This window comes from Macrotis lagotis, chromosome 4, assembly GCF_037893015.1.
Source record: "Macrotis lagotis isolate mMagLag1 chromosome 4, bilby.v1.9.chrom.fasta, whole genome shotgun sequence".
Classification (NCBI taxonomy): domain Eukaryota; kingdom Metazoa; phylum Chordata; class Mammalia; order Peramelemorphia; family Peramelidae; genus Macrotis; species Macrotis lagotis.
The window spans coordinates 209,933,306-210,077,484 of NC_133661.1; the positions used below are offsets into that span (position 1 = coordinate 209,933,306).

The following is a 144,179-nucleotide window of genomic DNA, read 5'->3' on the forward strand; positions in this document are numbered from 1 at the left end:
ACATATACATAATGTGGATATACTTGGATGTGTATATTTGCAGATATATGAAGAGTGATTTGTATTGTAAAGCACTCTTTAAATGTTTGTCATTTATTATTATTGATATTTTTATTATCATTATTATTATATGGACAGCAAAGTTAAAGAGATAAGGGCTACAAGCAGTCGTTTCAAAAGAATAATTAGGAATCAAAAGTATTATTCACACAAATAGTAACAATAAAGGGAGAAATGGATCCCTACAGAGTACACACTAAGGCTGTGATTTCATCTGCTTTCAATTTCATAAAGGTAACTGCAATAGGATCAGGCCCATAAGAATAATAAAATATAGTCATTGCTTTATAAAAAAGGACAGAAAATATTGAAAGGACAAAAGGCAATGCATATGTTATATTTCACTAGGCAATGCTGGCAGTGAGGCAATGAAAATGACATGTAGGAGAGAATGATATAGATTAAGCAACAATTGGTCAAAATCTTCTACATTTCAATCTAAATGCTCCAACTGGAACTATGCCCAAAGAGCAATAAAGCTGTTCATACCCTTTGACCCAGCAATTCCAATTCTAGGTCTTTATCCAGAAGAAATTATTAAAAATGGCAAAAATCCTACATGTTCCAAAATATTCATAACAGTTCTTTTTGTAGTAGTAAAGAATTGGAAATTGAGGGGATACCCATCAATTGGTTGAACAAGTTATGGTATATGAATATTATGGAAAACTATTGTTCTGTAAGAAATCATAATCAGCAGGACTCTAGAAAAGCATGGAATGACTTATGGGATCTGACCCTGAGCGAAGGGAGTAGAACCAAGAGAATATCAACAACAACATTATGAGATGAACAACCTTGTTGGAAGCAACTACTTTTGGCAGTCCAGAGAGCTAGGACAACTGTATCTGACTGGTTATGGACTATATTATCCCCATCCAGAGGAAGAAAAACAAAACAAAACAAAATACACAGGGAAAAAAACCTTCAGAATCTGATGAATACTTTATGAAAATTATTTTTTATGTATCTCTTCCCTTAAACCTAATTCTTCATGCTAAAAATTACTAATTTGTAAACATGTTTAACCGAATATGTATGTAAAATGCTAACCTGACTGTTCCCTGCGGAGGGGAGGGCGGTGGGAGGGGAGGGTGGAGGGAAATTTTGTAACTTGGAAATATGCATGTGCATATGGAAGAAAATAAATAAATTTTTTAAACTATGCATATGCATATGGATGAATGTTAAAAACTTTCATAGCATGTACCTGAAAAATAAAATATCAACTAAAAAAAGAAGGAATAAATGGAATTTTCCTCAAAAAAAAACTTTTGATGAGTAAAACAAAAATGAAAATGGGCATAAAGGGCAGCTAGTGGTATAGTGGATAGAGTACATGACCTGGAGTCAGGAAGACCTGAGTTCAAATCCAATCTTAGACACTTGAGACTTAATAGATGTAATCCTGAGCAAAGTCATTTAGCCCCAAATGCCTTACCCCACTCATCCCCAATAGTTGTACTATATTTTCCTGAGACCTAGCATGATTTTTCAGGATGCTTGAAATATAAGCCCTACATAAAATATAAGCCCTAGTGAAGATTCTCAGCCAGAGAAATGCATTCAGTATGTCCACTGTAACACATTGATGGACAGAATTAGTTATAAAACAATCATATTAATATAAATAATTAATATTATTGACATCAATACATAAAATAAATAATAATAAAAATTATAGTTAAATATTTGTAAATGCCTAAGTAGACACCTTTGGGAGGGAGGCACATGTTATGTAAACAGTTGAATTCAAAACTTATAGCTCAGTGACCAGACTACAGATACAAAGCATAAATAGAGTGTAACTGATAACCTCTGGATGAAAAGATAGTCTCACCTCTAATCATCACCAAGGGCAGGAAAGAAAAGACTGAATATGTTTCAGGCATTTATATTCTTAAAATCAAAAAAACCTGATATGCACAAGCAGTTACAAGGAAGTGGGTGGACTTAATGCTGCCTCTTGTTTTGCAAGGTGGGCAAGGAGGTCTGCTAGTCTGGGATTCAGCCAGCACTCAATGTGCTAGAGACAAGAAGGATGTCCTTTCAGAGAGAATAGATCAAATAATGATTCCTGCAGGAATGACTGCCCATCTCCAGACCCTTGATATTGCCATAAACAAGCCATTCAAGGACTATTTGTACATGGAAAACAAAGACTACATTGAAAATAAAATGGAGAGAAATCAGCTTGGAAACTTTGTGAAGCCTAGCCTGTAAAAGCTGTGACTTGGGTGAAGGATTCATCAGATAAAATCCCTGTCAGCTGTATTACCAATGCCCTATGAGCAGGCTGCATGGACAAGAAGTGCTCATTTAAGGAGGGCTCTATAGCTGAACGTGAGAGATTGGGACCAATGGTTCTACAGGAAATTGAGTCACAAGAAAATCAGACCAGAATATGAGCTTTAGAGAGTTATGACTATGTTCCAGAAAATGACACAACTGTATTTGAATAAATGCAGATTTTTGTACATGAAAAAAGACCCCCTGATAATAAGCCTTAATGTATCTTTTAGAGCAAAAGTTAATATAAGAGCCAGTCTTATTTTGGGGAAATATGATATATGGTACACCATGATAAACAGCAGGATGTAGTGGAGAAAAAAAATTAGTTTTGGATTCAGGCAGACCTGTATCTCCATGAGCAAATCACACCCTCTCCAGGCCTCCAGATTTCCTTCTAAGACTATGAAATAACCTACAACTTGCTTATCTGTATGGGTGAATGGAGTTTTCATGGGGGGAGTTCTCTAAATTGCTAAAGTCATTGTCCAGACTATCCAAAAAAGAGAAGATGAAAAAACCGTCTGGAGATTTTGATGAATTTTTTTTTCATTTTTGTTTTTTGTTTTTTTTTTTTTTTTTTGCAAGGCAATGGGGTTAAGTGGTTTACCCAAGGTCACAAGGCTAGGTAATTATTAAGTGTCTGAGGCTGGATTTGAACTCAGGTACTCCTGACTCCAAGGCCAGTGCTCTATCCACTGCACCACCTAGCTGCCCCATTGAATTTTCTTTTCCAAACAAGCAATACTTCCCACCAAATGTCAGTTCCACAGTTAACACACATATTTAATTAAGGTAAGAATAAGACATTAATCAGAGAAAATATAGATTAGGAGACTCTAGAGGAGTAGGAATAACTAGCATTCATGTAGTGCTTAATATATGTCAGAAAATGTGTGCTAAGCCCACCACAATTATTATCTCATTTACTCCTGACACCCTTGGGAAGTAGGCACTGTTATTATGTCCACTTCATAGATGAAGAAATTGAGGCAAACAGGATAAGTGACTTGACTAGAGTGACAAAGTTAGTGTCTGAGGTAGGATTTCAATTCAGTCTTCCCTTTTTCAGTCTGGTATATGCGCTCTGTCACTGTCTCTGTCTCTCTCTCTCTGTATACATGCTTATGTACATACATACATATATACATACATACATATATTCTTGCCTACATCGGACATGGATGGAATAAATGAATTTTCTTATTGGAAGTGAAGTAATGCAGCTCAACTGAATGTCTCATCAAGGGAAAATTCCCAGAAGTATCTAGTATAGCAAGCCAAGGGTAGGAACATGATTAAGATTGCCAGTTTCTATATATGATTGCTTCTTTCCAGAATTGTTCTCTCCCTTCAGTAACATGAAGAAAACTTAAAATGGCATATCTCTCTTGAAGCTGGAAGTCAGAAGAGATTAGATCTTATTTTTCTCTAGCTCTCACTGTCTGCCCCTGCCCCCCAAAATGTGCCTATTATCACCAACATTATTCAGTATTGTATTAGAAATGCTAGCGATAACAATAGGAGACAAAAAAGAAATTTAAGTAATCAGATTGGACAGACAATGTGAAAACAACATGATATACTTGAAAAACCCTAGAGATTCAACTAAAAAGTTAGTTGAAATAATGAATAATTACAGGAAAATAGCAGACCATAAAATAAACCTACATGAAACACCAACATTTCTATATTTCACCAGGAAGAGATAGTAAGAAATATAATTTAAAATAACTATGGAAAATATAAAGTGTTTGAGAGTATACCTATCAAGATAAGCCTAGGAACTACATGAACATAATCATAAAATATTTTTATACAAATAAAATCAAATTTGAAGAAATGCTCATTGTTCATGGGTAGACAGGGACAATATAATAAAAATGACAATTCTATCTAATCTACTACATTGTGACCCCAATTAAACTACCAAAAATTATTTTGTTAGAAAAAATAATAAAATTCATTTGAAAGAACAAAGGTCAAACATATCAAAGGAATTAATGAAAAATGTAAAGAAAGTAGGTTTGGCAGTACCAGCAATCATCAATCAACCAGCAATAAAGCAATCATAAAAACTTAAAATAATACACAGTTATAAATAATTATAGCAACCTTGTATCTGACAAATGTAAAGATTTAAGTTTTGGGAAAAATAATTCATTATTTGATACAAATTGTTGGGGAAATTGGAAAGTAGTCTTGCATATATTGGGCATGGACCAATATCTTATACCATTTACCAAAATATAATCAAAGTGACCTAGTTATAAAGGGAGATAACATGAGAAAATTAGAAGACCATGGAATATGATACCCTTCAGACTTATGAATCAGAGAAACATTTATGAGTACATAAGAAATATAGAACACAGTGAAGTATAAAATGAATAATTTTGAGTATTAAATTAAAAAGGGTTTGAATAAATAAAACCAATGTAGCCAGGATTAGAAGGAAAATAGAAAATTAGTTGGGGAACATTTTATAGATAGTTTCTCAGATAAAAGTCTCTTATCTTAGATATATAGAGAACTTTATCAAATTCATAAGAATAAGAGTTATTCTCCAATTGATAAAGGGTCAAAAATAGGAACAGGCATGAAGAAAACAAAACTATATGTAGTAAAATGGAAAAAAACACTCTAAGTCATTATTAATTAGAGAAATGCAGATTAAACAACTTTGAGAGATCATTTCAAACCTATCAGATTGGCTGAAATTACAGAAGGGGAAGGAATGAGAAAAAATTGAGAATAATACACAGCTGGTGAAATTTTGAACAGATCGAATGATTTTGGAGAGCAATCTGGAATTATGCCCAAAGAGTTACAAAACTGTGCAATGCCACTATTAGATCTATTTCCTAAAGTGATGAAGGAAAAAAGAAAATAGCATATCCTTTAAGCTACTTATAATCGTTTTCTTTGTAATTGCAAAGAACTGGAAACTGAGGGGATACTCACTGGGGATAGCTAAACAAGGTGTGGTGTATGAGTTATATAGCATTCCTGTGTTATAAGAAATGATGTTGGCTGATTTTGAGAAAAACATGGAAAAACAAGCAAGAAATAACGAACAATGAAATGAGCAGAAGCAAGAAAATATTGTATACAATAATAGCAATGTTCAAAGAAAAATTGTGAACAATTGTTCTTTTAAGTATTATAAATATTCAAAGCAACTACAAAAGAAGGAAGTTGCTATCCACCTCCAGAGAAAGAAATGAAAAATAGAAGTATGCATGGTAAGGTATATATATATATATATATATATATATATATATACACACACACACACACACACACACACACACACACACACACACATATACATTTATGTATTTACACATATCTGGCAGATTTGGAGGAGAGGCAGGAAAAATTACACAGCAGAGAAAGCTCAAAATAAAACACAGAAAAATAGGGTAGCTTTGAAAATGATGTCTTTAACTGACAAATTGCCTTCTGTGGAGGATGGGGGAAGGAAGAAAGATGGGGGAAAATTGTAAAACTCAAAATAAATAAAATCTTTGTAATAAAAAAGAAAATGATGCCTTTATTACACAGCTTTTTCAAAAAAAAGTAAACTGTGAAAGAGGTTTGTGGTTTCATATTAAGTTCTTGTTGCACTGTGTAAATGGAATTTTCTCCTATCTTTTTGTATATAAGTCCAAAAAGAATAAAAAATTTTAAAAAATAAATGAAAAATTTTGAATAATCAGTCTCTTTGAGGAAAGAGAGTCTCATATCAGTGGGCTATAAGTCTGAGATTACAGTTACACTTAAACTTAAGACTTCATGTATCTAGGACACAGAAAGCAACTCCAAGAAGCAGAACCTCTTTTCAAAGAGCACTGGATTTTAGTATTAGAAGACCAGAGTTTGAATCCTAGCTGTACTATTTACTGCCTATATGAACCTGTGAAAGTGTTAGCCAATTTACAATTTTCAAGTTGTAGCCATATAACCTGAAAAATATATTTGCAGATCGATTATACACACAGCTATATGTTTGTACATATAAATCTTTATAATAATAATAATTATTATTAACTGAACTTAATGAAAAAAAAAACTCTTCAAAATGCCTTGTGATGTATCTTTCCTTTGGCATTTGAAGGCCTTTGTTATCTTTCTGGTGCCATCTCCAGATTTGATATCTATTTTTGGTCTCTTCTTGTTGAGCTACAGGATCTGTTTTCATGACTCAGCTAAAAACAGTGCAGTCATTCAGTCTTATTTTAAGATCTGTGAATTTGGATGAGGCTTCCATTGGGTCAGGATGAACTTGAGATGTCAAAACAGCAATTCAGAGACTAGCCTGGTGAAACTGTCAGTTATTTGTGCTTTGACAAGTGAGCTTCCCATTTGCAATCCTGGAAGATTTAGGGTGCTGATATTCAAATTCAGATACACATCCTCTAAATGCTCCTGAGTCCACAAAAAAACTAAAATTAACAAACAGGTACATTGGTATGGTGAACTTGAGAGTCATGGAAATCAGTCTTGTCAAGGGCAAATCACCTAATTTTTTTAGGAGCCAATTTATTCATCTGAGAAAAAAGGTTGGACTAGAAAAATCTTTAAGTTTCACTTTATCTCCAGATGCTAACAATTTATAACTATGGGAATAAGCAAAATTTTTGGTCAATAGATTTTTTTCAGGAAATAGAAATGTAGTGTATGCTCCATTATCCCAACCCCAACTTGTTCTAACTAGTAAGGTCTCTGGAACATGGCTACTATGTCCCCTAGAAACACAGGGTTAGCCCTGAGGAAATACTGGTGTCTTTCTAGTACCATAGCTCATGTACCACCATCAGTATGCTTTCCCCCAATTATCTTTTGATATTAATTAGACAGTTGAACTTGATTAGCTTTAAGAAAGGGGTAAATGGCTAGGTGCCACAGTGGATAGAGTACCAGCCCTGGAGTCAGGAGTATCTGAGTTCAAATTTGACCTCAGACACTTAATAATTACCTAGCTGTGTGTCCTTGGGCAAGCCACTTTACCCCATTTACCTTTCAAAAAACGTTAAAAAAAGAGGGGGGAGGGTAAATGCTAAGATTTTAAGAGGGTGGGGTTTCTTTTGTTTAGCTATTTAGTAAGCAACTTTATGGAACGCTTCTGGAAAAGTTATTGTGGAATGGAAAATACAAGTGTCTTAGAGTGTCCCAGATTTTCCCAAACTGACCTTCCCTCACATAAAAAAGAATCCATATCTTGAGGTGCTATTTCGGATGAACAGGAATCAAGTAACTTTTCAGTTTTACTGGTTAGATATTTGTTTGAAAGAATATTTTGATGCAAAAATTATTAGTTTTGTGTCTCATTATTGCATTAATACAAATGAAACCTTTTCATAAAGACCTTTACCATACTTTACTTTGACATATTATCTTAATTGAATATGTAAAAAATAAAATAAATCTAAAATAAAATGTCTGATATAATTGTTTTTCAAAACTCACTATTTTTAAGTTTGAAAATGTTTCAAAGAAACAAGTAATTTCTGTGATAATTAAGCAAAGCGTAAGATACACAAGAAAGTTGTATAACAAATAAGCAGGTTTTAACAATTTTTTCAAAGTTTTAACACATTTAAATGACTTTTAATCCTCTAATAGAGGCATGTGGTTCTAACAGCAGCTAGTGCTTCCTGGAATTTAGCTATTGTTACAGAGCTTTGTGGCTCTTTGTGCCTTCCTAAAAATAATAGTTTTCATTTATGATGTAGACTGAGGTTTTCTTGTGACATTATTTTTTAAGATGTGTGGTATTTTCACAGACTAATAATATCCAACCCCATTTGTACAATATCCTGTATGTACATGCCTTTGCTTCATAATACAGAAAATGGATTAAAAAAGGAATATGAAGAGAAATACAAATGAGAAAGAATCTTTCTGTTTAAAGAATTTACCACATGACCCATATCACTGAGCAATTTTTTAAGCAATGGTAACTTACTATTAATAACACTCCCACAGTTATCTGAACCATTTGACATGTTTGAACTTGCCTGATCTACACTTATAGCACACAAACATGCACTAAAAAATGCTATATTGCTCACCAGAGAGTTAAGAATTCTTATTCAGACTGTCCACTTTTGCAAAGTTTAACGAACAATGAAAACAACTCACATCCTTCCACATATTAATCAATAACAATTAAATTTGGGAATACTAGAAAAGCAAAATAGATGTCTGGGACCATGAGTGGGAGAACATAAAACTTCATCTTCTGGTAGCTGAATAACTAAAAGATGCCAGCTCATAAAATGAGTGTGTTTAGACCAAAAAAGGCTATAATGTACAATTTAGCTGCAGTAAAATTATATATCTTTGAAATAATGATGAGCATAAATTACATTTTGAGATATCCACAGACACTGAAATGTAATATAAAATTATCTGTAATTTCTATTGGTGACAAAGTTGAGATGCTGCTAATACTATTGTGGTGTGTGGTTTATATTAATAACTAAAAAAATGCTCATTTTAGTTAAAGATTTATACAAATAAAAATATTTTTTTTCAAATCCATGTGTTCACCAAACTCCTAAAACCCAGTCATCAGTCTCTTAGGTTAAGAATTCCTGATCTAAAATACTCCAAATCTATGAGCAGCTATTTGTTTCCTTACCTTTCCTTTGGCTTTACCATCTTTCTCAGCTATGATAAATTTTCATAGAAACCCACAGAAAATAATATTACAGAAAAAAGGCATCATTCCAAGTCCTTTTTATATTTGAATGCTATTTACAACCCTAGTCACCTTGGCAATCACAGGATCAGGTGTACAGAGCTTGAAAGGATTTCAGAGGCCATCTAGTCCAAGCCCCTTTTTGTGTCTGTGAGGAGACAAATTCAAGGAGTGAAGTGACTTGTCCAAAGTCACATGAAGAGAGGCAGAGATATTTGAACTTGGATTCTTTCATTCCAGATTGAACACTCTTCCATTATAATCACATTGCCTACCTTTGTTCTAAATTTCTAAAGGAACACATGTTTTGTTTTGTTTTTTTGCAAGGCAATGGGGTTAAGTGGCTTGCCCAAGGCCACACAGCTAGGTAATTATTGTCTGAGGTCAAATTTGAACTCAGGTCCTCCTGACTCCAGGGTCAGTACTCTATCCAGTGCGCCACCTAGCAACAACAAGGAACACATGTTCAATGATTAATGGTAACTGCTAAATAGGAACTAACACCAATTAACAATAAGCAGGGGAGGGAAATCAGACTAATTGAGGAAACAGCTTGACAAAAAACATGTGTGGATCAAACAACCACCACTTTGACCATGAGCTTCCCTCAGACACTGACATGCTTCCAGAACAACCCCTGTAGTTCTGACTTAGGGAAGAAAAAACACTGTGAAGAAGGGGACCTTCTAGGGGCAGCTAGGTGGCATAGTGGACAAAGCACGGGCCTTGGAGTCAGGAGTACCTGGATTCAAATCCAGTCTCAGACACTTAACAATTACTTAGCTGTGTGGCCTTGGGCAAGCCACTTAACCCCATTTGCCTTGCAAAAGCCTAAAAAAAAAAAGAGGGGGACCTCCTTCCACATCAGTAATAGCTGTGGATCAACTCCTAAATACAGGAAGATAAATTCAAGGGCCTTGGGAGTTGCAATATCCTTCCACATCACTAGTCCTACTTCTAGTCCAGCCCTTATAACCATCATCCAGGAAGCAAACCTTTGTGAATCTGTGGTCAGCTCTACCAACCAATTTCCATTCACAGGGCAAGTAGGCCAGCCAAGCTGAAGCCACCTAGCTGAAACATTTTGAGGAGTAACAGGAGGAAGCATGGCCCAGGCAAGTCAAGCCATGACCACAACCTTGACCACCACTTGAACCTCAGACTCTAATGGAGACATCCCAGAATTCTGAACCCAAGAATCTCTACATTAATGATGCTTCCACTGAGGTACACACATCCATTTATTGAAGACACAGCAAAAAAGGTCTTGATCGCTAAAGTCCTTGGCACTGTCAAAAGATTCATCATCAGAAGTTGATAACAATCCAGGCATACCTAATTTTATTGCACTTCACTTTATTGTGCTACAAAAATATTTCACTTTTTACAAATTGAAGATTTATGGCAACCTAGTATCAAGCAAGTCTATTAGTGTTATTTTTCCTTTTTTGCAAGGCAGATTTGAACTTAGGTCCTCCTGATCCACTGGGCCTGCCCTGCTATTTTTCTAACAGGAGTACTCACTTCTTGTTTCTATATTGTATTTTAGTAATTCTCACAATATTTCAAACTTTTCATTATTATGTTTATTATATCTGTATGTGATCTGTGATTAGTGATCTTTGATGCTATTTTTGCAATTGTTTTGAAATGCCATGAACTGCACTCATATAAGACATGGAACTTAATTGAAAAATTTTGTGTATGTTCTGACTGCATTACTGACCAGCTATTTTCTGTCACTCCCCCTCTTCTCAGTCCTCCCCATTCCCTGAGACACAAGATTGAAATTAGGCCAATCAATAATTTTACAATAGCATCTATCTGTTCAAATGAAAGCAAGTGTCAGTCTACAAGGCAAACCTCATTCTCCTATTTTAAGAAATTGCCATAATCACTCCAGCCTTCAGGAACCACTATACTAATCAGTTATAGCGCCATGGACTTGGCTGCCCTCTAGGTATCTGAGACATTTTTTTATGAGGGTTGTACTGGTGTGAGGAAGGGGGTTAGAAAGGGAGCCCTAAAAATTGTCTGTTTTGTGCTTGCTTTGCACAAAAGTGCTTTGGCAGCACATATACTAAAATGGGAACGATACAGAGAAGATCAGCATGACCCCTGTGCAAGGATGACACGCAAATTCATGAAGCATTCCATATTTTTCAGCTAGTTCCAAAACTTCAAAGTAGATGCTTTGGGACCTAAGGCCTTGTTTAAATCCTAAACCACCATTTCCACCCCCACCCCCCCAGGGAGGGGATGATTATTCACTATTTTGTACAAATAAAGGAAATGTTGAGTCATAAAGAAAAATTGTCAGCTTCACCCAACCCTGACCTACTTACTATGGCAAGTGAGGATCCCTGTGATCAAAACACATGAAAAACGCACAAAAAGTTTTGTGAAGATGCTTCTACTTATCATTGTTATGTGGGCATGTTCAAGGACAATACAAAGTCAGGCAGACCAAAAGAACAATAGCTTTTGATGTAAGAGAACTCAGTAGGTACCACATCTAAATAACTTCCCTAAGTGAAACAAGAATGGCAAATGAAAGTCAGCTAGATGTAGTTGCAGTTGGTTACATATTTTTCTGGAGTTTCTACTGGGGCATGGAGTGCCAATGAAGCTTGTGTAGGTTTTGCAATCTGATCTAGTCAGCAAGCCTTCCAAAAAGGAATGAACAGTTGGCTAATGACATTGCAACTGCCACTTGTAGGAAATGCCATGCCACTATCATCATTGCCTGTGCTCCCATCATGATGAACCCTGATGGAGTCAAAGAAAAATTTTATGAAGATCTGGAGACCTTAATCATCAATATCCAAAAGAAAATAAGCTACTAATTCTGGATGATTTTAATCCCAGAGCAAGCACAGACTTTCAGACATGGGAAGGAGTCCTTAGGAAGAATGGAGTCAAAAACAGCAATAACAACAGTCACTTATTATTAAAGTCTTGTGTATCTTACAAACTTCTCACCACCAACACTGTCTTCAGTTTATCTAAATACAACAAAATGTCATGGCTACTCCCTCACAGCTAGCAGCGGCATTTAATAGACTATGACATTGTAAAAAGAAGGGACAAATAGGATGTGACAGTGATGAAGGTGAAGAGTGCTGGACCAATCATAGACATCCTCTTTAAGCTAAACATTCACATTCAACAAAAACCGGTGTCACTAAGGCAAGACAACTCTCCGGAGACTTTGTGTCAGCTGACTGGGGTGCTTCTCCATGCAGCTGAGTCAGCACACAATTAGCAATAGCAGAGCAGAAAAGGAAGGGGCTTTTAGAAACTAGGTGTACAGGATGATATTTGCTCATCTGAACATGCACAAATATCACGATCAGTTTTACAAAAATGACAGGAAAATTTAGAAGCTGCTAAATGAAAAACATTAGATTCTTCTAATGTGGCAAAAAATCTAGCACTGATAGCATTCTAGCAGAGATCTTCAAGATCCACTGCTCATAAAGAAGTTTACCAAAATCTTCCAGGTTATATGTCAAAAGGATATTCCCCAGGAGATTAAGGCCTTCACTGTCTGTTGCAACAAAAGCTGTCCTGTGACAATCCTGGTAGGGGGTGTGTGTGTGTGTGTGTGTGTGTGTGTGTGTGTGTTGGTGGGGGGGGGGGAGGAATCTTCTTAGTGCTTGTTGGCAAGATTCTATTCATTGTCCTCCCTAATGGGCAGATCCTTCATCTGAAAGATGGTCATCTACTAAAGAGGCAGTGTGGCTTCAGAAATAGCTGAAGAATGGTTGAAATGATGCTTGCTGCTTGACACCTCCAGAAGAAATGCCAGGGGCAGAATAGAGGTCTGTACAAAATGTTCATTGACCTAACCAAGGCCTTTGATACTGTCAGTCATGAGAGCTTGTCTTATTTAAATTTGATTTTATTTGTACAAAAAAAGTTTTATAATTATGTTCACATAGATCTGAAGCTTATCTTAGCAGGTATGCTTCTAGATATTTTATACTGTCTACAGTAGAATTATAAATTATAAATATATTTAATATATTTAAATATATATAAATTACTATAAAATTTTAAATGGATTTGAAGATAAAAATTTATCTGTTACTAACTTCTTGCAGGGTTTTGTTTATAACCTATCAATGATTTTGTGGATTTACTTTAAATACTAATACTTTGCTAAAATTGTTTCAACTTTTTGAGTCAGATTTTCCAAGTATAACATCATATTGTTTGCAAAGAGATAGTTTTATTACCTTATTCTCTATTCTTATACATTCTATTTCTATTTCTTTTTCTTCTCATTGCTACTGCTCGGATTTCCAACATAATATTGAAAAATATTGGTGACAGTGGGCATCTTTGTTTCATACTTGAACTTACTGGGAAAGCTTTTTAGTTTATCCTTTTTACAAATAATACTTGTCGAAGGTTTTAGATAAATGCTTTTTAATCAATTTAAGGAAAAATACATTTATATCAATACTTTCACATATTTTTAACAGAAATGAATGTTGTACTTAACTTTTACAAAATTTCTTAGTATAAAGTTATAGAAAGAAGAACAAATATTTCCTTCCTCCTTTCACCTAGGAGTATATTCTCCCTAAACCAGTTTAGTCACTGAAGACAGCTGGATCAAATTTTACTGTGTTTCTCTATATGGTCCTCACCCCACCAAGTTAATTTCCAAATGCAGCTTGGCCAGTGGATGGATGAGTCCATATCTCTGCTGGTCTAAATTAAGCAGATCTCTTAGGATAGGGCTGTCCAACTTTAAGCTATCTTAGGGCCACATTAAAATAAAATAATTATTTGAGGGCTTCAACTAGAATAAATAATACAGTACATCAATATGATAGTTAATTTGTAGGCTTACCTTAGTTTAGCAAGTGCTATGGAAGTCATGGCACTTTTAACTTCTTAGATAGTGGGGGAATGTGTATCATCAATATAACAGATGGCGCAAAGTGCAAAAGCAAACACAAAGAAACAACACAACAATATAAAGGTAGATGCATATTGACTAGTCTGTATCACACAGACAGAATGCATCCCATGTGATATCTGTAATGCTGCTTAAAAACACCAAAGAAAATTGACACCAAGATTATTTATTAGTGATAAAATTAAAACCCACTGACAGGCTACATAAAATTTCACTCTGGACCACCATATTTTGGACAGCCCCATTTTAGGACTTTACCCTTCATAATCTGGTTTCTGCCATGAACTCCAATTTTCACATTTCTGGTGTCTGATATTCTTGACCTATTGAAGCACATTAAATCATAAAAATCTATAATGCTTTTTCAAGCAAAAATAGGAAAGAATATATACAAAAGAGCCAGAAGCAATGGTAAGGCAAACATTCTTGGCTTCATGCCAGTTCTGAATTGAGTGAGGGCTTGAGGCCTCCTCTATACTCAGAGATCCACTGTATCTTGTCATATCTTTTTTGAATAACAATCAAGAAGAGTCAGATCCAGACACTAACTTTGTTCATCATTGAATGCACCCTAGTTCTAACTGTAGAATCAATCAATAGGTTTCTTTTTAATCAGAGAACCAGTGACATGAGGAATGCATGAGGAATGAGTGGTTGAGCATCTTCACTAGGCCCCATTATTATCAAAAAGAGGTTTGCAATCTTTGAAACATGAAATTAAAACTTAAAAAGTCCAAATGCTTTGACTGAAGGAAACATATCGAAAAAGATTAGGAGAAAATATACACACAAAAAAAGAGAATTAAAACAATAAACGGTGAACAGGAGTCTTGCAAAAACTCTTGAAACAGAAGACTTGATTTTCATTCAGAAAGAAATAAAGGCCATGAAAGAAAAGAAAGGGGAAGTTGATAATAGAAAAACCTGGGAAAGAAAAGACTATCTCCATTTCCTATAACAGTTTAAGAAATTTGAGGCAATATCAAAGATGATAGGATTATTTAGAATTGGAGGGGAAATTAAGTCAACCAGTCCAACCCTCTCATTTTACATACTGAAGCTAGAAAAGTTAAATGATTTGCCCATGGTCACACTGTTACCATGGTGGAGAGGCTATGATGTTTAGTCTTCCTGACTCAAACTTCAGTAACCTATCAACTAATACCATACTGTCTCTCCAAGGCATATATTTGCCATTATAATAAAGGATGACCAGCACAAACTCCAAATATAAGAGTAATTCCTTGTGGTGAGGACTCGCAGATACTTATGGATAACATTATGCTAATTACATCAACTCTATAACATTGCAAATACTCCTAAATAAGATCCATATTTCTTCATAGTAAACTGATTATCAAATGAGAAAAACAAGTGAATATCTATTGTTCAAACTATTCGAGTAATTGAATGCATAACCATATCATTAGTCAATTCATCAAAATGTTTCTTGGATTGTATATTCAGAGAAGACTAGCAGCTCTGGTGTGAAAGCTTGCCTTTTCAGAACTACTCATCTTTCTTTGGTGTTTACCTTTCACCCAATCCTCACCTATGGCTGTAGCATGTTATCCCCAATAAAACCATCTCAGAAATAGGATAAATCAGTTGAACACACCTGACAAACCCATAGGTGATTTAGAAGGATATGTCCACTGCAAGCATGTGAAGACTTTTTCCTGGTAGATTAAGTGGATGAGAATAATTTGTTCCAACAGCCATATATAGGTAGCTCAAACAGGCACCAGAATACTTAAGAGTTTGATCAGTCATTAAAGATGCCAGGGTCTTACACCACAATCTGGGTCATTAACAGTTATCCTGACTTCTGTTTTGACTCTAGGATTCAATGACTGTGGAAAGAGTGAATTTGACAATTTAATACAACTCTTCAGTAATTCCAATTCAACCACAAGTAAGGACTAGTCCTCTTTAAACAAAGGATGAACAATAGGCCTCTTGGCCAGACACTAAAGATGGATGACAAAGTGGTCTCAAAAATGAATAAAGTCTAAGAAACTACAGGTTTGGGATTTTTTTTTCTCCCAGGTTTCTTTTTTTAAAAATAAATTTAAAAAAAAATCCTAGATTTCTTTCTGCATGCTTCCTCCTCCCCTTCCTAGAAAGCCATCCCTTATAAAAAAATTTTTTAAAAATGACAAAGAAAAAACCAGTAAAATAATCAACATATTGAAAAAATCTGGTCTTTGTAATGTTCTAAATCAGTGAACATTGATCCCTACAAATTAATGGTGGGAGGTCTATTTTTATCTCTTCACTGGGACCAAACTTGTTCTTTATATTTTTGCAACATCTGGTTTTAGTTGTTTTCTTTTATTTACATAATCATTGTAATATAGCCTTCCTTTTACTTCACCTTATATCAATTCGTTATTCCATGCTTCACTGAAATTATATTTCTTACAGCACAATGGCCTTATAACAAGTCAATTGCCTTCACATACCAGAATTTTTTTGCTATTTATACATATACATACATATGTGTGTGTGTGTGCCTGATGGTAGAATTTCTGGGTTAAACCCAGGGTATGAATATTTTAATTACTTTATTCCTATAATTTCAAATCATTTTGTAGATGCTTATAACAATTCATAGCTCTACCAACAATGATGTGTTTGTGTAACTCTTACAATCCTTCCAAAATGGATCATTCTTGCTGGGAGGTGGGGGAGAATGGGGGGGGTAAAATCATTTTTGCACATTTTTAGAGTATGAGACATCATTTCATTTGCAGTGATTTTCATTTCTCTTATTAGTGGTATAGAAGATTCATATGGTTAGAAATGTGTAATGCTTTTGAGAACTGTTTGCTCATATCCTTTGACCACTTATATACTAGGGGTCTTATCTTTTGTTAATTGCCACTGCACCTTGCTAATTAAGAATTCATCCCTTACCCAGAGCTTTAAAGATATCTGATTTTTTTCCCAACAATTCTGTTTAAGACATCCACCTTCTCCTGGAAATAAAGGCCCATCTTTTAAAAACATGAATAATCTTTTTGTAATGCTAAAATCATTGAATCCTAAGGACAAAGAAGAGATGCATGTGAGTGGGATAAAGTCTGAGATTTCTTCAGTAGATTATAGATTAGAAAAATAGTTTAACCATGTGCTCCTCCTCCCTTGACAAGCAACTTCTGGAATATTGAAGAGTCAATTGAACCTATCTCTTGAAGACAGGATGACCATTCAATTCCTAGGGTTGAAGGGATAATCCTGTTTGAATTATAAGCCCTTTTCCTTAGTTTAGTTTATATTGTGAAGACTACATTCCTCATTAATGAGGATGGGTCAGTGGGGAGGGGGGACTGCAGTTAGGATAAATGTGACCCTTGGGTCTTTTCCCTTTGCCTCAGTCTCTGTGATTGGGGCCTGTTCCTTGAGAAACAAATAAAACTTTCTCTTCATACCTTGAGAGATTTCCGAAATTTATTTAAGTGGCATTCGTCCTACAACACATGGCAGGAGTCAATAGAAAGAAGCACACTACCACTGAAAAAAATTTGGACCAGGAGTGACAGAAAGGCAAAGAGATATAAATAGTAAGATGCATGCTCATTGAAAGTACTATTCTTCACAGCATATCTACAGCACTCAAATACTGTTTCACCACAAGCTAACTGAATTGAGATTATAGGAAAAGGAGATGGGACAATCACATAGCAAAGACAGTAGTTAATAGATGAACAGTCCTGTATTCTACTGGTATCTACATAACAGTAAGAGATCTAAAGTGAGCATTGTGAGTGGACATAAAATATAAGAAGACATGGATTATAGCTTCATGAATAGACTGTGATCTGCACCACTGTGGGGTGTGTATTCAGATCTATGGAATCACATATATGTTGAAGTACTGAAGTTATAGGATACTGGTTGGTAAAATAAATTGGTTTTAAAAATGAAAGCACAGATTCTGTTGCAGAAAACAGTTTTATGTTTCAAACTCCAAAAATCCATTTAACTCCACTTTTCCTCACATACATACCTGCCTCTTCCTTTGAAGCTTTACTTCCTACATAAGAATTACCTAATGGGGAAGGTTAAAAAATTATGCCTCAACAAGTCCTACATTCATCCCCCCCCCCCAACTAATATTACTTTCCAAATTCTTTTGAGGGGGAAGTTCTTTAATGACTTTCGAGTTCTAAAATATGTTCAAATAATAAAATATTAAAATATATATTTGTACTGCCTTTACAGGACAATCATCATAAATTTCAAAGCATTTAATTATAATATATGAAGAAGTTTTCAGGAATGCTGCTGTCTTGGTGAAGTGATTAGGAGTAAAATAACCAATTTCTCCCTTTAGTTCTACCACTCCCAAGTTGTGCAACCTTGGAAAACACAATTTTCCTTTCTGAGCCCCATTTGTGAAGTAAATGTATTAATATATCCTGGCTACTTCTTAAAGTGACTATAAGTTGAGATAATGTATTTATATTAGTATCATATACATCTAAGGTATAAATATAAAGCTGTATACAGAAATATTTAATAAAGAATTTTAAACAATGGAATAAAGGCATTTTTTCTAACTCAGGACTGATACTAAAATATAAGCAAGGCAATTACAAATGTCATAGACTTTCAGAAACACCAATTTAAGGATGATGATGAAAAAACCTTTATAAAGGCAAGTGCTATTCTTGTTAACAACGAATTCAAATTTTAGAATAAATGCTTCACAAGATCTAAAAAAAAGTCCACCTTGAAGCACATTTATTTCAAAGTGATTCTTCTGCAGGAGGTGCAGCTAAGTCATTGAATTCTAGAACACAACCAGAATTAAAAGAAAAAGACATTTACAATCCAGAATTACAGATAAAGCTTTACTGTTAGGAAATTCATGCACTGGATAACTTAAGTGGTTCATCATTATTTTCTTTTTTGCACTCCCTCATCATTATGTGTGAGCAAATAAAAAATCTGGAAGTTTCTACCAAGATGGAAAGTAATCATGAATGATCCCAGAGCAACATATTAAATGTCCATTGTCTAAGAATTAACTAACATTTAGAAAGGTTGGTCATTAGAAAAATGTTTGTCATTTTACCACAGTAAGACAAAGGCATGGTTAAAAAATACACTCTGTATCAGCAGAAGGGGTACCCAATAAAAGTAAAATTTTTAAATCTTATAGTGGTGCACAACTGGCTAGTTAATGTTTTTAGCTGGAATTATTAATATCTGAATTATTTATATAGTTGAGGTCTCTGAGGTTCAGAGAAGTGAAATGACTTCTCCATGGCTTCAGAATAATAAGACTGGAATCTTAAAGTCAATCCTTTTACCTCTCTGCTACATTATCTGTTATCCTATTTTATATAGAAATATTTTATCAGGAAGAAAACCCAAGATGTAAGGAATTTTTACCAAATATAAACTTCAAGAGGGGTTAGGGATTATATGAAAATCATGGGTTATAGAAAACCTGCAACAACTTAACTTTTATTTCATTCTACTGTTCATTATATTCTTATGTTTCTCTCAATAAAAAAGTTTAATACAATATATTAATCTTTTTGCTCATCTCCCACTCCTACCCTGGTAATACAGACTCCTTCTTGGTCAGCAGCTTCTGAATCAAAGTAAATTTAAAGTAACAATTATTGGGGCAAACAATTACCAAGGAGCTTCATCAGAAGCCCTAGCAGATTGCCCTCAAAGATTTAACTATTTGTCTCTACCCTTCAGTACAGAGGGAATTCTGTATTTCAGAACCCATGGTAAGAGCAGGAAAAAAATAAAGAGTATGAAGAAATGACCAAACACAGGAAAATGCCTCCTAATAATACAAAGAAAGTATACTATAAAAAAAAATTTCAAAACACATTTCAGAAGAAATCTATTCTATGATAAATCTCAGAAAATAATATGGAATGGTCATGAAGATTATTGAAATGATTGGGAAGCCTACTAAAAGAGAGGAAAGAAGAGATACACCTTGTAGACAGTCTAAAACATAACTAACCTGGACAAGAAATATACATTGAAAAAAAGAAGAGTAGTGAACTAAAAATTAAAATATAAGAATATTGAAGTTAACAAGTCATATCTATGTTATGCACTGTTATGTACTAGGCACTACTAAGCACACCTCTTTCTCACTCCATCCTTACAATTTTGGGATATAGATGCTTTTATCCTCATTTTATAGTTGAGGAAACTGAAGAAGACAAGAGTTGTACTGTAACTTGCTCAGATTTGTACAGTTAGTAAGTGCCTAAGGTCATATTTGAACTCAGTTCTTCTAAACTCCAGGTTTGGCATTCCATTTAGTGAGCCACCTAGCTGACCAGTACCTATTAATCAAAAGTAACAGATATGGAAAAGAGGACAGAGAAAAACTAAGAATTACTGGCTACCAGAAGAACATAATAAAACTAGAGTATCACATTTTAAGTAATCTTGAAATTTTCTGAAAGTGTTGGACCTCAGGAACAAAGCAGAGTTTGCTAAACCCTCTTGGACAGCTTTAGAGAACATTAATAATATCCCTAGAAATGAGATGGCCAAGGTCAAAGGAAAAATATTTCAAGTGGCTAGGAAATCATGGCCTCTCAGGATCATAAAGGACTATGTACCAACTAAGAAAAGATAAGGCAATAAAAATTTTAAAAAAAGCAAAGTGATTCACAACTATCAAATTATTTATTTTGCAAAGCTGAGATAAAACCTGCATGGGTCAAAAAGAACTTTTAACAAAATAGATTATTTACTAACATTCCTGTTTTGTTTTGAAATAACAGCTAGTTAGTAAATACAATGGACAAGACACTTTAAAAAGGTAAGCACATTTAAACAATGTGAAGAGACTGATTATCAAATACTTATCTCTAGGAAGCTAGGCTAAGAGACTATATGGTACATTCAAAATTTGACCATAATGAACACACAAGAAGTTATTGTTAGAGAAATATTATAGCTTTAGGTTTGTTTTCTTTTTAAGGATGGAAAAAAAAATCCCAGAAAAGATGAGGGGAAAAAAGAACTATTTCATAATTAGAACATCAAAAGAAAAGATCATTCCAGGTTAGTGGAGAGGGTAGGAAGATTGTGAATCTCAAGAACAGGACTCTTTTTTGGGTTGGGCAAGGAAAAAAATTAATATATATTTATATTAAGTGGGAGACTTGGGTGTAGTCAGAGAGGGTACTGATAAGGTGAGTAAGAGACTGAGAGGAAAAAACCTCAAGTAAAGACAGAGAGGAGAAATATTTTCACAGGGCTTGATGAAAGAACAAACTTAATAATCATAACCATCAAAGTGAATGGGACAAAAATCACCATAAATTACAACTGTAGAAAATAGATTTAGAATTAAAATTCCCTGATTTGATATTTACAAGAAATTCACTTAAGATATAAATATGCATAGTTAATTTATTATTCCTCTGAAGAAATCACAAAAGCAGCAATTATCTTGACCTCAAGCAAGGCAATAGTAAAAAAAAAAATCAATGGGAGATAAGTAGAGAAACTATTTTATATATGTTTAAAGATAGCATAGTTGAATAAACATCATTATTGAAGATATGTACATATGCCAAATTACAAAGCAATTGATAATCAAGGGAAAAATTAAATGAGTTACAGGAAAAATAAAAAATAAGTATTGTGAGATCTTATTGTTTTTGTCAAATTGAACAAAAAATTCATAAAGAATATAATATTGGAAATAAAAGACTTTTGTAGGTTACTGAATGGGAATCTCAAAGAAAGTACTGTTTTTCATAAAGCATATAGTTTTAAAGAAAAACTGTTAGGGCATAAATTAAATGCTAAAATACATCAACAGATCATATTGCTAAATAATCTATAAACTAAAAATAAGTGGGTGAAGAAATTATAATAAATTATTGAGGGCAAGTGCATAGTGGATATAACAAAAGTCCTGGAGTCAGGAGGACCTGAATTCAAATCTGAACTCAGACACTTAATAATTACCTGTGAGATCTTGGGCAAATCACTTAACACTATCGCCTTACAAAAACCAAAAAAACAAAACCAAATACAAATTACTGTAGAAATTAAAATTACATCAATAAAAGAGTTGATGTCATACAATACTTGAGAAATGAAAAAGATTTCAGACAATAGCTGTCATGGGAAGTCAGCAAGTGAGGTATAAAAATATTTGTCTGGCTTTGATGAAGGCGACTGTGGTTATGTAACATAAACAGAGTTGACCCAATCACTATAGTTTCATGACTTTCTCCAGTTCAATTCAGCAGTACATGAACAGAAGCAAAGAGGGAAGAGTAAATTCAAAGCTAGATTCAATTTAATTACATTTGATTTCACATTTTAAAATTCTCAATTCCTATAAACCACCACCTATAGATATACTGCATTGGGAATCAGTGATGGTATGAAGCCTATTCATAGTACCCTGGGATACCTTGAGTCACTTCATCAGTTATGACTCTGGGAAAATGTGAGCAAGAAAGGATTTGCTTTGCAATACTCATGAGGCTTTTGTAGATAATGGAGCTGAATCAATCAACTTCTTGTTCTCCATGAAATGACGAAGTTGATCTAAAAGGGCTAGCACAGGAGATAAGACTGAGAATTTTGGATTTCTCTCTGACCAAAGGTCTTCCTGCAGAAGGGCTGAAGATCCTTTGTTGGGCAGTCTGGTGGAATGGATTCTTGCTTCATCGAGGGGTAAGCTCTAAAGTCCCTTCTCATCAGAAGGGGGGAAAAAAAAACCAAATCTTGCTATGGTCCAGAATTTTTTGTTAATTCTTGCTTCTTGACTTATCTTTCATAATGTTGTGACCAGTCACATCTGTGGTCAAGTGTAAAACCAGTTGGAGTGATGTGCTTATTTATATCTTCTAAATCAGTTACATATATGCTTTAGAACAATGAATAACTTCATAGTAGTATTGATTAGGTAAATGACAACCAAATTAATATTTTCTCTACTGAGTCTAGCAAATTCATTTTTTAAACTCTGACAATTACAATTTTTACAAAATTTCCACATAGTTTTGTCATCAATTTTGTAATGATCTTGTCTATCTTTCTCTCCAAATTCCCTGGGAAATAGCTCTAGAGATAAAGATGATTGAGAAATTAATTCCTATCTATGTTGTTAATTATGGAGACAAAGGTAGAGATGCTAGAGATTTATTTCACAAAGGAAAATGTTAAAAGTAAGAATCCTATGATTATGATAGTTATGAAGCTAATGTTTAAAGCACATCTTTTCATTCTAATATAATACAAAAATACTAGAAGACAGGTTTCCCTTAAATAAAATTTTGTAAGGCAACTTAAACAAGATACTGTAAACTTACACAGCCTACAAAAATAACTTTTTTCCATAAATGTCTCAGTATTGGAGAAAACAAGAGTCAAAATTCCCAATATATTTCTCAAAGTTCAATTGAAAAAATTCAAGACTAGGATAAAAAAGCAGGAAAAATAAGAATGTAGTGTAAAACTAACGATTTCCACCTAACTCCCTCCCCCAAATCCAATTCACACAAAAATTAGTCTTGAGATTCATACAGTAAGAACTAAGATTCCTTTTAGGTTCTATTTCTAGTCTCATAATAGTAAAATTTTAGGTAACTTAAGACATTCTAGTGCCTCATTAAAATTCCTATCAAATCAAACATTCTTATCAAGATCCTTTATCCAATTATTAACTAGGCTTCAGAGATCAAGGTTTTAATGTTTGTTTCTACTGAATGCTCATCATTCCAACTTTTAATTTACCATAATAGAGGAAACAGCTGACCTCCATTGATAACATACGATTAAAGTCATTAATTTATCTCACCTAGTGAAGTTTGCCACTTTTTCCATTTCATATATATATATATATATATATATATATATATATATATGGATAGATGGATATATATACACACATATATATATATTCACACACATATACACGTATATATACAAGATTCACTTAAAAAACATTCTGAGTCAAAATTTTACTCAAAAAAATAAACTAATTTTTAAACAAATCGGTGAGAGCCACCAGAACTAAAAATTATACACAGTAAGCATCATCATGTTTTATTCATAGCATTCTTTATACAGAATAAGCTTCACTGATATTTAATTCACTGCAGCATCCTGTTGGTGGTGAAGCACAAGATTACATTAATTAAAAACAAAGAAACAAAGCGCTTTTGACGTTTTAAAATTATATATATATATATATATATTTATATCCAGTTGACAAATAGCATCACAATTATTACTGTATATAAAAAAACTAAAATCACCATGGAAGCTAAGGCCTAGGTTCTTATTCCAATTGTTTCCTTTTGCTTATAGTTTAGAGATATTAGAAATTATATTCCAGTACCTCAAAAGGAAAGGCAAGTCCACATTATGTACATATAGGATGGAAAATAAAAGCTGCTTTTCACCTAAATCAGACTGCTGTCACCTACAGTATTTACATTATAAATGTTCAAAACTACTAACAAATACCATTTAAAACTGAAATACACTGTACCTAGGCTATTACTTTTAAAAAAATTTATTTCTAAAAAAAAATTAATTATAAATCACCTTGAAGGAATATAATTTGATTCCCAAATGGTTGGTTGGATCTGCTGAATGCATAAATCAAGAGTAGCAATATGCCTGTTATATATCTAAGCTAAACAAGGCTCTTTAAGCCCAATAATGTAACAATCAGACATAGGAAGCATCAATGAAAATAGTGTCAATCTTGTGAAATTTATTTATTAGTTTTCTTTAAAATTTAATTGGTAAAAGTCTATTGCCCCCCCCCCCCCAATTTGGATACTAATGAAATTTATGAGGGATTCTTTAGTCCCTTCTTTTAATCTTCTAAAGTTTCATGTTATTATATGCCCCTTGTCTTTCAGCTGTTCCATAGGAAAGCAAATAATTAAAATACTTTTTCAATATTTAAAACATAAAAACTAAGATCTGGACAAAAACTAATTCAGTCATATATTGTTTTAAGTAGTTATTTAATTTTCAATCATTGTTAGTGAAACTTACTATACCAATTGTGGGAGTATTTAGATGAACTCACTGTGAGTGCCATGTCTATGATATAAAGAAGAAAATTCATATCAATTTTGCAGATATGTATTATGTGGTTTAATGTGGAAAATGGTAAATGCTAGTTGTAACATAAAAAATGCTACTGTATGCAGATGAATTTTAAATGATCATAGCTGACTATATATACTAGTAGAGCAAAAAACAGAAATAGTGTAAAGTAAAATTCATTTCACAGCAGGAAAGTTACACTAGACTGAATATGAAGAGACATGGACAGTTGAAAATTTTCCGTTCAGCCTACTTCCAAAAGAAATAGTTAGGCTTTTTTCCTGTACATAGTTTGATGCTTTGTCTATACCATATATAGTAGAAAAATAAATTCTTTAGCAACCTAGAAACAGTTTATAAAACTCTTAAAGTTTAATTTTCTTTGCTAGACATGCCAATGTTAAACTGACTATAAATTAAAGCTATATAGACAACAGTTTTAAGTAATATAGAACAAGTTAAGAATACTACATTTACCGGACAGTCTTAAATTATTGTACTTTCAGAATTCCTGTGTGCTTTGCAATAGGAATAATAGGGCTTTTGTTTTCTTAGAAAAGATAATAACTTGCAAGAAAATAACACATAAGATAATTTATGATATACATGTACTTCAACAGCAGCCTGGTTCATGTCAACATCTTGATCCAGAATGGTTAATCCAAGTTAAAATTAGAAGTACAATACCTAGGACATAACAGTTGGGAAAGGCAATTTTTATTTTAGGAAAAGGAAGCAAATCAAACGCTTAACCTTAAATCTCAAAATCATCTATTTTATACTACATAGGACGATCTTAAAATCTCAGCATGAATGAAGATTACAATGACCAAAAAGCTTTTTTAACCACAAAAAACGTACCCTAGCAGCTGAAAATAAACCGAATTCTTACCTTTCCAGACAAAAATGGCATAGTTTGATCATATAACTCTTGAGAAAACTAACAAAAAAAGTTTACAGCCGCCTAATTCTGAAAATGTATTCATAATTTATCGCTTTGTTAAGTTGCATCATCACTATTAAAATATTTAAAATGAAAAAGCAGCAATGTTTTACAGCAAAATTGGTACCAACGTCAAAGAAAAAAAATGTATAAAAATGGTGCAAAAGTAATTCTGAAATTTTAGTACAACATACCACAGAAAAGAATATGAATACAAGTTCGTAATTTTATATATACACTCCAAAGAGGCAGTCAGTACCCAAAGTATTTATTGCTATATTAGCAATGGATTTTTGTATATATTTAAAGGGCCACATAAAAATAGATTTTAAAGAACAGATTAAATTCATGTCCTAGATTAAAACATTGTTTGGTTTAAAGAATTTTACTACAACAAATTTATGCTTATGTATGAAAAGTTATATAACCTTATATGAAAATGTCATGAACTATTTTCTACACACTAAATGTATTCCCCAAGAGGGAAAAAAATTAAAATATCTAAAATATATTATATTAAGTTTACTAGACCGTCAATGATCTTTTGAACATGCATTTGTTTACAGAATTAACAGTATACAAAATGTTTTTCTCATTAATGGAACAAAAGGAAATAAGTAAGATGACATCTGGTTCTTTTGCACAATATTCTAAATTCACTTTTGCCATAATCATGTCCTTGGTCTTGTGCTACAAGAAATAAGAACTATCTTAAACCTACCCCTCATCGAATTGTCCACAGGTTTATTCAAAAGACTGGAAGGTGCAGGAGTGTAATATATTTTAACAGTGCACTTTTTCATTCTTTCCAACACCGTCCCAAGTTAGATGTAAGATAACTTGATGTTATAAAATAACTATAGCTGGGCTTTTATGTTTGAATGGAAATTAAGCTGCCCAAATATGACACGAAATTAAAAAAAAAACAGCCATAAAGCAGGCTGAGAAGCACTGAATTTTTCATAAATGTGAGTTTTTAAATCATTTAATATCTATAGAAAAATTTTATTCACAATATATTGAGGCAGAAAATGCCAAAGGAATGATATAGTGATTGCAATAAGATTACATGCAGCAGCTGTAGCTTTGTATTTTATAGCTATTTTTGTTTAAAAAAATTAAACCTCTCCAGTCATGCTTATTCACATGGTTTCGATCTACAGTGAAATTGAAGAAGGAATATGATACAGTTCTAAGAGAAAGATGTTCCTTCAGTATGAACATGAATTGTCAGAAATATGAAATATACTATTGTACCCTGAAACATGCATGTCTAGCTTTGCTTTTTTTCCTGCCCAATGCCAGGCTGCCTGCAATCATCTCCTATTTATATAATACCAAGAGGATCTGCTTGTAATTGTGGTTGGATTAGCTGAGGTTGCAATGGTGGTGGTAACTGAAGTGGTACCATTGGTTCCACCAACTGTCCAGTATTTGAAGGTGGTGGCTGAGGTGCCACAGAGTTAGCAGTTTCTACAATTTCTCCATTGTAAAAGAAAAACTGACACTGCTGAATAAAAGTTTCTACAACAGACTGGTGGATTTTAGTGGTGGACAGAAACTCTCGATTTTCAAAATCAGGTCTCATCAAAGTGGGCCAGAAACAGATGGATAAGTTGTCTGCTGTCATGAAGTTGGTTTTATTTTGTTGACTAACTCTGGAAAAGAAAAAAAAACACATTCATATATGATTAATTTTAAAAAATCACAGAATTTCAAACCAAGAAATTACCTTAGAAACAATGTAACTCACTAGAATGCAAACCTCAAATTTAAAGCAGTTTTTTTCTATTCTACCCTTTTAGTAAAGAACAGCTGCCAGCAAATAACCAATTCCTATGTTTTTGATGCTTTTTGTAGCCCAGGTACTTAGCACAGTGCCTGCCTAATAACAATAACAATAACAACAACAACAACAATAATAATAATAATAATAATAATGATGATGATGATGATGATGACGATGATAATGATGATGATGATAATGATGACAACAGTTTTTTAAAGCTCCCAGGATATGCTTCTTTTGTTCAGTGTTCCTTAAGAGAAGTAATTTATAGATGTGGAAGCAGTTTGTTTTATTCCACTGGAAGAATAAGCTTCTCAAAGTACTGAAAACAAATTACAACTAAGGCTGTACTGAAGAATAGCAAAACTGTAGATTAAAATCTTAACTATTTTGAGCCATCATCTATTAATAAACCATATAGAATTCTACACATAATCTTATATGTTGTTGATTTTCAGAACTAGTGAAAATTGCCCCTTAATAACAAGGCACGTCTGTGGTCTCCCTACTCTGAAAGTCAAATTCATTGTTCTCTCCCCCACCCACAAAACACACACATGCATACCCTCATAGCCTCTTAAAATTATTTTAGAGATTGTTTAATCTCTAATTAATTAATCTCATAACTTTAGAGATGAAGGTTATGAGGCTCAAAATTTGAGTGATTTTTTTCAAGGTCATAAAACTATAATTAGTTTTAGAACTAGAACTGAACAGAGCCTTCTTAACTTTTAGTTTCTTATAAATTTAATCACATTTTTCAGTTTTTATGCAATTTATGAAATTATATTTCTCAATATTTGACCAGGTCAACACTGTACCCTGAAATATTGATTATCAATTATTCACATGCAAGGAGGTGGTATAAATAATTTCTATATCAAAAGAAGCCTGTACCTTTTCTCCTCATAAAACTACTTTTCAAATCAGGGCTTTCTTGAGATGACATTAGAATAATGTATTTCAGATGTATTTCAAAGGACAAGTTGAGAAGTGGTTCAGAAACATCTCAGGTAGGGGAAAAAACCAAAATGACAAAAAAAAACCACCCAAAAACTTGCTGAGAAAAATCCAGTAACGTTAAAAAAATAAAACACACACACACACACACACACACACACACACACACACAGAAATATTAATGTCTACTTTCTAGGTCTCCAAGAATGTATGTTTCCAGGCAAATTACTTCAGTCTTAATTTCTTTATTTGTAAATGAAAGTTGTTCTCTAAGCTTCTGTCCAGTTCTAAAATCCTATTGTCCAGAATCTTAAATCATGCAGGATGATGAAAAATTTATGGTATTTTATAATTAAAAACAAGTAAAAAAGTAATTTTATAATACCTGCCTTTAAAATTAGCTTTTTTAAACCTATTTAATATCAATATAGCTACCAATACTATAGCAAATATGCATTATATATTATTAAAAATTACTGAGTTAAACAGTATACCTGTTTAGATGCGTTATTATATATCTGAATACATCATAGTTAACAGGATGGAATTTCTTCAAAATCTCTTTCAAAGCATTAAGTCGTTCTGTCTTATCCAGGATTTCTGTAAAAATAAAGTAATTAATTGTGCTTTGGGGGAAAAAAATGAACAAAATGTTTCCAAAAAGTACTTAATAATCCTATTATAACTACTGCCAAAATGCACTTATTGTAGCTTCTACATTATGTACTTGTTACATTAATGTAGTGTCTATCCTAACACATTAATAAAATTATTTTAAAACTTAGGAGTTAATTTTTACATAAGATCCTAAAAGAGAATTACAACAGGACCTGTTGGATACCAGTAACTGTTTCAATATTCCTGATTTAAGGCAGAGTTATTATTAAGATTCAAAACACTTCTCTCACTGGTAGGTGAACTGAATACTTCCATCATTTGCTCATATATCTGCATAAAATTGTCAAGTATTAAGCTATGAACAGATATATTGGATGTTCTATAATTAGATATAATTTATACAATTTTTGTTCATAATCTATTACTAATATTTTAAGAGCAGAGCTTTCATTATTTCAATGGATAATCTCTTAAGTAGAAATATTTCTTCCATTGAGGTGGCAACATACTTACACTTTCTCATCCTGTGATTCTTGTTCATGTTATCTCAACGAGTGATAAGATCATGGAAGCATTCCTTTTATTTTAGTAATTAGTACTCTCCGTGATGTATCCCTCCTCAAATCATCTTATGTCAACTTATTTGATTTCTCCCCACCTCCAAGGAGAATGTACCCTCCTTAAGAGCAGGGACTGTTCCTTTTTTTTTCTCTATATCCCCAGGGCCCTGCATAGAGTAAGTAGACACTTAATAAATGTTTGTGTAAATGAAGTGAAGATCACTCCCAATTCAATGCATAGGGAAGCCTTCTAGGTTTTTTTAAGATTTCATGAAAACCAATAGTGCTCTGGCTTATCCATTTGTTTTTATATTCAAGCCCTGAGTAAATGACTGGTTCACCTCATTAATCATGCTTCTAAAATGTCACTTCTTTGTAAGCCAATGCTGGTATACACTACAGCCTATTTACATTCATATTATCTCTTCACTGCCCCCGTTGTTCAGTCATTTCAATTGTGTCTGACTCTTCATGACCCAATATGGGATTGTAAAGCTACCAGAATTGGTTTGCCATTTACCTCTCTTTCTCATTTTACAGATGAGGAAACTGAGGCAAGCAGAATTAAATAACTTGCCCGGGGTCACACAGCTATTTTTTTGAGGTCAAATTTGAACTCAGGAAGATGACATCTACAAATTTAGTGTTATACTATTTTAAAAATGTATTTATTGGTTTCCCCCTCCTTTCACAGTATTTTTCAAAAAATCACATATGAAAGATAGTGCCTAGTGTTATTCTAACAATGATTTTATACATATAAGAAATTAGACATTATTTAGTTTCTGATGCCGTTATGGTGACTGTTTTTTTAAAAAATATCCCCATCCATGATTTTGAATATTCTAAAAAATGTCTTCCCTTCTTTGAGGTTGCCAGAAAATAAATCCTTTAAGGTTCCTGACAAGGATTTCTTGTTAGTGTTTAAATATGCCCAAAACAATTCAGTGATCTTAACTCTTCATAATGAGTTTTTCTGAACTAGTCAAGTTTCTTAACAGGCAGTTTTGATTATTTTCAGGGCCATAATATTCTCTTACATTGTTGCAGTTTTTATGAACCCAGTGGTCACTTCAATGCAGAAATATATGAAAGATATTTTCAATACCTTTTAATAAAATAATATTTTTCAGATTAACATACTCCAAAGACAATATAATTGACAAAACTGACCTAGAAAGAGAGGGATTAGGCTAAAGAAACTAGAGTGACACCAACAATTGTAGTCATGTAGGTACAATGCCTGACCTATTAGACAATTGCCTAATAAAAATGTTTTGTCCTTCATTTTTTAAAAAAATTTTTTGGTTTTTTTTTGTAAGGCAAATGAGGTTTAGTGGCTTGCCTAAGGCCACACAGCTAGGTAATTATTAAGTGTCTGAGGCCACATTTGAATTCAGGCACTCCTGATTCCAGGGTCCCTGCTTTATCCACTATACCACCTAGCAGGCCCCTGTCCTTTGTTTTCGAGAAAGACATATGGGAGGTGGTGCCATGACAAGCATGTGAATTGAATTGGACTGAGGGGGTGCTGTGCTAAGTCACCAAACTCACTTCCTTTTGGAGCTATCTTGGTCCAGTGGCCAGATATTAATCAGGACAACTAGAGATAGCCCTGGATGTGAGACAATCAGAATTAAGTTACTTGCCCAAGATCACAAAGCTAGTATGAATCGAGTTTCTGAGACTAAATTTGAACTCCCCTCCTCCTGACTCCAAGGCCAGTGCTATCCACTGCATCACACAACTGTCTACAGATAGGAAAAATGATGGGGCACTAATGATATATGACAGATAAGATCTTCCTTTATTACTCTAAAACATCTCTACTTAATGTTCTAACTGTGGAAAACTAAACATCCCCCCCCCAACTATAGCAAAGCTTGACTAATTCAGATTTAGCCATCTGAAAGTCAGAATCAATTAAAGAATACTTTTATCACAATTAATTAAGAGTATGAAAGGGACTAACCACGTATTAAAGATATAAAGATACACTTGTAGGAGTTACTTTAAAGAACAAGGAGATACTTTAAATGTGAATATTAATTGTAAATAAAGGCTGTAAGAAAAGTCTACTTTAAGTATCCATGTATTCTGACAAAAGTTTTTCTGGATCTACTGACAATTAAATGAAGTTTATTGTCCTTATTAATATGGCCAATATTGCCTACAGTGTTCATAATGCTGAGCCAACACAACGTACAGTCTGTTCACTGGTATAATCTTTGTGATATGATACAATGTTTGCAAATATTTTATTTTAAAATGTTTTTATTATTGCACAATAGAAATGCTGGTCTACAGTTTTCTTTCGATTTTAACTCGCCATGGTTTAGGTATCAGTGTTATTTATATCATAGAAAGAATTTTTTGAATTTTTTCTATTTTCTAATACAGTATGTAAAATATTGGAACTAATTGTTCTTTGTGTGCTGGATAGAATCAATTTACAAATTCATCAAATCCTGGTGGTTTTTTCCCTTTAGGAATTCATTTATGACTTGTTAAAATTTCTTCTTCTGAGATTAGCTTATTAAAAATTTTTATTGAAAGGGGGGGCGGCTAGGTGGCGAGGCGCAGTGGATAGAGCACCGGCCTTGGAGTCACCTGGGTTCAAATCTGACCTCAGACACATGATAATTACCTAGCTGTGTGGCCTTGGGCAAGCCATTTAAACCCCATTTGCCTTGCAAAAACTAAAAAAAAAAAAAAAAAATTTACTGGTACATAGCAGGACAAAATAGTTTCTAACAATAACTTTTATTTCATTATCAGTTGTGAATTCTGCTTTTTAATATCTGCAATTTGTTTTTTCTTTTAAAAATTAAGTTAGATAATGGTTTCTCTTATTTTTGCATAAATAATTTAGCAATTCAATTTATTACTCTTGCTAAAGTGTTAAGAGATATTAATTTTTTCCTAAGGATTCATTTGGTTACACAGTGGAAATAATAGTATATTGTCTGAATATTGACATCTTATTTGTAAGGTTTTTAACTCCAAATACAGGATCAACTTTTGTAATACTAACAACTGAGAAACTGTACTGAGAAAAATGTACATTCCTTTCTTTGCAATTCAATAAAATCATTAGAGAAGTTATATTTAACTTTTCCAAAATTCAATTTAAATCTTTTTTTAAATTTTTGGTCACATATGCCTAGTTTATGAGAAAGGGATACATTGAAGTCCTCCACTAATTATATCTTAAATATCTATTGCTTGCTGAAATTCTTTTTTTGTTTGCTTTTGCTAGGCAATGGGGTTAAGTGGCTTGCCCAAGGCCACACAGCTAGGTAATTATTAAGTGTCTGAGGTCGGATTTGAACTCAGGTACTCCTGAGTCCAGGGCTGGTGTCCTATCCACTGTGCCACCTAGCCACTCCATTGCTGAAATTCTTTTAGCTTTTCCTTTACTAGATTTATTAACTGGTATGCCATTTGATGTACATATGTTAAATACTGAAATTATCTGTGAAACCTTTCAGGAATATGTGATTTTTCTCATTTAACTTTTTTTAAAACAAGTCTTTTCTTTTTGTTGCCTTGCCTCAGATCATGATTGCTACTATTCCTGATAGTTCACATTCAGTTAAAGCAAACCAGATTTTGCTCTAGTCCCCTCTTTTAACTATGTGAATCTTTTTCTATCACAATTCTTAACAGCACACTATTGGATTCAGCTTTCAAAACCATTTTGCTTTCCTCTTTTATTTCAATGAGCGCATTTTATTTTATATTTACACTCAGGTATGTGCTGAACAACATATTCTCCCCCCCCCAAAGCATTGCAGAACAATCAAATTTAATATTTTCTACATCATTTTCTTACATCTAGACAAAACAATGATTCAACTTCTGATTTGTACAATTTGCTTATGTCCAATCATCACTTATTTGATAATATGAGTTGGTTCCAGAATAATTCTACTTTTTTCCTCCTTGTTCCCCTATCCCTTATTGGCAAAGAAAAAGGACATAGGACATGATTGTGCTTGACCCTGATATTCTTTGCATGAAATGAATACAATTTCCTTGTCTCTTTTTTCTTTCCTTCACTTATGTTCCTATTCATAGATTCTCATTCCTTTGCATTTTCATTTCTCTTTTCCCTCACCTCCATCCCTAGTTAAGTAGAATGTATTTCTACATCAAACTCTGTGCATGTATTCTACTGTACAATGACCAGTTCAGATGAAATTGAGGTACAAATGTTACCTGCTCCCTTCACCCTTTTCCCTGGGAGGATTATACCAGTTTTGTTAAGTAATTTATTCTTGGTTATAAGCCTTACCTATTTTTTCTTGTGTAATATATTCCAATCTCTTTGATCCTTTAAAGAAATTGGCTGCTAATTCTTGTGTGATCTTGACTGTGGTTCTGTTTTCTGTTTTCTTTTTTCTTTTTGTTTTTTAGATTTTTGCAAGGCAAATGGGGTTAAGTGGCTTGCCCAAGGCCACACAGCTAGATAATTATTAAGTGTCTGAGACCAGATTTGAACCCAGGTACTCCTGACTCCAAGGCCGGTGTTCTATCCACTACGCCACCTAGCTGCCCCAGTTCTGTTTTCTTAATACCTGATACCTTTTCTCCCCAGTCTCTTTCAGTAATTTTCTTTGACCTGAATACTCTAAATTTTAGTTATGACATTTCTATGAATTTTTATTTTATTTCTAGACACATAAAGTAGATTACTTCTATCTTCACTTTGCCCCTTGGTTTTAAATAGATCTTGGAAACTTTCTTTCATGATTTCTTAAAATATGATATCCAGGTTCTTTTTTAGTTATAGCTTTCTGGTACTCCACTGTTCTGCATTTTTATATTATGGCTCCTTGATCTGTTTTCCAGGTCAGTTTTGTTATTCAATACCATAAATTTTCTTAATATTTTTCCTAGGTTTTTTAAACTTCAATTTAATATTTTTTATAGCTTCAGAATAAATAACTTCAGCTTGGATTATTACAATTTTCTTACTTGGTTAAAATTTTGTACCTCTTGTGTTAAGTTATTAAATTTCTTTCCAAGTCTTTCTTTCCTAGTTCTCCTCTTTTTCATTTCTTTTCTCTAATGTTCCCATTTTATTTACGATATTATTTTAAAGCTTCTTTTAAAAAAATCATTTCTTCAAGGAATTCTAATTGATTATCTGGTTAAGCTATATTCTTCTATTGAGCTTTGATTGAAGATGTTTCTTAATTATTCTCCTCCTCTGGGTTTGTGTTGTGGACATCCGTGTCACCATACTAGATTTTTTTTTAATTTCCACAAGCCTTATTTACTGGAATGGGAGTCTGTGTTACAGTCAAACTCTACAAACTTGTGGCAAGACTTTCAAGGCCTTCTGGATTATCTTAGCTGGGGTCTTTTTGCTACATTCTCTAGGTACTACATTCTAAGTTCAAGAATCATAGGGGGATTTGGGGGCTTTTTTGTAAGGCAGTGAGGTTAAGTGGCTTGTCTAAACTCACACTGCTAAGTATCAACTGTTTAAGGCTCGATTTGAACTCAGGTATTCCTGACTTCAGGGCTGGTGTTCTATCCAATGAGTCTTCTAACCGTTTCCTCAAAGGGATAATTCTGAATTTTGCGCAAGTCCTTTAAGATCAAATCAACGCATGGTTTGATCACTGTACTATATAAAAGACCATTCACACTCCAGTCTCAGATTTAAGCAACAAAAGCAGACTTAACTATAGGTAGAACTTCAGTAGATGTTTCTGATCTCAGTCCTGTAAACTACCTAGAAGGTTGTGCAGGCTCAGAGTGACTGTGCCACCACTGGTTTATCCGTTCTCTGAATCTGTTAACTGAATTCACTGTTTTGCTCTGCAATTAGGAACCTTGTAGCCATTCCCAGCTGGCCAGCCTAGCTCTGGTTTCTGAGCACCTGAGCTCAGTTTCTGATCCTTCTATAGGGTTAGAACCATAATGCTACAAGTCCTCTTCTGAGATAAGGGGTGATTCATGACACATTTCATGGCTCAATTGGACAAAACTACAGTCCTTTTCTAGGTGTTGTGTCTATAATCCTCTCTCACTGTGACCTTATTCTTAGCCCCAAGTCTGGGTCAGATAACTTTATTTAACCCTTTTTAATTGTTTTAGGACAGAATCTACTAGCCTGTGCATTGAAATCTGATCTTAGACTGGAAAGATAAGTCAATGTGGTTTTTCCTCAGCAAATCATTATTCAGACTGGTATTCTTGTTAGATCTTCTCAGAATAGCTATAGGGGGAACTGGGCTATATAGTGTCATCCTATTCTGCCATCTAGGCTGGTCAGATAGAAAATTTAGTCTGTACCCCTGGAATCAGACAAGAAAAAGTATTAAGATGCCAAGAATCCTCATCAGATATTTTGTTCACTAATACCGGTATTAAAGCAGGGTAATTTTTTTTTCTTTTAGATTTTTCAAGGCAATGGGGTTAAGTGGCTTGCCCAAGGCCACAGGGCTAGGTAATTACTAAGTGTCTGAGGTCGGATTTGAACCCAGGTACTCCTGACTCCAAGGCCAGTGCTCTATCCACTGCACCACCTAGCCACCCCAGGGTAAATGTTTTTGATAAATAGGAATTATATCATTAAAAAAGGCCTTAAAGCAGCTTTGAAACTTGTTATAGAATAAAATATTTCTGAATATGGAATATGCCCTTTCATCCTTAAGGAGACTGTTTTGTCTTTCACTAACTAGGAGATCACATGAACCACTATGAAATTATATAGCTCAGGTTGCCAATCATACCTCTATGTATATATTTTTGCATATATATCTGATTAAATTTTCTTTTCCTATATACTATCTCTGAATGTGAAAGAATTCGTCAATGTCTGTCTCCCTGATACAGAAAGAAAACAGAAATATCTGTATTCGATACAAAAATACTTGAAATATTTTCAGTTAAAACATGATAATAAAGATTTTATTAAGCATTTACAGTAAAAGGAGGTAATAAAAGCATATTTAGAAATAAGGTTATTTAACGTTTATAGCACATATCTAAAGTAAGTATATTTTCAGGGTATAGAAATATCATTACCGTTAAACCCAGCTAAAAATCTATAGCATTGGATTATATTTAACACGAGTCTAGCTCAGTGCTGTACAAAATGCTGCCTGCAGTGCAGATTTTATGTGGCCCCCTGTGGGTTTACTAAATACTTTAGTAAATGAAGCCCAGCTACTGCAGAGCTCTCACCAAAATGGGAAGTCAATATATTTTTGACTATTGTTTCAATAAAAACTTATTTAAAACTACAGTTGGACAGCAGTGGTCTAGCTATCTCTTTATCTTTCAAACTGAACAAGTTTCAACAAAAGAAATCAAGTGGTTAAAATGTTTTCTAACATATTATATTTAATGATTACCAAATGGTTTAATCAGATCATATGCATTACACTGAGACAATTCTCTGAATTATAATGGAAGTAACTCTCCAGATACAAACTATCTTGGAAATGGGAGACAAAAATTAGACCACTGATAAATCAAGTCAAAAATATCACTATTATTTTAAAAATTCCATATCCAGACAGTTCTTGCTTTACATAAATCTGTATTATGTAAATTTTACTTAACATAAAGAATTCTGAAAGAGATCTACAGTCCAAAACCACCTGTTAACTTTATAATACAGTACTATGATCAGTCTACCTCTCCATTCACAGCACTTCATTGCCTTCTATCCCCACTACTAAAAAACAAAAACAACCAAATTTTGAAGAGAAAGGATGCAGAAAGACTGTCCCTGCCATTCTGGTCTTGGCCTAAGCCCTCCAAGACTAAGATCCAATTTGTCCTACTTCACCCAACTACGCTGGGTCCATCCTTCCATCTGTCCATGATCCATTATTGTGAGTCTGACCTCAGACTCTGAATATAACCTATTCTCTACTGTCTAAGTCAATGTGTCTGGCCTCTACATGTATTCCCCATACCCCTACTGGTGTCAGTTCTGACCAGATCCCAATGTGGTTGGACCCAGTCCTAACATGTAACATGTTCCTCTTTCTGCTCTCATTTCTCTCTCTGGCTGTCACATGTCCTTGAACTATATGCCAGCCCCTTTCCTTCATGGGTATATGTCCCCTTTCCTACATTCCTCCTTTCCTCATGTTCACAATCAAATTCACATCATGTAAAAATTATTTTAAGCAAAGTTCTGTAGAGAAGTTCATTATGTTAAGTATTAATTGCCTTAAATTCCCAGAAGTTTATGGCCTCAATTATTTGAATGTCTCTATAAGGACACATGTACACTAGCTAAATCGCTACAAAAATATAAAAAAAATAGAAAATTTAAAAATTAATCATGACTTCTCCACACAATGGCATTTATCAGTTAGTCAAAAAATACCAAAATGCCATAGAGAAAAAATTTAAAAACCTGATAACTGAGACTGCTATTAACTACTTCAAAATTCAGATAATGGAGACCAAAATGTATTTTTAGGAATTCAATTACTTGAATGTCTACATGACTTTGTATTGCATATATTTAAGTACTTTTGAAAATCCTCTAGTAAAATACATTTCTAAGAAATCTTTTAGGGATATCATAAAGTTAATGTCTCTATTTGGTAATTCAGGATAATTCACAAAAGATAAGAGGTTTATTACTTACTTGAGGCTTCTAACAGTTCTGGATGAAGAGAATATGGAATCAAAGGATCTGGCAAATCAGCAAAGAAAGCTTTAAGAGCTCCAGCAACAGCATTTACTGTCACTTCCATCGATACTAGATTAATATTATGATCTACAAAACAAAAATTAAATGACAATTTTAACAGTCGAAGTATTATGAAAACAAGGTGCTTTTGGAAATCTGTTTTAAACAAACTATTCAAATATACTTTGCATAAAGCGAACTACCACTTAACATTCAAATATGTCAAAAAGGCTGATTCAAGCTTGCCACATGTCTTTTAAGAATTCTTAAATTTGAAAGCCTATTTATCCTAAAAAGATGCAAACAAAAAAATGCAAAAATTTCCATAAGAATACTCAAAATTGGGTGGCTAGGTGGCGCAGTGGATAGAACCCCAGCCCTGGAGTCAGGAGTACCTGAGTTCAAATCGGGCCTCAGTCACTTAATAATTACTTAGCTGTGTGGCCTTGGGCAAGCCACTTAAACCCATTTGCCTTGTAAAAAAAAAAAGCCAAAAAAAAAAAGAATACTCAAAATTTATATTGTAATATATCAACATACTTTTAAATTTAAGTGATTAAGACTTTAAAACTATTATTAGATGTTAATATTTAAAATGGGGTTATTTTAGTTAAAAAATGCTATCTAGAAATGAAATGTTTCTCAACAGAATAAGTGAAAAATATTAGTAAATCTATATATCAGTTTAGCTGAGAAACCATCAATAGAATTATATTTGGTTATTTATCAAAACTGTTTTAAGAAGTCTTTATGTATCAATCGAGAATTAGCTGGTTATAAAACTTGTCTTCTTGGTTAATAAGGATTGACAGTTATAAATGGAATAACTTTGCTATCTCAATGTCATTAAAAATAAGAATGAATTTTAAAAGGCAACAATAAATACGATCCAGTTTTCACTTAAAAGACAGACTGCTTTTCTAATTTATTATGAATTAATGAAATGATAGGTAGCAGGTTTGAAGTCAGAAATGATTTCAAGCCCCATCTCAGACACATAGTGGCTTGTGTAAATCTGATGGTCACTTAACCTCTGGTGCTCCAGGAAACTCTCTAAATTACTGTCAAGATAAGGTTCTACATTAGTAAAGAAAGTTCCTCATTAAGGGCTCAGTTTCCCATACCAATAAGATCATAGGTTTGCTCTCCTTACCCCCTAGGAATCCATCCTCCAGAAAAGGAATCAATGTAACAAAATGTGAAAGGTCTGATTTAGTTTTTCCCTGAGTTTTTTTTGAAAGACATACATTTTACATAAATTACTGAACTCTGCATAAAACATACCATTGCTATGTTGTTTAGTTTTTGTTGGATTTTTTTGTTTTACACTGATTCATATTTTCTTACTGGTCTCAGATAAACATTTCCCCTCCTCTCTAACACAGTATGTTCACTTGTTTTGTCTCTAAATCACACAAATTCAAGAGTTCTAAGAGAATCTCAAAGAACACAATTCAGAAGAAGAATCATTATTACAATACACCTGGACAAGTAGTCATTCAGTCTTTAATAATAATGGCTAATATTTACACAGTACTTTACATGGATGATCTCATCTGAATCTGAGAAGAACTCTTTGAGAGCTGAGTAATATTACCAAATTCAAACCTTAAAACTTAAGACCTACAACGAGAGAAACACCCTCCCAACAAAACAGTTAACCTAAGTTATTTTTGAAAGTTTTAATTATTATGAAGTTTCCCCTAACATCAAACCTAAATTTCCCTCTCAGTATCTTATTCATTGTTCCTACTTCTGTTCTACATGACATTACAAGTTTATTTAGGTTTTTGTGAACACAGAATCTGTTTTCCCTTCTTATGCTATTTCCTTATTTACGATCAACTGTTTTTAAACAAACAAACACAAACTCTTGAAAAAGCTATTATGTTCCCCTAAATGTTCTCTTTTCCAGGCTAATTAACCCAATTCCTTCAACTAGACTTCATCTTATATGATCTTGAGACCCTTCAGTATCTAGGTTGCCCTCCACTAAATGTAATGCTTTGCCTGACTATGAAAGAATAAAAAAGAATTATCTTCTCCCTGATGTAGAATGTTATGGCATTTTTAAAAGAAAACTAAAACAAGAGTTCTGAATGTCATACTGTATACCGTTCACACAGGAAACATAATAATAGATGAAGAACTGGAAAAGAATGAGTAAACTGAGACTCAAGAGTCCAAAAGATTTGACTTTTCCAAGAGCAGAATTTCAAACATAGGTCCTTTGATTCCTGATTCAGCAGTCCTTCCTCTACATCACATACTATACCACCATACTGAGCTAGCAACGCATTTACAGAAAAACTGCCAACTGGCCAAACCTTCCTCCATTTTGTATTTGTGAAAGTTGACTGAACTTTATTTCTAGTAATTCTCCTCTTTAATGTTCACTATTCTTTCAATCTGCCTTTGGATCCTGATTCTTTTTTTTTTTTTGCAAGGCAATGGGGTTAAGTGGCTTGCCCAAGGCTACACAGCTAGGTAATTATTAAGTGTTTGAGGTCACATTTGAACTCAGGTCCTCCTGATTCTAGGGCCAGTGCTCTATCCACTACGCCACCTAGCTACCCCTGGATCCTGATTCTGTCATTCAATGTGTCAGCTATCAATCTTAGCTTGGTATCATTTGGAAATTTTATAAGCACAGCATAAAGCTCTTTATCCAAATTATTCTTCCCAGTGATTCTAAGACAAATTTGCCTCCTGGCATTAGAATCTCTAGTTTTTAATTTAAATCCATTCTTGTACATTTGGGTTGAGTTATCTGGGGCTCATGATTTTAGTGCTGTGTACTTTTCTGTGTTTTGTTCCCTGCTAATTTTTGATCATATCTTACCGAACTTTTTCCTATACTATGGATACTGTGTATGGCAGTTAGCCTGGTGGATATAAAGCAGTTTTCTCCTTCGTCATTTTTTTTTTCAGTTTATGTACTAGATTCAGTTATTTATTAGAATTGCAACACTCTAGAAAAATCATTCTTCTAAGTCTTTCTTAGGTGTTTTCATTTCTAACCAAGAGTCTATCATTCCATTATTTCAAGATTACAAAATCTTTTGTTTTCTGTTCTTATGCTATTTTCTTAATTAGAGATCGACTGTTTTTAAATGAACAAAAACCACCTATATATCCCTTCCCTTGAGGAAATCTTTACTTGATCTGTCTTTTCTAACTACTTTATCTCCCAGTTCCTTTTTAATCAAACTTTTGCACGATCAGCCTTTTACATCTAATACCCACTCATCAAATAGCACAGAAATGGATCTGAAAGTGACAATGATTTCTAACTAAATTCCATGGTCTTTTTTAGGTCTCACTGTTCAATTTCTTTGTTTACTTTACTGAACAGTTAAATTACTTAAATCATTCTTAAAACAAAAAGAACAGTATTAGATTTTATTATAAATAGTAATTTATCATTACCTTGATCAAATTGCTTTTGAATGTTGTCTTGATCAGTTTTGTTCCCACTAACACGATAGATGCCTTCAGTACAAAGACCTTGAAGAAAAAAGAAACATATTTAGCAAAATAACATTTAAATAATGTCCTGTACATAAAGATTTATCTAAATAAAAACTATATTTAAAATTCTGAAACAAGTTATGGCATACTTTGAAAATATAACAAAACATTTTTCCATGAGAGGTTTTTAAATCAATAATGTGAATTTTAATTTGGATGTATATAATTTTTAGTATTTGATTTGTCAAAGAGTAAAATGAATTTTAAAATAGGTCTATGAAAGTAATAAATTCTGATATATAAACTGAAAGTCGCTTATAAAAAATTAACATATTTAATCAAGAAGCTAACTACTGCACTACAAGCTCCACAAAAACAGGAACTCATCTTAAACTTTCTTCTTGCTATATTTAGCTTACTGATTTTTGTATAGTTACATCTTTAATAAATGTTAGTATGGCTAAATTCAAAATTCAAAGATCTTTTAAAAGGTATTATTTCAAACACTTCTAATAATAATTACATAGCTATGTTACAGAACTAAGTTTAATCAAGCTGGAGTTACTTTTCTACGCAATTTTATCTTAAATATAGTGGAAAAAATGAAAAACTATGCTTGGCATTTCTCCCAGAGTATTGAAAACTATACCTTATACTATTTTTCTTATGTTTTCTCATTAACTACCAAAACCTGTCTGCTAACATACTTTATTTCATGGAATAAATATGTTCTTGAAAAGCCATCTATGAAGTAAATATTTTTAAACTGAATCACTTCCTCATGATTCCTATAATACCAATGGAAATCATTCCCAAGGAAAAAAATGAAGCCCTTAAGATTTAATTACATTTACTAAAGAATGAAATAAATCTGTCAAATCTAAATGATAATTTTATGACAAAATTCAAAGTAAGCTAATATATTTTCTAAAGGAGACTGAATTAGGATAAAAATATGATTTTGACTTTTAAAAAATTATAAAATTTAAAAGACTTCTCTATCCCACCCCAGTCTTCCTAGAAAAGAAAGTAATTATTTTACTTTGATATACTAGGAGAGGAACATATGTAGAGAGTAACATTATAGTCTGCAAACCCTCTTAAGTGACGCAAAACTCAAGGTTGGGTTCTGAAAATGTTGATGATTTTTTAAAAAGGTAATCTTCTTTTGGTTGTAAGAAGTATCATTGATTCTTATACTTCTTCCAATACTATTAACCTAGCCTAAGATTTCTTTTTTTTTTAAAGTTTTTGCAAGGCAATGGGGTTAAGTGGCTTGCCCAAAGCCACACAGCTAGGTAATTACTAAGTGTCTGAGATCAGATTTGAACTCCAGGGCCAGTGCTCTATCCATTGCACCACCTAGCTGCCCCCTACTTAGCCTAACATTGACTTTGGTGTTTGTTTTTCAACCAAAGCATACAGTTGATGCTTGCTGAGTGATATGGTTGAAAAACAGTCTTATGTTAGAGTAAAAAAGAAGTATAAAGTGAAAATTCTGATAAAAGCTCTGCACTGGTAAGGTCACACTCTAGTATTTCAAAAAGAGACATTATCAAACTAAAGCACATCCAGAATTGAGTAAACAGAATAGTGTTCAAAAACATTTAAAGCTAACATGAAGGGATTATAGGTACTAAGTCTAGAGAAAAAGAAAGCATGAAAGACATAACAGCTATTTTCAAATATCTGAAAGGTTTCAATATCATCAAATATCTTCAAAGGTTTCAGAGAATCATAAACAAAGTTGGAAGTGTTCTTAATTATTATTTTGTCCAGTTCCTTAATTTTGTTCTTTTTTTTTTTTGGTTTTATGTTTTTGCAAGGCAAACATGGTTAAGTGGCTTGCCCAAGGCCACACAGCTAGGTAATTATTAAGTGTCTGAGGTCTGAGGCCAGATTTGAACTCAGGTACTCCTGACTCCAGGGCCAGTGCTCTATCCACTGTGCCACCTAGCCGCCCTGAATACAAATTCTTACTTCTAATCTGAATAAAAATGTATTTGTGGGAATGATTTGGAGTTTTCATGTTTACAATTTTATACTTAATAAATTACACAATTTATATAATAATCATGGGCATATTATTAGTGGTTTGTGATGGGGGAAAGGTTTTTAAGCAAAAAATTTATCAGTATCACAACATTTATGATATTGCTACACAGGATCACAGATCTAGATCTGGAAAGAAAGAACTTAAGAGGTCAACTAATTCCATCCAGATAACTAAACCAAGGTCCAGGAATATTTAATTGTTTACTTAAGGTCAAATGGGTAAAAAATGGCAGGACTAGGATCTGATTGGAGGATAATTTAATTTAAAATTCTGTGTAATTTCTAATACTCTAGTCTGATAAAAGTATTAGACAATTTTTTTATTCTAAAGCTGCTAGAAATCAAAGCCCCATTTTAAAGAAATGAAGAAAACCAGGTACTGCTCTACATATGAGCACGGAAGTTAGCATTTTTTAATTCTTCAGGATAGCATAGGGACCTAAAACATTACTCTCAACTTACATGTTCTTATTCTAAACTTCAAGCAATAGACAATATTCTTATAAATCTTCATCAAGCTTTTATATTCATCTTCCATCATCTGTTCTTGCCTCTATATTACATAGTTATTTTTAATTCTCTGTTAAATTGATATAATGTTTTCTTCTTCTTCTTCTTCTTCTTCTTCTTCTTCTTCTTCTTCTTCTTCTTCTTCTTCTTCTTCTTCTTCTTCTTCTTCTTCTTCTTCTTCTTCTTCTTCTTCTTCTTCTTCTTCTTCTTCTTCTTTTTGCAAAGCAATCCAGGTCAAGTGATTTCCCCAGGGTGACATAATAGGTGTTAAATGTCTGAGGCTGGATTTGAACTGAGGTCCTTCTGCCTCTAGGGCCAGTGCTCCACCACTGAGCCATATAGCTGCCCTAATAGTATTATAAAGCTTCTATAACTTGCTATAGTACTTCTAACAACATTTTATTTAAAATGTTTTCAGTGATATTCTTTAGTGAAATTAGTTTAGTGAAATATGGTTCTCTTCTATGTCATCCAGATACAATATGATATTGGACTATATTAATTTCATAAAGAATGAGTAAATATGCCTATTTAATCACTGAGTTTTTTTTAAGTAGCATAAATATTTGTCTTTAAGGGTTTGACTGAATTCATTTGTAAATCTCTGTAGACTGGCCAAAATTCTTGTATTATTTCTTATAACAGCACTTATTACTTTTAATGAATCCTGATTTCATGACAGATGGATTGGCTTTACATTAGTTTTGTGTAACATGTCTTCAGTCCTTAGTTATATAAAACTCACACATTCTTGGTCTCCACTTCAATGTGATCAGGATTGAGTCAAGCACAGTCTCATTCTCCTTTGTAAAGTGGGAATAATAGCAACAAATTCACCTCAAAACAATATATAAATACTATTACTGTCATTTATTATAGGGCAGTCCAAAATGCAGCCCCCCTTGTGGGTTTACTAAATGCTTTAGTAAATGAAGCCAAACTGATACAGAGTTCTCACTAAAATGGCAAATCAAAATATATTGACTATTGTTTCAATATAAACTTTTAAAAGTAGGATTGGGCAGCCCTGTTTTATTGTATTAAAGAAGGGTAATCCTATGCTTTCTAGTGTTAACAGAAATAGTTATCAGATTTTGTTAAAAGTCTTTTCATCAATTTTTATTATTTTATCTTACTGTAATTTTTAAAAATATAAATAGTCTTTATGTTGAACCATTCCTGCAGTCAAGAAAAACCAAATGCAATCCACTCAAGAAAAATATTAACTATCAGGAAACTGGTATGCAGGTTAAGACTGAATTTATACTTAGCAGAAATCAGATTGAATCACTATCAAAAGAGAATAGCAAAGTTACTAGGAAAGCCAAATCTTGAAATACAATGCCTCTTTTTCTAAATGTAGGAGAATGGGAGAATGTACTCAGCATGAAATCTTTTTTTTCCCCCTTAACCTTAAGAAGTCCTTCTTTCCCTATGGTTTTAATTAGTTAAATCATTTCTTGCTGCTTTCAGATAGCAGAGTAAGATGCTATAAACTCCCAATTCTTCTGTTTTAAAGAGGAAGTTAAACCAAGGTTCAGAGGTATTGAATAATTTGTCCAGGTACAATGTCTGAAGATTAAAGTTTAACTTTTTCTACGTATGCAAAATATTACTATAGATAACAAACTATAAGCTATGAGGTTTATTTCCTTGTAGATATTCTTAAGCAGAGTTACTGATACAAACTGATATCCTAACACAGAATAGAAGAAATTTCAACAGTAAGAATAACCCACAATTCAAAAAACACAATAACTATCAGGAAAAAGGACTCATTTCATAAACTATTTTGTCAGATACTTGATTACCAAACAAAGGGATTAATTCCCAAGTTGTCAGAAAAATGGGGTTAATAGAAAGAAAATACTAAATAAAAAATAGGACATGAAGGTATTTGGCTCAGATCAAAAAGGCAGAGATACTAGAGTGGTTTGCCATTTCCTTCTCCACAGCAAACATAAACAAGTGATATTAAAATCCTTTCCTATTTTAACAAAAGAGAAAGAGGTGAAGTGTACAAAACATTGATGAATCTGAACCTGAAGGAATTTGACACCAAGGGTGAAAAGAGACTCCAGAGATGAAATAAACACATTTTAAATGTTCAGAAATTTGACAAGTCAGCTCTGTTTACCTTTAACTGACAGGAAGCAAACAAAAGCTACAATTAATAAATTTTTTGTAGTTAATACTAGCAGGTTTGCTTTCCCTGAAAAATACACACACACACTCTAATGTTACCTTATAACAACTCCTCATTTCTATACACACCTTTAGGATTAAGAAGGTACTTCATTTGTATAGGACTCCTTGAATTAGAGCTAATTTACTCTGAAAATTGCTCTGCAAGCTATAGTCTCATTGTACTGCATGAGGAACTGAGACTTTAAGTACTTTTCCAAGGATCACATAGTCAGAAGGTGTTACAGGATGGGTTAAACCTGGGTCAACCTTTCTCCAAAGTCAGCTTTCTGTAGGTAATACCATGCTTTGTTAAAATTAGATTTCTCTTCAAGAGAAAAAAATGAACTAAAATGCATTTTTATTTAAACAAATTTGACATTGCTGAGAAACAAGTTGGAAAATAAAAAAAAGTTATTTTAAAACTCATAGTATAGATCTTAGTATAAGTATAGAAATTTCAAGTATTAAAGAAAAAAATGAAACACAAAAAATAAAAATGAAACCCAATAAAAAGAAAACACCTAAAACTCTTTTTGTCAGAAAATCATAAAACTGATTCATTAATTAAATTACATAAAAGTCTATCTCCCCAAATAAAGAACCTACATAAATTATCTCAAACTAAGAAAATATGCCACTGGCCAATTCTATCATTTGGCTATACCTCCTTTGATCCAAATACTATTAGCTCAAAAACTTGGGAGAAAACATCTACAAAGGTTAACACCACAATAACTTAAGTCCATTTATAATTTGATGACTAATTTCTTTCTAAAAATCTTTAGAACCAATTTCTCAGTTTATCCAATACTTTTCCCACTTCATTCCCAGTTCCCCCATCCTTATGGACAAAATCCATCAAAACTATTAGTAACAGCCTTTCCATAATACCAATTATAATACACTTGAAAATAGGAGCAAGCAAAACTAGGGTTTTATTCCCTCCCTCTTCATTTCTAAGATCTTAGGGACCAGCATTTCCTCACTGCTTCCTTTTTTCCTCAATTGTCAGTCATAACTTACCTCAGTCATTCTATCCTTCCATATTAACTCTGTCCATTATTTTAGCTATACTTCTATTAACAATCTAGAAGAAATCATCTACAAACTGTGGAAAAAACATGGATTTTAAGTCAGAGTACCTTGATTTAAATCCTATCACTGCAACTTACCACCAGTATGAGGTAAATCACTTCACCTTTTCTAGGTCTCTTCTCTTCTACATACTAAATCAAGCAGTCTCAGTCAGTCAGTCAGTTAGCATTTAATAAGTGCCTACTATTTACAAACTACAATGCAAACCACAGGGATGCAAAGAAAGTCAATAGAGTCCTTGTTCTCAAGGGACTCAATCTAATAAGGCAAAAAATTGTATTCAATAAACAGTATCAACTGGAGGCAACTTTACAGGGAAGAAACTAAGAATGAGAAGGAATGGTCAAAGCTTCTTCTTACAGGAGGTAGAATATTAGTTGAGACTTAGAGAAAGGAGGGGAAGTTAAGAAGTAGAGATGAAGAAGGAGGGATCAAAACCTTAATTTTTCTTACTCCTATTTTCAAATGTGTAATAATTGTTATTATGGAAAGGCAGTTACTAAATGAACATATTATTGCCAAAGTTCCTTTAGAAATTAAAGACTGATCCTACCTAGTATTCAAAATGTTGTGAAGAAAGCAACTGAAAACAATTTAAAATTCTTACTTTTTTCTTTTAGGCCAAGTAAAACAAGTTTTTTTTAATTTTTTTTTTTTTTTGCAAGGCAAATGGGGTTAAAGTGGCTTGCCCAAGGCCACACAGCTAGTAAAAAATATTTTTTTAAATAATTTTTACAGAAAAAGAAAACAACACTTAAGAATGTTGCTTTTCTTCAACGATGACAAAAGTTGACTGACACCATCTCAAAATAAATTGAATGTTAGACTCCTTAATTCTAGGACATCTTTTAGCTTTAACAGTCAATTTTAAAAACCAAAACTTTTAAAAATAAAATTTGTAGACTGTATAACTAACTACACACTGTAGAAAATGTTTGATTCTTCACCATGCCTATATATGCCTTTCATGTAGCAAATGCTTGGTAAATACTACTTTGTTATCTTAAGGGGTTATTTAAAAGAAATGGAAATTATAACTGCATATGAAAAAGTAAAAAACAAAAATTTATTTCAGGCAATAATGGATCATATTATTGTGATATGATAATAGTCACTAGTTAAGGTTTTATAATGAAAAATACCTGTAAGTATGTATATGTGTGTATGTATGAGTATGAAAGATTCTATCTATTATAGTAACTATGGATAATTTTTGCCAACATCACACTTCCAAGATCCCCCCCCCAAAGTTCTAGGATCATTCAAGAATTTAAAAAACTACTCACCATATTCATTCTTAAATGATAAATATAGCAGTTCTAGCTATCTGAGAAGTAAGAATATATAATACCTGCCATTATCTTGGAGATTTATGCAGCTACTAAATTGCTATTTAAAATTCAACTCCATTTAACTTAAAATGAAGACTATCCTGCAGAAATATGGTTGCTAAAACACTGCCTTTCATTTCATCATTGGACATCAGTCATTCACAAGTCAGTCATATAGCTTCTACTTCTACTAAGTGTTCTAAAAATATATGTACCACTCTCAAATTGCCAAACCAAGACATAAGATTTAACTTTTTCTTTTGATACTATTGTAATAACTAATTTTAGATGTGGAAAGCAACAGATGTTTTGCTTTTTTGAAACAAAGAATTAAGCATAGCAATTTCAGTATCAATAATAATAATAATCTGCTGAACTGCAGATTATAGTCAATTTCAATCTCAGAAACACCAAACACAATAAAAATTTAATCCTAGACCATTAAGAAAATCAGAACATTTAATTTTGAGAGTTGGAAAAGAATTTCAGGAGAAAATAGGCAATGCTGTCAAATTTCTTTAATTGGAAATTTAAAAGAAATTTAAAAACTTGCTATCTTATATGAATTTGTTACATGTAACTGAACAAAAATAAATATACTTGTATGGCTCTGTTAGCAAATGACTTAAGATCACAGAATCTCAAAACTTTTGACAAGTTTTAAGACACCTATTTCTTTCAAAACATACTGAATAGGCAACAGCTGAACTAAAAGTCCTAACTACAGAAAACTTGCTTCTTTAATTAAATGTGGATAATTAGACAACTAAATTTGTTGTGCTCACAAATCACTTGTGATATGATACATTTCTCTCCATGCTGAAGTTTCTAATTTTCTTTTATTCCTTTAGAACATAATATTGATTATTTATGATCCATATACAGAGGAAGTAGAGGTAAAAAAAATGATTGTACTTCAGACTTGGGATTTCATCAGTGTAAGGTAAGAGATTAGAGACAGAGAGGGACATTAAGATGATACTTGACCAATATATGAGAGGTAGAATTTGAACTCAGATCTTCATGACTAGAGTCTGGATGGTTTTTTATCCTCTAAAAATGTGATCTCTAACTCAAATAGAACTAGATCCTTGCAAGATGTATATTAAATTAGAAAAACACAAATTAACACTATCCATGCTGTACTGCAATTGTGTTTTTGTAAAATTATCTCCAAACACAGATTTCCCCCAACCCCACTTATTCAACAATAGGATATTTAATGTTATTTCCTCTTTTATGTGTCCATTCCCAAAACATTCCCAGACAGAGGCACAAATTATCACATGTCTTTCTTATAAAAGATTTTAGAGAAAAAAAATTTTTTTTAATCAAATCCTGGTACTTTCCCCAAAGGATTACAAAATGCTTGTGAGTGATAATTACTGTTTGCTGACTGAGTTAGCAGAATTTAGGTGAGCCAAGTAACTATCCTCCGGTTTAATTACTCTACTCCTCTTCTATCAATGGAGAAGCCAAAACAATTAGCATTGACATACAAACTCCATTCCTACACCTTTCAAATCTTTATTCATTTTCCTTCTCTGAACTCAAGCCATTAATTCCAATATTAACGCCCTCTCCAAAAGAAAATCCTTTAATGTCTAAACCGATAAATCAGTTATTTTCTTGCAAGTAAGACATAAGACTATTCTTGAATGCTAATTCTTATTTAGGAAAAGGGGAAAAAATAATAATTCTGAAAATGAAGTATACTCTGTAATCCTTTAAGTTTCAGCAATACTTTGAGCTATTACTTTCATCCCCATTTCTCAATAAGCTAATATAGTAAATTTTCTTCTTTCTCATCACTAGGGGTGTTTGTTCTAAGTAACCAAGTATTCTGAAAGAAAAAGCACTTATATGTTATAAGGGAATTAGCAATTTTTTAAAAAGTTTGCCAACATTCAGCACTATTAACTACTTAATAGGTGAAGGAGTTATTGATGTAGAAGGCACTTCAGTTTCCTTCTCATTAAGTTTACTATATGTCTATCCATGAATGCAAGTGGATAATTAAATATCCTTCCATGTTTCATTTTATAAATAAGCATAGTGCAATCACTTTAGACTTCTAGAAAAAAATGATTGAGAAGAAAATTAATTTCTTACAAATGACATCTAAAAATAAAAATTTTGAGGCTAGAGCAAATTATTCTATTGTGTAAAGTCACTGTACATGATACCCAATTGGTAAATTATGGCTCAATTTTATTATATCAATAAATAGATGAACAAAAAATGAAACAACACAAAATTTCTTTAACCACACAATTAGATTTCTTCATGTGAAAAGTAGGATTAATATAGTGTGGTACATTTGCTTGCTTCATAATGCTGTTTTGAGGATAAGCAAATTTAATATAAATTACTATTTTAATTACAGATTATATTTACTGTTATCCCAGGAGAGAGGGTGCTAATTTAGACTAGAGAATTTGTACTTAGAAAATTTCTATCACAGATAGCAAACTTCTTAGAGGTGAACTAAAAGTACAAGCAGGCAAATTACTTCATAGGATTGCAGACTGGAAGCCATCTAGTATAACACACAAAGTCACACTTTTACATACCAGGAAACTGAAGTTAGAAGAAATTAAGTGATTTTTCCAGGCTTTATTTTAAAGGAATCCTTCCATACTCCTAGTCATTAAAAACTCATACAATGGAGTTGACCTTCCTCTTATCTTTAAAAGTAAATAAAACAAGAATCTATTTCCAATTACATAAAAGGGGAAATAAGACTCGTTCTATCATAAGAAACTATATAGACTTATTTTGCAAATATTAAATTATTTAAATGCAAAAGTGCCTAAAATTCTCTTACATTCAATTTTTAAAAAAAATATTGTTTCCTTTTTCAGATAACTTTTTAACATTTAAAACCATTATCTAAACTAAAATGAAGTTTAAATATCATCTAGTCAAAATACAGATGAGGAAAGAGAACCATAAAAGGGAATGACTCAGGCAAGCACAATGCAAGAATTCCTGTCTTTTTCAGAAAAGCCTTAAATGAACTGATGCTGAGTGAAGTAAGCAGAACCAGAAAAACAACGCACACATTAAGAGCAACACAGTGCGATGAACAAATATGATGCACTCTCCTCTGCAGTACAATAATTAAAAGACAATTCAAAAGGACTTGTGATGGAAAATAACATCTACATCCTAAGAAAGAATTATGGAGTCTAAATGCAGACCAAAACATACGATTTTTCTTTTTAAAATTTTCTTTTATGCTTTATGTTTTTTCCCTGATTCATCTTTAACAACATGATTAATATGGAAATGTTTGCCATAGTTGCACATTCTCAAAGCATAATAAGTTTTCACAACTATAATCTTTGTTTTAGACTAATTTCTTAAGAGAGTACTCAGTCTTCACATTAGTTCACCTTGCCAAACTATTTAGAAATTAAGACTCCTAGATCTTAACCTAATGTTAATTACAAACTTAGGACAACAGGATGCTGGGAGACTGTCCTCCCAGGGAGAGACAAGAAGAAACCCAATAATACTGTCCAAGGACAATAGTCTTTTGAGGAATAGTTTTGGGTAGAGGTAGTGTGCAACTTTCATAGTTAGGTCACAAAGGAGATTAATGATTTTCCCCTATTCTATTTCCTCTATAAAAATCAATTCCTTTCCCAAGTCAGAGCAGTCTTTTCTTTTTTGAAACGGCCTTCACCTTAAGGTTTAGAGGTAAGATCTAAGAATAAAACTTTAAGATGTCTAATCCTGTATTTTCTGCCATTTTCTTTTAACCCTATATTTTTAAGGCTTTTACACTTTTAGGATTGACAACAGATATAAACCTCTATCAGATTACTTGCTGACAAGGAGATGGATTATGAAAAATGAATATTGAAAACTCTCTTTGCATATAGTCGGAATAATAAATTTAAATTATGTATATATATACATATATACATATACATATATATATATATATATATATATATGTATATGTACATGTTTAGGTTTTTGCAAGGCAAATGGGGTTAAGTGGCTTGCCCAAGGCCACACATCTAGGTAATTATTAAGTGTCTGAGGCCGCATTTGAACTCAGGTTCTCCTGACTCCAGGGCTGGTGCTCTATCCACTGCACCACCTAGCCACCCTAATTTAAAAAATATTATTAAAAAATCCCTGTCTTCTAATTTTTAGTTGGTGTTTTCCCCCTATGTTGAAACACTTTTTAGGTTGCTAGATAAAAGATTAATCAAGATTTCTTTTTTTTTTAGATTTTTTTTTTTTTTGCATAAGTGGCTTGCCCAAGGCCACACAGCTAGGTAATTATTAAGTGTCTGAGACCGGCAGGTACTCCTGACTCCAAGGCCGGTGCTTTATCCACTACCACCTGGCTGCCCCACTAATCAAGATTTCTAAACTAATTTTCTCACCAACTTTTTTGGCTTTAAATATGGATACAAACAGATGCCTAAAAAAAGGTAGCCCTCACCAAACTCTTTACCCTGGCTTTTTAATAATTCTTGTAATCAACAAAATTTTTACTGCTTCTTATATCCTATTAAGAGACAAATACTATTTTTATCTCTTCCTGTTACTCCCCTTGAAGAAACTAGGGATATTATTCATGATTTTTATAAGAAGAAACAGACTTCTGTAAAGTGTCAGATGGGGATGACTGAAACAATATTAAGGAAGGAGATGGTAAAGGACTAGGAGGAAAGAGGTTTCAATCCAGGAGAGAAAAAAATTTCACATACATTATCATTTTAACCTTAACATACTTGAGTTTTGAAGCAAAATAATTCAGGTTCTTTCAAAAGTCACACTGTTAAATGTTGAATCATAATGTCGTTCATCTAGTGAGAGCAGGTTGCAAGGAAAATAATAACCAGTTGAGCTGAAGTCATATAGAAAAGTTACATGCCCTTTTAATTTAAAAGAGAGACAAAGAAATGATGCTCAAAGAAACATCAACAATAACAAAAATCTAAAAATAAACAGTGGAAAGCTGTCCTGAGGCTGACTGTTTTAGAAGAGAGAAAAACATATTAGAAGGAAGAAAGCTTGCCTCTTGAAAGTCAGTCTGGACACCTTGTTCTAATAAATACCAGTAAGGGTTGAAAGTTGGTCGTGCAGTGAGAAAGAACGAATGGAGAGCCAGTTGCTACTGATAATTTAGATATTAAAAGAATGAAAAAGGTTTCTAACACTTTGGATATATGAAAAATTGAACAGGTTAAGAAAGTATTTCAACCTGTACCAGTGAAGAATAATACACTCCTGAAACAAACAAACAAACAAAAAAAAAAAACGAAACTCAACTACATCAAATTTCTTACTAGTTTCTGTCCATTAACATCACAAAATTTTGCCCTCAAGGATCTTACATTCCACTACAGATATAAAAAACAGGAAGGGAGAGAGCACAAACAAGGGATGTGAGAAAGGAAACCAGGAAAAGAAAAGAAAAAGCCTCCAGCAGGAGGTAAGACCTGAGCTGAGCATAAAGGGAAATATTCTGAGACTAGGCAGTTGATAAAGGTGTGTCTTCAAGGAATGGAAGATGGTTTGCGAGAATGTGCAGAAGCAGGACATATGTCAAGTGTGTGGTCCAAATGGGAGTGGTTGGAATGTAGTCCAGCATGGCTGGATTACAGATTGTGCAAAGAATTATATCAAAGAACAACTAAAAGGCAGGCATGAATCAGATGGTGTAGTGTCTTAAGTGAAAGACTCAGGAGTTTCAATTTTATTCCAGATGAAGTGGAAAACCTCTAAAGAGTTTTTGAAAAGGAGAATGATTATAGATTATGCTTTAAGGAACATATTTAAGCAGTTGTGAAGAACCCTGTTTTGTGTGGTGGGGAGAGGCTATCATACTACCAATATGCACAAGCTCAGCTTTCACCAAGGAAGACTGAATTACTACTGAAAAGGACCTTTCACATCCTACCTTTGCACCACTGCTCTCTTCAGAAGCAAAATGACAAAAAGCACACACTTTTGTATCCTTGATTTCATATTTATAAAGAAATACTTGCAAGGACCACATTCCAAAGCTGACTGGTTCAAGCAAAGGTGAAATGTGACTGTCCAGTCATTTGAATGTAGCAGGACTCATCTCCCTGGGCCTCAGTAACTGAGTACCATTAGAGAACAAAAAATATCCTTTCCTGGTCACAATGGTTCAGTCCTTTATACTTGAGGCTCTGCTACTGAGTTGTTTGCTTTATTTCTAAACATATATATTTTTGGGCTTCCAGAAAATTGGCCTTAATCCAGTGTATACCCTCACAGAGTATAACAAACAGTACTCATCTGCATCTGCATAGGAACTATGAGGTTCCTTATATTAACATCAATGGTTTAGATTCCTTGTATAGTGAAAACTTTTTACAAAGTTAAAAAATATAACAAGCAAGCAATAATATCACAATATAGTATAATAATATACAAATATCTGCTCTTTCTTTATCTCCTACACAGGTATGTTTCTTGTAATTAATTACATCTCACCCATGATCAAAGTTCAGAACACTTACTTATTTGGGCTATTTTGCTTATCATACAAAGTTGGAATGGAGAAGAGAGAGAAAGGAAGTGGGAAACCAGGAGAATTAAGAGGTATGTGTGTAGAGGGGGACGGATGAGAGATGTGGAGGTAGAATGAATAAGACCAGAGACTTGGTGATAAAGAGGAATGGGGGGAGGGGAGATGATGATGGAAGAGTAAGAAATGGTCACAAATTAATAAAAACTGAGAGAATGGTAGTACTTTTGGTAGAAGTAAAGGATATGGTGCACAGTATTTTTCTGAGAAAATTAATTTGGAAAACTTAAATCACTATATGCTGGGTTTGGCGAATCTGTAGAACATTTGAGAAGAGATGTCCAGAAAGTAATGTTCAATAGAGGTCTGGAGGGATACATATCTAGAATCATCTACATAGAAGTGACATCTGTATTCAAAGAAGCTGATGTGATCATTAAGTTAAAGACTAGAGGGGAAAAAAAAAAGAGAACCCAGAAGATAAAATATTCAATCAATCATTCAGTAAAATAATTTACCATGCAAAAAAAAAATTGGAGAATGAAAAAGAAAAAGAAAATAAGTAGTAGAAATAACAATGGAAAACAAACGCCAGGGAAGTAAAGAAATGAAAACAATACATGGAAATGGGTGGTCAAAAGTATCAAAAGCTTTGGTGAGGGGCAGCTAGGTCTTGCAGAGCACAGGCCCTGGAGTCAGGAGTACTTGAGTTCAAATCTGGCCTCAGACACTTAATAATTACCTAGCTGTGTGGCCTTGGGAAAGCCACTTAACCCCATTGCCTTGCAAAAAAAAAAAAGCTTTGATGAGATCTAACAGGATAAGTACAGAGAATGACCATCAGATTTAGTAATTAAGAGATTGATGATAATCTTGAAGAGGATACTAAAACTGGAATTGGAAGCAAAGGCAGATTACAAGGGTTTAGAAATGAATGAGTAATAAGAAAATAGAGAAAGATAATTTATAAGGTGTAAATATCTATTTGCAAGACAATTCATGCTGGATTTGAAAACTTGTTAACATGACTATAGTTTGTAAAGTTTTACATTCATAACTGAAATTCAGAAAGATCAATTAATTTGAAATCCCATTAAAAAGAAGAAAATGAATATTATTCATCTTTATCAAGAACCTTCAAAATGTGATTCCTGGACCCCTGGGGGTCCCTGTGATCCTTTGGGGGAAGGGGAATTCATAAAGTCAAAATCATTTTCATATCATTACTAAGATACTGTAACCCCATAAATATCTTTGTATATAATCTACCTAAACTAAAGTGTTTTGTGTAAAGGAATCTTAAGACCAAAAAAATTTAAGAACCTGTGACTTATTCTATAATAGAAATAGCCACTAGTATATACATACATTAACATTATTACAATACATGCAATAAGAATCAAAAACAAATCATTCCAGTGACTCTCAAATGACACCGGCAAGTTATATAATCAGGTTGTATAAATCTAATAAAGAATTGAATTTTATTTGGTCTTTGTAACCAAACTATTCAAGAAAGTATTCCAAACTTCATGTCTGAATAATAAAAGACCTTTTCAATTTAGCCATAAGAAAAACCTATCAAAATGTTAATTAATGACTATTTCTCATCTGAGTAATATTTAGAGTTCTCATTTCAACAACATTTAATAACAAAAGTAGGCAAGTGTAATTTAAAAAAACAAACCATTCAATCATTAATTTATTCCTTTAATAAAGAAAAGAAGAAATAGTAAAGTGAGGACATCATATTAAAAGGGCAAGTTTATTCCTTAGTAAGGCTAAACATACAAGGCAACAACATTTATTTGGTTATAACTGGAGGTATACATTGGGTGGGTACAGTGTTGGTAGTGATGGTTATTTCCAGTTGTTTTTCCATATACAAAAGAAAGACTAGGCCACAGAAATGCTCTGAAAGTCCTACCTTCACTAAAACCTTGTAATATAAGTAATCCTTAAAAATCAAAACCTTTTAAAATATTTAATTTTTTAAAAACAGAATGCTCATATATAAAGCAAGAGTAGAAAAGGAGGCTCACACATGAAACCAAGGATTTCTTTTATCTACCCTTTGTATACATAATAAATTCAGCATATTAAGCTGAGAGCTGTCCTATCTTTGTTTCTTCCTGAATTTCCTATGGTTCTGTAAATTTTTAAAAAACTATGACTATCTTTTTCCTTTTTATAATAAATAAAACATTTCTTTCCATAATTCTGTTTGGGAGAATTGGGATAGTGCTGATTATTGACATAATAATTTATTAGAACCAATTTTGACACCAATTAATTTTTAAAACCTAATTACTCCAAGACACCCCCCCCAAAAAAATAAAATAAACAAATAAAACACTCATAGCTGACTAGCATTACAAGCTTTACATTCACTTTTGAGAAAGAAACAGCATTTTGGATAGAAAGCTAGTCTCAAATTCCAAATACTTGATTTTAAGTACTGCCTCTGACAGATACTAGAAATGACTAAGTCAATTTTCCCAATAGAATAGTCTAGAGCTGTAAGTTGCAGAGTAGTTCCAGATCTAAATAAGTAGAGTTCCTCATCAGTTTCCCCACACCAATGAAATTACAGATCCTGACATTACATTCCCCCTCCTCAGCAAAATAACTAGAAAGGTACAAGCCTTTTGGGAAGATATTTAAGAGGTTTATATACTCCCCTAACAATACAACTAAAATCACAGCACTCTAGGACATGTAAATCTATAAATTACTACAAACTGGTTAAGAGTTTCTCATAGTTCTCTTAAAAAGAACTATTAAAAAAATTTAAGGAAAATGAACTTATATCAAGAACTAAAAGTCATCAGACAGTGAAAAATCCATTACTTGTTTCTTTGAATACTTCTAGTTTTCCATTCAAAAGCCAAAATACCTCTTGATTAAGCAAACAGCAGTATAATCTAAGACTTTGGAAACTATTTTTAATTCCAGGATAAAATACTTCAAATATCTTCATTAGTTCACTCAATAATTTTCTATGATACAAACATAAGCTCCAAAAGCAATATGAAAACAAATTATCTTTCAAATATCATCTATAGTTAATTTTTCTAAATACTTGTAGGGATTCAATTCTAAGTGAAAAGTATTGTACTACTTTCAAAATGCAAAGTTTTGGGACAAAAAAATGTTTGGATTATGAAGGCACTTAATTTTAATACAGGAGAGAAACAGTAGTTAAAAATAAAACAATCAAATTATTCTCAGTGTGACATTTCTAACCTACCTGTATCTTCAATAAATTCCACACATTTTTCAACGAACAGTGGTATAGGCTTCTCAGGTGAAACCAGATCCTGTAGGGGCATCCCAAAGTAATTACTTTCCCAATTCCTACGAGTTGGTGGATTGAAAGTCTTAGTTTTCTTTTTCTGCTACAATAAAACATATTAAAGTTACAATACTATTAACAACATCAGACCATTCAAAAATAATTCTATTAGTATTAGGCAATATAATATTTTTGGTCAAATGAGAAATGAAACAGTCTAGTTACATGACTTCATGACATCAAGAAAATGGAAATTACTTTTATATATTCAGGGTACCTTATAATTGTTGGGTGCACTGAAACTAAGTTATACTTCCTACCCAGAAAGAATTGATGGTATATATTCCTATTCTATTTCTATTTGAAAAGTAGCTTACAATATATTGTAGAGAACAGCAATCTCTACTGATATTATGAAGTTATGGCAAATATTGATTAAAAAAGGAAAATCTTACCACATTGTCAGGTCATCTAAAAGCTGAAATTTTAACATGTGTCTAGCTTGATACATTAACATACTCAAGGAGACGGTCACTTCCAAGATTCATGATAAGGTCTAAAAGTGTGTAATATAAAACGGTTTAAAATAACTTGCTTTAGAAACCAGTGCATTTTTACTAAAATTAATATTCTCTCAAGGTAAAAAGGCAATTAACAAGAAATGACTATTTCCATTGAAAAATATTAAGATGTTACATTTGTTTTTCCTGACAGAGTGCTCTATGAGAATATAGTTTAAATCTCTCCATTAGTCAAATATTACATTCAGGGTTGTGAATAATCTAAAATCTAAATCCAAAACTGTTACAGAAGCAGAGCTGGCACATGAAGTTCTTGAGTACTATTCCCCATATTAGATAATTAAAGTGCAATGGTAGATGGGGGCCAAGTGTTGATAGTCACAATAATATACTCCATGGAACCAGATACTTTATAATTAGAGAAAACAAAGGCATAAATATCTAATTATGAACACAAACTGGACATAAAGTGTTTATATTAATTACAATATGATAACAAAACTGCTTTGTGCAGTGTCCAGGCCTGGAGTCAGGAAGAACAGGGTTCAAAAATACAGCCTCAGAAACTATCAGTGTGACCCTGGGCACTTAAATCTATTTGCCTCAGTTTCCTCATCTGTAAAATGAGATGGAGAAAGAAAAGTCAAACCATTTCATTAGGTTTGCCAAGAGTTGGAAGAGTTGGACACAACAGACACAACTTATTAATATGAAAAGAAAGGAGAGAGGGTTAAATGGAAAGGGTCCTAGATAGATTCTTAGAATATTTATTCATGGATAGTGGGAAATTGATGATTCTACAAAGGAGATTTTAGAAGGACTGCTTTGAGAAGCAAAAAAATCTTGAAAAAGTAGCAACAGGAAAACCCTGGACATGGTGCAGGAAGGAATAATCAACAGTATCAAACAATACAAGAGGAGCCAGAGACAAAAACTCAGAAAAGGTCAATAGATTTAGGAAAAAGAAAGTCATTTTAGCCGAATGGAAAGAAGAAAGCTAGATGCTAATAACAAAACCTAATGTTAATAGAAAGCCTGGAAAGGGACAGAATCAGAACAATAGCTTGCAGATCACATGACAAAATATTGATAGAAGGAATCTAAACATGTTTGAAAGCAAAAGGGAAGGAAAAGTCAGGGGATAAGAGTTTTAAAACCCAAGAGAGTAGAAGACTGAAAAGACAATTTCTCAAAAGAATGAAGTTTCAAACATAAAAACATTTAGAAGGGTGGGCATTGACAAAAATCATCTCATTCTCCCTAAATGGAGGTAGAGAGGGAAGCATGGAGAATGATGCTGAGGAAAGGGTACTCATAATGGATAGCCTTAATATTTTCTTAAAGTGAAATATTAGATGAGGTCCTCTGCTGAGAAAAGGGGCAAGTGATAGTACATGTTACCTTAAAAAGAGAAGATCAGAAACATGTTTTATGGAGTATGCGCTAGAGTAATGATTATCAATTTCTTTTGGTCTCAGGTCTCCTTTATATTCTTAAAAATCTTTCAGAGTGACTCAAAAATAGCTTTTGTTTATGTGGAATATGGCTAGCAATATTCATCATATGAGAAATAGTTTGACCTCACACACCCTTCAAGATAAACCCTGAACCACATTTTAAAAACCATTTTGCAAGAAGAAAATTGATTAGGGAAATCTATAAAGACCAGAATGTAGCAGTACAGATCCAGGTGAGATTAAATAACACTAATATGTAAATAACTCATAACTGTACAATTGCCTCCAAATGGCACTGCGCAGACTCCATGAGAATAGAAATGGCAGAGGTGACCCAAGATTGGAATTTCATATGACAGAAAAAAAAAATATTGAGGCATGAAATTCAAAGATCACAGAATACAACTGAAATGGTTACCTAATGGGAGAAGTTTTGAAGGGAGGAAATTAAGGCCAGAGAAGGAGTACTATCCTGAAGAAAGCAAGAAATGGCAAAGTAATGGAAGATTGCAATAAGAAGAGTAAGAGTGAGGCAAAGGAAGCCTTCAAAGAACAAGAATTATGGTCAGATAAAGTAATTATGATTTCAGGAGCTGTAATATTGTGGGTGATGATGAAAATCCAAGGGCATTCCTATGAATGCCTAAGGAAGAGTGAAGATACAGACCCCAAAGGAATTAAGTAATCTTTCCATGAGGAAATTCCTTCCAAAACTTACTTGGGGAAATTTATTTTTTTCTGACATTCTTTCCCCACTCCCTCTAATCAATCAAAAAATCAAGGGAAAGTATAGTTAATTCTCCTATGAAAATTAAAGGCCAACAAACACTGGGGATGGTACTGATTCAAATCCACTAACACCAATCAGAAAGCAAGTATAGGAAACACTAACACTTGGTGCTACAGGATAATGTCAATATTTCTGGAAATTGGGGACAGGAGATGTAGGAGCAACAGTCACAATCTAATGAGTTAGTTATGCTAATAAATGCTATGCTTGTGCATATACATGTTTACATATGGATCACACGTACAATTGTGTGTTTGTGTGCTGTAATTTTGACTGTCTGCTGTTTCAGCCCTTGCAAATAAAGTATACATATAGCATACTTTAAACAATCCCATAAGTGATGCTCCAAAATTTTTTTTTTAAAGTTCTGTAAGCAAAATAAGTCCTTATATTGTCAATTTCAACACTTGGTTCTGTGTAATGCTGTAATTTTGCCAGACCTGAATGTTAAGTGGATTATAGCTACCCAACTATTATATCTATACAAATCAATGTTTGTTGGCATATTCTAGTGTTTGAATATTCAGTTAGCTACTGTTATTTGTAAATATTACTAAACACATTTTTAGATGTTCATAAATGAGTAAAGATGATTAAGAAAGATGAAGGAAAATCAGTCAATTTGTTGCAAAATAAGAATAACTGATGAGTTCAGGAATTATTGAGAATTCCTAGGAATTATAATCTATTGTTCTTAGATGCCAAAGAATAATATATTCTGGGAATCTGGAAAGACTAGAATTGAGGATCATTAATTATGAAGAAAACTTGGGTAGATATCAATATTTAAGTTTAAATGATCAAATGAGGACAGGGATTGAGGTAAAGAAGAATGTGAGCTAGGTTTACAGGAGCTTCTACAGGAAGCCTTTTGCTTTTTCTTTATTTAATTATTTCCTATTTATTCTGTAATAGCTTATTTGTACTTATTTGTTTCCTTATTGTCTTCTCCATTAGATTATGAGTTTCTTGAGGGGAGGGATTATCTTGAGTCTCTTTTTATATCTGTGGTTAGTAGTATCTGACACATAGGTACTTAATAAATATTTACTGACTCATTAAGTACTGAACTTCTTCAAAAGGAGGCGAAGACCTGGGGCATATAGATAATAGTCAAAAAGGTCTGGATATGATTATTCAGTTGGATACAGCAAACCAAAAAGGAGAGGTTGTTGAATGAAATTATAGGGGAAGAGCCTGGAAGAAGCAACTAAACATTTCTAACTTCTTGCCCATAGTCCATCCATTGTGTTAGTAAACATAAGAAAAGGCATATCCAGTACTGGAAAGTCAGAAACATAGTATCTTTGATGGAAAGTCAGATTTTTGTGATTACAAAAAGACAGAAAAAGCATGAAGAGGTTCAGTATGCAAGGCAAGTTGTTAAAGAGAGAGTAAGTATCCCACAAGGCAGTAGGAGAGAATATACCTGAACAGGAGCTCAGAAAGGCTAGGTCTAATATGATTAAGAATGAAGAAGCAGGGACTTAGGATTAGGCAGTCTATAGACTAACAGGGCACTAAATTGTAAATCATTTTTTAGCAGCAATGACAAAGACAATCCTAAAGGAGGAAAAAACACATGGGAGGGAGGATGTATGGATAGAAGAAGGATAAATGGCAAGTGAGCTGTGTGATCTAGGCCCCAGTGTCCTCCTGGTGGGATAATTAGATAAGATGAAATTCTTTTTTGGAACTGAAGAACTGAAGTGAGATTTGTCTTATTCATCTTTTATTCAACAGTCTAGGAAACTTTTGCCTCAAGGCAAGACTCAAAGCTAGGTTTTTCTAAGCAAAGGAACTAGATCCAAATCCTAGTTCAACTGTTCATTCTTTCCAACTCTCTCCCATACTTTCCCTCTCTATTTTCCATTCTACCTCATCTGAACAGAAGGAAAAAGTAGTCAAAAATATTTTTCCTTTATACATTTGAAGCATTTAGCAGGGAATAAGCTCATTATTCTAATAGGAAGCAAAAGGGAATCTAGGAAATGTAACTTACTTCAAAGTTATGCTTCAAAAAAAATTGCATGGGTCCTATTAAAGATAGAGAGAATGGAAACAGGGAATTTTATATGAGGAAGGTGTCATATTTATATAGGCATACCTGGAAGAATATTGCCCCACATGTTGCAACATTATTATTTTCAAATGGCAACAAAACTTAATCATAATATTTAGTTGGGTGTTAATAAATATTAAATAACCATCATTCCAGGGGAAAATGTACATAAGACACTTTAAATTTAATTTGCATTATTGACATTTTCTTTATCATTTTATTAAGACTAAGCAATCAATAAAATAAACTAAACTTTTATTTGTAGCAGATTTCCAAATGTGAACAATTGTTCACATAGAAAATTTTAACAACTGAGCAGAGGTGGCCCCAGCACACCCCTGAATTAATATCCTTACTGACGCTGTTTAAGTCAATACTTGCTTTATGTGTGCGGAGGCTAAAAATACAGTGTTCAACTCATGAACAAGCTATGATCCAAAAGTTGGCTGTTTGGAGTTCAGAATCCATTTCCTCTTAGAAACATTAAGGGTTCTGAGGGTTAGAAGGATTAGAGGGATAATCCACATGACCTATCAGCCCATTATGCAACTAAAACACTATACTCTAGGAATTTATAAAACATCAACATCATGAGACATTCAATGCTCAGCACTGACAGGCCTTAAAATAAAAGCTAGTTGACTGTAATTTCTGTAACATTTACAAGTATTAAATAGATGAGAAAAAAAGATAAATTTAAATTTAAAAATATGTCGAAAATTTGTATCTTGAATGCTTTTGGTAAAGAAAAGGGTTTAATTAAGAGCAAGAGGATAATTTTTCTGGAAATTCTAAAGACTTCAAAATATTTTCAGGCCATTTAAAGTTATGCTGTATAACTTTTACATTTATTTTACAATATTTCTGTGAGATATGAAGGTGACTGATCAGGTGAAGCTATCAAAATATGTCAGCAGGATACAAGATATCCCAAGTACTCCTATCAAGTTGAAAAATCTTTAAGGACCAGTCCACCAGCATACTGTTCACCATTCAAAGATTACGTAATTTAACTTTTGAAGGATCATCCCTAGATTGATCATGGGTCATCTCTAGGTTGATCATAGAATGATGATCTGTTTCTAAGTATGAATATTAAACACATGGAAAAGAATTCTAAGACTGTTACGTACAAGTATTCAGGATCAAATAAATTAAACAAATCTACTGAAAAAGAAATTACTAAACTTCTAGTTTTTCCCAAATGAAAATTTGTAAACTCACAACCTAGTAGAATATGCAATTGAGTATCCTGAAAACCATTAACAAAATTACTATTGTTACTTCTACATTAAAATCAAGGCAAAATGAATTTCAGGAGTTAGTTTAGTTCACAGAAATTCTTTAAATAGTACTAGTCCAATATGGAAATAGGTTAAATATGATTATATCAGCATAACCAATATCAGATTACTTGCTGTTGTGGAGAGAGGGGAGAAAAAAGGAAGGTAGAAAAAGGTAGACTGCAAAATCTTTTTTTTTTTTTTGTTTTAGGGTTTTGGAAGGCAAACAGGGTTAAGTGGCTTGCCCAAGGCCACACAGCTAGGTAATTATTAAGTGTCTGAGACTGGATTTGAAATCAGGTACTCCTGACTCCAGGGCCGGTGCTCTATCCACTACGCCACCTAGCCGCCCCAAGACTGCAAAATCTTAAAAAAAAAAATGAATGTTGAAAATTTTTCATGTAAATGGAAAAAATATTTTAAAAATAAATAGTACTGGGGCGGAGCCAAGATGGCGACAAGAAGGGATGAGTCTTAGGAGCTCTCTGATAAAATTCATCAGCTAAGGACTCTAACTAAACTTTCTAGAGACAGAATCCACAAAGGGACCCAGTGAGGCAGAGCTGGTAAGCAGGGGCCCCCAGGGCATGAGCCCATTAGCTGAGGGAGGGGAGTGAAGAGAGAGAGACTGCTGAGCTCTGTCCTCTGTCCCTGAAACAGGACTCTGGGGCTCTGACCACATTCAGATCCTGACCACAGTCTAGGCCACCCCACAGAACAGCAGCCCCCCCCCCCCCACATCAGCCCCTTGGCAGAGGGGGGCGCTTATGGTCATTCACAGACCAGGAGGGAGGACAGAACCTCACACACTGAGACCCTTGTGGGAGTGTCCCAAAAGCTCAAGAAGCACCCCCAAACCAGGCCCAGGCTGGGAAAATGAACAAGCAGAGAAAAAGAAGACTATTGAGAAATATTTTGCAAATGAGCCCAAGAAGGACCAAAATACTCAGTCTGATGATGAGGAAGCACAAGCTCCTGCATCTAAAGACTCCAACAACTGATATGGAAAACAGACTTAGGAAAGATAATTTTAAAATTATTGGAATACCTGAAAGTCATGATCAGGAAAAGAGCCTTGACATCATTTTCAAAGAATTACTACAGGAAAATTGCCCTGATATTCTAGAAGCAGAGGGCAAAATAGAAATGGAGAGAATCCACCGATCACCCAGAGAAAGAGATCCCAAAAAACCAACCCCTAGGAATATTATAGCCAAGTTCCAGAACTCCCAAGTCAAAGAGAAAATATTACAAGCAGCCAGAAGGACACAGTTCAAATATCGTGGAGCTGCAGTCAGGACCACACAGGACTTAGCAGCAGCTACATTGGAAGCTCGTAGGGAATACAATATACCGGAAGGCAAAAGAGCTTAGAATGCAGCCAAGAATGAACTACCCAGCAAGGCTGAATGTCCTCTTCCAGGGAAAAAGATGGACTTTCAATGAACCAGGGGAATTTCAAAGGTTCCTTTTGGAATGGCCAGAGCTGAACAGAAGGTTTGATCTTCAGATACAGGACTCAAGTGAAGCATGGAGATTGGGGGGGGGGGGGGGGGAGATATGAGGGACTTAATGAGGATGAACTGCATGTATTCCTGCATAGAAAAATGACACTGATAATACCCATATGAACCTTCTCAGTTAATAGAGCAGGTAGAGGGAGCTTTTATAGTTGAAGCACAGGAGAAAGCTGAATTCGAAGATAAAATATGGTGTAAAAATGGAGTCAGTAGAAAAAAGGGAAATGGAATGGGAGAAAGAAAAAGGAGAGGGGGAATAGTCCAAGATATTTCACATAAGATTTTTTTTTATTACAATGAGCTATTGCAATGATATGGAAGGGGGGAGGCAAGGAGGAATGAGGGAACCTTTGCTCTCATCAGAGATGGCTAGGAGAGGAAACAGCAAATATACTCAATGGGGTATAGACAACTGGAGTAAGAAGGAGGGGGGAGCAGGGGGAAGGGGTGGGGATGTGAATAAAGGAGGAGAGGATGGACCATGGGGGGAGAGTGGCCAGATATGACACATTTTCTTTCTTACTTCTTGCAAGGGGCTGGGAATGGAAGGCCTGCCCAGGACCATAGGGCCTGGTGGATTCTGGGCCTAAGGGGTGGTATGGGGGCTCAGGGCTTCTTGGCCCCAGGACGAGGGATCTGTCTGCTGCGCCACTCAGCTACCCTACAGCAGAGTCATAGTGAAAGGAGAGAGAAAATAGAGTACATGGTAGTGGAGAAATAAGAAAGGAGGGAGTTGTGATCAGCAATGGCAACATTGGAAAAATATGGAAGTAACTTTTGTGATGGACTTATCATAAAGAATGTGATCCACTCACGACAGAGTTGTTGGTGTTGGAACAAAGACTCAAGCACATTCTTTGTTATGATTATTTGGGGGAGGGTGCAGGGCAAGTAGGGCTGGATGGCCTGCCTGGGGCCACATAACAGGGTGATCTTTGGGTGTCTGGGGCCGGATTTGGACCCAGGTGCTCCTGGCTCAAGGGCCAATGCTCTGTCTGTCACCCAGCCACCCCTACTATTATTACTATTTTATTTTATTTTGGGTCTTTTCTTTCTTTCTTTTTTTTTTTTTGGTTTTTGCAGGGCAGTGGGGATCGGGTGGCTTGCATGTCACACAGCTGGGTGATTGTTGGGTTTACAAGGCTGGATGTGGACTTGGGTGCTCGTGGCTCCAGGGCTGTTGCTTCGTCCATTGCGCCACCTGGACATACCTACAATTATTACTATTATTATTTTTTTATTTTAATTTTTTTCCTCTCACCTTTACTTTTTTTCTCCCAAACAAGTCTATCTATATTCATGGTGGAGGAGGACGGGTATTTTGTTTACTTGTAAAGAAGAATATTTTATTAATGTAAAAAAACATTTGTACAAAATAAGAATAAAAAATAAATTAAAAAGTTGCTAAAAATAAAAAAAAACAGTACTAGTTACAGAATTTTAACTGAATCTAATCAAATTTCCTAATTTTACTATTTTTATACAGTAATTTATTAAATAGAATATGAAACTTTGTATTAGTCTTTGTGCCTACAGGAGACCTAGCTTAATTGCTTTAGTAAAGTACTCTTAAATTAAATCTAAAAACTTTCCCAAATAAGTTTGGGAACAATAATTTAAGTAGCCTTGCCTAAGAGTCATACAGCCATACAGCAGTCAATTCTGGTAGCTAAAGAATAACTTTTACTTTAACTGGAAAGCTGTGTTCTATAAATTGCATGTATACAATTAATATACATAAACCTCATCCTCCCCCAAATATCCTAAGAGCTCCTCTTACTGCCAGAAAAGATGGAAGAAGAAATAAAATGGATTCAAATAAGTAAAATTATCTATCTATCGAGAGAGCACTTATTCTCAAAGTTTATTTGATTTCTTTTCAAAACTTAAATGATTTACAACTCTATCAGTACTTTTTCAATTAATACAGGTCACAAAGACATCAAAAAAGAAGAGAATAACTGATTCCTATAATTATGAAATAGGTTCTACTATTATCCCCATTTTAGAATTGAGGAAAAGAAAAGGGCAAGTGACTTGTCCAAGGTCACACTGCTAGTAAGCGATATGTGATAAAGAATTTGAATGAAAGCCTTTCTGAGACCCTAGGTCCAGCACTGACAGTAGACAGTCACCATGAGTAATTCTACTATGCTCACATCATCTCTGTCCCGTTTCTCTCTCATTTCTATGCCGAAGATCCCCAAATCCCCAAAACCAACTCTCATTTCTCTCCTGTACTCCAATATCCCACCATCGTTCTACTGAATATATCCATCAGGATGTCCCCTGGCATTACAATAATATTTAAAATGGAACTTATTTTTTCTCTGCCAAATCCACAACCCTTTCCTCAATTCCTTAGTTCTGTTGAGGACAGTCACCTTTCAAGTCACTTAGATTCAAGAGTAATCCCAAATACTTTTCTCTTCCTAACTCTCCCTCCCCTCCCTATTTTATCAGTTGATAATTTTAGCCACTTTTACCTTCACAGCATCTCTCCCATCTATCCCCTTATGTCTACTCAGATGGCCAGTGCTCAAGTTCAGGCTTTTATCACTTCTTGCCTGAAAATAGCAACAGCCCCCTAACACTTCTTCCAGTCCCTAATCTCCAATTCATCCTAAAGTGGCCAAAATGATATTCCTAAAGTAAAAATATTGCAATATGACTCGCCTGTCCAAAAAAACTTTAGTGTCTCCCTATTGCCTCTTGGATAATACACAAACTCCTCTACTTAGCATTTAAAACTCTTCACAATATAACTCCAATCTGTCTTTCCAAATGACAACTTTTGTCCTAATACTTTCTATTCTTCATCTATGGCATTCAATCTCCATTAAGACTGAAATAAAGAGCCTGGCATCCATCTGGCAGCAGTCAAGCTGCCAGTCCCCAATCCCCCAAGTCACCTGAGAAAGAGATTTAGGTTGGTGAAACTACAAACTGCCAAGACTGAGATACGATTGAGAAGCTTTGAGATTCTGCCTCCAGGAAAACCACCACCACAAAGGAAGGAGTCAGAAAGTGAGCAAAAGGGAAAATATGGGGGAAATGACAGGAACTTCCAAAGATCTTAAGAAGAAAACCCCTAATAAGATGTGTAACAAGCAATTTGTTTATGTGATTTAACTCACTTAAAGTTACTCCAAATATCTGAATGTGACCAAATCTTTCTTCATCTTCCTCGATATTTCTCATATGGACCCTCTTTCTCCATTCAAATTGCCACCACTTACTCTATACAAAGACTGCAATAGTCTTCTAATTAGCTTCTTGCCTCCAGTCTCTGCCCACTTCAACTGAATATCCACTCAGCCGCTAAAGTAAATTCCTTTAAGTACAGCTCTGACTTTGTCACTTACCCCCTACTTGAAAAACTTCAGTGCCTCTCTATTCTCTCCAGAATCAAAGAGGATAACTTCTAATTGGTATTTTAAGTTTTTTATATCTTGACCTCTTCCTATTGTTCCAGTTTTCTAGGTCTTTACTCTCCTCCATGTAACCTAAGATGCAGCTACACTGACCTTCTTGCATACATACTATTCCTCACAGATGATACTCCATTCCCCAATTTCATGCCTTTTTTAAGCTGCCTTCCTCTCCCCTCCAATCCCCCCAAAACTCTCCTTCCTCATTCCTTGTTTTTCTTTCCTCATTCTCGAGTTTCCTTGGTTTCCTTCAAGTTTCACAATTGCTAGTACTTTCCTCCTCTGAGATTACCTCTTACCTGCTTTATGCATAGCTTACACATACCTAGTTTTTTATATATACATCTCATGTATAAACAATGTGAACTCCATGATGGAAAGGCTTTTTTGGGTTTGTTGTTTATTTCCACTGCCTAGCACAGTTTAAATGTTTAATAAATGCTTTTTGAGTGATTGGTACAGAGAAACTATTCAAAAAATGCGCTTAAGATTTAATCAGAAAGCTAAATTAGTTTATCTTTATTGTGCACAATGAATTACTGTACACTGAACCTGCAATCAAGAAGATGAGTTCAAATACTATCTCAAATACTTACTAGCTGGGAGACCCTGGGCAAATTATTTAACCTGTTTGCCTCAGTTTCCTCAAATGTAAAAATAACAGCACTTACCTATTGTGAGGATCAAATGAGATATTTGCAAAAAAATGCCCAGCAAATATTTAGTACTACATAGACACTACTTAGTCTCTTCCCTCCCTTCAGGAAATTCTACCAAGTCAAGTATTTTATTAATATGAAACAAAAAAAAAACAAGAATATTTTACTATTCTGTTCTGTAATAAGGAAAATGTGATGTGGTCTGTTATGTAATTTTATGAAAAATTATGCCCATTCCCTAAATAGGTCCAAGACCATGGTTAATTCTTTTTTTTTCATTATATCCCTAGTGTCTAATAAACAGTCAGTCTGATATTTAACATGTGCTTATTGTTGATTATTATTTTGTTAATATTACTCTTAATTTGTGCATAAAATTATCCTTACTGAATAATCCAAGGTCCTGTGATTATGTCAGTCAGAAATCTCCCTCAACCAAGATCATAATCCCTCTAAGCTTAGTTTTAAATACAGTTGTTGAGAAATGGTATACCTAAAAGATTTTTTTTTTACCAGTCATCCTGGTGATCATCTTTGAGAATTCAAGATCTCCATCCACTCCTAAATGAGGCATATAAGCATAACTCCAAGACAAGAAAACAGGCATTTGGGTCAAATAGATGTCAGCTACTACCTCCTAGTATATAATTCTGGTTTCATTTATATTATTATTATTAGTAGTAGTAGTAAATATTAATGTAACACCTACTATGTGCCCGGTACTATGCCAAGTGGTTTATAAATATTATAGATTTGATCCTCCCAATAACTCTGGGAAATAGGTACAAATATTCCCTTTTACAGATGAGGAAGCTGAAGAAACAATGACTCATTCCTAGCATACAGATAATAAATGTCTGAAGTCACATTTGAACTCTCTTCTTCTTGACTCTAGGTCTGGCATTCTAACCATTTTCCTCACTTAGCTATCACATATTATTGCCTAATGGGTAATAAGAATGCAACAAAGGAGACATATTTCTATATGCCAGATACTTCTCACATAATCAACCTTCCCTTAATTTTCACCAATAATTATTTTTCTTTTTTTAATTTAGTTTTTGCAAGGCAGTGGGGTTAATTAACTTGCCCAAGGTCACACAGCTAGGTAATTATTATGTGTCTGAGACCACATTTGAACTCAGGACCAGTGCTCTATCCATTGCGCCACCTAGCTGCCCCCAATAATTTTTTTTCAAAGATATCATCAAATCTTATATGAAAAGAACTCTAAAATATATCACCATTAATGGTGATAGGCTCTACTCTTGCTTTTGCTTTACCTCCCAAATATGAAACTCTCTGGCTCCCTACACAGTGAGTAATTCCTTTTAACAAAGATTTGCTCAAGGAAAAAGAAACCAGTTCAGCCACACAACCACACATCTACTTAGTCTAAACAATATTCTAAGCCATTAGGTCTAAATTACTACTACACTTGCCCTCTGCTCTGGCTTTTGTTTTTGGCAATGGAAGGGGATCACATAGATGGAATAATCAAGGATGGATTTAAGTCTGCAACACATCATTATCTTTGTTTCCAAACTTTCCTATTCCTACAGAAGGTATCAGCATCCTCCCAGTCACCCAGGTTTACAACTTTAAAATTATTACTTTCTCCCACACTAGAGTATAATGAATAAACAATTGGTAAATTGTATCATTCTACCACTATTAAATCTGTTTCATCTGTCCCCTTCTTTGTAGTCGCAGTATTGTAATAGTCACCTGATTAGATTCTATACAACAAGACCCTCCCCACTACAATCCAACTAGCCCATAGTTCAGTGATATGCTTTTTTTTAAAGTTTCTTTTGCAAGGCAAATGGGGTTAAGTAGCTTGCAAGGCCACACAGCTAGGTAATTATTAAGTGTCTGAGGCCGGATTTGAACTCAGGTACTCCTGACTCCAGGGCTGGTGCTCTATCCACTGTAGCACCTTGCCACACCAACAGTGATATTCTTAAAATACTCCTTATTCCTTCTTAGTTATGATGTTATTCCTCTATTCACACTTCAGTACCTTAATCTTTTTTTTTCTGATATCAAATATAAAATCCTCCATTTGGTATTTGAATCCTTTACCAACCTGGCACTACCCTACACCTTTCCAGGTTTTTAAAATGACATTCTTTCATCCGTTCTATGGTCCTGCTAAACTGACCTTCTTCCTGTTCTTCCCATATACAATAAGAACTTAATAAGATGAATTTTGGTTGATTACTGAAGGAACTTTCAATGTAACAAAAGAAGGATTAAACTGTATGGTTTCAATATACATAAACTTAAGTGAAACAAACCATTGGAAGATTAAAACGTATATTGGGAAAAAGTAGATTAAAAATGTGAAATGTAATGCAAAAAAAAAAATTCACATAATTCTAGATCCAAACCCTGGAAAACTTTATTTTACAAGCTCTACTAAAACAAAAACCACCGACAAGATTCAAACTCTAAAAAATTATGCAAATGAATATTTCCTCCCATGCAAAGTTTTGGTTATTATCTTTTGGCAAGGTCCCTGACTTGGAGATTATGAATTTTTCCTTACAAAGTATTTCTGTACTAAATGACAAATAGTTAACAGTAGTACTGCTCACAGAAGATGTTTTCCAAAAACAAGTAATTTAATAAACCTTCCAAAGATAACTTAAATTTCTTTAGATATGCTACATTTTCATATCATCTTTACTTCACAATATATGCACCTTATTCTACAAACTATTCTTTCAGTAATACAATCTAATAAAATTTAAATTTTTTTGTTATACCATACCATACTGAGGATTCACAACAAACTTAAAGTCCACTAATATCTCTAAGTCTTTCTTCAAAGAACTGTTTTCTAGCAATATATTTACCTTTATAATTTGTCTGTGTTTTTAACCAGGTACAAAGATTTCTCCTTTTTAGATCTTAACAACAAACAAAGTCCACTAATATCTCTAAGTCTTTCTTCAAAGAACTGTTTTCTAGCAATATATTTACCTTTATAATTTGTCTGTGTTTTTTAACCAGGTACAAAGATTTCTCCTTTTTAGATCTTAACCCATTAACTTAAGCTCACTGTCTGGCCTAATAAAATCTTTAAATCCAAATTTTGTAACCATAAATAAGCTAAGCCTCCAAGATTTGTGGATTTTGAAATTTTGATTAAGAATGTTTTCTATAGTTTTAACCAAGTCATTTTATAAAATTAACAATAAAACAATGTATTTTTGTTATAATGTATAAGTAATGTGACAATAGCTGTTAAATGTATACCATTTTAATGTTTTCAAAGCACTTTACATGTATTTTATCATTTGAACATCAAACCATCCTGTGAGAGGATGCTATTAATATCTGAGAATTAGCTTAAGTAACTCACGGTAGTGTCTGATGCTTGTTCTTCATTCATGAAGAAGACCATGACACCAGGGAAGTGATGACATGACAAGCAAATGAAGTGGATTTGAGTGAGGGACTCCTCTGGAGCCATCTGGGTCCAGGACCAGATATGAATCAGGGCAACTGGAGATAGCCCTGAATTTGATGCAATCAGAGTTAAACGACTTGCTCAAGGTCACACAGCTAGTAAGTGTCTGAGGCTATATTTGAGTTCAGGTCCTTCTGACTCCAGGACTGGTGTTCTAACCACTGCAACATCTTGTGTCTACAGCATCGTTCAAAAGCAGGTTTTTCTAATTCGAAGATCAGCATGCTTTCCTCCACTCTACACTCATAGTAACAAGCTGCTCTTAAGCATTCCACTAACAACTCCTCAAGATCATATTGGTCAATAGGCATTTTAATACTAAATACTAAAGCCTGGATGAGGCTCTAAAGACACAAACACCAAAGTAAAATATTGTTTCTACAAGGAGTTTACTTTCTAATGGAAGAGAAAACTGATAGGGATTTGCAAAACACATACAAAATATATAGAAATAAAATTTGGGGAAGAAGACACTAGCAGGGAACAGAGCAGAAAGGTCACAAAGAATGTGACTTTCAAGGAAACTGGTAATTCTAAAAATGAGGTAGGAAGGCATAGGAAGACAATATAAATGGCGTAAAAATGAGATAAATGGCATAAATGTGCAACATAGTAGTGCGACTGGACCAAAGAGTACATAGAGCAAAAGAATATTAGGTTACAGCTAAGCTGTGAAGAATTTTAGCTACTAAAGAAGGGTGAGATGATCAGACTTGATTTTAGGAATATCCTTTCAGCTCCTTTGTAAAAAAAAAATGGAGTAATGAGGCAGAAAAAGGAGCTACAGAGATCAATTAAGAGATTACTGCAATATCTAGATGAGAGGTGATAAGAGTCAACCTTAGTAGGATAGTGATTATATGACTATAGGGAAAGAGGAGGAGAAAAGAATAAGTATTTATATAATACTTTATGCCAGGTGTGCTAAATGCTTTTTATAAACATAATTTTTCTTTCTCACAACTACTCTAGGAAGTGAGTCCTATAATGAACTCCATTTACAGTTAAGAAAACAGAAAGAGGAATAGTGACTTAGGTCATATAGATACTAAATGTCCTGAGGCTGAATTTGAACTCATGTTTCCCTTACTGCAAGTTCAACTCTCTCTCTACTGTGTCAACCAGGTGCCTTTAGAGAACAGATGCTAAGTGTTGAGAAGATAAAAAAGATAAGGTGAGAATAAGTAGCAGAAGGAGACATCAAGGATTCAAATGAGAGTGACTGGAAAGATAATGGAAACTTCAAAGAGAAATAGAAAAATGTGGAAGAGAGGTAATGGACTTCAGTGGAAAAACAAACTCTGAAACTTCACAGTATACTCACAATTAAGGACAGATATGACAAAAATAATACAGTAAGGGGAAAAAAAAAAGAATGATCAGACATGTAGGGAAAAGAGAATCACAAATGTCCATAAGTGCCAAGGTATCTAGAAGATAGTGTTCATAGTATCAAATGATACAGATTAGTTTAGTCAAGAAAAGAAGAATTGGGGAAATGCTATTTTGCTTTTTATCTTCATTAACTGATCCCAATACAAAATGAACACATAAAGTTCCAAAAGTCCAAAGTCAAGGGTATGATGGGCAATCCAAAAGATTAATGTGAAAGTTAGTGAATTAAGAGAAGCACATTATGTTGGATTGAAAAAAGTTACAATTCTGTTGCATTTGGAGACCGGAGTGCTACACAGGTTTATGGAGTGGGAATCTAGTTCAGGCACTCACTGGGTTGGGAGATTCTGAAAAAGTGAGCTTAATTTTCTAAATCTAAAAAATGGGGATTATAACTGTAGATACCTTGCATCTTAAAGTACTTAATGCTTTAAAGATAACTCCTTTTCTTCTTCCTTTTTCTGCTGAACAGGTAACATTTATTCTGGATTACTGTGTAAATTCTGAGCTCTATATTTTAGGAAGGATATTTTTAAGCTATCAAAGGAAGACATCCAGAGAAAATAACCATGAGGCTGAAGAGCCTTGAAATAACAACATATGAGGATCAGTTAACAAACTGGGTTGATTTTGCCTAGAATAGAAATCTGTGATTGGTAAAAGACACCTTCAAGTGCACCAATCTATGTTGGATGAAATATGTCCTATTAGTTTTGGAGGCTAGAACCAGGAATAGGTAGAAGCCATAAGGAGACAAATTTTAGGTTAATTTACATGTTTCAAGGCCTGTGCTATCTTTCTCATTCACCAAGATCTCTCAACTAACTATGATTCAGTAAGCATATAAGTCATTCAGTACCCTGGAACCTGGACTGTTTGGGCTAGAAGATAAACTAACAAATTATCTTGAATAAAAATGAATTTTTTGACTTACTCTATTTTATGTGTCAGTGATTTTTCTAATCAGTTTGCAAGGTCGTTGAGGACAAAAAACAATGTGCTGCATATTTCTGTAAGACATTCAAAGACTTGACTGATTAGTGCTGCTTCTATCTTCAATGAAATAGAAAGAAATAGCATAAAGAAGTAAAATAGCTAAATGGTGAAGTGTGGCAGTAATAAATGTGGGCAGAGTTCATGATAAAAAATATATTTAAAAGTGGAAGAGATTTAGATCTGAACCCCTCATTTTGAAAATGAGAAAACAAAACACCATGGACTTAGTGACTTGCCTAAAGTTACAGAGAAAGTGTATACTGACTGGAATTTGACTCTAGATCTTGTGACTAATTAGATCCAGCACTTTTCTAAAAATCTGTTTACTAGAGAATTTCTTGACTACTTTCTAAGTATGATCTCATATCATATACTCAATTCTTTAAGAGATTCTCATTATCCTTCTAGGTCATATCCTACTGCAGTGTGTTCTAATGTTGACGTGTTTAAGAAGCAGAATAAAAGATGTCAAACTAATGTAAAGTAATGTCAGTATTTAAGTGCTTAAGGCTTGCAAGGTGCTCTACATATTATCTCATTTTATCCTCACAAAATTCAATGAAGTGAGTACTATTATCTCTATTTTACAGAGAAGGAACCTGAGGCTAAGAAAGGCTGAAGGACTTGTCCAGAGTCACATAGCTAGTGTTTTGGAGAAGGATTCAAACTTACTGATTCGGAGTAAATACTCTCTCTATGGGACCAGTCATAGGAGGGTGAGTGATAACAGATGGACAGCCACAGAACTACCCAAAACTATAAAAAGACCTACAGTAACATTTCTTTTTTTTTTTAAAGTTTTTTGCAAGGCAATGGGGTTAAGTGGCTTGCCCAAGGCCACACAGCTCGGCAATTATTAAGTGTCTGAGACCAGATTTGAACTCAGGTACTCCTGACTCCAAGGCTGGTGTTTTATCTACTGCGCCACCTAGCCACCCCAGTAACAATTCTTAATCTGGGATCTTTGAACTTTAAAAAATTTCTTTTAATAACTATTTCAATATAACTGGTTTCCTTTATAATCATATTTATTTTGTTATTTTTAAAAACATTATTTGAGAAGGGGGGGGTTCCCTACTTAAGAGGTTCCAAACACAAAATCCATTGTCCAACAAGATGGACAGATGTTCTATGGAGGATCTCCATCAGGGTATTAATAAGAATAGCATAGGATGAAAAGGCAAAGTAAGGTTAGATCCAGCACTTTTCTAAAAATCTGTTTACTAGAGGATTTCTTGACTACTTTCTAAGTATGATCTCATGTCATATACTCAATTCTTTAAAAGATTCTCAGTGTCCTTCTAGGTCATATCCTACTGCAGTGTGTTCTAATGCTGACATGTTTAAGAAGCAGTATAAAAGCTCAGAGAAATATCAAAATACCAAATTATAAATTGGTTAAAATGAGAGACACTGCAAAAATACTTTCAACCAATAGATAGTGAAATGTAAAATATCTAACCTCTACATCAAAATTAGAAGATGAGTATGATGGGAAAAATGACGTACCATATAAATCTTTACTGTAATCTCATTTTTCCATGTTTTTTTTTTCTAGTAGTCAATTTGTTGGGTTTGGGAGAGGGATAATTGGTATTTTGGGGAAGATGAGAAGTGGGCTTAAATGTTAGAACATTAATTCCATTAAAAATCAGGTGTTTTGTTACAGAGAAAGACATAAAAAGCAATGGTTAACAACACAAGATTTCTTTCTATTGGAAAAAACCCTTTGAAGGATAGTAACAATGTTTTATATTGTATTGTATCAACCAGGTCAAGGAAATGAGTTGCAAACAATGTACAGGCAAACCTCACCTAAAGCAAATCAGTCCATAGAAATACGGATTATATAGGAAAAACTTGCAGGAGTAGGAGAGTAGATAGAAAAGTTCTACCCTAGAGTCTCATTGTAGCAGGAAGATGATTCAAAAAGTCTTAAGAAATTGAAATATAAATTCAAGTAGGGGATCCTATACCAAGCTGGAAATGCTTTAAGTACTAGTGTACTTATAGACACTAGATCTGTTGTTTAAGGAACAGCTTTGACAGTGCTCTCTTTAGCAGAATCCTACCTATTTAACCATTTGATAGACTGATACCGTTTTTAAGCTTGGAAAAATAGTGACCCTAATTTATACAGTTGAGATTGCTAACAAAAATGGATGTGCATACATTGAATCATGCTCTTTATTCTAGATAAAAATGGTACTCATACTCTTCAGGTTGAACCAGCCAGGGTAGTGGACCCTGAACAGTGCCTGAGCAATATCTTGGTTTGTTAGTGTTCCATTAACAATTGTATTGCTGTGAACATCCCCCAAAACTTGAGATTTATGGGACCCACAAGTAACTGGGCAGGAAGAAATGGTCCTTTATTACCATAAGTATCCTTTGCTCAAGAAATAAGACTATTTGATTTATTGACAGCTTATCACAATGATAGTCCTTATGAGCACAGTACTTGTTTACATAGGTTTCAGTGGTTGCATACAGCCAACAGTCAGGCTTTTCTGTCATCTAGGGGAAAAAATCATCACAAAGCAATGGATTTTTTTTTAGCCACAGTAGCCTAAAAAAGCATAATAACTATGTGATCAAGTAGACTATGATCTGCTTGAGTTAAAAGAGGACACACATAGATGAAGACAGGTCACAACAGGTCCCTAAGTATCAATCAGCCATTTTTCTTCCTGCTCACAACAATTAACTCCACGATAATTGAACTCCTAATGTATAAATTACAACAGTGTGGCAAAATACAAAGCTAATCCATAGTTTTCCAGTTTTTCGAACTTTCCTTATTTACTCACTCTTCCCAACAGACAAAAAAATATCTTCAGTTTTTTCTATCCTTTGCCTCCCTAGTATATCTTTCTACTGCTGCTTAAATTTTTTCCCTCTAAAAGTTCCCACAATGGAATTCAAAGATACCAGATGATTCTGACATAGTACCTTCTGTCTGGGTCTGACCCTGTCCAGTACTTTTCTTCCATTTTATATCTTTGCTCAGAATCTCAACACTAATTTTCATTCTCTATCTCCAAACCACAAAACATGACTGGAATAAGAATGAGTTTAAGATTTAGGGAGTAGCAACAATTTAGTTCACAATTAACTCATTCCTGAATAGACATTCTTATACAGCTATGGTGGGGGCAGGGTAACTGAGACCATTGTATATGAGGAAAAACCTGTCTTTCCTACTGAGCAAGTAGACACATGCCCAGTGTATCCTCTATGGTCTCATAGGAATTTCCTTGCAGGCAACATTTTATTGCAGCATAACCATTATTTGGCAAAGCCAAGCAAAGCAAGGAGTGAAACTATACAAAATTCTACTTAAAATAATCTGATGACATATGAAAGCTATGGACGATTTAAATAGTTTTAAAACAGGATAGAAACTTTTTAAACATTTAACCAACACCTTGGTGCTTGGTTGTCAATTATATTACCAAACATAACTTAGTATGGAAATGAAAGACACAAATGTGAAAATAAATGCAGCACAGGACTATAGTGCTAAAACTCTAGTGTCAGAAAGAGATTCCTAACAAGAATAGAAATGTATAAAGGTTTATTTAGTTTAAAAAAAAAATCCAAAGAGAAAAAGTCCTATTTAAAAGACTAGTTCTAGTTAAACACTTTCAGAAAGAGTGACACTAATCTGGCTGAACATCTCATACTCAAACAAGGTCAAAGAAACTGGGAGTTAGGGGAGAAGATATGAAAAAAAGAAAAAAAGAGATACAAAGAACCAAGACTTATGTGGTATTGCTTTCTGTCTGCTGAAAATGAGTCTTTTTTATGAGACTAGAAGTAACTGAAAGATCAGGAAAGAGAAAAAGGATAAAGAGAATATTTTAAGTTAAAGAATGCAGATTGGAAATCAACCATATCTTGATTTAGCATTAAGTAAATATTCTAAGAATCATTAATTTTCATTATATAGATGAGAAAATCAAGGTTCATATAGCTAATTAAATGGCAGAGGTAAAAATCCTAAAGGAAATTTCCTGACTCCGAATATAGCAATCTGTCTGTAACAATATGCAGGACAGAACCATAAAGGTCATGTTTAATTCCTTCATTTAAAATATTAGAAAATTAGGGCCAGTAATGTTTAAGGGATTCTCCAGAGCTCACAACTAATAGAATCAAAAGGCAGGACTAGGATTTCTTTCCTCCTCCCATACACACACACACACACACACACACACACACAAGCTTATTCATAAACATAATAATTACAGACTTAAAATGACAAGTATCTGAGTAAAAGAGGCAGTTACATTATGTTCAGTATAGTTTTAGACTTACCCTTTCATTAAAAATAGCTAAAATAAGTTTTGATACTTTAAAAGACATGCTTCTGCTATGTGATAAATGAAATAATATGCAGCAATTTAATCAGAATAAAACAACTGTTGTGGTACTAAGATTATGCTTAGTCTGATAAGAAGTGCATTCCTAGATGTTACATTTAAGAACTCTTTATCTATAAAATCAAATAAAACAAAGCTAATCTCCCTGTCATAACCTTAGAGAGTTAAAGGAAATATAACATACTCAATGTAAGGAAAGGACATTGCAAGTAAAATTTAACAGAATCAATGAGGAAAATAAGTTTTGGGGTATAGTATTTTAAAATGGTATTTGTATTGTGACTGTTGTCTAAGATATTTTTAAAAACCAGACCTAAGATTCCATCCTGGTGAATTAACTTCTTTTGCTCATAGAGATTAACAGTTTTGCAATTTAAAGAGTCTTAGAGAGTTGCCTGGGTGCCAGGGGCTCCAGTTACTTGCTGAGAGTTAGACAGATAGAATGTGGTCAGTAACAATCACTTTTAAAGTAGCAATAAAGGCAGTTTTCCCTTGATAATTACCACCAGTACATCCTTTATTTAAACCTAACATTTAGTTTATAATTTCAAAATATAAGGACAGAATGATAAATATAGACTTTAAAAGAGCATAAACATAAACCACCCAAACTATTAAAAGCTAGGAAATTAATGAGTAGAAAAAAAATTTATGCTGAAGATAAAGCAAGTGACATAACACTCACTGAATATAGGTTTCTACCATGCAGCAAAGAATAAATTCCAAGAAAATTTTCTGAAAATATAACAAAATGAAATAATTTATATGCCATCTAAACATAAAGGTTCAACTAAATCCATAAACATCATGAAACACAACATGCTAGGTTCTGAAGATACAAATATAACAATCTCCACTGTCAAATATAAAGTATCTTTAAACATCTGAATTAAAATGTAATTTTACTCTTTGATATTTAGGAAAAGCTTTACTTAGGTCTCAGGATTTCCCCTTCTCTCTCTAGTATAGGGCCTAATTATCCCACACCTGTTGGTGAATCCACTTGCTTCAAGGCTCTCCTTACTCCAATTCACCTTTCTCCATTCAGCCACTAAAATATCTTTCCTAAAATGCAAATGTGATCATGTTACATCCTTACGCAAACTCCAGAGGCTTTCTATGGCTTTCAAGAGCAAATACAAAATGCTTTTTGGCACTCAAAGTCCATCTTCACCTAACTCCCTCCTACCTTTCTGGTCCTCTTAATAACCTTACTCCTCAACATATACTCTTCAACCAGTGACAATGGCTTCCTGTTTTCTCGCAATATATCCATCAGTTGTGCTGATTTTTTTTCCTTTCTGAAAAATAGTATTTGTCAGATGACTCTCTAAGGAAGAGAGGGAGAATGGTATTTGGAATAACTATGGTGATATAAAAAAAAACAGAAAATATCAATAAAACTTACTTTAAAAATTAATAGTGCTACATTTAAAATTAAGAACTTCATATCCTAAGATACTGATCAGATTTCCAAAAAATAACAGATTTAAGTTAAAGTTGAAATAGTATGTCAGTGCAATGAAGTTGTAGATAGTCAAGTATGGCCACAGAGATATAACTATTTATACACTAAAAAAATTCCAAATTGTAGATAAGGCATGTATTGGTATACAATGTACACCAAAAAGCAACTGGTGGTATGATTTTAAATAACTTATGGTAGCAATATAAACTTTTTATTACTTCCTAGGCAAAACAAGCTGAGTAAATATGTCACTTATATGTCTATTAATAGGTTATAATTCTAAAAAAATAGGTTATAACTCCTTCTGATAAAGGGGATGTTTATTAATCAGAAATATTAATAAATTTAAACTAGAATTCTTCTACACACCTGTATAAAATGAGCCATTCGTCTTATCTATAACTACATTATAAGTTCCTTGAGGGCAGGGGTTTTAAGTTTCATCTCCATACACTGTTAGGAACTTAAAGAGGAATGGTTTCTTGTCTTTGTAGCATTCCCAGCATTTCACACAGTCCCTGGAACATATTAAGAACTTAACAAATGCTTGCTGAATTGCTCATTTGAATTAGGAATACTTTAGCAGGGATACTAGAAACAAGCATGAAATTTTCTAACACAAACACACACACACACACACACACACACACACACACACCCCTTAATAAATTTTTAAAAAATTAAACCTAATGTTTCCAAATCTGTAATAATTACAAAAATACATAGCATGTTAATTTTACCCCTTTAACATGTTTTTTTAGTTAAACTAACAATAACTGTCCTGGTTCCTTAATCCCCCCCTCCAAATGCTAAATATTACAATAACAATATAAATGCCTATCTTCACCATTTCAGGTAAGTCAAGAAAAAGAGTGTGAGGCCTGGAATCAGAGAAGACTCACTTTCCCAAGTTCAACACTGGATTCATTTACTAGCTGTGTGACCATAGGCAAGTCATTTACCCCATTTGTCTAAGTTTCTTCTCTAAAATGAGCTGGAGAAAGAAATGGCAAACCACTTCAATTCCTTGTCAAGAAAACCCCAAACAGGGTCATAAAGAGTTGGTCACAACTGAAACAATGTAAATATACAAATACACCAAACAGTGAAAAATGTAAAATCCTATTAACAGATTATAGACTCGGGGTGCAAACATGTTTTCTAGACATGGTCAATGTGGGAATGTGTTTTACCTGACTATGAATATTTATTACAGGATCACTGTTTTTCTCTTTTTGTTTCCTCTGTGTGTGTATATGTGTGTGACTATGAGGAATAACAGGAAGGACATATGAGAAAGAGAAAACAGAGCTTTTGTTCATTTCTAAAAACAAAAGGAAAATGATATGAAAACCAACAAAAAGATTTATTTTAAGCTGTATACTAATGGGTATCACATTTCTTGCTATGGAGGGAGAAAGAGAATTTGGGGCTGAAAATAATAAAAAATGTACTGCTGCTCCATTATCTCTTTTTTTTTCTTTTTCTGACTTTTTTTTTCTTTTTTAAGATTTTCTTTTTTTTATTTTATTTTTTATAGTACACATTACTATAAATATCCTCGTTTAAGAGTAAACATAATACCCCTCCCTCACAAAAATATAAAACCTCCTAAGAAATAAAGTAAAAGAAAGAGAAAAAAAGTGTTTCATTCTGTGTTCTGATACCATCAGCTCTGTCTCAGGTGGATCATATTCTTTATCATAAGTCCATCATAGAAGTTACTTCCATATTTTTCCACAGTTGCTGTTGCTGATTGTAATTCCCTCCATCCATTCCTCCCCACTACCATCTATTATATTTTTTCTCTCTTTTTACTCTGTCCCTCTTCAAAAACATGATGTGGGACAATTGAGTGACATAGCTGATGGAGCACCAGCCCTGGGGCCAACAGGCCCCAAAGTCCACATCCCACTCCACAGACCAAGCAAACCACCTGGCCCCATGGTCTCAGACAGGCCACCCAATCCCAGCACCTTGCAAAAAGTAAAAAAGAAAATGTGTTATATCTGACTATTCTCTCCTATGATCTACCCTCTCCTCTATCACCTACCCCACCGCCCTTTTTCTTCTAGATGTCTATACCCTATTGAGTGTGTATGCTGATTCCTTTCTGAGCCATTTCTTGCTGTTGTTGGGGTTTTTTTTTAGTTTTTGCAAGGCAGTGGGGTTAAGTGGCTTGCCCAAGGCCATATAGCTAGTCAATTATTAAGTGTCTGAGGCTAGAACTGAACTCAGGTACTCCTGACTCCAGGGCCGGCGCTCTATCCACTGCACCACCTTAGCCCCCCCATTTGAGCCATTTCTGATGAAAATTAAGGTTCCCTCATTCCCCCTCACCTTCCCCCTTCCAAACCATTGAAAAAGCTACATGAAATATCTTCTATATGAAATATCTTAACCTATTCTACCTCTCCTTTCTCTTATTTCTAGCATATTTCCCTTTCACCCATTAACTCCATTTTTACAATATATTATATATCTTCAAATTTTCCACTGTATATTTTTAACTAATCTGTTCCTTTTCTTTTCAACCTAAAAATAACAGCAAATTTGATAAATCTACAAAAATCAAAGACAGGGTAAATTTTAACTTTGTCATCATATCCTACCTAATCTATCAGAATTAGAGGACTCTAAGGAAGTGTGAGAGAATAGTAAATGCACAATAGGTTATAGATTTTTCAAACAAATTTTACCTCAACTTAAAATTCACTCCCAAAATATGATAAAGAACTGAATCATTAAGATAAAATTGTCAAAGATATATAAAAAAATTTTTGAATCTAACACCAGAAAAATCAACATACATTTAACTCATTCAGTACTACCACAACACAACAATGGGTTGGATAGAATACATCCATTAACTTGGCAATTTTTATGTATTGGCCTCCCTAATTCAAACCTTTTCCCCTTTCGATGTGGCCTCTATAATACTGCTAAAATTGACTTTCCTAAAACACTAGATTATGTCCTTTCCTTGTTTTCCAAGAAGAATAGATTTCTATTGTCATGTGAACAGAAAGGGACAGCCTATTCACATAAAGAAGCCGCTTTCTAAAATTAAATACATAATGACTATCCCTCCAACCTATTCCAATCATTACTATAGCATTTTGTAGAGATAGTTTCAAAATTTTTGCCTTAAATATCCAGGTAAGGATGGTCAGGATTGGAATGACAAGAGAGAACTCGGAAAAACTGTTCTGAAGGTAAGAACTAAACAAGATCCATTACAGACTGGGTCGGAGCTTCAAGAGGCAGAAGAAACTTAACTTAAAAAACAAAAGAGAAGCACTGAGGTTGTCTAAACATGAGTACTAAAGCCAGATTTATGCCCAAGGTAGCATCTTACACCCAGTAGCCATTTAACAGTTGTACAAGTAAACAGATTAGGATATTCCTATTTAGAAAAGGTTTGGGGGTGGGGAGGTAGAACCAAGATGGTGACAGGAGAGGAACTTCTTTTAGGTACTCTTGATCAAAAATTATAAACTAAGGACTGTAACTACATTTTCGAGAGACAGAATCCACAGAAGGACCCAGTGAGGCAGTTCTCCAACCCAAGGTAACCTGGAAAAGAGTGGAAAGGCTCCATTCCACAGGGTTGGAGGGGTGGCCTGCCACAGTGAAGGTACTTCAGCCTCCCGGGGGCAGCCCCAAGGTGCTGGGAGCTGCAGCTCACAGCAGCCAGGGCAGTTTCCTGACCTACACCCCAGGGACCACGAGGAAAAACTTAGGGGATCGCAGACAACAAGCAGCGTGGCCAAGGCAGCCCAGATCCAGGAACCAGAAGCAGGTGGATAAGGTAAGCAGGAGCCCCTGAGTGCTGAGCCTAAGAGGGCAGTGAAGAGAGACTACCAAGCTCTTTCCTCTGTCCCTGGAACAGGACTCTGGGGTTCAGACCACATTCAGATCCTGATCGCAGTCTAGGCCCCACCACACCTCAGCTCCCTGGCAGAGGGGTGCACTTGTGGTTATTCACAGACCAAGAGGGAAGACAGAGCTTCACAAACTGAGGTCCTTGTGGGGGAGTCCCACTAATACTCAAAAGCTCAGGAAGCACTCCAAAAACCAGGCACAGGCTGGAGAAATGAGTAAGCAGAGAAACAAGAGGAACACCATTGAGAAATACTTTGCCTGTGAACCCAAGAAGGATCAAAACACTCAATCTGAAAATGAGGAAGTACAAGCTCCTGCATCTAAAGACTCCAAGAAAAACAGAAATTTGGCTCAGGCTATGATAGAGCTCAAAAAAGACTTTGAAAATCAAGTGAGGGAGATAGAAGAAAAATTGGGAAAAGAAATGAGATGGAAGAAAAACATGAAAAAGAGGTCAGCAGCTTAGTCAAGGAGATTCAAAAAAATGCTGAAGAAAATAACATGTTAAAAACCAGCATAGGTCAAATGGATAAAACAGTTCAAAAAGTTACTGAGGAGAAGAATGCTTTAAAAAGCAGAATTGGACAGATGGAAAAAGAGATAAGAAAGCTCTCTGAGGAAAACAAATCCTTCAGATGTAGAATGGAGCTGGAGGAAGCTGCTGATTTTACGAGAAATCAGGACACAATACTTCAAAACCAAAAGAACAAAAAATTAGAAGAAAATGTGAAACATCTCACTGAAAAAACAGATACAGAAAATAGATTTAGGAAAGATAATTTTAAAATTATTAGAATACCTGAAAGTCATGACCAGTAAAAGAAACTTGACATCATTTTCAAAGAATTACAGGAAAATTGTCCTGATATCCTAGAAGCAGAGGGCAAAATAGAAATGGAGAGAATCCACCGATCTCCCTGAGAAAGAGATCCAAAAAAGCACAACCGCCAGGAATATTATAGCCAAGTTCCAGAACTCCCAGGTCAAAGAGAAAATATTACAAGCAGCCAAAAGGACACAATTCAAATATCATGGAGCTGCAGTCAGGATCACACGGGACTTAGCAGCAACTGCATTAAAAGCGCATAGGGCTTAGAATATAATATTCCAGAATGCAACTGAGAATCAACTACCCAGCAAAACTGAACGTCCTCTTCCAGGGAAAAAAGATGGACTTTCAATGAACCAGGGGAATTTCAAATGTTCCTGTTAGAATGGCTAAAGCTGAACAGAAGGTTTGATCTTCAAATACAGGACTCAGGTGAAGCATAGAGAGTGGAGGAGAAGGGGAAAATATGAGGGACTAAATGATGACGAACTACATGTATTCCTGTATAGAAAAATGATACTGATAATACTCATATGAACCTTCTCATTTAATAGAGCAGGTAGAAGGAGCTTTTATAGATGAAGCACAGGAGAAAACTGAATTTGAAGATATATTGTGGTATAAAAATGGGAGTCAATAGATAAAAGGGAAATGTAATGGGAGAAAGAAAAAGGAAGGGAGGAATAGGCTAAGATATTTCATATAATAAGATTTTTCTTTATTACAATGAGCTATTGCAATGATATGGAAGGGGGGAGGCAAGAGGGAATGAAGGAATCTTCACTCTCATCAGAGGTGGCTAAGAGAGAAAACAGCATATATATACTCAATGGAGTATAGACATCTGGAGTAAGGAGAAGGGGGACGGGGGAAGGGGGGATGTGAATGATGGAGGAGAAGATGGACCATGGGGGGAGAGTTGTCAGATATAACACATTTTCCTTTTTACTTCTTGCAAGGGGATGGGATTGGATGGCCTGTCCAGGACTATAGGGCCAAGTGGATGCTGGGCCTAAGGGGTGGTATGTGGGCTCAGGGCCTCTTGGCCCCAGAGCCAGGGATCTGTCTGCTGCACCACTCAGCTACCCTACAGCAGAAACAGAGTGAAAGGAGAGAGAAAATATAGTTCATGGTAGTAGAAAAGTACAAATGGAGGGAGTTGCAATCAGAAATAGCAACAGTGGAAAAATATGGAAGTAACTTTTGTGATGGACTTATCATAAAGAATGTGATCCACCCGAGACAGAGTTGGTGGTGTTGGAACACAGACTAGAGCACATTTATTATTATTATTATTATTATTATTATTATTATTATTATTATTATTATTATTATTATTACTTTTTTGGGGGGAATGCAGGGCAAATGGAGCTGGGTGGCCTGCCTGGGGCTGTACAGCTGGGTGACTGTTGGGTGTCTGAGGCCGAATTTGGACCTGGGTGCTCCTGGCTCAAGGGCCAGTGCTCTGTCTGCCACCCAGCAGCCACTACTATTATTATTATTATTACTATTTTATTTTTGGTCTTTTTTGGGGGGAGGGTTTGCAGGGCAATGGGGTTGGGGTGGCTTGCATGGGGTCACATAGCTGGGTGATTGTTGTGTGTCTGGGGCTGGATTTGGGCTTGGGTGCTCCTGGCTCCAGGGCCAGTGTTCCATCCACCATGCCACCTGGCCATACCTACAATTATTATTATTATTATTATTATTATTATTATTATTATTATTATTATTAATTTTAATTTTTTCCCTTCCCCTTTATCAGTCATGCGCGTCTATATATTGAGGGGGGGGATATCATGTTTACTCTTAAACAAGAATATTTTAGTAATGTATAAAAAAGCATTATTTGTACAAAATAAGAATAAATAAATAATTTTTAAAAAAGTTTTGGGTGAAGCACAAGTAAGGAGAGTTTCTTGTTTTTTATTTTTTCAAGGCAATGGAGTTAAGTGACTTGCCTAAGGTCACACAGCTAAGTACTATGTGAGTGAGGTGGGATTTGAACTCATTTCCTCCTGACTCCAGGTTCAGTGCTCTCAACACTGTGCCACCCAACTATCCCAAAGAGAATTTCTTTATCAGGACTACTTCACAGTCCTAGTGGGAGGATCTATTAACTGAGGCAGCAGCAGGAGAATGGGTAAAGGCCTCTATATCAGGTCAAGAATTAATCTAATTAAAAAACTATAATCCTTATCCACCTGACACAGAATTAAGACTGGAAAAGTACAAAGTATCTATGTTACTTATATATTTCCACAGGCATTAGAATCATTTAGTCTGACTCTAAACTGGAGTCCTATAATTATAATAGGACATCAAATGATTTTAATATCAAACAATATAAAGTTTTAATTATTATAGTGACATAGGAATAAAATGCAATGGTATGCTATAAGAAATGATGAATATGACAACTATAGAGATCACGAAAAGACTTACATAATCTGATAGCAGAGAGAAGAAATAGACACAATGACTACAACAGAGTAAATGGAAAGAACTACAAAAACAATCAAAAGTGAATGTTTACAAAATAATAAAGCATGACTCAAAGAAGAAATATGAGAAGACATCCCTATTGTGTAGTACTTCCTTTGAAGAAGTAGGAGGAATAAAACACAAATTCAGACTTTTTCAATGTTAACTGATGTTAGTTTTTTCCCTTTCCTCTTCCTTTTTCTTTTCTTTTTTCCCTTTAATAATATTCTTTATTAAATGAGGTAGCTCTCTGAAAGGGAGAAGAGGGTGGGATAAAGAAAAATTTTGGCAAAGTAAAAACAAAAAAATTATTCAAAAACTCAAGAAAAAGTTGAGAAAGACCTAAACATTGAAAGATGAAAACAATGAAAGAGAGGGAGGACAATTATGCAGACCTGAAAAATGTGTTGAAAACTTAATGAAAAATCATTAAATGAGAATGGTAGAAAAATGGTCTGGAAGAGATAATGGGGAAAAAGAATATCTGACCCTTCTATTTCTTTGAGTTAGCCCAAATAAAAAGAATGGGTCCTTTAGTGAGAGGTTATAAAATATCTCAATTCAACTAACATTTATCTAAAAATTATGTTCATGGGAAAACCAGATTTATGGCTTAGGAACTTAATGGATGCTTGGGAAGTTAGTAATATTTGATTATGATAAATATGGTTGATAGGGTAAAATGCCTGGGCAATATTTAATCCATGTAGAAAATTTAAAAGATTAGGTCATCATTAAGTTCAAGTTAGAATTTGGAACCTTAAGCACTTTGGTAAAGTCTCTCCTGCTATTATAACAATTCACTGACAACCTCCTGCCAGAAAAAAAGAGATGAAAGGCTGCCAAAAATTTACCAGTTAGTAAGTAACATGGCTATTAGAAAATTCACCAATGCAAATTACTTTCATTGGTTATATATGGACATGAACTCCTAAAATTTAACTTAAAAAATCCTGAACTTTTCTTCATTAAAAAAAAAACAACAGTAAATCACTTATTCAAAGTCTCATCACTGGTTCAGTGCAGAACTAGGATTAGGTGTCCTAGCTGTGATTAGTGATTCAATTGCGATTAGTATTCTAGTGAGAATATTTAAGCTATATCAGTGATAATACATAAAATGATAGGAAATGTTCCTTTTCAATTTTTGAGGCTCAATTTGATCAACAATTTATAGGACATTATGTAACCTTTCACTTAAACCTGGCAGATGACTCTCAGCTAGGTTTATTCAACTTAACCTCCAAGTGGACATCTCAATCACATATCTTATAGACATATTAAATGCAACATGTCCAAAACTGAATTTATTTTCTCCCCCACTTCAAAGTCTCCTCCATACTCAACTTCCCTATGCAGGACATCAGGTCTCTCTCCCAGTCAACTAGATTCAACAGCATAGTGTCATTTCTGACTCTACTATCTGGCACCCTTCTTCATATTCAATGTGTTTCCAAATCTTATCCATTCTACCTTCGCAACATCTCTCCTACACATTCCATTCTCTCCTCTAACATCTCCCTGGTACAGGCCTTATCACCACATGTAGAGACTATGCCAAAAGCCTCCTGGTTCATTTCTCTGCCTCAAGTCTCTTCTCATTCTAATACATCTTCAATATAGCTATTAAAATGATTTTCCTACAGTTTGTCTGACTATATTTCCCTTATAAGTAAAAACTCCAGTGGCTTCCTATTACCTCCAGAATAAAATTCTTTGGCTATTAAACCTTTATAACCTTGCTCCTTTCTAACACATTTCAGTCTGCTTAAATTTTATTACGATCCAGTGAAAGCTGCTGTTCCTTGAACACAGTATCCCAACTCCATGATTTTTACTTCTTGTCCCCTATGCCTGGAATTCCTTCTCTTCTTTGTTGCCTGGCTTCCTTAACTTCAAGTCTAAAAAAAATTTCATCTTCTGTATGTCCCAGGCCCTCCTTAATGCTAGTATCTTCCCTCAAAGATTATTTCACCAAGTTATCCTGTATTTATCTTGTTTGGAGATAGTAGATAAAAAAGAATAACAATGATCCATGGTTCTTTCCATTTTGGTTTAGCATCTAAGAACATAAATCAAGGGAACAAATCAAATTAGTACTATTATTCCTCATAATCTGTAGCATTCATTTGATGTTCATATTAGTGCTTTCATTGATCATTAACTTTCTATATATCCCATAATTATGGTGCAATATCATAAAGAACAGCAACCAGATTTTAAATGTTACTGTATACTCTGATAAGCCTAGGACTTTGTAGAGTGGGTACTTAAAAAAATAAATTTTCATCAGTTGTGTATCACATCATGTTGGGTTCAGATCTATCAAAGGACAGGTTTAAAATATAAGCAAGAAATCAGGTGAAATTACGGGGGGAGGGGATTATCTACCAAGGGAGGCTTGACAAAAAATGAATTCAATTCACACTATGAAACAAGCATCTACCAGACAAAGGTAGAAGGGCCCAACATATAAAGCTTTGAATTCGGAGTGTAAGAAACTGGTTTTTATTCTTACCATACCTACTGGGTATAAGACTTAGCCAATCACAATCAACCTAATTCACAAGCCACTGTGTGTATCAAATGAAATAGTGGACAGAATGTGCTTCATAAACCTAAAAAGGACATGTAAATACCATCTACTATATTATGTTATTCATATGTGTAAAATGGAAGACACCATGCTTACCACATTGGCTAAAAACTTAAATCATTAAGAATAATTCCTTCTAACAGAGATGCAACACAGAAAACACTTTCCTTTTTGCTTCTTATCACTAGAAGGAACAATTTTTGTTACATAAAAAAACTAACAACAAAGCATTGTTGATAGAACAGTCAATTGAGGTCTATTATTTAAAAAACCAGTTCCATGAAATTTTCTAAAATTCTAAAATTACTTTCAAGCTGGAACATAATAAAGTTATGTGATCATAATAACATCAGAAGAGTTTAAAGTTTCAAAAGGTAAGACAATTCAGAAAATGTGTAGTAAATAAAAATTGGAGAATAAAAATCTGTAAGTAAAGGCAAATAAGTTGGAGAAGAAATGACAAATCACTCTAGAATCTTTGCCAAGAAAATCCCAAATGGGGCCCACAAAGAGTCAGACACAATTGAAACAAAAGGATAACGACATAAGTAGAAATTTAGCCTGAAGAGAAATTATGACACTCATATGCATTATACGTGCATGAAACAAATAACTGCAACTGATATGCAATTCATGGGCAATACAAATGCATCAAATGACTTTTAAAAAAAAGGTGGGTTATGATACAGAAAGAAGCAAAGAGGTGTCAAAAATTTCTCAAAACATAAGCAAAGAATATGAATTTAACTAACAAAAGGGGTTTAAATAAACATAAAGATATAATTTATTAGCTCTTAAGGAATAGCATAAATAGCAAGCATTTATTAAGCATCTCCTATGTGGCAAACTGTACTAAGCAATGAAGATCTGACTACAAAGAATAAGATAACCATCACACTATCAAGTAACTTATGTCCTATAAGGAGAAACAACATGAACATATTATATACACATATACACATAACTGTGTGTTATAATTACATATCAGATATAACTATATTATATTTTTATACATTGTGTGATAAATTTACAATTTAAATGAAACACAAAAATACCCAACAAATGAGGAGTGTCTAAATTAATAATGCTTATTAAAATGACAGTTTCTAATATATAATGATAATGAATATAAATCCTCAGGCTTCTACCATTTCAATACTCACATAATCCATTTTAAAAAAGTCAAACTCACCTTGCTTTCTAGAGTAGTACCCCTACTTTATGTCATTGATATTCATTCACTTCTACCTATATACTTTCCTCTCCAGTACTGCTCTTAGGTTCATTGTTTTGCTTTAATCCAACACTTCCTCTATTTCCAACAAAATGTGATCACTTCATATGCAAATTTCTACAAGAGTATCCAGGCCAAAAGAGCATTGGCCTTTGAGGTATTCTTCCCAATTCAACTCAAGACTATCTTGTATACTATTTCCCTTTTTTTTCCATGTCATTCCCTCATTCAATTCACAGGACATCCAAGTTATTAGTAAATGGTTGGAAATAAGGGTCCTGAAGGAGGTATAGTTTGGGTTAAAAGTACAATATTGTCATATTCAAAGAAAGAGAGCCTCAAAGGGAGTGACTCTTGTGAAATGCAACATAAGGGCTAAGAATGATAAGACATGATGAAGACTACTAAATGAGACCAGGTCAAGGTTAAAAATGACATTATTCAGTGCTGTTTTCTATAAAGAAGTATGAATTTAAGTCAGACTTTATATTCTTGGCTTGTTAGTCCATAGATTACAAATAGTAATGATTCTGATTAAGACTATATATTAGTATCCATACCCCAAAGACCGAACCCAAGACTGAGAAGTCACCTTTTATCATGCTACCTATTTTGATCAATATGATGCCTTTCTACATACACTTTCTGCAACTGACCTTGAAAGATGCAACTATTTGCTTTTCTGCCTCTTAAACTTTTTTCTTTGTGGAACCCCTTAGACTGCTTCACAGAAGCCTGGTGTAACAAAATAAGATAAATGCTTAGAGAACACTTTCAGACTACAAGCACATTAAAGAACTAATCTTAGCCATCAATGTTTCAATTTCTTACCCTGATCTTTAACCTCTTTTATTAAAACCATTTAATACCACTATCTGCTATCCTTCATTTCATTTGGGCAAAGGGCTGGAAAGCTCCAGATTTGTTATTTCATTCGTATTTCATCCAAGTTCAATGCAGAAAATCTCTTATTTCTTAATAGTCTTCAGACAGTTAGCTGACTGAGGGCATGGGGAAAAATATGTCTACAGTAAAGCTGAAAGTGGTCTATAGTACTGGCACAGTAGACAGAATTAGATAGAGTGTTAGGTCTGGAAACAGACTCATTTTTCCTGAGGTCAAATCTGGCCTCAGACACTTACTAGTGGTACAACCCTAAGTAAGTGGCTTAATCCTGTTTAACTCAGTTTCTTCCTTATCTGCAAAATAAGCTGAAAAAGGAAATGGCAAATCACTCCAGTATATCTTTGCCAAAAAAAATCTCACATGGGAACACAAAGGGTCAAACAAAACTGAACAAGAAGTATATTCTATGTGTATAAACAAATGTAGAAAATATGTGAGGGAAAAGGTATGGAAAAATTCAGTCCTTGGTTCAAATCTTTTGAAACTCTTCTATGTTTCCATTATTAGAAAGGGGAGACAGCCTAATGACACAGAAATACACTAGTTTACCTGAGTGTAAAACTCATCTCTGCTACTTACTAACAACAGGGAAGTCATCAACTCTCTATAGGTTTCAATAGGTTTCAGTTCATCTATAAAAAGTACCATATACCCTAACACCATTAAGAAAAAAAAAAGGTTAAGTGGCAATCAAATTCAATTCAAAGACAATGTTGTGACTTAATATTAATCATTAAATATCACCTATTTTCTATTAACAATTTGTAAATGATGAAAATGTAAAAAGATCTCTGAAATTAATCCTTATCCACTAAGCTATTTTTCAAAGAACACAACTTATGAAAAGTTTTAGCTTCATAGGTCTGGATTGGTTGGTATTTACATGACTAAAGAAACCATTTATATCAATGTAATTACAAATCTATGAGAATTTATGTGTTCATATGGTTTACTGGCTCTAGTCCAATCTTTTGAGACTAAAATTCAAGGTTACCCAATCTTAAAAAATATATCCTTCAATGACTATCAAGAGACTTTGGACCATCTCTTAACACACATCAGATTCACTCAGATCTTTGAAACGTCTCCTATTTGTTTCACTTCCCACTTAACCAATAATCCAAACTCTGCATTAAGGTTAAGTCAAATCTCTATAAAGCATTCGTTCCCTTAATTATTCTACAATGTTCATTATTTTTGAATTTCCTTACTATCAATATAGAAGCTGGTACTCTATTAACATAAACATAAATGTTTATAAATTAACAAATGTTATTAACATAACATTGCTTTTATAATCACATTATAAATAAAGAGGGCAGCTAGGTGGTGCAGTAGATAGAACACTGTCCTTGGACTCAGGAGGACAGGAGTTTGAATTCAGTCCCAGACACTTGACACTTATTAGTTGTGTGATCTTGGGCAAGTCACTTAATCCTGATTGCCTTGCATCCAGTGCTATCTCCAGTCATCCTGTTTCATATCTGGCCACTGGACCCAAAGGCCCTGGAGGAAAAAGTGAGGTTGATGACTTAGCACAACATCCCCTCTCTCAAATCTAATTCATGTGGCTTATAATGGCAATCACCTCCCTAATAGCATGATCTTCTTCAAGAATGAAGGATAAATATCACCATCATCATCGTCATCAAACTAGTTTCATTTCTTAATACTACAGAATTTTTAACAACCTTCTTCAGCACTAGTATCTAACTTAATTAAGTCTGTGCTCCAGTCTGAGAAATATCAGAAGCATTAAGTATTTATATAAAACAATTCTTTAACAATGGCAGTGAATTCCAATCATTACCAAACTATTCATAGAGGTGTGGAGTTAATTTTTCCAAATGGCTACTTAGGAACACAAAGAAAGAAAACTAAACAAATATTTCAAAAAGATTTTTTAGCCCAGTTTACATAAGTTTAGTTTCTATAACTTTATTACCCTACTTATCAATTGAAATAAGTGAGTTAGGGGAATATGTATCCTAAATTCACAGGTTCAGTTCAGTTACCTTCCCAAATTTAAACATGCTCAGCATTGCTCACAGACTTATTGCTCTGAGATCTTCCCCCACTCAATTATATATAGATGGTTACAGATGATAAACTGGCAGAAAGGAGTGGAGGAGGAGGGTGAACAATGTTCAAAGTCCACCAAGAAGAGTCATGTTTAGATAAATCTTAAAGGAAGGAATTTCTAGGAAGAATAAAGTTCTTTCCTACTCTCCTTCTAATACATGACTGCCTAAGTTTTTGTATTTAAGCTAGTCAATTCTAAAGCCAGCTGCAAAACTTTGGGGTGTGTCTTTTGCCTTTGAGTCTCTGTATCTCAGTCTGTTGTAAGCAGTTATGTAGTAGAATGGACATAAGGTGATGAAACTGGACATAGAAAGTTCTGAGTTCCAATTCAGCCTTAGAAATAGTGTTTACCACTCAGGGATATTTCAAGTATCAAATGAGATGATGTTTGTAAAACACATGGCAAAATGCCTGACCAAATCCTTGTTTCCTTCCTTGCTTTTCAGCACATGTCCAGACAGACCCATCCTACTACCTTATGGTGTTTCCATAAAGCTTGCTTTAAACTTCTATAGCCCAAACATCTGTCCAAAAATTATGTTTCATTTGTAATATTGTTGCTACAGAACTATTCCTTTTAATATTACTGAAACTAATTAACATATGTAGTAGTATGTCTATATACTGCTATAGAATTTTTAAGTCATTTCTTAAATGGGATGTCTCATTTCTGCAGAGACTGAATGTTTTTCAAAAGAAGCTGAAGTTTCACCTTGTAAAATCTTTGCTATAATCATGTGTTTAATGAATTCAACTACAATACAATACAATTATTTTATCCAAAATATCTATTTCAAACTTATCTAGACTATTTTCCTAGGTAAATCTAGTTTCCATAGATTTCTCTCTCGATTTCTTAAATACCAAGTATTCACACATGGAACACCACCTATATAAGCAGAAAGCCTTCTACAGGTAAATTTTATAGACATAATAAATGGATTCCATCATGTCAACATATATGCTGTGTCATATTTCAACATTTTAAATGCAATATTGAACCATGTATAAAATTTGGCGTAAGAATAAAGAAGGTTTTTCTATATTATCTTGACTTTGCCTCTATTACAAGGACACCATCTTGAGCTACACAGTGCTGACATGATTCATCAAAATTGATGTTTTTGTAAATAACTATAAGTAGTCCTCAATGTCTTATTTGCTTTTGCTTATCTGGTCCTGTAACCATAAGTTTAAGGATCACTAAAGTAGTCAAAATATTTACCCAAGAAAAGTCAATCCTGTCATTGTCTTGCACAGTTTAAACACTATCAAGTATTGATATAAAAAAAAAAGGAGCAAATCTATGTAGATGGGAACACCCGCAAAGAAAAATAAGTCAGGTAGATTGGTGAGGAAAAAAAAAAAAACCTCTCAAGAGCAGTCTTAAAATTACTGGCTATTGAGTCTGACTACAACTTCTGTCCAAATGCAAGTGAGAAAAGAATTAAGAGCTAAAAGAAATATGTAAGTAATTAAAATGTGAATAATGCACATGAATTTGTTGCCACAGATAAATATCCAAGAGCACCACTAAAGTGGAGAGAGGAAAAAAAAATCCTTATCCATTGCCCTCAAGGTCTTGTGAGCTGGGATTTAACTTTTTTTTTAAGGGAGGAGTAGGAGGGGTAAAGAATTAGTTAAGAATGTTTTGGTAAAAAAGATGAGAACAGTGAGTTAATTACTTAGAGATTATGACTGTCTGGAAAATTATGGGAATTAATAGTCTAGATAGACCAAATTTTACAGCTACAATCAGGGCTAAAATGATCAGACAGAGCATAGTGATTGTGGCTGAGAATGAATAAAAGTGACCTAAGCATAAGTAGGCATTTTAAAGGGGTAAAAAAAAAGTCCAAGTCAAATCACCTTTTTAAAAAAACAAAAAACAAATTTAAAATTACTAACCTTAAGATAATCAATAATTGTCACAAATATAAGGGTATATACCAGGTACTAGTAGAAAGTTACTAAAAACTGTAAATGAAGGTTAAAATTTATTTTATAGGAATGCTTGTAGACATATCTCAATACCTACATTTCAATTACTTTACTCATCTGATAAACAGCAGACAACTTTGGCAAACTTTTTATTCCTATTCTAAACAGAATTGCTTAACACATTATCATTATCATAAGAATCTCTTTATAGAGTTCACCAATCTAACAAATTCTTTAAGAACTCTTTTTTGGTCCCAATCACCAAGTCAAAAAAAAAAATTAGGTCAATAAAAAAATAAAAACAAAATTAATTTAATAAAAATCCAAATTATGACCTAAGGAGTTCATATCATATTGTCAGGCTCCTAATGTCTACCACCAATGAATAAATCATCCCTTTGTATTAAGCAAAAGTAAAAAGGATAAAAATTTTACAGGACTAAAGTTTTTAAATCTTTCAATTCATCCACAGAGTATCATATTCAATATAAAGCCTGAAAGAAGGGGAAAACAGTCAAAGCTGAGACAAATAAAAACATCTCTATGCAGTAGCTTTTGTGTTCAAGAATAATTAAGGTGAAAGGAAAGAATAAATTAATGGGGACAGCATTCAACATGTGACATTAAAAGGTCACAGCCACCGCACAAAGTTAAAAGGTTATATTGACAAACTCTGGCTTTAAAACACATTTAAAGGTTCTATTCATTAAACCAAATATCTGGCATATAATTACACCAATAAGAAAATACATCATCCAATTCAATAAATACAAACTGAGAATCTCTGTGTAAGGTATTATACTACATTCTTTAAAAAAGATGAAGGGAGGGAAGGAGGGAAGGAAGGAATCTGGTATGAGAGAAAGAGACAGAGATAAAAGATCAAATCAAATTTTCATTCAAATAAAAAAAAACCACAACTACTAACCAATTTCAATAAATGGAATAAAGTAACAACACATCCAATTAAAATTAAACATTCAAGAGAATATAATTGCTTGAGTGTGGAAGGAATAGAAAACTACTGCTCACTAAAATATCTGATACACAATAATAAAACTTTTCATGACTACAAATGCCAAGTGGCATTTCAAAATCCAGTCCCTTTTTAAATAGTAAACATCTATCTAAAATAAAAACTTGTACAACACCAAAATCTTATAATGATGAAAAGTCAAATTTTTAAATATAATTACCTTTTTATCTTCCTTTACTTTGTGCGTTTTCTTCTTCATTTTTTTATCATCCAGTTCCTGATCTGAAGTAATAGCAGGGTTATCAATGCCACCTTTCCAGGTTTCCACAGGAGAAAGAAGTGGATCTTCCTCACTTCCTCGATGCCTTCCTTTTCTTTTTGTTTTAGAAGTGGTAAAGGCCTCATCATCACTTGCATCTGAATGTGTTCTCCTATAGTAAGATTTGGCTTTGCTGAATAATGTCTTTGACTTGTATTTGTATTTTGAAGGCCTCCGTTCCCCATGACTCTTTGATGTTCTATCAGGAAATCCATTTTCTTCATCTCCCTGGGCATTATTTACAAATGAGTTTCTAACTTTAATAATGCGATTCTGACTATCTTCTGGGACCACATAAGTCTCATCAGAATAACATTTATGTTTAAAAATACTGTCAACAGGTTCTGCATAATTATCTGAGGATTCCATATCATCAGGATGTGCCAAAGGAACTCGAGAGGTTTGTTTTCTTGGGTTTTTACCAATTCCAGCTTCAATAGTCTTTAAAAGGTTTGGATCCAGTTTCTTTACATTTGTCTTGGGTACAACTGGTTTGGGTTTTATTGGTGGAGGCACTTTATGATTTCGTTCATGATCATGACAATTTGGGGTACTATGAATTGGGTATTCATTTCCTTCTAAATCCAATCGATACTTGGAACGGTCACTAGGTGTTGGAAGCAACTGAACATCATCCCCAATTGGACTATATGGTGGTGGTGCTTCAGTATCATCTTCTGAATCAATATAGCCAGTATAGGAAAAAGAACACTCTCTGGGAGATGGGAGGAAAACATCTTCATTATGATGTGTTGACTCTCTAGTACTATCAGACAAATAGGAATTTTCTATCATATTTTTTTTCTCTAAAACATCACTGAAGAACAATGTAAAAACTTCAGTTTGTCGGTGATACTGAGATAAAGAATACAATGCTGTAAATTTAGCAGTGATCTCAGTTGCTATGTGTTCTCCTTCAGTCATTAACTCCTTGATAGCCTCGTTCTCAAAAAAATCTGCCTGGCTGTCAGTAACTGCCACCAACTGTACAGGAATAGTATCTTGAACTTCTGAAAGAAATGCTCGGAGCATTCCCATGGATGCTTTCCTTTTTGCAGAGTAAACTAATATATATCCATGGACCAGTTCATCTTTCCTTACCCCAATTGAAGAATGGTAAGATAATATTGTAATCTGTATTCGTCTTCTTTTTTCACCAATGATTTTATCAAGCATTAAAGAGTTATTTTGTCCAGCTTGAGCAGCACTACAAGCATGAGAGTCAAGAAACGGTGAAAGAATAAGATCCACACTAAATGGATCACCACACATAGCACACATGACAATTCTCAGATCAGCTTCAGATATATCTTTGTTAGTGGGAACAGGGCTTACCACATCCAAGTTACGTTTAACTGATTCCAATACTCCCCTTAGAGCTTGTTTTATTTGAGCCTCATTAAATTTACGAGGATATGTACCAGCAGGTACATCCACAAAAGGACACTGTAGTTTGTTTGCTAACTGCTGCCCTTGGTGCCTGAGAATAGGTAAATTTTTGCTAACACTATCCCTTTGATTAGCCAATATTAATGTAAATGGAAGATTAGCCATATATTTATCTCTTCTAATCTGTAAAGCTTCAGTTCTTATTTTTCCAATGAAGTCCCCAATAAAACTAAGTGATTCAATAGAGTTGAACACACAAAAGCATCCATGTGGCTTAAAGGCAGCATTCCATAATTGACTCAAAAGGTAAGGCGACTTGGAATCAACTGGTCGAAGATCTAGCTCATATATCTTTCCATCTAAGGCATACTCATCATCTGTAGACTGTGTCCTAATCTCATTTGCTAGTTCTTGTGCAAGGCCATCCTTTCCCAAAATGAAAAGATTAACTTTATCTATGTTGGCACTATCATGGTACAAACGTAAGCGACCATGATCCAACTGTAAAAGACTATTAGCAAGCAAATGCTCTACTTTAATGTCCATGCAATTCTGGCCACTAAGACAGGTTTCTTTAGTGGGATGATAAACAAAGCCTATATGTTTAAGTAGAAGGGACTCTCGATCAGGTGCAAGTTTCTGTAAAGCTTTATATCTGGGTTCTTCACTTAAAACTGTGTGAATTTCACTCATTTTATCTGAACTGGGTGTTGCATTAAGATCCAGATCATAAAATAGCTCAGAATGTTCAAAAAGCATTTCCTGAAACTCCTCTTTGGCTTTTTCAACTATTTCTCGCTGATGCCTACTATAGACCTCTTTGCTATCAGCCTCAGTGATATATTTAAAGGCTTCATCCTCCATTACAAAACACATGACTTCTTCCCAGGGTTGTCCAGGTGAAATGAACTGTATTTTTTCCAGAGTCTTCTTGAATTTTTCCTTCATTTCTATTCTCCTCTTTTCAGATATTAGATGCTGTACATGATTCTGGAAGACTTTTTCAGCTTCCAAAGTGCTAAGGAGGTCAAATGGAATACGCCTATCATTCACTTTGTCTATATGGTCAGTTTCATCCCAAGGTGTTTTTTCTAGCACCACAAAACACAATGGGAATTCTGTTCGAGTCTCCATTAATTTTAGAGCTTCTGACCAGGTCAAATGTTCAATCTCTTCAAGATTTGGCAGAAGAGTGTTAAAAGCTCTAGGTAGTGTATTGATATATTCTTCTCTTCTTTTTCTTATGTGTTCTTGTTTGAGTTGCTCTATGTGTTTTGAAAATGTATTTCTGGCCTTTCGTGTTCCCTCTAAGTTTATATACTCTTCATAATCAGGATGATTTTTTAATTTATTACTAACAGTTTTCCAAGTTGCATGATAATCTCTCACAGTTTGCACAAGTTTTTCAAATTTATCTGTTGCTGTGACAACAAGTTGTCTCTGTGTTTTATAAGCATCCAGATAGGGAATAATTTTAGGTTTGCCACGGGTTTTATCTAACATTTGTACCAATGCAGTGAAACATGTCTCAACGTTGACATTAAATCGTGCTGAAGTTTCTACCACAATGAGGCTCTTTTTGTTCGAAGCAAATGATTGAACCTCTCGAAGATAATGATCTACACATTCATCACATTTAGTTGCTGCTATTATGATAGGTTTTTTTGATTTTGACAGCTGTATATATAGGTTATTCACAAACTTAAGTTGATCATCAAACTTCCTATTGCATCCCTGACTTACATCAATGCATAATAGAAATCCATCTACACTGAGTTTCCCTTCAGGCATTTGTTTCTGATCAAAGTCCTGCTCCAAGCCTAATTGATCAGTGCAAATATACATCAGTTTTTCTGCTGACTGCAATTTGGATGCAGCTGCACGTTTTATATATGGTTGCAAATTTGTACTCCTGTGAGGCAAGAAAGTCTGATCATCAATGAACTCAGTCTGTTCAATGACATGAATTTTGCATTCTATTCCATCTTCACCACTTTGTGTTACATCACCCCAGTACAAAAAGTGATCATTGTTGACTACTCGTCCTCCAAAGTCAATTGTACTAAGCACAGAGGTATGCTCAGGATAATATTCATCTGCTTTGGAACGCACAAATCTATTGCACAAACATGACTTTCCAACGCCACAGTTACCTTTGTCCTTTTCAGTCCCAGATAACCCTACTACACTGATAGCATAGGATGGAGGACGAGGTTCTTTGTTTTTTGCCATTATAACGCTCTTCTCATCCTTCTTTGTTCACCAAAGTAGCCAGATGCATTTCTCATTCTGAAAGCATTCCACAAAAATACTGATCTTCAATTTCAGAACTATATTGTATTTTCCTCATTTCTGTGCAGAAAGGTCTTCATGATTATATGGATCATCTTCCTAGAGAAAAGCAAAAAAAAAAAAGTCAATTCTTGAAATAATTTACCACATAAAATGTGCAAAGCAAATCATCAATCCAAGTATAACAGTATTATCTGACTACCTCTTTGTGCTTTTTATAAAATAGTAAACCTAATAAAGGAGAAGAGACCCCTGGACTTGGAAGAATATAAGAGTTCAAGTCCTGGTTCATTTCAACTGCCTGTTAGCTAAGTGACCTTGGGTATATCACACTTCTAGGAGTTTCATTTCCTCATCTGTAAATTAGGTATACTGCTACACACACACACACACACACACACACACACACACACACACAATCTCAGAAGTCTACATTAAAAAACAAACGAGAATTTGATTTTGGATTTGCACAATCTTACAGCAGAGTATTTACTAAACTATGTTGGCTCAAATAAAAAATTATCTTAAAGAAAATTTAAAATTACAGTCTCATAAAATACCATTTTTTTCACTTAAATAAAAATAAAATCTTGTTTGCAAATGTCCTTGACTTTTTTTAAGGTTTTGTTTTGTTTTGTTTTTTGCAAGACAATGGGGTTAAATGGCTTGCCCAAGGCCACACAGCTAGGTAATTATTAAGTGTCTGAGGCTGGATTTGAACTCAAATACACCTGATTACAGGGTTGGTGCTCTATCCACTGTGCCATCTAGCCGCCCCCTATCCTTGACTTTTGAGATCTACAGTTTAACAGTCCTTTGTTCCCAATTTTTTGCTTTCTGAGGTTTTGAGATATTACTAGTAATTAAAATATTCTTGACAATGTCTTACAAGTCAGGGCAGAGAGAAAAGTGCTAGATAAGGAGTCAGAATACCTCAGTTTGAATCTTGGCTTTTTCTTCCACTTATTTAGGTGGGTGACCTTGGGTAAGTCATTTCTCTCTGGTCTGTTTTCTCATATGTAAAATACTAAAGACTAAGACTAAATAACCACTGAGATGCCTTCTAGTTCTAACTCTACAATCCTATGACCTAGTCTATCCAATTCACCTGTTATTTATCCAGAAAACAACCCAGAATCTTCAAGTTCAAAATAAGCTGTCACAAAGACCCTGTTCTTTATTCCACTGAAGGGCATAAAAAGTAACTAGTCTGCCTGACAATTGTGCCAGATAAGGGAATTGATTTAATAAACTTGTTTCATAAGTTATAACAACATATTAGTAACAAGTGTAAATAAAACAATTGCAAAAGGAACATACAATGACAACAATGAGAAATAACAATTGGATAGCAAGGTGATAAATGCTATACAAATCAGAGAATTAGAAATTAAAAAACATCTCAATTAATTCTGTATAGAAATGTCTACAATATACATTGCTGAATAGTCCCGGGGATGTTGAGTCAATTTCAGTCCTGTTGGACACTTCAGGACTCCATCTGAAGTTTTCTTGGCAAAGGTAGGAGCAGCTTGCCATTTTCTTCTCTAGCTCATTGTAATGATGAGGAAACAGAGGCAAAGTTAAGTGACTTGCCCCGGGCCACACAACAAAAGTCTGAGAACAGAACTGAATTTAGAAAAAAGCACCTTCTTGACTCTAGACCCTGGCACTTGATCTACTGTGCCAACTAACTTTCTGAAGACATTTTAATAAGGTACCTCAAATGAAGCAAATATGTGGCTTGGATTTTGGATTTTTTTTTTTTAGTTTTTTTGCAAGGCAATGGGGCCAAGTGACTTGCCCAAGATTACACGACTAGGCAATTAGTAAGTATCTGAGGCCATATTTGAACTCAGGACCTCAAGATCAGTGCTATTCACTGCCCCACCTAGCTGCCCCTTGTAGCTTGGATTATGAGGAAACTTATTAATAACTTCAATATAAAATCAGAAAGAGTAAAAATAACTTAATTCAACTTAATGCAGTTCTATTTGCTATCTACTTCTTTACAATAGTCTTTTAGAGAAATTAAAAGGTTGGATTTTTTTTAAAGATTAAGAATTTTTTTTTGATGCAGATGGAGCCAAGAGGCAGGTAAAGGCAGAGAGACTCACTTGAACTCTCCCCCAAACCACCTCAAATACCTTTAAATAATGACTCTAACCAAATTTCCCAAGAGAACAAGTGAAATAAATTTTCAATCCAAGACAACTTGTAAGACAGCAGGAAGAGTCTGTTGCACCGGGGTTAAAGAGAGCCTGCAGGGAGCAGTTAGGTGGTGCAGTGGATAGAGCACTGGCCCTGGAGTCAGGAGTACCTGGGCTCAAATCCGGCCTTAGACACTTAATAATAATTACCTAGCTGTGTGACCTTGGGCAAGTCACTTAACCTCACTGCCTCGTAAAAAGAAAAAAAAAGCCCACAGTATAGCGGCATTCACACAGGAGCTAACCAGGTCCAGTCATCCAGAAACAGACCACAGGTTGCCTGGGCCCCTGGGGGCACCTGGGTTTGGCAGTGGTCATGGTTTTCCAGACTATACAGCCCAAGGACTGACAAGGACAATTGAGAAGGTCAACAGGAAAACTGTGTCACATCAGAGTAAGAGGGCAGTCCCCATCCCTCGGCATAGACCAGTCACCCAGCAGTTGCTTCCAGAGTACTCAACCCATGAAGGGTAAGGGGGGGGGGGGGGGTTGGTGAGGGGAGATTGTGAAGGTCTCTTCGCTATCCCTGAGGCAGGATTCTGTTGCTTTGCCTATACTCAGATCCAGGTCCCACTGCCTACAGCTGAGAAGGGACCTTCCTCATAGTGGCAGGACAAAAGAAGTACTTGTGGTCATCCACAGACCAGAGCATAGGCAGGAGAACAGTCAGAGCTTCTCATAAGACCTGGGAGGAATTAAGAACTTGCAGGTTCCTGGAGAGCATCCTTGCAAACAGCTACAAAACCCTTAAAAAGCTTGGACACATATTCATCACTCTGGAAGCAGAGCCCCACCATGACAAAGAGCTAAAATTACAAGTCACAGGCTGAGGAAATGAGCAAACAGAAGAAAAGAAAATCTGACCATAGACAATTACTCTGGTTCCACTGAAGATCAAAATACAGTACAGTACACAGTAGATAACAAAGTCAAAGCTTCCGTATTCAAAGCCTTTAAGAAATAAACGAATTGGTCAAAAAAAGATTATGATAATCAACTAAGAGAGGTAGAGGAAAAATTGGGAAGAGAAATGGGAGGGATGCAGGAAAATCATGAAAACCAAGTCACAGCTCGGTGAAGGAGATACATAAAAATACTGAAGAAAATAATCAGTTTGGGTCAAATGGAAAAAGCAGTCCACAAGGTCAATGAGGAGAAGAATGCCTTAAAGAGCAGAACTGGCCAGATGAAAAAGGAGATACAAAAGCTCTCCTTCAAATGGAGAATGGAGTTAAGGGAGACTGATGACTTTGTGAGAAACGAAGAAACAATAAAACAAAACCAAAAGAATGAAAACTAGAAGGAAATGTGAAATATCTCATTGGAAAAACAATATGACCTGGAAAACAGATCTAGAAAAGATAATTTAAAAATTATTGGACTACCTGAAAGTCATGACCAAAAAACAAACAAACCAAAAAATCCCACAACCTAGACATTATTTTTCAAGAAATTCTCCAGGAAAACTGCCCTGATATCCTGGAGGCAGAGGATAAAATAGAAATTGAAAGAATCCACCAATCACCTCCTGAAAGAGATTCCAAAATGAACACTGCCAGTCAAATTTCAGAACTCCCAAGTCAAGGAGAAAATATTGAAAGCAGCAAGAAAGAATCAATTCAAATACCATAGGAGTTACAGTCAGTATAATGCAAGATTTAGCAGTTTCTACATTAAGAGATCACAGGGTTGGAATCCAATATTCCAGAAGGCAAAAGAGCTTAGATTATAACTAAGAATCAACCACTCGACAAAAATTAATACACTCTTTCAGAGAAAAAGATGAGTATTCAATGAAATAGGGGATTTTCAAACTTTCCTGATGAAATGACCAGAGTTGTATAGAAAATACGATCTTCAAGGACAGGACTCAGGTAAAGTATAGAGAGGGTGAATGGGAAGGTCAAATCATGAGGGACGTAATGACACTGAACTGGCTGTATTCCTACATAAGAAGAGGATACTGACAACTTATATGCATTTTCTCTTTCATTGAGGTAATTAAGACCAAGCATATATAGACAAGGCACAGGAGGGAGTTGAATTTGAAGGTATAACTTTTTTTATTTTTTTGGTTTTTGCAAGGAAATGAATGAGGTTAAGTGACTTAAGTCCAAGATCACACAGCTAGGTAATTAAGTGCCTGCAGCTGGATTTGAACTCAGGTCTTCCCGATTCCAGGACTGGTACTTCATCCACTGTGCCACCTAGTTGCCCCAAATAACATATTTTTTAAAAAGATGGAGTTAATGGGGGGAGAAAGGAATGTAGAAGAGGTAAGATGGGGTAAGTTATTTCACATAATATAGGCCAGAAAAAGCTTTTGCAGTGTATTGGAATGGGGGGGGGGGGAGTTGAGGGGGGTGTGAGTGACCCTTACTTTCATCAAAACTGGCTCAAAGAAGGAATAAAATACTCAATTGGGTATAGAAATCTATCTTACCCTAGAAGAAAAGAGAAGAAGAAAGGAGACAAAGTCAGGGGGAGAGAATATAGGTAATAGAAGGGAGGGAAGATCATAGGAGAGGATAGTCAGATGCAACACACTTTTTTTTGGGGGGGGGGGTTGCAAGGCAGTGGGATTAAGTGACTTGTCCAAAGTCACACAGCTAGGTGGTTATTAAGTGTCTGAGATCACATTTGAACTAGGGTCCTCCTGACTCCAGGGTCGGTGCTCTATCCACTGCGCCACCTAGCTGCCCCATGCACAGGTGGGACAAGATGAAAGAAGACAGAATAGAATGGAGCTAAGGTTAAGAGGATGGAGAGAGATACAGCTTAGCAATATCAACTATGGGAAAAAGATTATCAAAACCAATTTCTCTGATAAAGCCCTCATTTCTCAAACACAGAAAACTGAGTCAAATTTATAAAAAATAATAGCCATTCCCCAATTGATAAAATGATCAAGAAATATGAAGTTTTCTAATGAGGTTATCATTGCAATCTATTTAACAATGTGATATATTTAAATATTTTTTTTAATTTTCTTAACTCACTAGTTATTGGAGATTCAGGTTGGAACAATTCTGAGATACTACTTTATACTTATTAGATTGATTAATAGGACAGAAAGAGAGAAAAATGACAATTGTTGGAAGGGATACAGGGAAATTGAGACATTGATGCACTGATGGAGAAGTTGTGAAATGATTCAACAATTCTGTACAGCAATTTGGAACTATGCCCAAAGGGCTATAAAACCATCCCTCCCTTTGGTCTAGCAGTGCTACTCTAGGTCTATATTCCAGAAGAGATGAAGTACAGGAAGAAAAGAATCTATATGAATAGAGATACTTATAGTAGCTCTCTTTTAGAGGTAGAGAGCTGGAGATTAAGGGGATACCCAGTGGATAGGGAATGGCTGAACAAATTGTGATAGGTGATTGAGATGAAAAGCTGTTCTGTTATGGGAAATGATGAACAGAATGCTCTCAGCAGAAAACTTAAAGGAGCAGATGTAATGGGAAATGTACCTTCTACAAAGAAACACCAATCCTACCTTCTCTCAGCAATGCTGTGACCCAAGAATTTGAGGATACAAGTGACAGTAACAAGTTTTCTGTCTTTATTACCTCCTAATAATAACTGTTATTTAAAACATCAGATGTTATTCAAAGGCAACATTTTTTTATCTTGTGCTTCTAAAATATTTTTTTTTTTAGGTTTTTGCAAGGCAGATGGGGTTAAGTGGCTTGCCCAAGGCCACACAGCTAGGTAATTATTAAGTGTCTGAGACCGGATTTGAACCTAGGTACTCCTGACTCCAAGGCTGGTGCTTTATCCACTATGCCACCTAGCCGCCCCCTGTGCTTCTAAAATATTGCACTAAAACTGTATTGCCCAAACTATCTATGTTCCAAGGATCCTTCATGTACTATGTAATATAAATAGGTATCATAAAAGAGAATTACAATGCTGGCCATTTATTCTTCCCTAAAATGGTAAACATGAAATTATATAGGTATCAAAGGAACTTATGTTCAGAAATTTGAATGTTATGTATGGATAAGGCTTAATTACCTAAAAATTTTCTAGGAGAGATTTTCCCAACTTTCCTTATGTTCAGACCAATATTTACAGGTTGCACCAATTTTCCAAGTCTAGAAATGTTCTATGGTCAAAGTATTTCAGGAGATGCTATACCAAGAAACTATGTACAATGATCTGAATTTTTTTCAGTTGTCAACTAAATACCATCTTTAGGTAAACACATAATTTAACCTAATGTGATATCTAAGAATTTTGTGGGGGGGGGTTATATTAAAAGATTCCTCTCCTCATATTTCAAACTTTGTTTTATTTGGGGGTCCCAAAATATCTCATATTACATCTCATACTACCAAAAAAAGCACATTTCAATGTAGTTCACAAAAAGTCTTAAAAATTCTTTAAACAGGCTCAAAGCAGATGATGCAAAATAGTATTCTTATGCTTATTTACAATATTTAAGGGAACAATTAATTTTTAAAAAGATGCAACTTTAAATATAGCCTTAACTGAAAATATATTGTAATATTTTAATAATAACAAGAATAGCCAGCTTGCACCATCTGCTATGTGCCAGGCACAGTGCTAAGTGCTTTAAAACTATCTCATTACTTAACAAGCAACAGTCATTTATACAATTTAAAATTATGAAGACAGGGAATTTGTATTTTCAAGGCCTAAATATAAAGATATTTCACATGTTCACTTTTATTTAGTCTAATCAATAGACTATAAAGAGATGCAATTGAGAAGTTAAATCCTCCCATGCCTGATAAATAAATAAATAAATAAATACTTGTATTCGCAAAAATTCAATTCAGAGTTCAAAATAGTTCAAATCTAAACTTGGCTATATATCGAACAATTAACCAAATAAGATTATCTAGCACAAATGAAGCCCAAAGTTTGGATAAAATACATCCTAATGTTTTTAATTTCAATGAAATATATTTATCATTATTATTTGAAGTACAAAAGAAACAGTAAAACTTATCTATAGGTGGAAAATAAAAGGGGACAGCTATGTGGTGCAGTGGATAGAGTATCAGCCCTGGAGTCAGGAGGACCCGAGTTCAAATCCAACCTCAGACATTTTTGCCTAGCTGTGTGACCTTGGGCAAGTCACTCAACCCCATTGCCTTAAATAATATTTTTTTAAAAAGAAAAAAAATTAAGTAAATCAATATAAGACCCAAAGGACAATATTCTGCTTCTTATATTTTGCTAATAAGATAACAAATTAAGATTTGAACCCCAATGAGAGTCAGAGGATTGGAAGACTAGCTCAAATACTTCCTCTTCCAAGAGGCCTTCACTGATAATTACTTCAGCTGGTAATGACTCTCTCCTCTATCACAGACCCCCCCCCCTTAAAGAACCTTGCATTTTCCTTTAAGCATTTAATTACAAATATAATATCTAGTAATATGCCATATTTCCCTACTAAACTTTATGCACCCTAAGAAAATAGGTGATTACCTAACCAAACCTTGCCCAACATAGTCCTTTGCACACAACAGGCAATAAACATCTGCTGAAATCAACACAACATCTCTTCCATCTCTATCCCAGGCACCTAGCCCTGCATCCTAGCCTTGAAATAAGATCAGGAAATCAAAAAATCAAAGTCCATTTCATATATTTAAAACTTTTAGTTCTTAATTTTAGGCAAGTCAAAATCTACATGCTTAAATAATAATATTTAAAAATCAATTTTAAAAATCACTTAGAACTCTCTAGAAAGTTACCCTGCTCTGTGACTTTACAAGTAGATTTATCAGCACCTTCAACTAAAACAGCACGTAACTGTTACATGTCCATTCAAATTTAGTGGACTATAACTGAAATGAGTATCTTGACAAGCTTTATACCAAGTAAGGCTGAGCTAAAACAAATGCTCTTGGGGATGGCTAGGTGGTGTAGTGGATAAAGCACGGACCTTGGAGTCAGGAGTACCTGGGTTCAAATCCGGTCTCAGACTCAATAATACCCTAGCTGTGTGGCCTTGGGCAAGCCACTTAACCCCATTGCCTTGCAAAAAAAAAAAAAACCTAAAAATATTAAAAATAAAACAAATGCTCTTACTTTAGATTCAAACTGTAATCTATCTTGGTGATCTAATGTTTCTGAGACTTTATTCTCAAAGACCTTTCAAAAAATGGCTATGGCAAACCCTTCAGATTGCAATATAAGCACATTTTCTCTTATTGGTGGTGGGGGAAAATAAAAGAAAGAAAAATAGCTCACCACTTCACTTAAGCCATCATTCTTGGCAAGCAATAAAAAAAAGTCAGAGACACGTGGTATAGTAGATAAGACATTAAACTTAGATTCAGGAAGAAATTGGTTCAAATACATTAGTTGTTCAATTTCCTCATCCATAAAATAAGGGTTGGACTCAATGATCTTTTAAGGTTCATCTTAGCTCTAAATCTATGAGTTTATGATCTAAATACCTAATAAACATCTAATATAAACTGAGATAAATTCATGCAGTAGGTATTTAGAGAATACAGAGATTTAGTAGAAATTTCATAAAGTATAAACCAAAATGCATCTATGAACAACAAAGGAATAAAAAAAGCTAAAGAGAAAGGTAGAAAATTATATAGGGAAAAATTCCAAGAGTACAAGGAAGAGCTGTTTAGAATACAGTAAAGAGGATCAACTGAATGGTTGGGGAGTAGCAAGAAAAAGATTTAACATGAAGATTTCAAAAATACATAAAAGTCACAAAGAGCCTAGAATGTGAAAGTTGAAAAAAAAGTTCTGACAGGAAATATGTTGGATGAGTTGGAAAGGGCTAGCTAGAGGAAGGGAAAGCACGAAATAGAGCACTATTGATGAAGGAAAAAGTAATAAAAATTATTATAATGATTGACATTTGTCTAGTACGTGACTACAAACTGCTTTATATTCTTACTCATATGATCCTCACAACAAGACTATGACTTAATTTAAGAATTAATCATATTTTAAAGATGAGGAAATAGAAACTCAGGGAGGCTTAGGTCACACAGCTAATTGGCAGAACAGATCACAAATCAAGATCCTCTGAATCCAGAGCTACCTTGTGTAGGTGTATTATCATCTGGACTGTGTTTAGGAGCAAGCTTGATATTTTAAGAGACAGAAGTGATTGGGGCCTAATCTGGGGGGGGGGGGAGATTGGGTATAGATGGAAAGAAAGTGATGGATTTGAGAGAGGTTAGGAAGTTATAGAAAACTAGACTTGGCAATTGATAGGATATGATGAATGAAGAGAGTAAGATTCAGGGTTGACTTCCAAAGTTTCAAAACTATGTGCTAAGACAAGTTTTAAACAGCAATTGAAAGTTTAGGAAGTAAAGGATAAAACATAATTAAGTTCCATTTAAGATATAAATGGAACATCCAAGTAGAAACACACAGAGCACCATTGGTAATGTGAGACAAGGGTTCTGAAGGGAGGTTAGGATTAAGTTTCTATATTAATAGAAATAATAACTGAAGATGTGGGTGTTGATAAAATCAGCAAAGCGAAAGCATATAGAGAGAAATAGGGTTCAAATAGGGTTCCCTTGATGGGATTAATGGAACAAGATAATGAATGAGCAAAGAAGTCTGAGGAAAGGTCAGAAAAATAAGTCATAGAAGGAAGACAAGCATCCAGTAGAAGGAGGTGGTCAATAGTGCAAAAGGTCAAGCAAAATCAGAGTAGAGAGAATTCAAATTATTCTTAACAGTAACAGGGAAATTTACCTGCTGACACCTCTTCTACTGTTATTCAATTTTTTTAAATTACTTTTTTATCTCCAACTAGATTTATAAAGTACTAAAGGAAAGTACCAGAGATGACAGCATGTAAAATAGTACTTATTCATGGCACTATTGAAGATATGGCAGGAGAAATGAACAAATATTATTTCAAAAGTGACCTAAAACTAATGTTTTGAGCTAAAGGAAAGAAATTTAAAACTTCTCAAAATATTTTTTCTTGCTGATAAAATTAAGTTCATAAGAAAATTTTATTTATTGTGTAGGCTATTTTACAATTAAAGATTTAAAAGTTGAGTGATAAAGGGCATACTCAAGAGTTTTTAAATCTAAACATCACAGTTCATCATCATATATTTTGAGCTAGGTAGGAGGAACACTGGCTGCTGCCTAGTCCAAAATTCTTTTTTTTTTTTACATGGGAGGAACCTGAGTCCTAGAGGTTATAACTTGCCCACAATAAATCAGTAACAAAACAGGGCTCTTTGTCTCCAAGTTCATAGGACTTTCTAGTGTACCACTTCAACTTTTACATGTACTATTTATAATATAAACTTCTATGATATGCAGTAAATTTGAACTGATTTAAGTAACTGTGTACTACAAATGTGAATGAAATGGTAAGCACTAATTTTAAAAAATTATAAATTACCTAAAACATCCAAATTACTAAATATTTCAGGACTCGATATTAGAGTGATATATCCCTTATTTACCTGCGCTTATAAGAGTATGGTTGTGTATATATTTGTACATGTGTTATTTATCAGGTATTGTTAAGTAAGGAATGCCTGAATAAAAAATTATTAATAAATTGGGCACCCAGTACTGAATTTTTTAAGCCAAGGAACCATGAAATAGACAAAAAAAAAAATACAAAATATCCTTAAGTTCAAAACTTGTTCACAATTCTACAAAAATTACAAAGGCAGAGTGTGCCAAGAATCACATTTTTTGAACCACCTACAATCCTTGATTTAAACTTCAGTAAACAAGGTGCCATCTTTTAGTCTGTAACCACGCTGACACCCTAATGACACAGCCATACTGAAATTCTCCTTTGAAATTAAACTAAAATACAAACAATAAAGGAAGGAACATGAATTCAATTATCTCAACTCACATGGTTCTATATTTTTAATCCCTACAGTGTGTTGGACATCTCAAGACTGGGGATGACCTGTAGGAACCTCAAACTCAGTATTAATAAAATGGTACTCATTATATTTCAAATTAACCACCCCTACTCCAAATCCAATCCATCTCTACTCCAAATCCCTATTTCATTTGAGGCACCACCATCCTTCTAGTTATATATATTTATTTGAACCTTTGAGTCATCCTCAACAAATCTCTCTCTCAGCTCCCAAATCTATTTAGATACCAGGACTGGTTGACCCCAATCTTCCCATTATGTCTCATCTATAATCCCTTCTCTTCAGTGATAGTCACCACTCTAGTTTAAAACTTCATCAGCTCTCAGTGAAAATACTGCCACTGCCAAGATTCTAAATTACATTCTCAGTTTCTATTCTTTCTCCAATCAATCCTGCACAAAGCTGTTAAAATTATATTCCTAAATTAACAAGAGTCCATCAAACTGTTGGGCTCAAAAACTTTCTGGTTTCCTTAACCACTAGCATTTAAAAAAATACTTATTTTTCAAGGCTTACTTCACACTAGGACCCTCCCCCAAGACATAATTACATTTCAAACTGGCTTCTTTGCTGTTCCCTATAGCCTGCATTCTCTCACCGATGGAACCCTGGACAAGACCTTCAACTTGCTGCCTGTTTTTTCAATTGTAAAGTGAGGATTATAACACACCACTTGCCCACCTGGAAGAATTGTGGTGGAGCAGGGAGTATACTCATAAGAGTATGCAGATATCTATTCATAATAATGATGCTTGTCCCACATTCTTGAAGAAGAAGACCGTGACATCAGGGAGGTGATGTCATGACAAGCACATGAACTGGATGTAAGTCAGGGGGTACTGTGCTAAGTCACCAGCCTCATTTCCCCTCCAGAGTCACCTGGATCCAGCAGCCAGATATGAATCAGGACAACTGGAGATGGCACTGGGTGGATTAGAACTCCTGACTCCAAAGCCAGTGCTCTATCCACTGTGCCACCTAGCTGAACCTTCTATTCATGATGCGCGCGCGCGCGCACACACACACGCACACACACACACACACATATGCATATAAACATACACATGCATATACTTACTTGCTTAATGTAATATTTCATATTGATCATTATCTAAATGGATCTATATATAAATATATAAGACTATGAAGTGTTTTTTTACATACTTCTTCCAGTATAAGGTAAACTCCATGGGTAGGGGCTATTTTTGATTTTGCCTCTGTATCCCCAACACTCAGCACAGAAGAAATCAAAGATACAAAGTATCCAAGTAAAGTTACAAAATGCTTCTTCATTTTACCAAAGAACTTACCAGTGTTCCTCTGAGTTTCACAAAATCATTTAAAATGTGATTTATAAAAAAAAAATCTTTTTTAGTTATGAAATAATCATCTTATGTAAACAATTCACCAATATTATAATTTTTAAACAACCAATTAAACAAATTAGCTACCTTGAAACCTCCAAGAATGAAAAATGCTTATTTTACTATAATGTGTCTTAATAGAGGTTAAAAAAAAGTGTCGAAATTAGATTCTGCAGTAAAGAATTCCTAAAACAATCTTTCTGAAAAGTGAGTCATTAAGTCAAACTGAACTTCCAAAATAGAATATTGAAATAGATACTAATTTGGTATCTCAGAAACCTGTTAAGATTTCACATAAAGCAAGTCATTTCCAAAATATTAATGCTTGAACCCATTAATATTAAGAAAATTAATTTCAAGTCATCAGATGAATGTGGTCTTGACTATAAATTGAAAATTAAGATATTTAAGTGAATTGTGAATTTCTATAAACAATATTCTGCTGAAATTTCATGCTGTCCCAACTTCTCCTCTGCACTTATCACATTTTATCGTATACTATACCTGTTTGCTTAGTGTCCTAGCTCACCTATGAGATTTTTGTAAACACCTTGAGAGGCAGGATTTGTTTTTTTTTTATTTTTACATAAAAGGAGTGAGTACTTAGCACATTGACACCCCCCACACACAAAATATACTTGGTAACTGTTAAACTCAACACTGTTCACACAAAATTTGAGATTGTATATGTCAACTTTTGTCAACTAGTATTTTACTAGTCAGGAAGAAGTTTTGTCAGGAAGCTTAGAAAACATCTATTTCAACATTTATTAGATGAAAAAACTGAAACCCAGGTCTTAAAAGAAATATATTTAAAGACATCTGGCAAGTTAATATAGCTCATTATAAACCAGATCTATCCTGAAAGCAATCAAAAGAGCTGCTTAAGTAACCTACACTAAGTATAAAGATTTCTCAAACTTAACAAAAACCTTAGTCACAGGATTTTTCTAAACTGAAAAATCAGTTTCAGTTCCAAACAATGAATGTAAATAAAGTAATCTCCATTTTAATCAATTTCAATCCTTTGACCTTCACTTGTAAGGTAAAAAGCAAGGAATTAAATTCCAAATGAAATACAATGTACCAGTATGGTTTGTGAAACTTTTTTTAAAAAAAGATATGACCTTGGGGTGGCTAAGTGTGCAGTAGATAGAGCATTGGCCCTGAAGTCAGGAGTACCTGAGTTCAAATCTGGCTTCAGACACTTAATAATTACCTAGCTGTGTGGCCCTAGGCAAGCCACTTAACCCCATTGCCTTGCAAAAAAAAAAAAAAAAACCTTAAAAAAATGACCTCAAAACATTTAGAAAACTGAAAGAATTAGTTTAAGATCTTCAAAAAGTCTATTGAAATTTCCCTTAAAAATAATTTTAAACGTGGCCATAGTTGAGATCAAAAGAACTTCCTACGTATAGAAATATAAAAAAAATCTTTTTCCCTTGAAATTCTGTAGTGATGTCATAAAAGTAATAAACCCTTTTTTTTTCTTGTTGCTTTCAAGCAAAGGATAAATCAGAACAACGATGCTATGACATGAAAGGTTTGGGGGTTTTTGTTTTGTTTTGGGGGGGGAGTTTGATAAGTTTTTCTCAGATTTTTTATGTGACCTTGCAGAAGTCCCTTACTTTTTTGTTTTCCACTTTATGTCATCTTTCCCCTCTCCTTTAATGCTTTTGATTTAAGTAACTCAAGTCACACTGGAGAGGTGACACAAATTCATAAAGGGTAGAACTTTGTAATTTAAAGACTGCCTAATAGACCAGAGGTATATACATTTGTGACCCTTCCCCGGGTACAGTAAACAGCTCACTACGTCAAAAATCAGAATCCCTTAATTCAGGTAGGAACTCTTCAGCCACCCCTCTCTTAATTTGCTCTTTTTTTTTGTAAATTCGGGGTTTTGCCTATTGAATGTTATACAGTTAGAAAGAAAAGACACCTGTTGAAGTCAGGAACGGTGAACAGCCTCTGACGGGTTAAGAACATCTTTTTTTTAAGAAACGTTGCCATTGTTGCCTCGCTAAACGTCCAAAGTAAGACCAAATTCTGTCGGAGAAGGTAAACTTCAAAGTTGGGGCACACACCCACCTACAGGCCTACGGTGGTCTGGGCTCCCATAGGAATCCTTATCCCAACTCGGATTTTGTGGGAGGCAAGAACAGAAAGGAGGAGCGGCGGCTGGCCCGGCCACTACCTCGGCGGCCGGTGCGGCGTCCCCAGGCTCCACCTCGGCAGCCCTTCCAGCAGCGCCGCGGTGGGGGAGGGGAGGGAAGCGTGGAGAGGTTTCGTGTGTGGAGAAGCGCGCGCGCTCCCGCGGCCCCCCCCCCGGCCCGCGCACACACGCTCCCCGGCGGAGACCCCGGGCCGGGGGCCGGGGGCCGGGGCGCCCGAGCCCAAACTTGGCGCTGCCCCCCTCGGGCCCCCCCGGGCTCGGGGGCTCCGGGGAAGGGGCGCGTGAGAAAGTGCGCGGGGGGGGGGGCGGAGTGGAAGTGTCCGGGGGCCCAAGTTGGAGGCGGCCCCGCCGCGCCCACCCCCCGTTTTCTGGCCCCCTCCAGGTGGGACTCGTTACCGCGGCGGCGGCGCTGCCCGCTCCGAGCCTCCCCCGCGGCCGCGGCCGGCCCGCCCGCCCTCCGGCCCGAGCAGGCCCGGGCGAGCAGCTCCTACCTCGCACGGCCGGGCTCCGCCGCCTCCTCCTCGCGGGCGCCGGCGGCGGCGGCAGGGGCGGCGGCGGCATTCCCGGGCAGAGCTCGCGCCGCCGCCGCCGCCGCCTGCTCCGCTGTCCGCTCGCCTCCCCGCAGCGCCGGCAGCCGCGTCCCGGCGCCCCCCGCCCCCGCCGCGCCCGGCCCCGGCCCCGGCCCTCCGCCCGCCCGCCGGCCGGCTCAGTAATGGCGGCCGCCCCGGCTCCCCCTCGCCGACGGCTCTGGCCGCCTCTCTCCCAACTTTACCTCAGCATCTCTCCCGGCGCGCCCCGCCGCCGGAACGCGCGCGCGCACGGCCCCACCCCCGGAGCGGAGGCGCCGCCGCGGCCCCGCGCGCGCCCGCGCCCGCGCCCGCGCGGCCCCTCCCCCCGCCTCCTCCGGCGCGGCCCCGCCCTGGCCCTCGTCTCCCGGGAGCCGGGGAAGGCGCGAGCTGGCGGGGGAGGGGAGGGAGCCGGCGCCCGCCCCTCCCTCCCAGCCGCCCCCCCCCCCCCCCCCCCCCCGCTTCCTCGCTTTACCCTCTTCATTGGTCGGCTCGCCTACTCCGTGCCTCCCCACCGCCTCCCCGTCACCCACTGGGGATGCCGCCTGGGTGCGTGGGCCCTTCCCCTCTCCTTCCCGCTCCCCGATGCCACCCCCCGCACTCGGGAGGCGACACGCCGCGCGGCGGAGCGCCACCCACCCCGCTCCTCCGGTCTGCTCGGCCGGGCGGGCCGGTCCGCTGCGGCGCCGAGCGAGGACCCGAGACCGGGCTCATCTGTTGCAAAATCGGGCATGTGCACGGGCAGGGGCCGCCGCTTCCGTCCCGGTGCAAACGGCTTCTTTAAGAGACCCGCGGGGCTGGCTGCGTGGACATGCGACTGCGTGTGCGCGCGTGTGTGTGTATGTGTGTGCGTGTGTGTGTGTGTGTGTGTGTGCGTGTGTGTGTGTGTGTGCACTTGGAGATCACTCGTGAGAAGCACTGCCTCCATCACGGGAGAGGCGAGAATACACAGGAGTCAAAGCCAGACTTCCACGGAACGCCAAACTCCGGCCGAAGCCGAGAGGAGGAGGAGGAGGAGGAGGAGGAGGGGAGGAGGAGGAGGAGGTGGAGGAGGAGGAGGAGGAGGGGAGGAGGAGGAGGAGGAGGAGGAGGAGGAGGAGGAGGGGAGGAGGAGGAGGAGGAGTTTATTTCTTATGGAACGTAAAGCAGATGGACTCAGGCCCGTATTCACACACACACACACACACACACACACAGAGACACGGTTTCAAAGACGTTAACAACGAGGAAGGAGAAGCCGGGGGTAATGACGAGGGAAAGGAGGTAGTAATATTCCATTAGCCGCCTCCCTTGGTCCTTCTTCTAATGCCCTGCATCGTTAGTGTCTACATCTCCAGTCATCCTTTCATACGATGCGGCTTTATCTCTCGGAATGTCACAAAGTAAATCACTTGTCCTCATTGTCCCCATTCTTTGAGGGCCCCCGAGTCCTACGTCAAATCTTAAGTTTAAACAGCGATCTACAGTCTTGATGCTCAAAGGAGATCAAGGAGAAGGATTCACGGATTCTTTTACTGATGAAGAAACTGATACCCAGGGAAGTGAACTGGCTCGTCCAAGGTCATGCTAATAGGTCGCGTACTAGAAGTTCTCTGTGAAATTGAAGTATTTGCGAACCATAAATCTGTTCCAAATCGCTGTTACAACTTGGAAAACTAAGTTATTGATGCTGGAGAATTGGGTGATACCTCTTGAGGGATGGATTTATTTCTATTCTAAAGAGTGGCTATCATCAGTAAAGCAAAATATGAAAAAGGCTTGTAAATTCAAGTTGTTTCTTACTTCTTAGGTTACATAAGGTACCCACGGTATGTAAGATTGTTTTTGTAATGCTATAATGATGCAGCTGCTGCCAGCCATAAGTACGTTTATGGACTGTCAGTAAAGAAACAATGAAAATTGCCTGTCAGTAAAATCTGTTTAAAAAAATTTGTGTCAGTAAAAATGTCAGGATTCTCCAAGAGAGAAGGTTTTTTTTTTCCTCTCCTCATTCCCCTCCCCCATCTCCATATTTCTCCACAGTAAACAATGGATTTCTGAAGAAAGGCAGGGAAAAGGAAGTCTTAAGTTTCAACTCTACTTCTCTAATTAGCAAAAGGCAAATTATTGAAACAAATATCATGCCCCTTAGTTACCTAAGGCCAGTTCTACCTATTGAGTTATGGACTGGACATATTGCTAGATGGTTTGAGCTTGCAAACAAGGAGGACAGCATAGAAGATAAAGGGGGAAAAAAAAGGGAGAGAGGTTTAAAAGTAAGATTAAAGAAAGAAAAAAAGACCCTTACATAGTATATAGAATGTAGATACCAAGGTAGATGCCTAGTTTAGAGTTTGAGTTAGTTAACTGCCCTAACTTTAAAGAATTTAGGAAAATAAATGCATAAGTGCCTATAAAGCATTTCTTGCTTTGGGGGCTAAAAATTAAAGAATAAGAGTAATAATCATAGAAGTAGTGGTTTAATATTGTTTCTAAAAGACTAGTTTTAGAAGTGTAAAAAATTTGAGTTAATTCAACAAATATTTATCATACACAGCCCTTGCCTTCAAGGACTTTATCAATTGTCCCCCCCCCCCAATAAATAAGGAATTTTGGAACTGCTGGCACAAATAACACTATGAATCAGTTGCCAGAATCAAGTAATTATTAGATGTATTTGGGACAGCATTATGAGTCTCAATTCCCTTTCTACAAGTGGCTGTTCAGATTTCAGCAGAGGTTTTTTTGAGGAAGTGGAAAGTTCCCTAGACCTGGGTTTGAATTCCCAGTTCTATTTACAACTTCTGGAACCTAGAGTAAGTAAACTTAATTTCTCTGGACCTCAATTTCTTCATCTTTGAAACAAAAGTATTGGACCAGAACATCAGTTCTCAAAATGTGGTCTGGAAAATTCAAAGGGGTCTCAGATATTTAAACATGAGGTCTATAAGGTAAAAAATTATTCTTATAATACTGAGACATTTTACTTTCAAATACAGTAAATAGATAAACTCACATAAGTAAAAGCTGAAGGGGATACCCTCAACAATTTTTATGAATATAAACAGGGGTCCTGAGGTCAAAAACTTTGAGAAACACTCTCAAGGATTAGAAGAACATGAAAGAGGATTAGAAAACCTCTGAGTTCTCTTAATTGCTCTAAATCTATGATACTATGGAGAAGTGAGAAAATACAATGGAGTAACTGTAACCTCATTATCCTATTGGATTCAATAAATGACAGTAAACTTGGTGAATTGACTGGATTACAATTCTAAGACTTAATAATTCTGTGATTGGGCAGTTGAGTGGAGCAATGGAAAACCTGAGTTCAAATTTGATCACAGACGCTTGAAACTAGCTTTATGACCTTGGGCAAGTCACTTAACCCTTATTGCCTTGAATCCAGGACCATCTCCAGTTGTCCTGATCCATATCTGACCACTAGACCTAGATGGCTCCTGAGGGGGAGCTGATGATTTAACACAGCACCTCTCTCACTTAAAACCAATTCATGTCCAAGTGATAGCATCACCTCCCTGATGTCATAATCTTCCAGAATGAAGGAAAAACAATACTGAGTCACTCAATTTCTGTCTGTCTCAGTTTCTTCTGTAAAATGGGAGTAATAAAAGCACCTACCTACCAGGTTTGTTGCAAGGATAAAAATGAAATATTTGTAAAGTTTTTTGCAAACATGATAGTACCACAGAAATAAGTATTATTATTCATCTCTATAACAGGGTTTTTTTTCCTTGTTCCCTTTACTGCTTAGACTAACTTTCTTGTCTCATACCTTCTACCCTGTTTTAAAGGCAGTGTGGATTGGTCCATTAGACCTGTAATAAAGAACTGGATTCAGATCCTACTTCAGACACTTATAAACTTGTCAACTTGACAAATTCACTTAAAATCTCTGAGTCTGTCTCCTCATTTGATAAATGGTAATGGTGATGACATCTATCTCCCAGAGTTGTCCTGAGGATCTAATGAGATTATATATATGGAGTTAGGTCAATCGTTATCATTTTAGGTCCTAAGATTTTAGGCATTCTTCCCTTGTCAACAGGCATAGTCTATAGTTGAATTGGCTTTGAAAAAAAGAATATACATTTTTAATTAACTTCTTAAGGATTTGTTATTCTCCACTTAAAAAAAAATCTCAAAGATAAGTGTACCCTTTGCTATGAAAATAGAAATCTTTTGTGATAAAACACTTTGACAAAGGGAAGAGAAAAAAAAAAAACAAAGGAAGGGCAAAAAACCAGAATTTGAAAGTTGAACTTGACCATTAATTTAAAAAAGACCACTGAATGTTCAACTTTAAAAAGTATAAAAGAGCAATATTAAGAAAATATTTGTGGTACTTTAAAAAAAAGCAGAACCCAACTCACCTGTTCTAACCTTTAAAAAAGAACTTCTTTAGTGCTTATTCTAATGTGGCAAACACCTAAAATCATCAGAAGCTTTCTCTACTTAGCATTCATTCTTCATATTGTTTGGTAAAATTCACAGAATGAGACTTTAGCCAGGAATGTTTTCAATTTAGGTATTCTTCTAGGCAGTCATCACTTCTACACATCTTTAGTGAAGTATCAATATGTTTGAGCTTTAGAGACCTAAATGGATAGCTATCATCTTTTTTTTTTCTTTAAGAGTGGCTCTGGTCTAGGTTTTACCATCATAAATAATACTTTTTTGTTCTCTGCAGCATTCACGTTTCTACATCTCTGCCTGGATCTTAACTGCCAGAAACCTGCCCTGTAGTGACAACTATGCCCCCTGCTGAAAAATTTCTTTCATAACAATCTTCTCTAATAGGGGCACATTGAATTCATAGAACACATTTTTATGGGCTCATTAATAATAAACAAAACAACCCAGTGCTGTTTTATTTTGCTTTTGGTTTGTTTTTTTGGGGGGATTGGGTTTTTAGGCCATTCTGATACAAATCAGGATTCATGAAAAAGATGACTTTTAGGACATCAGCTTGATTCTAGAAAAAATTCACAGCAGAGATAGTTCATGAAGTAATATTCACTTAAGTGCATGGCAGAAAATAGGATTGTGAGGTATACACTTTGCCACCATTTATTCTCTAATTTCCTACTGAGTTCTCAACTCCTTTTTTCCTCCTTTTTGCCTGTGATCACTGATTTCTCTCTGTGTCACATCCCTGACAATTCTAAAACACTGATGTGTTTTGAGGGAAGAGGAGTTAACAACAATGACATATGTGAACTATTGGGCAAATAGTTTTGTGTTAATAGTCCAACAGCTTCCCCCTTGTGTGGAGGAAAGGAACTAGGAAGTATGTCCCCTGTTTGTTTAAAGACTGCAGATGATATTTTCATTATAAAGAAAAGGTGCTAATTATGATTTGGCTCTTGAATCAGAAAATATTTTGATGAGTAAAGTTGAATATGAGATGCCTCTGGAAAAAAAAAAGCAAGAAAAGAATATAATTGACCTTTCTGGCATTCTGTATCATAGATTTATGTGATGCTGATTATCCATAGCTAGACTTTCAGATTTGAAATCCCAATCATTTATGTCAGTATCTGGTTTTAGACTATCATATTATTATAGCCCTAGTCAAGACACATGATGACAAATGAAAGTAACATTCAATTTTTGAATGATTACTATTTTATAAGTATTATTTATAATGCAGACCCCTTTTTAACTTCAAGAATAATTCATTCAAGTCCCACCAGCACAAATACTTTAATTAGACAAAATCTTCAAGTTATTTCTTCTCACAAAAGGAGGTATTGTCTTGCCATCTGGACCCTCCATTGAGTTTTTATGAAAGCTCTCTGCATGGATTTAATCAGTCCCAATAAGGTTAACCCCATAAAGATAGAAAATAATTGCAAAGGTTGCCAATGGGATGGATTTGGAATCCACAAGAGGCAATATTGCTACTGTTCTTTGAAGATTCTGCAAAAAAGAAACTTTAATTTTTGTTTTCCTTGAACCTGTACCCAGATAAAATAATTTCCTGCATATTTTCTTTGTTTTCACCCTTTTTATTTCCTAGTTTAAATTGCAAACTCCTCCAGGCAAAGGTATTTGTGTTCTACATGACATCTAGCACCTCAGTGCTCCAGTGCTCAATAAATTTATAGTAATCACAATAACATTATTAAAGCCTTTATATTTTATGGATTTCAATTGATGGGTTGATAACAGAAGACTTTTAGACTCTATTTGAAGTGCCACATGAGATAATCACTTTAGAAATACAGATCATTCACACTATCCAATGAATATTGGGTTAAATCCTCCAGTCTATATCTACACTTCTCTCCAGATATCCTTCTAGAAAGTAAATGGGAATTACTTGCTATAAAAGTCTAAGGGACAGAGATTTCAGGGAATGGTACTTCAGGGAAAGAGAAATCACAGGGCACAAGTGCATCTGAATACAAATATGGAGTGAGAGCCATGGTTTAAGATTTGTTAAGCTGTCCATACTGTTCTAAACTAGTGTAATTTTTTATTCAGGTTACAATTGCAGTCTAGAGTAAATTTTTCTTACCAATCCAAGTTTCTTCCTTTTTTCAAAAAGCTACGTAAGCCATACTTCACATCTTCCCCACAGATACTAACTAGTTCCCTTTCTTGTTTCTTTAGCACTGAAGTTTTCCAACTATTTTATTTTATATTCCTGCATATAATAATAGCTAGCATTTCTATGGTGCTTAAAGGTTTGAAAAGTACTTTGCAAACATTTCACTTGAACTTCACTACAACTCTGGGAAAGTAGGTGATAATACTATCATTTCATAATTGAGGAAACTGAGGCAGGCAGAGGTTGAGTTCATCAAGTCAAGGTCACATAGTACCTGAGACCAAATTTGAACTCTGGCCTTTTTTTTAGGTTTTTTTGCTAGGCAATGGGGTTAAGTGGCTTGCCCAAGGCCACACAGCTAGGTAATTATTAAGTGTTTAAGACCGGATTTGAACTCAGGTACTCCTGACTCCAGGGCCCGTGCTCTATCCATTGCTCCACCTAGCTGCCCCTAAATATTCACTTTTAAGATTAATGTTCCCTCAGTCCCTGGAAATGACTTTGTACTTACTTTGCATATATTTTATATTTATTTATCTTGATAAATGTTATTTTTCCTCTGCCCAGGTAGAATATAAGATCCTTCAGGTATTCCTTTTCTTTGACTCTTCCCAGGACCTAAGAGAATATCTGACATGTTGGCTAAATTAACTTGAAAAGGATAAATAATCAACTACTATAAGATTTCTCTCTTTTCTACTTCTTCCTAAACTACTCTAACTTCTCAGTGGCACTCATTATTATTGCCATATGCCAACTGAAGGGAATGGGGTGAAATGCACTATGTAAAGATACATTTACTGCTTGTGAAAGAACCTCTTGATGGAATTTTTTAAAGTAATTACAACACACAAAGAACATAGAATATTATTTTTGTGAGGAACTAATGGTTCTCCATATTTCTCTCATTGGTTCCACTCTTTAGATAACATTGTCTATATTGCTACTGTCCTTACTTACTGTTTATGCTTTTTTGCCTGTTTCTCCTGGATTCCTTAATGACCAAAGAAGCAAGATGCTTTCTGAGTCCTAGATTCATTCCATGGTTCTAGGTTAATATTGCTCTCCTCTGAACCACACATCTCAAATAAACAGATTCACTGGTTTCTGCCCACAAAATAAACTTTTCTTTTTTTTTTCTAAGTAACCAGTTCCTTTATCAGCTTCCCTCAACTGTTTCTACTGTATAATTGCCTCATGCTGAAGCCAAAGTTTCTCTAAAAATTCAAGTTATCTTAACAGCTTTATCTGCATAGATTTATTATCCAGTGTTTCCAAAACCCTTAGTCTCCATCTTGAGCCCAGGAACTTCTGGGATATATCTTCAACTGGAGTCTCCTGGAATCACCTCCACCAGGCATTTATCTTCTGGTATCTGTTATTTTCTCAGTTCCAATATTAACATAAAGATTAGTCTATCTAAGATCAAATATATTTGTATTATCTAATCCCAGTCTTGCTGGGGTCACTTTCAGTACACATAGGAAGTTTTGCAAAAGTGCTTACTAGAGGTTATAGCCATGGACCAGAGCAAACTGGTTCACACTAAAATGAAACCAGTGAGATTGTTCTCATCAGTACAGTGCTCTAATATGAATTTAAAATAGTAAATCTAGGCTTGGAATTATTAAAAAAATATGATCATTTTAATATTTCTTAATGCATAGATGGTTTCTATTTTAATTTTTTTAGTTATATCCTCCCAGGGAAAATTTTCTTATGGACTCTCATCTCTTTTTCTTTCCTTCTTTAGAGAAAACTGAAAAAAAAATCTAGACACTTATTTCTTTAAAATTCATGTCAACTTATTTCACAAGCAATATCCAATTGTGCCCACCTACTCTTTCCTGTTCAAGTAAAGGTCTCTGGGGTCTGACTTTTCAAAATGAATTTTAGAGTAGGTGCAATACACACATTTTATTGGAAAATCTGGGGAAAAGGACTGATAAACAGTGAGCTTTATTGTCCCTGATCTCAGTCAACTGGGATCTCTCTGAATAGTATGAATCTTGAGGCAGAATTTTTGAAGCCTATAAATCAAAGGTGAGAGCCTACTACTCTTTTTCCTTGTCCCTAAATCATTGCTTAGTAAATATTTGGAGGAGTGAATTAACTCTTTCAAGCTAAGGGAGCATCACTTTGAATGCTTCAAGATGATTCAATTAGTTCTTCTAAATATTACCAGTGTAGTTTTCTCTTGCCAAATCCAAAAGCCTAAAAGTATTAACATTCCAGAAAGCAATTTAGGGATGAAAACAAAAAGAATGTGTGATACTTTAGGCACTCAAAAAAACCTTTTTTTTTTTTTTTAAAAAAAAGCACATCCAATATCTCTGGAGTCCTTTACATATATTATCTTATTTGAGCTCACAACCATCTTGTGAAGCAGGTACAGCAGGTCCAATTCAGACATGAAGAAATGATGACCAGAGAATCTAAGAAACTTGTCTAGAGCTCACACAACTAGTAAAATAGGAGAGGCAGGATCTGAATATAGATCTCAACTGGCAATAGACTTAATTTGACTCTGTCTTTTTATTTGCTATCTATGCATCTCCAATTTTGTTTTGGGTTTGTATTCCTAGGGTAATGATCTGAAGTGTCATTCTAATTGCTAACACAATGGCTGCAATGGCATTATCTTAGAAATAGATATATTTTGAAGTACCTTAGTACTTTTACTTTCAGGTTACAAAGGGCAGTTTAGATAGGTGCAAAACTTTACTTTCCAGCATCATCTCTTCATCCATTAGACTCCAGTAGTATGCTTTCCAATGCCCAATTGCTAAATACACTTTGAATTTTTCTAGATCAATCAGGTCCACAATTTTAGCTATTCATGGTAAATTGGAGAAGTGTGCAGAGCTATTTTTGGTTGTGTGAGGTTAGGCAAAAGTAAGACTTAGGGACAACATTTTCACAGTTTTCCTATGGTTCAGAGAGTAATCTATTGACCAACAAGGGGACACTTCCTCATTTGAAAAGGGAAGGAAACTTCTATGTTTAAAAATATAGAGTTCCAAGAGTTATTTGCAAGTATAGTGATCCAGAATTGGTAGGCTAAATATTGTTCATACAATCACAGGACCTTGGCTTTAGATTTAGAAGTGATCTTAAGTGTCCAAATTCCTCATTTTACAGATAAGGAAACAGAGACAGAGAGAAGCAAAATGCCTTGCACAAAGTTGCAAAAAAAAAAAAGAGTAGCAAAGCCAGGGTTCAAAATAAGCCTTCTGACACTAAATCTTACATTCTTTCTGCTATGCCATGCTAGTTGTATCCTAAATTTATTTTTGTTTAGATGTATTAACGGAGCAAATTGCACAGAGAACAAACTCTTTACAAAGGATTACTTATTCCCAAATATGTGTTAAAATAATTTTCAGACAAAAAGTATGTACAAAGTATGTACAGAGATATTTAGTTATAATCTAGACTGGACCACTGAATGTCTATATATTACTTATAATGGAATTTAGGACAGGAGAATACATTCTCAGGGAATACGTCAATATAGAATGCATTTTCATACATAGACAGTTTGCAGTGAACAAGTGAACAAGGGCATGGGAGGACTTGGAGGGTTTCAGTACTTTATTATTATTCATTCCATATGCTAATCACTGCTTCATCCCTCAAAACATACATTTTTTCTCGGACTGCCTGGTAAAAGAAATTCCACAAAAGGTTTCACTCATAGACAGATGCATCTGCCCTGAATATCCAACTTAGCCATACCATCTCCCATCCCAAGTCTCATGATTGAATCTTAACCAATGATTGAGCATCTCTTTGAACCCATCATGCCCCAAGATAGTACAGTTTAGTGCATAGCAAACAAGTCTGACTATTTCTTTTACACCGTAAGTTTCAGCACTTGCAACTTCTCTTTTTAAATGTGACAGGCATGATAGGGTATGAAAAAAATCCTTTTGGAGAATGACAGTTTGAGTGGGCCATAAATTCTGCTTAATCAAACTAATCAACCAACTTGTAGTCAAATTGCTTTTGTGATCCGGTTATTGTCCCCCTGCACATAATTCAAAATCAGAAAGCTAAAGGCATTCAGAAATAAATCATGCCTTTAATAGATTATGAATTTAAAGCTAGAAGGAGCCTTAAGGGTCAACTAGTCCTTCCTATCTGATTTTTAGTTGAGGAAATGAAGGAAACAAGTAACAAAACAGGGGAGGAAACCTTAGGTCCCAAACCAGCATACTTGCCTAACTTTGGGTACTTTTTTTAAGTTCCACGGATGTAATTTTGCAGCTTTTGACCAATTAAATTGGATCCATACCTCCTCATGAGGCAAGGCTGAGGCAAAGCGAAGCCTGGCTTTAACTAACACATAACTAGTTTTATTGGGGTTTCTGAGGAGCTTGGAAATCTGCAACTCATCCAAAAGAAGGGCATTCTTCAAATTCCATTTTACAAAAGCCATCCCCCTTTTGAGTGCTTCTCCTTTGCTCTCCATTGTATCTAAATGTTTAGCTGGTCATTCCAAGAATGAGTAGTAAAGAGAGGTGTTTAGGGATCAGGAAAAAGAAACAAAGAAACTCTTATTTATCAATTCTTTTTGGTGAATAAGAAAAGAAAATCTATCTACCCACTTAGGGGCAACTTAGAAAAGATCAGAACTAGAAATATCAACATTTGTGACCAATCATTAGCATAAAACATGCACCCAAATCTACCCTTATGTTTTAAATGTTAACCAAGAGGATTATTTTTATGGGGTTCAAATAAAACCAAGGTTTTCAGAATCATTGTTTTATTCTATATGTCAAATGATCCCCTAAATGCAAAAATTCTTTTTTCTTCATTCTGAAAAGCAGATACCTGTAAAAATCAAAAGGAATGGAAGGAAATTGCTGTTCCAGGAGGTGGCCATAAGGGAAAGACTGCATATAGCTAGCTAAGATAGGATTACTTCTCTCTCTCTCTCTCTGCCTTTTGATTTCTGCATAATTTAGCAAATGGCAGATCCTACACATAAGGAATCAATTTCTCTTGATGTGTAGTTGTAATAATGGTGGGTTGGGGTGGTGATCTGGGTTGTTTAACCTCTCTTTTTGCCCCTTAATCTAGAACTGACTCTTTGCCTGGATGACTTTCTCTGTATTGATGTCTCTTCTGCACTTTGAGAAATATCACTGGATTTGTATTTTTATCCTTTTGTGCATTCAATGCTCGCAGTCAGTGCTTCTGGTAAAAATAAAACCAAACCAGTACCCATGCACACCTTCACTCACACACATATAGCCAAAATAATAACAACAAAAAACAAACAAAAAACCACCTCATAGTTAGATCCATCTTTATCCTTGAATACGTCATCCATCCACTGACTTTTCATTGGCTATCCTCATGCCTAGAATTTTCTCTCTTCCCCTTAATGTCCTAGATTCCCCTTCTTCAATTAACAGTTCTAAAGAGATCTTTTCTAGTTTCTGGTTCCTCTTTCCCATTTGCACTGGTAGTGTTCTGAAATTACCCCATCATTTACCCTGTAGATCCGAATCTGGGAATGTCTGACCTGAGGGCCTTTTGCCATGGCAAAAATCTAAGAGTTTTTACGGGTGAATTAATTAAATTTTTGACCAAATATAGCAAGTGAATCATGTTATAAATATCCAAATGGCCCTTGCCAGGATAAAAGGTTCCTCACCCCGATTCTCTGAGAGAGAGGGGGGGGGGGAGAGGGGGGGGAGAGAGAGAGAGAGAGAGAGAGAGAGAGAGAGAGAGAGAGAGAGAGAGAGAGAGAGGAGACACACACGGGGGGGAACAGAAACAGGGGGGCACAGACAAAGGGGGGGACACACAGAGAGGGGACACACACACACAGAGGGGAGACAGAGAGATCTAAATATTATGTTTTTCCATATTGTCTCCTTCATTAGAATATAAGCTCCTTAAGTGCTTGAACCATGTTTTTTTTTGCCTCTCTTTACACACACACACACACACACACACACACACACACACACACACACACGAGCTTATAATAAGTTTTTATTAAATATTTGCTGACGACCTTTCCTCTGGGATATTTCTCCCTCAGTTTCTTCTTCTTCCCAACTATTTCCAGTAAGTAAAACCAGACAAGCAAAGGTCTGTGGCTAATTATGTTTATGAAGACAAAATAAAGATAGAAAACAAGAAAGGGTAAACAGAATTTCCCTGTAAAAAGGAACAAAGATTTCATATTATTGTGAGGGAGCCTGAGGATAGAAAGAAGCTACTGGACTAGTGTTTTGGGCTATATATAATTCTAGCATGACCCAAGCAGCCTCCCTCTGAGAATCCTTGCCCCTTTCTTTGTGGGGGTTGCCTAGTTCTGACCCATTCCACATGGCTTCAGAATAACTTTCCTTCGGCTCCACATATCTTCCCGTCTCATTGGACACTGGCTTTCTCTTCAAGTCGGCTTCCCTCCATAGGCAGGTCCCTTGAGTCTGTGTCCATATCTACTGGAATGAACGTCTCTTTTCCTTGAAGGATGCTATCCTATCCTCCCTCTGACCAGCTGATCTCCTTCAAAATTACAAGGTGATGGAAGGGGATTTGTGAAAACGACAGGGCAGAGAAATTTCTCCTTCCTCCCCTCCAAGGCAACTTCTGACTTGCTAAGTCTCCAATTGCTGAAATTCATCCAGTTTAGCTATTTAAAGCCCCCAGAGGTGTGGCTAATCTGTTTACTCAGCCAATCCTATTTTACTCTTCTTGACTATATATCTGAGGCATTCCTTCCTCATAAAGAAATCAGAAAGTAAATACCTAATTAACACCTTATGATTCTATTCTGGGCTTTCTAAGTCTACATCAACTGGGGGGGAGGGGCCGGGGAATTCCCTGTCTTAGAAACATATAACTCATTAAATTTAATAAGAAGGAATTAATGGGAGACTGTCCAAGGTGGGAACAATTACCCCTCCCCCATACTATAGCAGGTAGGATACTAAAGAAATTCAGACTATGAAAAATCATTAGGATAAAAAAGATTTATAAATAGGGTTATTTCTGTTCCAATGAATTATAAGTTACATCAGTGCATTTCCACAAACTCTGGATCTTTGAAGATTTCAAGCAGAATGTTTCAATTTTGTTAGTGCCTACTTTCTCAGCATTGGTGTAGGATGGCCAATATCAATTCAGAACAGAAATTCATGGACAACCCATAGCCTCAGAGAGTTGCCTATACATATAATTTAATATAAATTATTCTAATTTATGAAAATAGGAAATACAGTAGGCTATAGAGTCTTAGATTCTAATCCCACCCAAAATATGATCATAAGAAAGTCATTTAATGTTAGTGAGCCTTAGTTTCCTCATCTGTAAAATAGAGACTGCTAGTACCTACGTCATAGGATTTGTGAAGGTCCAATGAAATAATGTTTGCAAAACATTTTGCAACTCTTGAACCACTTAAGTAAATAACAGTTATAATAACTACCATAAAACTACAACAAATTAAAAATTAGATCACCTAACCTGGAGTAGGAAAGATCAAATGGTTCCTTGGTAAAAATCTTCTGAAGGATGAATAAGGAAAATAAGGTTTAAAACACAGCAAAGTTAGACATCAGAAAGAATTTCTTGACTCTGAGAGTTTTAAAAAAATTGAAATGGCTTACTAAGGGATATTGGTCCAAGACTCTTTAAAAACAGAATTCTGATCATTGGTGTTCTTTCTCAAAATTAAAAGAATGATCAAGATGGGAAGATCCACAAGATACTGTAAATACCAACTAAATTAAATTACCTGTACATCTCAACCTGATTTGATTTTGTAGTTCAATTTTATTTCAATTTCAGTTTCAAATTCTCTCCCCACCACTACCCCTCTCCCTATTCAAAATTGTTACAAACAAGCATTTAATCTGATTTTTAAACAATGATCCCTGTAATATAGAATAATATAGAAATAACTCTGTTTAAGTATAAGGAAAAATAGGTGGTATTCAAAACATTAAAGAAGAAGGATCTCAATTGCTTTTCATCTATTCTGCCTCCTCCAAAGCTTTATCACTTTGTTTTTAAAAATCTGACATTTCCTGTATAACATCTGAAATTTTGAATTACCTGTTCTTAAAACTTAACAAGAGTGACTTTTTATATCATCAAATGATTATCAGGATGGCCACAAATTCATGCTTAGTGAGTTCACATTTAGGCAGCTAAATATGGATAAAGTGAAGGGACTGGAGTTAGGAAGACTTGAATTCAAATCCAACCTCAGACATTTACTAGCTGTATTGACCTAGGTAAGTCACTTAACTTCAGTCTGTCTAAGCTTTCACAGCTGTAAAAATGATGATAATAATAGGACTTATCTCCTCAGTTGTTGTGAGAGTCAGACAATGTAATATTTTGAAAGCAGGCCCTTATATAAAAATATTTGTTCGCTTCCCCCACCCCCAACCTTCTTCCCCAATTGTAAATGATCTGAATATCCATTCTCAAATAATACTAGACAACGCTATAGCCTCTTTTATGCCCTTACAAGATTAATTTTATCTATTTTCATCTCTATGTTCTATTTATGTTTCATCTCTATAATAGAAATACAGATGGCCAGAAAGGTTTAGGAATTTGCTGAAAATCGTAGAAAATTAGGGCAGAATTGCAAACTAAATCTCACTATAACTACTCTTCCATTTTCTGGTAAAGAATCTGGGGATGAAAAGTTTATTAATGTTCTTATCACCATAATGAGTAAATCAATGAAATAATCACCAAGAGTTATTTTCTTCTTCAAAACTGCAACTTTCATAATTACTGTTGAATGTTAAGTCAATAGTATTCTAGCTTGTGCTATTTGAATGTCATTTGTTACAGAGTTGTAACACTCCAGCATGACGAGGTGTACCCTTTCAAAAGTTGACATTGTCTTATTCTATATGAAAATTTGAAAAAGTGCTAATTTTAATAAACTACTAAGCTTTCTTAAAATTTTAAAAGTCTTCACAATATAATCTTTATAATTCTGTTCCATTTCTTTCAATGACCTATTTTTTTAGCTTTACCAAAATCCCAAGGTCCTTTTTCTTGTGCCATGATTTTACTCTTCTGCCAATTGTTTTCTCAAATGGAAATTTTGTGCAAAATTATTATGACTTATTTGAAATCTATAATCTTATAATATCTTGCTCCCTTCTTTTGGTTTGACTACCATGGACCCTGAGTAAATGTTTCATAGGGTCAGAGGATTGTCTCCAAATTATAACTGCACCATTAGTTGTTATAAGTAGCCCATCATTTTGAAGCCTAATTATAGAAAAATCCTGTTAATTAAAACAAGATGGACTAGAAAAAAAAGACTTTGAATTTGACAAATTTGAGTTATCTTATATTCTAAGGACAATAGAGCCACAGTTTGTTGGAGAATAGCAGTTGCTGCCATGCTACAGGACTGTATTTTGGAAAAGCCAGCATTAATTTAATGAGGTGTTGGTTCTATTCACATTTCTCCCAATTACCCAAAAGCAATGCTTGACTGAGAACAAAAAAAAAAAAAAAAGCAATGTTAAAGATAAAGAATGAACCAGGACTGGAATATATCCAAATGCTTTCCTTTTATGGAAGCCAAAGGGAGAACTTTGATGGAGCCAGGGGAATATTGGACAAGAGTTTGAGAATTGATTTCAAATTCCCTCACCCTTCAAGAGTCACTCTTCCTTAATTCTTCCTTCTTTTATCTTGCATTGTTAGTCCCAAATAATAGTCTCAAACTAATGTTTCAAATAAAGTAGTGAGACTTAGACTATACAACAGGATCCCATAAGACAATGATTTCTAAACATTAAATGTTGAAACACCTCCTATTTTTAATCAAAAAATTTTCATATACTTACATGTTTATGAAACAATCTATAGAAATAGTTTCTTAGCTTGTGCTTTATTAAAATAAAATATTAAATTATTTTAATTTTAACAAATCCTAAAATTCAACAGAACACTGTATATTAATATCATCATTTATTACTTTTATATTTCTAATTTGAACAAATACAATGATAAGGCAATATAGTAGGTGAGTTTTTTGGCACAAACATTTTTAAAACATGGTATCAGTGATAAATGTTTTTATTTGAAAAGCTTTTCCATTCACTTATCAAGATCAACATTTTATATTTATAAAAATAATAGAAAAGTCCATTTTACATAATTGAAGTGTTAAAAACATTTATTTTATTACTTAAAAACAGTAATAAAATGTATTTTTTCATCTGATAAATCAGAAAACACTCTATTCATCTATGGTCAAAATATAATATCTTCAGGTTGAAACACTTGTTTTAATGTTCAGAATAAAAATATTAACCATTCTTCAAATAAGACCAAATGTGTCATATTTATCTGTTGTATGGCAAATATGTTCATGATTCTTTCATATTTAGAAATAATACAAGCATAACATTGCATATAATCATAAAATAAAATTTACAATGCATGTAAAATCATAAAAATGTAAATAATATAAAGGAAAGTACCATTCAAAATAACTATAAAATACATAAAATATATGAGAGTCTATCTACCAAGACATCTTCAAGACTTACAGTTACAATTATAAATCACTCTCCTTAAAGAAAAAGATTGACAAATAAATTAGAGGAATACTGAGTGCTCATACCTGGGTATGAGCCAATATGGCATAAAAATGGATAATACTACTTAAATTTATTCATAAATTTAGTGCTCTGCAAATTAAGCTGCCAAAAGTACACTTGAAAAAACTAGGTAAAAGTAATACAAAATTCCTTTGAAGGAACAAAGACCTGGGATTTCAAAAGAGCCCCATCTAGTTTCATAAATTCATTATGGGTCAGACTATGAATCTGGGGACACTGAACTGATTTTAGAAAACTTTAAAAAATATAATCCTTATATGCAAGTTTAGAAGAAAATATTGTTGGAAAAATTCACCTTCATAGCAATTATTAATATTAATACAAATGGCAGTTTCATTTTTTACCTCAACTCTCTTCAAAGGAATTTGGCATTAGAAAAATATTCTGCAGTCATATTGATGTGTTATGTTCTCTCCCCATATTGTCATATAACTTTGCAAGAAACTCCTTTTAATAGACTATTTTGATGAATTAGTTATTCTTGTAACAACTTGAAAAATTATATATAGCTCCTCCTTTATATTTCTCACTACAAGTAACTGTCTGAGGCAATCCATGTTTCCAAATTGCAAAAGTGGGTTCATTTTTAATTAGTACTTATGGACCTGTCTTTCATCTTGATATCAGTTAAGTTCCACAAATGCAAACTCCACTACATCTGTCTCACATTACATAATTTCATTAAAAAATTTATCAATTATATTGAAATTTTCTTTTTCTGTGGTTTTGCCATCAATAAATTTGCAAAGTAGCAAATGTTCTCTAACATTAGTTTCTATAATATATTGTAATATATTATGTAATCAGATAAGCATCTCTCTGTGTGTTACTTCATCTACTTTTAGTGGAAAATACAAAGATTTCTGTTTTTCAAATAATTAGATCACAAAGATCTTCTGACAGTAGTAATCTTATTTCCCAACATAATATTTTTATTTGGATTCATGCAAAACAGATTTGTACATGTTTTGAGAAGTAATATTATTACTACATCAGTAGCTTCAGGTAGCACCATTTCTTCTACCCAATTAAGATGTTTGTAATTAGAAATTCTATAAGGAACATTATATGATATAATTTATGATATGATGATATAATATGATGCAATCCTCTTTATACCACTTTATACCACTGACATAATTTTGAAAAGGGTTTTTTGCTTGTAAAAACAACAAATTTGCATGTCAAAATGTCATTTCAGTTTATTTAGTGTCTTGCTATCTGTAGCTAAAGCATTTGTACAAAGCAAGCATAGTAATCTTTCCTTTCCATCATTAATAGTTGTTGTGAATCCCAATGATAAATATAATGAATTGCATTTTCTGGACTTAGGCTTTTTTTTATATTCTTGCTACTTAAACTGCTCCTATTTTCTTTGTACTGGTTTTAGCTGCATCTGTGACCTTTGTCTTAAAATTGGTTATTTATCTATTGCAAATTAGAGACAACAAATATTAAGGAACATATTCAAATTATTTCAATGTAGAGATCTATTTCCCAGGAAATGACAACATCTTCCTAAGGGATACTCAATTCATGGACCTAGTTTTAGTCCTGAGGGATTCTAACCTCAACTTTGATCCATTTTTATCTTTACCTCACAGAACCAGAGAAAAAATTTTAAAATATAGGTTTGGCAACAAGGGGTAAATATAATCTTTTTCTAAAACAGGGACAGAGTAGACGAATTATAAGATAGCTATTTTTTTCTTATAACCCAAAATACTTAAAATAGAAGACTCATGAGTATGCACTCACAAATATTTAAAGTGAGAATGCATCATTCCTATTGTATTTTTTCCTAGATGTTAATACTCAAAACATTAGATAATCAAATATCTGGTCTGAATAGTCATTTTACCTTCATCTTTTCTCTCTGTAATGTCAGAAGAACTCACTCTTGGTCCATTTCTTCTGAAAAATAGATATCTATCTTAGGCTCATCTTTCCAGAAGTAGTTATCTTTTTCTCTGATAATATTTTGTGATGATGAACAACTTGATGAGTGACCAGTATCATCCATTTCAGGTATGCTGCTAATTACAGGGATTAGGGAAAGAAATATAAAGCAGAAAAAGCAGGAAGAATTTGAGGGCCAGTCTCAGCATCACCTAGACAAGTATGTCCTTTCCTTTCCATGTATATGTAGTTGCTATAACTTCTGGGGGAAAGAGTAAATATGCTGTTCGCTTTTCCCTTGTGCAGAAATCTGAGGGAAAGCTTGAATACTCCTGATACTCTTGACAGATGAGAAGAAAGAGCAAAAGTGAAAGTTGTCTCTCCTTTTAAGTCTCCTGAATGGAACACTCTTCCTGCTTAGTAATCAATCCTTCTTTTGTTATAACCCCTTTCCCCTAGTCACTATCACAGTGACCAAGGATGAACCAAGTGTCTTTGGGTACACATGCCCTTCAGCAATCAGCCAGGACATGGGATCAGAAGTAGTCCAATTAGAGGACCACTACAAGGGGCAAGCAAGCATTTTTGGCTCCATGTTATGTGCCCTAGACAGGGCAGATTGGAGTTGGCTCCTTCAATTAGCCTTATTCACTATATGAATTTTTTTTAAGTTGAAGTATTTTTGGAAACAAGATTGTATTATACTAGCTAAAATGAATGATAATGAGAATGATTCTGGTAGTTTTAAACTTCCTCAGGAAGATTGTTTAACTTCAAATTTTAACCTTCAACTACATCAAGCACCACAATAGTACAACTCAACTGTACCATGAGCCTACAAGGATTGAAAGGACATGGATTGCCTCAGATCCCAGCTACCTGGTTCTTCCTAACTAAAATTTAACCTTGTTTGCACATACTGTATTAAATAACAGCTGCCCTGCATTGCCTGTCAATTGGAGCAATCTAACCCTATTAGTCTCGCTTATATTGACTTTGATTTGAACTTTATGTTTGCTGAAAAAAATATTCTCCCACATTTCTGTAGGAGTTGTACTTGAAAATATTCACTAATTTTGATTGTTGCTTCACACCACTCCTGAGAGAATCTCATCCTCCCCCAGGGGGACATGCCCCACAATGTAGAATACTCTGCCATATGGAGGGCATCCCACTTATAATTCTCATATTCCCGCTGATGTAAAGGAATTGACTCTGACTCTTTCTTCTAGCCAGAGTGGGTTCTTTTTAAAAATTAAACTAAAGATCACATGTACACACACACACACACACACACACACACACAAACACACACGAATCTTGAGTATCTTGAGTAAGTACTTATTAGATTCAGAGCCCCCTTGTAATCTATCACTCAGTGAGTCTGACTCAGGTTTGCTAGGGTGGGGAGGGATTTATCTGGCATGCACAAAGTAAAACATACTCCAAAAGCAAACCTACTTTATGAGGCAATTGATAGTCAACAGCAACAAGTAGGGATTATAAGATAGGTGCTAAAGGGAGTGGAATAGAGCACAGGGGAAGAAACATCATTTTTGCTTCCATATTAATACCAAATCGAATTCTACATACAACTACGATAAAGTTAAGAAGCACTTAGTTTTCAAAAATATAAATTGAGTTGTGAAATTAATCTCTACTTTACAGAATCACACAGGGAATAATTAAATATAACTAGGCATCTTATATGTTCAGAAATTAATTGCTATGCTAATTTTGAACCCTAAAATTTTACCACTCTGCTTCAGTCTTAATCACTTTAACCAAAACACATTCACTTAAGTTTATATACCAAATGTCTCTTTTTAACAGTTTTCACAAAATATTTTTGCTTTGATTTGGGACTTGTCATCCTATGCTGCTCCTCCATAACAACAACCAAAGGAGATAAGCACCTAAAAATTTCCAAATGTTGTACATATTTCTAGAAATAGTTTCAGATTGCTAGGATTTTTTTTTAAGTTTCTAGGAGCTTGAGATGAAACAAAGTTTTTTTTAAGCTAATATCTATTATTATAACTCCTCTCAAAAAATGAAATGATTAAATTAAGAGTAACCTAACCAAATCTAAGCAAGTCATTTACTAGTGGAAGGAGGAGGCTTGGTAAGTTTGAAAGCAGGAAAAAGCCCCTTTCTAAGGCACTGGCCTAAGGCAGCTTTCTAGTTGGCAAAGAGTAGCTCAACCCACAGAGTGAGAATCAGAGAAAAGGAAAAACCAAATTTCCTCTTGAGTCAAACAATTCCACGTCACCACCCTTTTTAGATAAATATAATAATTATGACTGAAATGAAGTTGAAAGTCCTAGTTCATTATATTTACTCCAGCCTTGTATTCATTTGAAGCATTCCAGACTGTTTATTTACTCCACTAGTTTCTTTCTATGGTCTTTGGATACCTGCAATGGCCTCACTATCTCCCATCATATTGCAATAAGGAAGAGAAGTAAAGGTGGAGGAAAAAAAAAGAAGAATGAAATGATGTAGTGCAAAATGTGGGAGAATAAGTACCTTATGATGAATTCTAACATCATAGGTTGGATTAAGAATAAACAAAGGAGACAAAAGAGATCAGATGAGTTCTAAGTTTGATTCCAAATTTAATATGTCATACTCCTGTAATTTGAAAGTTGTTACAGGGTTAATCCATAAATACAGGGGAAAAAAATTGTTTTCCTTTTTCACTATCAAGCAGATCACAGAGATTGGGAAGGAGGAATAAAGAATGAAAGATGAGATATGCAGAAAGAGTTCAAGTACCAACCAGCCAAGAGCTTGATTGAGTTTTCATAATCTCTTTAAGATATGTGGGACTCCAATTGTATTTAAAAAGTTAGCTTGCTTTTATTCTTAGAAATTTCCAGATGATTCCATGACTTCTCTTATTAACACATTCTATTATGATCCTTATTGTTAAAATTTTTATGTCTAATCTAAACTTTTCATTTTAAAGCCCAAATTCATAGATGTTTCCTTTCCAATATACTGGGGATAGTACAGCAATTCCTCAAGCAATACTCAACATGTTTAGAAATAATGATTAGTCATAAGAATTCAATGGAATATTTTTTGAGATTTATGTAAAATTTTATTTTAATTCTGCTTTACTTGATAAAGTAGTTCATTTAATATTTGTCTAATGAGTTCACAGAAACCTCCCTCAAGTCTTAACTTCTTCCTGTAGGATTACTAAGATATTTCCTGCTTAAATTTCTAAATAAAAGGAGGAAAATAAAGCTTTCACCTAATTGCACTTTACTTGTGAACATGGATAAAGTGAAGTCTCAATTTGTTGGGAAATCATTGGCTAAAATTCTTTGGTTAACCTGGTGAAATATAAAGAGTTGTGTATTTAGAGTCAGAAAACTTAGGTTCAAATCCTAATTCTGCTATATTATAGCTCTATGAACAGACATGGACAAGTCTTTTTTTCTCTTTGGTCTTTGCTTTGTCATCTATAAAAAGAGAGAAATGATATGAAACCACTAGATCAATTGTAATCTAACTGACATGGAATTGGAGCTCACTGACTAAACCCCAATTAAGAATCCCTGCATGAGTGTATTGACCTAGAAAACCACATATTAACATTATGTTCTATTGCATCTTTATTTATTTTGTTAAGTATTTCCTTCCTTTCTTTTTTTCCTTTTGGCGGGGAAATGGTTAAGTGACTTGCCCAAGGTCACATAGCAAGTACTTGAGGCTGGATTTGAATTCAAGTTCTCCTAACTCCAGAACTCCTAACTCCTAACTCCAGAACTGGTAATCTGTCCACTGTAGTACCCTAAATATTTCCCAATTATAATTTTAATTTGGTTTGGCAGCTCTGGAGAATTTTAAGCTAAGGCTTCATGTTATATTTCTGGACCAGATGACCTATTAGGTCCCTTTAATTTCTAGATCCATTATTCTAAATCTATAATACTGAACTTATTTTCTTTCCTCCTAAACCCTTCCTTGCCCCCTCCTAATTTTCCTGTTACTGTCAAGAGCAACAACATCCTGCCACCCCTTCAGGTTCTCAAACTAAATGCTGTCCCAACTCCTCACTATCTCTCACCCCTATATCTAATCTGTTACCAAAGTCTGTTGATTTTACCTTTACAGCATCTCTCAAATACATCCTTTTCTCTCCTCTAATACTACCCTGGTTCAGACCTTAATCAATTCAATCCTAGACTGTTAAAATAGCCTGCTGGCGGGTTTGCCTGCCTCAGGTCATGTAAGCAACCTACTCAACTCCTATGACTGTCAACTTTGGTAGCAAATATAAAATGCTCTGCTATTCAAAGCCTTTTATAACAACTTCCACCCTCCATTTTGGCATTCTTCTTACCTCTTTCCTCCCATCCATCCCTGAACTCTCCTTTAGAATATTCATCCCCTTCTCAGCTCCAGGTCTTTTCTCAGACTGTCCCTAATATCTGGAACGCTCTTTCCCCTCATCCCATCCTCCTTGCTTTTCAGCTTTCCTTCAAGTCTCAACAAACATCTCATCTTCTATAGGAAGCCTTTTCTTACTCCTCTTAATTGTAGTGTCTTATCTCTTTTAGTTATTTCCTATTTTCCTGTATATAGCTTGTTCATACCTGTTTCTTTGTTTATTGTCCTTCCCTTTATGTTGTGAGCTCCTTGAGCATAAAGAGATGTCTTTTGCCTCTTTTTAATATATCCTCAGTGCTTAGCTCTAAGCCTACAGCATAGTAGGAGCTTAAAAAATATTTATTGATTGACTAATCTTATGATAATGAGTATCATCTTTTAAACCTTACTTTATACTGTGACTAAAAGATTCAAATTTCCTATAGTGATCATTGGCTGCTACAATCCTTCTCTATTGCCTCACCATGGTATGATGGTGGTGAGCATACATTCTCAAAAATCTGTGCCTGAAGAGCACAAACTCCAGCAAGTCCTCCTGATCTGGAAAGTTATCAAGTAGGCATTTGGCAACCAATCATATGTCTGATTTGAGGACTAGTCTAATTAACTTGGAAGAAGCTCATCATCTCTAAAGGGATGACCACCAAAGGATGATTTATTTTTTGTTAGACTATAAATTCAATGTGAAAATACAATCTATATCAATACAGGAAGTATCCATATAGAAGATAAGATTTAGCATTGAAAGTGAGTGACCTTTTAGGTCATCTCATTCAGGGGTTCTTAACTTTTTTTTGTATCATGGACCAGGGGTGTGCTATTAAATGTTTAATGATCAATTTAAATAAAAGCTTTTTCAGAGTTTAGTCCGCATTATTAATATTTTCTCCATTGATTTCTTAAATCTAGATTATCGACAATAATAAACCAAAGATAACATTTGCCAATTTCTGAGGTGTAAATGCTTACACTAAAAATTTAGCAATCAGCTTTCTTTAACCTGTATGTGCTATCTCAAGCACATCCCTGCATGGACAATTTTGGTGGTCTGATGACTCTTAAGGATCCCTTTTCAGAATAATGTTTTAAAAGGCATAATATAAAAAATAAAAAATAATAAAGAAAATCATTTATATGAACAGTTAGCAAAATATATCTTTTTTTAAGTTCATGGACCCCCCAGTTAAATGCAATGTTTTTTTTTAATGAAGCCCCTTGTGGGTTTACTAAATGCTATATGAGCTATCACAGAGTTCTCACTAAAATGGCAAATAAAAATATATTGTCAATTGTTTCAATAAAAACTTTTTAAAGTAAGTTTGGACAGCCCTGATTCTAGTCCAGACTTTATCCTCTTCCCTAGTCTGCCTTATATTTTTCAGATTTTTATAGGAAGCTAAGGTCCAGTGAGATTAAGTAATCTATTCAAGGTCATATAGATTATAAAAACAAAACAAAACAAAAACAAAACTGAGGGAAATAGATATTGTTCCCTTTTACTTTCACTTCTCTTAGTATGTACAAGCATAACTGAATGGAAACCGTCAAAGACATAACAGATGTGAGATGAGGGATTTGAATCCAGGTCCTTTGGTTCTAGTGTTCTTTTCAAAATACCAAACTACTTCAAAGTGCTGACATATACAGTAGTCTGCTAGATGGAGACTAGCCTCATGATGTATTAGAACTACATCCTTACTCAGAATTTTGGGGGAAAATAATCAAATTTCTGTACAACTAAAAAGTCAAATGGAGAAAAAGAAAGGATTACACATTATACAGGTGAACCAATAGCACATATTACATAGTAGAAATTGAATGAGATAACCCATGGAAAGCTCTTTGTAAACCTTAAAGTGCTGAATAAATGCTAGTTATCAGTGTTTTGTGGTTGATGTTTTTGTTGTTATCTAACCTATGACAGTTAAGAGGTTCACAAGGAGAAGCTATCAGCTCACCACTGCAAGCTGAAGACTACGTCTTAATAAGGCTC

General features: G+C 34.7%; 1 protein-coding gene and 1 non-coding gene across 5 annotated transcripts; one reads left to right on the forward strand and one right to left on the reverse strand.

The window, feature by feature from the left end:
* Positions 1-11,118: 11,118 nt before the first annotated feature.
* On the forward strand, positions 11,119-11,221 carry LOC141523232 (U6 spliceosomal RNA). Its single transcript, XR_012478419.1, has one exon. It is a non-coding gene; the product is annotated as a U6 spliceosomal RNA (small nuclear RNA).
* Positions 11,222-25,783: 14,562 nt separating this feature from the next.
* Positions 25,784-118,976, reverse strand: ARHGAP5 (Rho GTPase activating protein 5). Of its 4 annotated transcripts, none has more exons than XM_074235352.1 (7): positions 118,897-118,976; positions 99,692-103,570; positions 59,052-59,199; positions 42,056-42,133; positions 38,582-38,713; positions 29,269-29,374; positions 25,784-27,683 (listed from the first exon to the last, which is right to left on the reverse strand). In XM_074235352.1, the coding sequence occupies exons 2-7, from the start codon at positions 103,409-103,411 to the stop codon at positions 27,353-27,355; spliced, it is 4,515 nt and encodes a 1,504-aa protein (XP_074091453.1). In that variant the 5' UTR covers positions 103,412-103,570; positions 118,897-118,976; the 3' UTR covers positions 25,784-27,352. The 4 variants fall into 4 exon arrangements, with proteins under 4 accessions (XP_074091453.1, XP_074091454.1, XP_074091452.1 ...); XM_074235353.1 differs by lacking the exon at positions 118,897-118,976 and adding an exon at positions 118,616-118,700 and having other exon boundaries at positions 59,052-59,196; XM_074235351.1 differs by lacking the exon at positions 118,897-118,976 and adding an exon at positions 118,616-118,700.
* Between the last annotated feature and the right edge of the window lie 25,203 nt (positions 118,977-144,179).

What these genes read in the sequence shown, in the direction of transcription:
- ARHGAP5 (XM_074235352.1), bottom strand. Translation starts at nt 103,411, where the DNA reads ATGGCAAAAAACAAAGAACCTCGTCCTCCATCCTATGCTATCAGTGTA. An exon ending in TCAAAAGCAATTTGATCAAG is followed by an intron (nt 38,714 to 42,055) that starts GTAATGATAAAT and finishes TTTGTTTTGTAG; the next exon opens with ATCATAATATTAATCTAGTA. An exon ending in ATAATAACGCATCTAAACAG is followed by an intron (nt 27,684 to 29,268) that starts GTATACTGTTTA and finishes TTTCTTTTCCAG; the next exon opens with AGTTAGTCAACAAAATAAAA.